At 37.2% G+C, this 144,179-nt stretch overlaps 3 protein-coding genes and 1 pseudogene across 5 annotated transcripts; 3 read left to right on the top strand and 1 right to left on the bottom strand.

Moving 5' to 3' along the window:
• Positions 1–26,426: 26,426 nt before the first annotated feature.
• On the top strand, positions 26,427–37,039 carry LOC145555882 (protein PTST, chloroplastic-like). Of its 3 annotated transcripts, none has more exons than XM_081617595.1 (9): positions 26,427–26,548; positions 26,665–26,699; positions 29,035–29,341; positions 30,364–30,453; positions 32,111–32,179; positions 32,685–32,790; positions 33,307–33,395; positions 36,368–36,480; positions 36,567–36,691. In XM_081617595.1, the coding sequence occupies exons 2-9, from the start codon at positions 26,671–26,673 to the stop codon at positions 36,595–36,597; spliced, it is 834 nt and encodes a 277-aa protein (XP_081473721.1). In that variant the 5' UTR covers positions 26,427–26,548; positions 26,665–26,670; the 3' UTR covers positions 36,598–36,691. The 3 variants fall into 3 exon arrangements, with proteins under 3 accessions (XP_081473721.1, XP_081473722.1, XP_081473720.1); XM_081617594.1 differs by having other exon boundaries at positions 26,428–26,548; positions 36,627–37,039; XM_081617596.1 differs by lacking the exons at positions 36,368–36,480; positions 36,567–36,691 and adding an exon at positions 33,981–34,085.
• Positions 37,040–37,952: 913 nt separating this feature from the next.
• LOC145555881 (putative methylesterase 11, chloroplastic) lies at positions 37,953–42,982 on the bottom strand. The gene is made up of 5 exons (XM_081617593.1): positions 42,388–42,982; positions 40,509–40,745; positions 40,081–40,224; positions 39,014–39,145; positions 37,953–38,380 (listed from the first exon to the last, which is right to left on the bottom strand). Exons 1-5 carry the CDS (start codon positions 42,796–42,798, stop codon positions 38,108–38,110), a joined length of 1,197 nt encoding a protein of 398 aa, XP_081473719.1. The 5' UTR covers positions 42,799–42,982; the 3' UTR covers positions 37,953–38,107.
• Positions 42,983–75,765: 32,783 nt separating this feature from the next.
• Positions 75,766–133,138, top strand: LOC145642788 (methionine aminopeptidase 1D, chloroplastic/mitochondrial-like; annotated as a pseudogene).
• LOC145555880 (uncharacterized) lies at positions 83,316–84,638 on the top strand. The gene is made up of 4 exons (XM_081617592.1): positions 83,316–83,597; positions 83,673–83,804; positions 83,876–83,947; positions 84,019–84,638. Exons 1-4 carry the CDS (start codon positions 83,478–83,480, stop codon positions 84,433–84,435), a joined length of 741 nt encoding a protein of 246 aa, XP_081473718.1. The 5' UTR covers positions 83,316–83,477; the 3' UTR covers positions 84,436–84,638.
• Positions 133,139–144,179: the final 11,041 nt, after the last annotated feature.

The raw sequence follows: 144,179 nt of genomic DNA, 5'->3' as shown, positions 1-144,179 counted from the left end.
GTTAGGTTGGCCACATCCTTCTTGAGTTCATTAACTTCTTCTTGAGACGCCATTATCTTCTTAGCTTTTCTCTTCCGACTAATTGGTTTGTCAAAAAGTAGCACTAGAACAAAGGTGTTTTCCTTGATTAATTGCCCTTCCCTCCTTGACTAAGTGCTGTGGAAAAGGAAATTAGGGGTAAGTTTTTTTATTTTTGACTTAAACTCTATTCAACATGCGATGGACGGGAAGAGATCATGAAAGAAAGGGGACAATGATAGGTATGGACAAAGTATGTAGAGAATGGAAAAAATGATGTCGATGAAGAGATATGAAACAAATTTAGGAATAAAGTGGACCCCCAACTCAAATGACAGAAAGATCGACTCATGCATGAACCTAAGACATGGTCATGGTGACATATTCATAAAGTGTGTGCTTTAATAGTGAATATGAGTGATATACTTTGACTCTTGTGTGAGACCATGGGACTATGTGCCTAGACTTAATTAAGGACTGAACATGATTACTGCCATTAATAAGTTGATTAAATGTTTTAGCAAATTTATTAGACTGATTCATCGTGAAGACTCGAGCAAAACTACAGGTTGTCATCAGACAACAGTATTGTCGCCAGAGGCTAAGGTTCAGTGCCAGACGACGAGATCGTCACCTGGCGCCGAACACTAGCGTGTGACGCCACAGTCCAAATCTCAACGCCAATCTGGAGCATCAATCTGGGACTATTTCCAGTATTTTTATTTGCTCTAAAGGGACAAGCCTAAAAGTCGTACTAAGTCAAGTTTGTTCAATTTATTAGACTTTAATCCTTTATTAATTAATTAATTAATTAAATTAGAAAAGTCATTTAGTCATTAATTAATATATTTAACTCATTCACAAGTCAAACAAACGGTTAGGAAAAAACACATAAAATATGCACAGCAAATAATGCACAAGTAGTCATATAGTCACGATATGATGCAATGAGTTTACAACTGTAGACACCTAAAAATGTCTCCCCAAAACCAAACCCGATGATGAACAACCTTTCCCTGCCATTATTGGTCGGGTTGAGTATTTAATCTTAGAGTGCTTAAATCCATATTTCCTTTTCATAAACTAACCCAACTTCTATCCCATTTCCCCAAATCATAACTTATTTTCCTCTTTTCGTGCCTTTAAACCTAAAATAATTCATTTCGTGTCCTTTAAAATCATTCATTTCGTGTCCTTTTTATAAAAACGTTTAATCCAATTTATTTTGGTCCATAATATGGGCCAATGATTGAATAGTTGTATGGGGCTTTAAAAGAGCTTTTCAACGATATATTATAAGCCCAAATTTGAGTTGTAACGAATAAGATATGACCAAAATATTAAACTGAGCCCAAACCGAACCTAAGCCCACCTTACCTACGACCCAATGATCATGTGGAGGGTCCAAATTATTTAATCAAATTCCTAAACCAATTAGTATTAATTAGAAGCTTCTATAAGTTTCTAAAATATCCTAATTATCCTTTTTGAAAAGATAAGATTAAAGAGTTTGAAATTGAATAAAACTTTTCTTTGTGAAAATCCTAATTTTATCCGAATTGAAAGACGTTCAAAGATAGGCAGATATTATTTTTGTGCCTCATAGTTTTTACCCAAATTTTATGTGGTTGGATAGACCTTTAAATTATCTTTCCAATAATATGTTATAATATCAATTCCGAGCTATAACGGAAAAGATATGAATAAAATGTCAAACTCTATCCAAAACTGACACCGTCTCACTATTTCGGCCATATCTTTTATTCTATAAAATAATTTAATCTGAATCTAATTGGGTTAGACAGTAGACTTCAAGAGCTTTCCAACGATATCTTATTCATCTTATTCCGATTTCTGGATCAAAAGATATGATAAAAACAAAAACCGCAAAAACTGCTGTCTATCGAGTTTTATTCCGATTTAATTCGGATCTTATCTTGTTTTTTCGACCTCTCTTTTTTCTCTATAAATAGAGGTCATATCACCCCTTTTCCAATCATCAACAAGCTTGATCATCAAATCCTTCTATCTTCCTCTCTTTTACACCAAAAATTATTCTATTCTCTCTCCTATATTCTAAGCTTTAAACCTATATTCCTAATTACATCATTCTTCCCTTAAGCACTCCAAGGAGTTCATACAATACTCAAAGTTCTATACTTAAAACCAAGGTGTGAAAAGGTAGAATTAACTGAGGGTTTGGACTAAATCAACTCTACTTTTTATTTAATTTAATTGTTTTAATTTGATTTATATTTTAATTCAAGTTATTAACAGTTTATTCATGATGTAGCAATTTAAAGGAACGCGCGGAATGTGAGTAATTAATTAATTTAATTACTCTTATTTTATTTTTATATTGCTAGCATCATGATTGGTTTTTATATTTGATTTGACTAACGCGATTATGGTTAAATTGCTTCCAATGTTAATGTTTATTTTATTATATTTATTGATCACCATATTGCATGTTTAAAGGGAATATGTAATTGAAAATCACGCCTAATAAGATAATTTGGACAACCGGCTTAGGTTCCTTTTTAATCTTGTTGTTAAATCAAGTGATCACAAATATTTTAGAATTATGTGTTGCATTAATATTCAACCCATTTATCTTAATAATAGTTTGGAGCAAATTGAATCTTTGTTTGCATGCCTTTGAGATTGCATGGATCACTTTTCACTATAAGAATCGAGTAGAGGCCAATACGGGCGAATGTGACTCCATGACTCACATCGTACCATCATCCCCGATCCTCCTTTCGTGGTTCCGAACCATATGGAGTTAGTAATCTCATGGATTATGAATGGGGTGTAACCTTCACGGGTCAATCGTTGTTGCCTTCGTTGTCCCTTTATCGTGGTTGCCTTTTATGATCCGTGAACAGTTTACAAGTTCCTTGAAAACTTGTTGGCGGCTCCCTACTTTCCTTATCCCTAATCGTTGTCCCTAATCGTATATGTCAATTTCCACTTCCTATGAGTGCCAAGCATATTCACAACATGCTTTAACGTAGGCGCACTTCAAACGACGCCTACAATTTGGCGACTCCACTGGGGAGGATTCTTAGTTATTTATCGATTTGAGTGATCGGTATTTAATTGAGATGAGTGGATGAGACTTGAAAGATTCTTGAAAAATATTCCTGTGATTTAATTGGCATTGTCACATATGCATATGCATTTTAGCTTACCTATTTTGCCACAATAGTACGTGTTCTACGTATGTGGCTAGCCCGGGGGATTTATGCTCTATCAACTCGAAAACGCTCATGGCAATAAGGGTTCATCCGAGATTTTAAATCCACCCAAACCATGGAGTCGAGTTCGATTTCATCACGAACTCGCGGAGCCGCTCGTTGGCATACACCCTCAAGGGAGGCTGCCTTGCTAACGCGTCTAAACTCTTAACCATGGTACCCTTTGACACCCAAAAGCTTGACCATAGTCGAACATAGAACTTGACTTTAGGTTGCGAACTTCATTGCATCATGCGTGACAATATGCTTATATGTGCATTTTTTTCATTGAATTTTTTTAATCAAACCCTTTTTATTTTTTTTAGAGTCGAGTCATAGATTTTTTTTTTAAATTTGAGTCAACTAGGATTTTTATTCCCGTATACTGCACAAAAGTCAACTTGTTTTGGTCATAGCTGGAGTTCTAGAAAGAGTTACATGTCTTGCCACCTATGGATCTGTAGCCCCGAGTTTTATCTTTGATTTAGAGTTTGTTTCGTCCAAATCAGAGTCACAGATCAAAAGTTATAACTGATATACTACACCTATCCAGTTTAGATGTCTTTTTAGCGTTACCTTTTTTTATTTTTTATTTTTTTTTAAAAAAAAAAAAAATCGTGCGAAGCTAGTCTTACCCGGTCCTTTAATCCGTGTCAACTCACATAGGATTATAGATTTTTTTTTTTTATTTTATTTTTTTATACCCATGAGTCTTAACTCTTCTAGAATTCTAGTCCTCTTCCTAGTTTCTTGTGATCGATTTTTGTGCTAACCTTAACATGTGTTCTTTGTCTTTGATTGTGGTTGATCTTATTTATGACTAACGATTGCCAATGGACCGTTTTCACCTAGTAAATATCATAAACATTAAAATTTGATAAAATTAATCAAGTTAGTTTGTCTTTTAGTCTTCCGTGCTATTTGGTCATTGGGTCCTTTGTTTTTCACAACGTCCTCATGTCTAGCCATGCGATCATACCACGAGTCTTAATAAACTCACTTAATCACACATATTGAGTCATTGCACACACTTTGTCTTCGAGTAATGCACTATATTGTTTATGATCGTATACTAGGACCATGAATTCATCGCTTTCCGTCGTAATAGGAATGAGTGGAGTATTTCCCATAAGTTTTCAAAATTGTTTCATACACTCTTCCTTTCCAATCCGAGTATTGAGTTAATGCATTAGATGAGTTCGTCCTTACACAGTTCTTGAGTCTAAAATCAATAGGCAATAGTTGGAAGAATAAGGGGAACGTCACTCCTTCCTTCTTTCCTTCCAATCAAAGCATCAACAACAAGAAACTTTTTTCCTCAGTAAGCGGCAAGAAGTAACTCATAAACAGCCATGAAGACAAAGCACGATGCAAGCTTCTCACCAAGATTTCATGTTTTCTTCTTCTTTTTTTTCAAACCCTTCCCCCTAAAAAATCTAGCATAGGTTCTCCTTATCCATGTGTCTATGTGTCACATTTCTTACCTTCTTCATAAACGAGCATCTCTTTCTTACATTCGATCATGTGATTAGCAAAAAAAAATAAAAAAAAAAATCAATTGTCAAACTACACACAAGGTACACCAATGATTTGAGGCACCTGTCCAACCATGTCATTCTCTGTTAACCGTTCAATCACATTCCATTTCTTCATCAACCACTTTGAGCCTCGTCTAATGATTGACCTTTTTTATTCAACCCACATTCACTTAACCCTAGGATGGGAAGATGTGTAATTGTATAACATTCAAAAAGAAAGTAAAAAAAAAAAAGAAAAGCAACAATAAAACAATGTCTAAGGGCAAGTGTTCCAATGTCTTTGATATGAACACGTCTCAAATTGAGTCTCTCGTCGAGTGCTTGGTACCGTGCCTGAGAAACATGAATGCTAAGTGAGTGATGGACCACATGATCTGAGATTTCCCACATTGATTCAAAAGAATGAAAAAAAAAAGCAAAAAAAAAGAAGAAAAAATGAAAATAAACTTGCAAAATTCAAAACAAAAAAAATATATATGAAAAATAAAACTTGCAAAGTCTAATGCATAATTGCATATCTTGGGGGCTTCTCTCGGGTCTTGAGCCTTTTACCCCTTTCTTCTTTGAACCTTCAGCTTAACCACCTTACAACCCTTGAAAGACCTCTTTGAGGTGTACATACACTTGTGCAAAGTTTGGTTAGAGCTACGTTCGGCCTGATTCCTAACGGATACGTAGGCGACCTCACATCGAGGTGCGGCCACATTCAATATTCATATCCATGCATGATCGAGTCAAAGAATACCCAACGCTTACCCCTACCCATTTAGAGCTAGACTTGGGGGCTTGAACCTACATCATTTAGCCTACCTAGCCTAAAGAGTCATCATCTTTGACTCTTCTCACATCTCTTTCCATCGCCATAACCCTTGCAGCCAGCCTTAGTATCACATTCACACACTTCACTCACACATCCATATCCATATCATCCTTCTCTTTAGGAACCCTTTATCATGAAATCTTGTTTCAACACTGTGCATGCTTCATCATATTTAAAGACAACATTCATTAGAAGAAACATTGTATACTTGCTTAGCTTCTAGACCTGAGCAATATTCATTGTTTCATGCATCGCATAATGTGCTGAGAAACATTTATATATCAATGATTTTTAATCATACAAAGCATATCATTCTTAGCTCCTTAACCTAAGCAACGTTTAATATGCAATAATCACTTCATCTATATAAGTGCTTAGCTTCCAGACCTAAGTGACGTTCAAGATCGCTTCTTTACACCACATATGATGCTTAGGTCCATGACCTAAGTTCATTCATCTATTGTGTCACATGATGTAATTGTCCTTAGCCTCCTGGCCTAAGAGAATTCATCATACATACATTATTTTCAAGACAAGCAATTCAATCCATACGATTCATTTCGTCTTGCTTAAGGAGGAAGTTCAAAACTTCTTCCCTTTTTCATTATTTTCTTTTGGGGAAGTTCAAAAACTTTTTCAAAATTTTTATCAAGGGAAGTTCGAAAACTAAACTTCATTTTTCACGTCTTTATTTTTCGGGAGAAATTCAGTACCTTCACTCGTCTCATGACAAAAATGACGGAAAAATTTTGCTTTTGCATTTTATGTTGCTTGTGTTTGCACACACACACCATATACACACACAACCACAAGTCATACACATGTCATGTCATGTCAAGTCAAAGCTTGATCAAGTCAGTTGGTCAAGTAAATCATAGTCTATACGAGTCCCTTGGCAAATTTCATTTTGCAGGTCTCAATTACAGCCCACGTCCGGGGACAAGCGGACCATCTACAGCCCACGTCCGGGGACAAACGGACCATTTACAGCCCACGTCCAGGGACAAGCGGACCATCTACAGCCCACGTCCGGGGACAAGCGGACCATTAACAGCCCACGTTCGGGGACAAGCAAACCAACTACAGCCCACATCCGGGGACAAGCGGAACATCTACAGCCCACGTTCGGGGACAATCGAACCACCATCATTTCATGATGCAAGGTTCTCGATACATAGAGATTTGCAATCTCATCATCTGTCGACTTTCCTCAAGCATGGAAAGTATTATCCGGTGGATTTCTTCAAGCATAGAAAACCGCCAAATTCCTTTGTCGGCTTTCCTCAAGCATGGAAAGCATTATCGGTGGATTTCTTTAAGCATAGAAAAACGCCAAAATCATATGTCGACTTTCCTCAAGCATGGAAAGTGTCATCCGGTAGGTTTCTTCAGGCTTAGAACACTACCAAACTCATCTGTCGGCTTTCCTCAAGCATGAAAAGCATTTCAACAAACGTCATCCGGTGGATTCCTTCAAGCATAGGAAAATACCAAACTCATTTGTCACCGATACACTGGTGTCAGATAAGCGTTCTATCCATTTACTCTTTTATATGTGGAATTAACATTTTTTGCAGGTATCGGCGTATACAGAGTGATTTAGGATCGCAGAACCTCTTAACTCATTCTCCGTCCCTATCGACTACTTTGACTATCGTTTTCGAAACTGACGTTTCTAAAAACTCAGTCAAAGTGGGGGCTTCTGTAGACACCTAAAAATGTCTCCCCAAAACCAAACCCGATGATGAACAACCTTTCACCGCCATTATTGGTCGGGTTGAGTATTTAATCTTAGAGTGCTTAAATCCATATTTCCATTTCATAAACCAACCCAACTTCTAGCCCATTTCCCCAAATCATAACTTATTTTCCTCTTTTCGTGCCTTTAAACCTAAAATAATTCATTTCGTGTCCTTTAAAATCATTCATTTTGTGTCCTTTTTATAAAAACTTTTAATCCAATTTATTTTGGTCCATAATATGGGTCAATGATTGAATAGTTGGATGGGGCTTTAAAAGAGATTTCCAACGATATATTATAAGCCCAAATTTGAGTTGTAACGAATAAGTTATGACCAAAATATTAAACTGAGCCCAAACCGAACCTAAGCCCACGTTACCTACGACCCAATGATCATGTGGAGGGTCCAAATTATTTAATCAAATTCCTAAACCAATTAGTATTAATTAGAAGCTTCTATAAGTTTCTAAAATATCCTAATTATCCTTTTTGAAAAGATAAGATTAAAGAGTTTGAAATTGAATAAAACTTTTCTTTGTGAAAATCCTAATTTTATCCGAATTGAAAGACGTTCAAAGATAGGCAGATATTATTTTTGTGCCTCATAGTTTTTATCCAAATTTTATGTGTTTGGATAGACCTTTAAATTATCTTTCCAATGATATGTTATAATATCAATTCCGAGCTATAACGGAAAAGATATGAATAAAATGTCAAACTCTATCCAAAACTGACACCGTCTCACTATTTCGGCCATATCTTTTATTCTATAAAATACTTTAATCTGATTCTAATTGGGTTAGAAAGTATACTTAATGAGCTTTCCAACGATATCTTATTCACCTTATTCCGATTTCTGGATCAAAAGATATGATAAAAACAAAAACCGCAAAAACTGTTGTCTATCGAGTTTTATTCCGATTTAATTCGAATCTTATCTTGTTTTTTCGACCTCTCTTTTTTCTCTATAAATAGAGGTCATATCACCCCTTTTCCAATAATCAACAAGCTTGATCATCAAATCCTTCTCTCTTCCTCTCTTTTACACCAAAAATTATTCTATTCTCTCTCCTATATTCTAAGCCTTAAACCTATATTCCTAATTACATCATTCTTCCCTTAAGCACTCCAAGGAGTTCATACAATACCCAAAGTTTTATACTTAAAACCAAGGTGTGAAAAGGTAGAATTAACTGAGGGTTTGGACTAAATCAACTATACTTTTTATTTAATTTAATTATTTCAATTTGATTTATATTTTAATTGAAGTTACTAACAGTTTATTCATGATGTAGCAATTTAAAGGAACGCGCGGAATGTTAGTAATTAATTAATTTAATTACTCTTATTTTATTTTAATATTTCTAACATCATGATTGGTTTTTATATTTGATTTGACTAACGCTATTATGGTTAAATTGCTTCCAATGTTAATGTTTATTTTATTATATTTATTGATCACCATATTGCATGTTTAAAGGGAATATGTAATTGAAAATCACACCTAATAAGATAATTTGGACAACCGGCTTAGGTTCCTTTTTAATCTTGTTGTTAAATCAAGTGATCACAAATATTTTAGAATTATGTGTTGCATTAATATTTAGGAAAATTTGGATTTTGGTACCTCGAATATGGGGGTAATTCAAATTTCGTACCCGTTTAAAATTTATTTTTAAATTGGTACCTCCAAAAACACATAATTGTAGATTTCAGTACCTCCGTCCAGTTCCGTTAAGTTTTCCGTTAGTGGGGCCCATTATATAATTATTTAATAATTTAATTTATTAAAAAAAAAAAGAAAAAACATTTTATTAAAAAAAACTTAAAAAATAATTAAAAAAAAAAAATCAGCCACTGCCACCAGCGCCGGCGCTGGCTTTTGACTGTTGGTGGCCGAATTCCCCTGGCACCGGCGCCGACACCGGCCACCTCTTCCCTTTCCCTCTCTATTTTACCCTTCCTCGAAACCCTAGTGCAACCACCACCATCTTCCCTCCCTTCCTCGTTCCTGGCCGCGGCACCCCACCCCCTCCCTTTCCCTTTCCCTCCCTGTTTTCCCCTTCCCCGAAACCCTAGCGCAACCACCCATCGTCTACCCTCCCTTCCTCGTTCCTGGCCGCGACGATGTGGTGGTTTTCAGATAAGGTGGTTCGTTTTGTGGTGAAAGGTGGTTCGTTTGGGGGTTTCCGGGTTTGTGGGTGGTGGAGTGGTGGGTTTCTGGGTTCGTGGGTTGTGGGTGATGGGTTTCGGGGTTTGTGGGTGGTGGGGTTGTGGGTTACGGGGTTCGTGGGTGGTGGGGTTGTGGGTTTCGGGGGTTCGTGAGTGGTGGGGTGTGGTGGGTTTCTAGGTTCGTGGATGGTGGGTTTATGGGCACCCCTGCCTGGCCGTGGCGGCAGCTGCTGTGGCTTGGTGGTCGCCGTTGGCTGGTGGTTTTTTTTAATTTTTTAAGTTTTTTTTTTAATTTAAAAATGTTTTTTCTTTTTTTTAATAAATTAAATTATTAAATATTTAGATAATGGACCCCACTAACGGAAAACTTAACGGAACATGGACGGAGGTACTGAAAGCTACAGTTATGTGTTTTTGGAGGTACCAATTTAAAAATAAATTTTAAACGGGTACGAAAATTCAATTACCCCCATATTCGAGGTACCAAAATTCAAATTTTCCTAATATTTAACCAATTTAGCTTAATAATAGTTTAAAGCAAATTGAATCTTTGTTTGCATGCCTTTGAGATTGCAGGGACCACTTTTCACTATAAGAATCGAGTAGAGGCCAATACGGGCGAATGTGACTCCATGACTCACATCGTACCATCAACCCCGATCCTCCTTTTGTGGTTCCGAACCATATGGAGTTAGTAATCTTATGGATTATGAATGGGGTGTAACCTTCACGCGTCAATCGTTGTTGCCTTCGTTGTCCCTTTATCGTGGTTGCCTTTTATGATCCGTGAACGGTTTACAAGTTTCTTAAAAACTTGTTGGCGGCTCCCTACTTTCCTTGTCCCTAATCGTTGTCCCTATTCGTATATGTCAATTTCCACTTCCTATGAGTGCCAAGCATATTCACAACATGCTTTTACGTAGGCCCACTTCAAACGACGCCTACAACAACCTAACCATGACTCTAGTTCTCTAAAGTTCAGGATATGGGTTAGTCAAATAGGGTCCATGGTTAAGAGTCCGGATGCACCACGCGAAAGCCTTACCTTTGGAAGGGCTGGCGCGTGTAGATGGGACCCCGCGAGTTAAAATCGCGTCCATGGTTTGGTGAATTCAACAATCTCGGATGTACCCTTCGTTGTCAGGAGCATTCGATTGGATAGATGTAGCATGAATTCCCATAGGGTTATGGCCATATGTAGAACACATATGGCTTTCAGAAAAAAGGGAAAAACTCAATCAGGGTGTAAAACCGAGCAAACACTACTAGAAAACTAGTCGAAACAAGAAGGTAGATTTCTAGCTCAGTAGTGGAAGAATTTGGCGCGAGAAAATAGCGTTGTCGCCAGACGCTAGCACTGTCATCAGAGGACAGCGCCATCGTTTGGCGCTAATGCTGTTTTCTCAACGTTAATTCCTACATGCCTCGGCAGCTTTCCGTTCTTGAATTTTTCAATTTTTTCGTAGCATTATTTCGATTTTAGTTGTGAATGATATTTCCCTAAATTCCTACGTGTAAAAATCCTATGTTTTTGAGTCATTACGGATGGTCTTTCCAATGAGAACCTTTTTATGCTGACATATAGGGCAATGCTGACCTAAATAGCGCCAAACGACCTAGTAAAGCGAGCCGAAGTCACCCGGGAAGAGAACGGAACCAGGGTGGATCAGCCTTGCCAAGCTAAACAAGGTCGCAAGGATGCAGAAAGGACGGTTGGAGTGAGAAGATCAGAGCAGAAATGAGGAGGTAGATCTAGGAGGATTGACCATTACACTCCGCTCACTCATTCGAGGTCTCGTATCTTCAGCGTGAACAAACTGTCGATAAGTGGCAGAGACCACCCAGAATGGTGAATAGAAACCGTGACCCAAGTGTAAGGAATATTTCAGGCCATCCCACACTTGAGCCCCACTGTGATCATACACTTAAGCATGGTGGCGTCCAAAAGGAAGGAAGCTAGAGTAAAAGAGTCGGCAACAAGTTTTAGGAATTTGTAAACTGTTCACAGGGTGAAGGTTACACCTCTTAACGATCTAGAAGATAGTTAACTCCAATAGGTCTGGAACCATGACAGGATGTTCGGGGATGAAGGTACGAATCCAACCTAAAATATATTAAACTTGCCCTAAAAATAGGCCTCTACTTTATTCTTTTCGTATTCAAGTGCGCTTTCTGAATAACTTGCAATCAATAGATTAACCCTAAACCTGATTAATCTATGTTGGTTGAATATTAATGCACAAACAAAACCATTATTGGTGATCACTTGAATTATAATCATATTAACCTAAACAAGATTATTAATTATCTTATTAAGCGTGATTACAGGTACAAATTCCCTTTAACATGCATAAAAGGCGTGATCAAGCAATAACAATAATAAATATCAAGCAACATAATAATTATCATAATAACAATTATAATCATAATAATCATGTTAAAGCATAATACTAATAGCAAGATCCTAGGCATAATACCAACAAGATTAATAACAAGACAAGGCAGCACTAAGGTTCTCTTGGTCCCACCCAGCTCACCTCTTTTGTGGGCGAGAGAGGAGATGACCAGCAATAAGCTCTTAAGAAAGATAAGTAAGATGCAAAAAATAATAAGTCGCAGCAAGACAAGCATAATGACATATGTAAGTCGCAGTAAAACAAGCTGAATGATATAAGTAAGTCATAGAAAAACAAGCTGAACGACATATAAACAAATTGCTGCCAAAAATCTGAATGACATAAATAAGTCAAAGCAAGGCAGGCTAGATGACATGAATAAGTAATAGCAAAACAGGATGAACGATACACAAATAGATTACAGCTAAGCAAACTAAATGGTGTGCAAGCAAGTCTCTACGAAAACTAAGTAGAAGACATTATGCGTAAGCCTCCATCACAAACAAGATAAAAAGCACAAAATATTAACAAGTTCCCACCAAATTCGATAGAAGGCCAAAAAAATGAAAGGCCCTATACAGCTAAGTTAGGGAATAAAGTCAGAAAATCAGTACGGACAAGAATAACACAAAAGTCCAACCTATGAGGCTCCACCTGGAATGACAAGGGGGCTGCTGAACTAAGGTTAAGGTACTACTACACCATGGCTCATCAGCATGTCTAAGCAAGCATACAAGCAACATGATAAGCAGTAAGCAAAATAACATGAAAGTTATCAAGTGCATATACTAACAAGCTAAACCTCTGTCCACCAAGACAGAGTAAACATCTAGCAGGAAAGTTACAATATTCATAAAACTGAACTCTCATCCACCGGGACGAGGAAACATTCAGCAAAATAGTTAAGGAAATACATAATTCAAGTCAAGCTGGACAAGCCCAGCAGTCAGAAGATAAAATGTTATAAGAAAAACACACAGAAAATACAATCTTTGGAGGCTATACACCCTAAAGACAATAATAAAATCTACATGGAGACCACAGACCTAGTTTAGGAAACTCCGATGAAACACTAGAGTAAGGGGGAGACAGCCATCTTCGTGTTGAATCAAAGTGAAGAATACTTATGGATAACTGGTTAAGCCACAAAACACAAAAGACTAGCCCAAATTAAAGAAAAGCCAATACAAAGGTCTAATTAACTAAACCCGATCATAATTAGGCTTAAGCCCGTGCTTAAACCCTAATAATGACGGATTTAGGAGCGCCTAGGTGAAAACTTAGTGCTGCCGCAGAAAAATTCGTGCGCATCTCACAAAGTCGCGCTGGGCTGCCGTGCGCAACTATTTCAGTTGCGCGCAACACCCAGCGCAACTTCCAGAGTTGCGCTGCGGAAGATTTGTAATTATTCGGAAATGATACGGAAAATATAAAATCTAATCTTACCATAAAGCCGCGCGCAAGACCAATAGTTGCGCTGCATATAGAAGCGCAACTCTATAACTTGCGCTGGGTTTTCGCGGGCAACTTCATCTGTTGCGCGCAACACCTGCTGCGGCAGAAAGCTCGAAACCCTAAACCTAATCCTTCTCTATAAATACGAGCTTAAACCGAGGCTTCAACAGACAGAAATTAACCTAAAACCCTGGCGAAATAACTTGTGAACTTGTGCAACCTAGCCCTCTGTCCTAAACACTCACCCTTTCGATACTTTGTTACTACGGTGGAGGTTCCCCAACAAGAAGGTGTCCATAAGTGTTCTAAACGGAGATCTAGCAAAGAGAAGTGGTAAATTCCCGAGCACTTAGTTAAATCACCTTTATTTTCTTGTTTAAAAGGACTTTAATTAATTAATTAGTGTTGTTTGATCACTTTTAAAATAATTAATTAATCAATTCCACATAGTATCTTATGTTAAATAAAGACTAGAATTGAATTAAATAACTGTTGGTTGATCACCTAAGCCAAGGCGAATCTTATTTATTTATTGTTCTTTCACGAATATTATTAAATAAGAATAACGACTTTGGAATGTAATTCCTACGTGAATTAATGCTTGTAAATAAAATCAACTAACATAGTTTTAGGTATCGCGTTGCATATATTATTTGGTGATGAAATTGTGAAAAAGGAAGAGCTAGTAGAGGTCGTATGAGGGCTAGGATGACGATTCCCCTCTAAAAGGAACGTTATCTTAGTACCCTCGCTCCCGAACTCATCTCTTGTTTATAGACCAATTTGGGCATGGGTAAACTTATGATTTATGCTAATTATTCCATGAACTCCACATGGAAGAAAGGCATGAACTAGGTTTATAAGTTTTTCCTAAAACTCATTGGCGACTCCTACTTGTTTCTTATAAAAAAGCGTGATGATAGAATCAATTCTAATTCAAGGTCCCCCAAACAGTCAGGAATTCAAATCCTACTACACCTTAAAAAGTGTAAAGTGCTACGCTTTTAAGTAGCCAAGGGAATTTAAGGAGAGTACTCCTTACGATGGGATCACCCTCTGTAGGGAATATTTCAAGCATTATCCCTAGCTTGAACTCCATTGTGATCATACACTTATGTACGGTGGCGTCCAAAGAGAAAGAAGATAGAGCAAAAGAGTCACCAACAAGTTTTAGGAACTTGTAAACAGTTCACGAGGTGAAGGTTACGCCCCTTAACGATCCAGGAGATCGTCAAGTCCAATAGTTCTGGAACCATGACTGGTAGTTCGGGGATGAAGGTACAAATCCAACCTAAAAGAGATTGAACCTGCCCTAATAATAGGCCTTTACTTTATTATGATCGTATTCGTGTGCGCTTTATGACTAACATGCAATCATTAGATTAACCCTAAACCTGTTTATCTATGTTGGTTGAATATTAATGCACAAATAAATCTATTATTGGCGATCACTTGAATTATAATCAAATTAAACCTAAAAAAGATTATAAATTATCTTATTAAGCGTGATTACAAGTACCAATTCCCTTTAAACATGCATAAAAGGCGTGATCAAGCAATAACAATAAATTTCAAGCAACATAATAAATCAAAATAATAATCATCATAATAATAATCACATCATAACAATAATAATAATAATATTCATAATTATGTTAAAGCATAATAATAGCAAGATCCTAGGCATGATACTAACAAGATTAATAACAAACCCTAGCATGTCACTAAACAATAAAAATCAAAGCTTTAACCCTAACATGATACTAACAAAAATATTAAGAAAGAAAGTAGGAAGCATCGCTAGAAAACACAATTGTCATATTTGATATTAAAGTTACCCTAAACATGATACTCAGAAGACACTACTAGAAAACAGGCTAATTGCGGCGGACTGCTTCCGACGGACCCATTATTCCGTCGGAAAAAGCTAAATTTCCAACGGATTTTTATTCCGTCGGATATTTCCGACGAATTCTTCAATTCCGTCGAAAATCCGTCGGAAATTTCCGATGGAATAAAAATCCGTCAGAAATTTAGCATTTTCCGACGGAAAAATCCGTCGGAAATTAACTTTTCAGACAGATTTATAGTCCGTCGGAAATTTCCGACGGAAAATTCCGTCGGAACATATATTTTTTTTAAAAAAAAAAACACATTTACCTCCTAAAAAAACCCTAAAAGCATCCGCCTCTTTCTATCTTTCCTATTCTCGTTCTCCTATCTCTTCTTCTCCCTCTATGTTCTTCTCTCTGTATCTCCTCTTCTTCTCTTGATCTCCCCTCCTCTCCTCCTCTCTCGTTCGCTTTTTCTCACGTTCTCCTCTCTTTCTCTTTCCTCTCGTTCTCCTCTCTTTCTCTTCTCTACTTTCCCCTCTTTTACCACCACCACAGCAACATAAACACCGAACTCAACAAGTAATCACCGACATTAACAACAACAAAGGTTAGGGGTTATCTTATTTCGTCCATTCTCTCTCTTCTCATGCTGAAATCAAAGGTTTTTAGGTCAAATTCAACCATGAAAACTCTAGATCTAGAGTTTTCATGGTCGAATTTGACCTCTTAAACCCATTTTCGAGTGTGCGGTCGAAATAAGGTATGTGTCTATTTTTTTTTTCAATTTTGATGTTATTTTGTTGTTTTATCGGATTTTTTTACAATTTATGGTGGTTGTGGGTGGTGGCTGTTGGAGATCGTGTTTAGGGGCTTGGGTTGGGATTTTTTTTTTTTCTTTATTTTTTTTTTTGTTAATTTCTAGGTTGGGATGATTTTCGGTGGTGGCGGTGGTGACTGAGGTGGGTGGTGGGGTGGTAGATCTGGTTAGGTAGGTGGTTGTGGCGGTGGTGGTTGTAGATGGGTAGACCTGGTTAGGTAGGTGGATGTGGCGATTTAGGTGGGTGGTGGGGTGGTAGATCTAGTTAGGTGGTTGGTGGGTAGGGGTTCTGGTGTGGGCTGGTGATACGGTTGGTGGGGTTGGGTGTGGGTATGGTGAAAGTTTGGCTGGTTGTGTGAGGTGGGGGTAGGTGGTGTTGGGTGTGGGTATGGTGAAAGTTTGGTTGGTTGTGTGAGGTGGGGGTAGGTGGTGTTAGGTGGCGGCTTGCGGTGGTACGGGGTGGCGGTGTGCTTTTTTTTTGTTTTTTTAAAGCATTTTCCGACGGAAATTCCGTCGAGAATTTACGACGGAATTCAATTCCGTCGGAATTTTCCGAGAGACTTTGTCGGGCTTGAAAATACTCTCGGCGGACTGAAATCCGTCGGAAAACCCATTTCCGACGGAAATTCCGTCGGAAAAGGCTGTTTTTCCGACAACCGGTTACGACGGAATTCCGTCGGAAATGGGTTTTCCGACGGAAAACAAGGTGTTTCCGACGAAAAATTTCTGTCGCAATTAACCTGTTTTCTAGTAGTGAGATCAAAACGCCCTAACATGACACTAGGAATCATAATAACAACCTAGACATGATTTCTACATCATAATATCAATAAAATCAATTAAAGCACTTACTTGGATGCCTCATATCTCTTTCTAATAACAAAATACACACGTTAGTAACTTCAAGGAAAATATAAAACAAAACAATTAAATTAAATAATTGAAAGAGAGATTTGGGACCAAACCCTCATAAATTAAAACCTTTCACGTCTAGGGCGAAGGCAACTTCGAATTATGCTAGGTGTTTCTTGGTCTTGTGAATGCGGAATTTTGTATGTAAAAAGGCTAGTTTAGAAAAGAGAGAGAAAGAGCTTTAGCTTTAGAGAGAGAAGAGAATTAGAAAACTAGAGAGTTGTTGATATTTGATGATTGTTGATGAAAAGACGGAGGTTTTAGGAGGCTATTTATAGAGAAAATTAGCCAAACGAATAGAAAAACAAATTAGAGTTTCGGCGAGGATAAAAGAAGTTAGCGCCAGGCGCTAAGGCTAGCGCCAGGCGCCAAGCATTAGCGCCAGGCGCTAATTATTATTTTCACGTGTTTTCTTAATTCAGATAAAATTTAGCCGTACAGAAGAGCAAAATCGTATTTTCCTTAAAAACACTCTTTTATTCTGATTAAAACTCTAAAATGTTAACCAAAGTCAATTTATCAATGCTAATTGAATTAGGAATGAAAAGAACCTTCTAGAAGAATCTAGAAGACTTAAATAAATTCTTATTGCATTAGGAATGATAAACCCATATTAGGCCCTCCTCTAGATCATTGGGCCGCATATAAGTATTCAACCGGGCCCAGTTTAGTAATTTGGCCATAACTTCCTCATTATTCATCGGAATTGGGCTTATAATATATCGTTGTAAAGCTCTTTTCAAACCCCATCCAACTACACCATTATTGGACCCTTGATATGGACCAACCAAACTGGATTGGATGTTTTCTTAAAATAGGTTTTCAAAAACGGAGAGAAAAGAAAAGAAATTAAATCTATCCGCAACACTAGACTTTCCACACTTTCACTTCATTCGAATATGATTCAACGTGAAAGGTTCTCATCACCGGGTTTTGTTTTGGGGAGACACAAAAGGGTTTCTACACCCTCCTTACACTAGTATAGAGCAAAAGAAACAAAATCATGATACATACTTGCTCGTATGAAAGTTTAGTACTCAATCATTCATCATGAAAATTGTATCAAGACACTTTATTAGCATAAGACAAACAATTTCTGAGTTAAAATGTAAACAAAAGACTCCTAAATTCTAAATTAAGGAGTCTTCATTTAAAATTATTCTCCATTGTTGCACACATTGGAATTTTGCAAGGAGGATAACATCTACTTTCTCGAGATTCAAAACAGTGACAAAATTTGAACTTAAAAGAAAGAATTCAAATGTAGCAAGAATAGACGAAAAATTTGAACAACATTTCATTTTTCCCTTACTTGTTCTAATGAATGACCAATATTATTAGAATTAGCAAATTTCTTTGTTAAAACAATCAATGGTCAAAAAACGGTTTAAACACACTAGTTTAATCATTTCCAAGATCCAAGTTGTTATCATAATAAGACGAAACACGGGATTTGTAAACCCATTTCAAGCAAAATGAAAGGGTCTAACTATTGACAAGAAGAAAATCATCGAAGTCACCCAACAGTGGGGGATACAACATTCGAAAATGTAAAATGGGGGCTTACAAACCCGAAATATAACCAAGCTACACCAATTCGATGATCTCTTCAAGAATTTCCTAAACTAACTAGTTTTGTGCAAATCTTGAAATCACAGTTTTATAAGTGAATAATAATAACCATCGGTTATTTTTATCATTGATAAAACCAATTTTGCAACTTACGCATGAAAAAAAATATAATAATAAACATGAGTCTCAAGAACAAATTCATGCTATTATAAAAGTTCAAAATTTCATTGATAATTCTAATGCATAATTGTTGTTCTAAACACTTCAATTTACATTAAAATTAAGAAGTATAGTCTATGCGAGCAATAAAGTTCAAGCACAAAGTCAAAATTAGAACAAAAAATATATATATATGCTTGGCATGCTCATACAAGATCGATACTTTGTCACTTTACATGAAATTTGTTGCAATATATTGCTTAAACATGTCACAACGACAAACAAACAGATTCATGAAAACAAGTCGAATAAAAAACCCCCCAAATTCAAAATTTGGGGTTTAACGGTTCGAAAATTGCCCAAATTCAGCCAAGTATGAACGAATTATGAAAAATATGAATAAGTAACGAGATCTACTTCCTTTAGCTTTGAAAAACAAGAAAATTCAAGCTCTTTAGAGAGAGAAAGAACCAAAAATCGTGAAGGAAGGAGAGAGAAAGCGAAATGAAAAATCGTGCTCAGCGATTCTCTTTTTGCTGACTTAAATGTCGCGCGCAACTGAATTAGTTGCGCGTGATAAACCAGCGCAACTCAGAACGATGCGCGCGCCTAGTCAAAAAAATAACCGGTATCCAAATTTTGATCCGTTTGATCATTATTTCAACGGTTTTTGCTCGTTATTAGACGTAATGGCACGCAAATTATCAAAATCTTTTAAATTGCTTTGCATTTTGTAGTTTGTTTTCTTCTTTGTTAGTTTTTTTTTGCATCATATTGCATGCACACCGTGCTTTGTGCCTTCCCTAAGCATACGTTTTGAATGTTTTTCGTAAGAGTCCCTTAAGACGTTCCGTGGTGGTGGTTTACGTAAAAGCACCCATAGACAGGTTTGTCATTTTGCCATACTAACGTTACAAATGTCCGGCTTTTCTTCTTTTTCACGTCCGAAGCAAAAAGGAAGGCGTTTTCATGCAGCGTAAAAATGCAAATGGCGTATCGTACGGTGCAAAATTGTACGGTGTAGGTGTTGCGTAAAATTTCACTTCAGCCCAAGATTTGCGAAATCTACCTCTCGGAACTAAAAGGTAGATAATTTTTGTAGGCGTTAGCTCACGAGTCGACAGGCGCGCCGAACCATCAGGAACAGGCACTTCTTGAATGGAAGCAAATACGGTATTTAGTGAGCTTACTAACTTACCGGACAGTTAGGGTGTCCGACCACCCCCTATATAAAGAAGTGACGAGTCGATGTTGCGCCTATGTAGTCACGTGCCCCTAGTCCTGAGACACGTGTACTCATCTTGTGGACAAAACTGCTGAGAGAGTTGTTGACTTTCTTCCCTCTCACTGGATTTAAATATGTGCCTCCAGTTCTAAGACATGTATTTCTATCTTGTGGGCACCCGGCTCGAATACCGGACCATTTCGGCTCGAATACCGAAAACACCTTTTTCATCTTTCTACTTTGTTAAAGTCAGGCTAAAGTTTCAATGACACGACTGAGAGGAAATCATCCCCTTTTATCCTTTTAAAACCGATCTCTTCGCATGACTTGACATCACCCAGAACACCTTTACTTGTTAAAGCGTTCTACAATTGCAAAGGATCAATCTAGATTCTTTAGCACGTTAAGACTAGGAAAAAAAAATTTCTAGCCTTAATAGCTACTTGTTTCAAACACTTAGCGAACCAAGGATTGTTTCGACATCCCTAAACATTACTAAAGGATTCTCTATCCTTAGAGATCTTCGCAGAATAAGTCTCGGATTTATTTCCTTGACTACTTTGATCATCGTCTATTCTAGACTCGATCAAAGTGGGGGCTAACTGTAAACATCTACTTTTGGCCTCCTGTCCCGACAGGAAGTGCAATGACGATAAATAAAACCATCTTCGTGTTGGATCGAAGTGAAGAATACTTATGGAGAACTAGTGAAGCCAAAAAACACAAAAGACTAGCCCGAATTAAACAATAAAGCAAAAAAAAAAGATTCAATTAACTAAAATCGATCATAATTAGGCTTAAGCCCGTGCTTAAAACTCAATAATGACGGATTTAGGAGCGCCTAGGTTAAATTTTAATGATGCCGCAGAAAAAGCCGCGCTCATCACAAATAGTCGCGCTGGACTGCCGCGCACAACTAATTCAGTTGCGCGTGACACCCAGCGCAAACTCCAGAGTTGCGTTGTGGAAGATTCAAAATTATACGAAAAATATAAAATCGAATCTTACCATAAAGCCGCACGCAAGACAATTAGTTGCGCTGCCCGTAGCAGCGCAACCTAGTCACTTGCGTTGGGGTGCCGTGCGCGACTCATCCTGTTACGCGCGACACCTGCTGCAGCAGAATGCTCGTAACTCTAAACCTAATCATTCCCTATAAATAAGAGCTTAAACCAAGGCTAAGACACACAGAAAAATAACCTAAAACTCTGGCGAAATACTTGTGAACTTGTGCAACCTAAACCCTCTTGTCCTAAACACTCACTCCTTTGATATTTTGTTATTACGATGGAGGTTCCCCAACAAGAAGGAGTTCATAAGTGTTTTAAACGGAGATCTAGCAAAGAGAGGTGGTAAATTCCCGAGCACTTAGTTAAATCACGTTTATTTTCTTGTTTAAAAGAACCCTAATTAATTAATTGGTGTTGTTTGATCACCTTAAAAATAATTAATTAATCAATTCCACATAGTATCTTGCGTTAAATAAAGATTAGTGGAGATTAAGGGGGTGTGTTGGCCTGTTTTTGGAGAGGGAGTGGGGAGCAAGTTTGGTCCCCCCCTCCTCCAAATGGTCCTCACCTAACCTCTCTCATGAGCTTGCCACTTGTTGATTTATTACTAGTTTGATTATTAATTTTATTTTAGCTTTAAAATAAAATGGAAAAATAAAATTCTCCCACATTGATGGGAGAGCTTTTTCACTCTCTTATTTTCCCTATAAATACCCAAGTTGGGGTATTGGGAAAATCACTTGAGTGAGAGTTGAAAAAGGCATCACCATTGTGAAAGTCTTTGAACTCATTTAATCACTCGGGTTTTAGGTCGGGCCTTGCTAACTCCAAGGCATTGGACCATTTTTCGGTGGTTGGGTTGTGGGTCGACTATCGTAGGAGGCCGTCGTATTTTCGAGGCTTGCTTTCGAAGTAAGAGCCCGTTCCGTTTGGGCGAAGCACGCTCCAAAGGTAATTATCTTGTCTTAATCTTGTGATTAATTTATTTATGCTTTATGGTTTTATTAATTGCGAGTGGTTCTTTGGGTTGGGGTCGTTTCCGCGGTAAGTTGGACTTACCAAACCCCAACAGTCAGGGTCGTCTTAAACATTTTGGGGGTCCTGTGATATTTAAAAAAAATATACATATGAATCTGTGCTGCTACTTGTGTATCACAAACACTTTGCATTTTTTTTTTCATAATAAATAATACAGATAAAAAGTGAAATTATCAAATGATACATACGAAAGAAAGGTGAAAATTATCAAGGATATAAACGAAATAAAATAAATTAAGATTCTATTAAAAAAAAAAGGTATAGAGGGAACTAAAAAACAACAATAAGGTAAAAATTATCCAAAAGATATAAACAAAAATTAAACAAATTAAAATAATTGTAAAAATTAGGGTATAAAGGGGAAAAAATAAACAAAATAGATACTACACTTTTTTTGAAACAAAAATAAATACTATATGAACTAAGGCTAAAGCTGAAAATTATCAAGGTACGGAAAAAAAATTGTAGTATCATATGGGGGAGGGAAATCGAACACAAAACCTGTTGTTCAACATAGTAAGCTCATTAAGTAACATTATTTATACTTTATCTATATTTAGTATTTTGGAGCCTGTTACTTCAAAATTAATCCATAGTTAATGATGAAGGGTAAGGGAATTCATAATGAAAGCTAATTTTAGTGCATACAACCCAGACCATCCAAATAACATACCACCCAACACTAGGTTGGTATTTATATTGTATTCTATCCAGGCTGTAAATGGTTTAGAACCACAATATGTCATATTAACAGCATGTAAAATTAAATTAGTAAATCATCATGATTAAGTCATTAATCAATTATTTTTTATTGAAAAATTAGAATGAGGAATATGAAAAATTAGAATGAGGAATATGCATATGAGTTTGCGTATGTTGTATGGTCGTGGTGGGCACATAGCTAGGATTGATGAAATGACCACCTTCCCCAGAATGCAGTTGATCGTGGTAGGCTTTGTGGGGGCATCTTGCCGTCTTGAGCATAAGGGAGGGAACTCCATTAATTATTTCACGAAAATTTGAGAGGGAAAAATTTGGGGTATTTTTTCCTGCCATGGTTTCATTGTTGTTCCTTGTGAAATTTTGGGGAGGGAATCTCATGGTACAAAAGAGGTTGTTGTCTTGCTGAGTGTTATTTTGTTCACTTTTTCACTTATTTTGTTCACTCTTTCAATTATTTTGTATTTTGAGCAATTTTCTTTTTTCACCCTTAGTTGAGTCCAAAGTGGATTCCACTTTTAGTTGACACCAAGAATTTCTAATAGTTTAAAATACTGGACCACTTTTGTTTTTGTTATAATGTGCAAAAAAAACTTAATAGTAGTAATTCACAAAATGAGTATTTTCAGTAGTTATTAGAGGTGTCAATTCGGATAACCAGATGGAGATTGGGTCGGGTGTATTCGGTTCGGATATGTTCGGGTCAAAATTATTCTTTTAATTCGGATATGGTCGGGTCGGATCAGATTTGGGTTATGGTATATCGAGTCCGGGTCGGATATGGGTCGTGTCAACTCCAGATCGGTTCATGTTCGGTTCAGATAAATTCGGATCAGGTTCAAAATGGTTGTAACCGGGTTAATTTCGGGTCGGATGAATCTGGGTTGGTTGATTTCAGTTCGGATGATTTCGATTCAGTCAAGTTCGGTTTGATTAAGATATGGTTGGTCCGTTGATTCATTAATTGGTCAATTTCAATTCAATTCCTTTATGTGTTTGGCTGGATTTTAATCAAGTTGACCCAATTCATATTTAAAGTAGAGTTATTATTGAGTTTTTACCTTATTATTGGGTCAATATCAAGTCATTCATGTATCATATTTTTTATCGAGTTGAAAGAAGAGGTTTTAATGTTCAAGTACTACAAATTATTTGTAGCAAATTTTATATGAGACGAATATAAAGCTTAGAACGTAATTTTATATGATTGGTATATGCATGAAGTAAACTTGTTACTCCGGATTATTTCTTCGTAGTAAAAAACGTTAACTTATTAATAATTACTCCCTCTGTCTCTTTATTAGAGTCCCCTTTCGCTTTATTATGTGAGTAATGAATGTTAGAAAGGGGGTCTAATAAAGGGACTAAGGAAGTAGTAAATATATTACTCCATCGTTTCATAATGATGTTCCTATTTACGTAAATCGATGCAAATTTAACATATCTGCGCAAATATCTTAGTATCACATCAGCAAAAATTATAAAAGTTAGACATTAATAATGTGCTCATCAAGACGAATCAAACTAGATCCCACATGACTATATATGTTCTTATAGATTAAGAGAAATTTAGAAGATTCTCTGCTATCTTTAAAAAGTCAAATATTCCAAACAGGAATATCATTGTGGAACGGAGGGAGTAGTATAAGAACTTCAATAAAAAGGTCAATAATTAATTATGGCCGGGTTAAATTCGGATCGGGTAAAAATCAAACCGAGTTAAAATCAGGTCGGGTTAATATTAGTTTTGGGTAAAATAGATTGGATTAGATCGGTTATTTGCCGGGTCAATTTCAGATTGGGTTGAGCTCGGGTTAGATCAAATCTGTTTGGTTTAAGTTCAGTTATCGGTGCTGGGTTAAGTTCAAATCGGGTCAAGTTCGGATTCGGATTGAGTTCAGTTCGGTTACAGATCGAGTTTGAGTCTTGAAATTCTAAAATCAAATCGGATTGATAATAATTTAAAACAAATATCGGTTCGGTTTTGACACCTCTAGTTGTAATTTCCCGAGTTATATACAATTGAGGGTACTAAAGTTTGGGGAAAGTTGCAGTGAAGGTACTAAAATTTCAAAAGTTGCAGGTAGAGTACTCACCACAAAATTAACCTACTGTAACTGGTTAACTAAACAAAAAAAGGAAAATTAAAATTATGACAGGGTACTAATGTTTGACCTCACAACTTTTCTAATTCACCTTCTCTCTCCTCCCTTCACATGTTAACCACTTCACTAAAAACAAACACCAAACCACCACCAATTCCACCAACACCTCCTCACCGTCAACTCCAAAAACAAACACCATTCACACCAAAACTCCAAATTCTCTCTCTTCCTATCCATAACATCTACTCCACACACTTCCCCTCTAAAGCCCTCTCCAATCCAGCAACTCATAGTCTCGCAAAGTCGTCATTCTCAACAATGGTAGGGTGTTTTCATCTTAGTAGTGGTTTTATTTAAGAATAGAGGACAAATTGGATGGGGAAAGTGAAATCCCTAAATTTTGATGAAAATGGCATTCTTGATTAAGGTGAGCAAAATGGGAATTGGGCTGCATTATTGGTAGTATTTTCACTGTCAGATGTGATGTTTTTGGATTTGGGTTAACGATTAATAATTGGTGTTCTTGAGTTTAAAAGCTGGCGACAAAAGATTTGTGGCGAGAAGGAAGGCGTCGACCAAGGTTGGGTAGCGTCGTAGCGGTGGCTAATGAGTAATAGCGCAGGGGTCGTGGCGGCATAGGTTTAGATTTCGTCGTTTGTGTTCGATTTAGGGTTGTTCATCGGTCCAAGACCGGACCGGATCACACCAACCCGGATAAGACCGAATACCGAAAATTAGAATTTTAAGAACCGAAGACCGGACCGAAAGAATCGGTCCAAAACCCGAACCAGACTGTTTTGGACCGATTTAAGAATTTTTTTAAAAAGAATATTAATTTTTAATAAAGTCAAGGAAAACACAAAAAAAATATTGGAAAAACGATATTGTAACGCCATTTTTGCGTCTTTTTTTGTATGTTTAGTACAAAAAAACTTATAAAGTTAAAGTATTCTAAGCTTATTAAGGATAATTTTAAACATTATTTATGGTTTCACACATATTTTTTATAAAAAAATCGGTCCGGTCCAAAATCGGTTTTTATAGGGTTTTGGATCGGACCGGACCGAAGAATGAATTTCAAGACCCGATTTATGAACACCCCTAGTTCGATTGATTTGATTTTTGTCATTTTTGACCCTAAATGATTTTTTATTTTGTTGATTGATTATAAGAATAATGTTGAACATCAGTTGTTTTATGTGTTTAATTGATTTGATTTTTTAGATAAAGGTGATTCTTCAATTTGGATTTATGAATATGGGAAATGTGCTAATTGAATAAATTGATGAAATATTGTGATTTTTTTTGGATAATTTGATGAAATGGGTTGAATATTGTTGATTTTGTTTAGATGAAAGCTTAGGTGGCGCTAATGTCAGAAGGAAATGGTGGTTTTTCGTTTTCCAATGCTCACTCAGCTTTTCCTTTTCTTTAATTTAAAAATTTAAATTGAGAAATAGTACCAACCGATTTCAGCAAGTCAAACCGGATTGTTTACCTACAATAAGGGTCAAGTACCCTCTTTGCAGCTTTTGAAACTTTAGTACCTTATTTGTAACTTTTGCCAAACATTAGTACTCTCAATTGTACCCCGTAATAAATTTTTCCTAAAAAAACCGGCGGGACCCATTGGTAGAGGGTGTTTCACGTTTTTAATTCACGGCTCTTGCTTCGTCATCTCTCACTCTCACACTCTCATTCTCACATTCATCGTAATATCTGATTCAATTTCTTCTTTACACTTTTTTCTCTCTATTTCCGCTCTGTAATTTTCAGGTATATTTCTCTTGCACAAGCTACTCACAATTTTAGTTTCTAATTGCATTATCAACTAATTTGGCAACTGATAGTCTGATGTTTTTTTTCCTCAATCTTGATTAATCTGTTTTCAGGACTTCATGGGGTGCCACACCATTGGAATTGTGAGGTAAACATGATTTTTTTTGGAAGGATTTTTGTTTTTTTGGGATAATTTTCTTATATATTTTGAAGAACTAGTCATATTAATAATCAAATTGATGCTACAATTGTTTTGGCACTAGTATTGTATTTGTCTATGCTTAATTTTGTTATAAATTATAATCAGACCATGTTTGTCATTTAGCTTGGTAATTGCTTGTTGAAATTTATAGTTATTGATCTGTTCTTTAATGCATGGAGCTTATATTATGTGAAAAGCAGCTAATGAATCAATCAAATTGGCTAATGTTTGGACTAATAGGTGTCTGTCTAGTGAATTGGAGGACAGTAGAGTGAAATTTGGATCATAGTGTGTGCGCTCGCGTATGTGCCATTTCTTTTGATCATAGTTTGATTTATTGATAAACAAATGTTCGAACATGAATTTTGGTGGCTGGATTGTAGGGTATAATTATTCAGTATCTATGTAATGTAAAGTAGTTAGTAAGGTTTGTTATAGTTTGAAGTGATGTGTGAATTTAAGTAGGTAATTGGTAGGCATTGCCTTGCTTATGTTAAGATACTCCTAGAAGGAGAAAATAGATATATGAGTTTGGACCTGGCTTAGGATTCCCATATGTTTCGGTTAAGGTCTAGGCTTTGGCCCCAACTAGTGTTTGAGTTTGGGGTTTTAGGCTCACAATTAAGTGCTTGACTAACTAAGAAGTGTGGGGATGTTGAGCCATGCTTTACAAATCAATCAATCAATCAATCAAAGCCTTAATCCCATAAGTGGGTCGCTTCATGAACTAAAAGTGATTATTCCGTGTAGTTATCAATAAAAACCTTCCTCCTCCATCCCTTACAATCCAATATGCTTTATATTTTTCCTAACTCCTTCCAACCAAGTCATTTTCGGTCTCCCTCTCCCTCGTTTAACCCCTCCATGGTCTCACTCTTCCACTCTTCGTACCGGTGCACCCTTGGATCTCCGTTTTACATTTCCGAACCAAAGCAGACTATTTTCCCTTAGGTTGTCTACAATGCCTGCCATCCCTACTATCGTGCGAATAATCTCATTTTTTATTTTATCTCTTACAGTGTTCTTGCACGTCCACCTTAATATGCACATTTCCTCCATCTTATTAATGTGCTTCTTCTTAGAAGCCTAACATTTTTTACCATAGAAGCAATACTGGTCTTATGGTTGTCCTGTAGAATTTTCCCTACAATTGTAAGAGAATGCTTCGGTCACAAAACATTCCTGTGGCCGCTCTCCACTTAATTAAGCCACCTCGACTTAATCCTATGGGTCACGTCTTGATCAATCACTCTATTTTTCTATATGATGGACCCAAGATATTTAAAACATTCACTCATGGTCAAGTCCTTTCCGTCCAAACTCACCACATCATCGCTTGTCCCCTTTTGAGTACCAAAGCGACATACCAAGTATTCGGTCATAGTCCGACCTAGCTTAAACCCTCTATATTCCAACCTTTTGCTTGCTCCAATTTGGCATTAACCCTATCTTAGTTTCATCCACCAAAATGATATCATCTGCAAACAACATACACCATGGAACCTCATCTTGAATTGGACAATTGCAAGTGACGTTGATATGTGCTATATGGCTACTGGAGAAAACTTTGCCCAATAATCTCCAATTTTCTACAAAAATTGATTCTCAAACTCTTTGATAAGCAAACAATAGTATGAACAATAAGAAGTGAGAATTCAGCTGGCTAGTTAAAAGGTTTGGGGTATCTAGTTGCTTGCTGCCTTATCTCTAATCAGGCTTGTGAGCCAATATCTAAAAGACTCAAATAATCACCATGTTTAAACTTTGAATAACGCGAATAATATTAAGGTATATGTAAAACAAAAGCCGTGCACAGTATACATACATACATATATATATATATATATATATATATATATATATATATATATATATATATATATATATATATATATATATCGATTGATCGTAGCATGATCTTTTTTAGCTTGGAGTGGTAGCTTTCCCCTTTAATCTATGTGTTATCAATATACTTCACCCTGTGGTTGAAAATGGGGCTGTCAGAAATATTTGGTGTGATCCTTGAAACCTATTGATTTAACTAAAAAAAAATAAATATATCTATCTAGAAAGTGCATCTGTTATTTGTTCAAAATTCCTGTTTATATTTCAGAATTAAAATTTTTAGCTTTGGCAGAAAGAAGAAATGGTGTTAGGAAATGGGAAAGCTTTGATAATTTTGAAATGTTGATGATTGTTGATGCTGAAGTCTCTTAAATCATTTCTGTTTCTGTTCACAATCAAAAAGTTTGTAATTTTTCTACTCACACATGCAAATTAGGTATTGCCCAGATGAGCCACTGCTGTGCCTATCCTGGAATAAAGTTAAATCAAATTTTAACAATTTTCATCGTGTTCGCTGTAATGTGGCATCAAAAACTTTAGGAGCTCGTTTTCACAACTTAATCAGCGTTCATCAAATTATGAGTGAGAAAAATTCACCCCTTCAAAGCATGTGGCGGACTTATTCTACACCAGTTGGTTTGGAAGAGCAGTCCTCATCAGGAACTTCAGGATTCCATGATGATGAAACAGTTTCTGCAGATCCTGCCAAAGAGAGACTTGCTAAGCCACGTAGTAGCAATGAGGTAAGCTTGAATATTGTTAGGGTGCATAGAAAAAGGGAAAAAACATTGTCACTAGAGATAACAAAATTTAATACTACTCGTATATTTTTCATTTGTTAAGTTGATTATATATGTAAGATTATGTCGGCTGGACTACATTGATAAAGCTCACAATCTTTGCTGACACAAAAGTTAGACCATTGTAAAGTAACTATATAATGTACTTCTTTCGTCCCACAAACCTTTGTTTGAAACAATTACCTTACCCAATTTTTTATGTGGATTGGCTATTGTTTTACTTACCCATGGTTTATAATATTACTAAGAATACCCACTAATGTAATTTAGAATCTGTACTTTTTCTCAACAAAGTCCCATCATTTACAGATCTATTTGCCCAACAAATGACGAGTAAGGTTTTGTGGGATGGAGGGAGTATAATGGAGAATATTGGCATAATAGAAAGTCAAAGAGTGAATTGGTAGATGATTATTTATTTTTATTATTTTTTTTTAATAATTTTTTTTTTTTTTTTGGAACAAATTGGTAGATGATCAATAAAGCTTTTATTGTGTACCTTCAAGTTTGGAAAATCTCCTCAAGTAAATTTTATATGTTATTCATGTATGTTGCTTTCTAAAAAAAAGTTACATGATTCAATGGGGCCAGGAGGAGGGGTGGGTGTTGGGAATGATTTATGCACATAAGGAAAATAGACCCAAAAGAACATCAAATACACTCTTTACCTCCGAATAAATGCCTCATTTTTTAGCCAAAACCTTGTTCCTAAATAAATGCTCACTTCACTTTTATCGATTCTTTTATTCCCCTTTAACCAACCTTATTTACTTTTGATCAATTGATCCCGAATTTTATTTTTTTATTCTCCTTCCTAATAACATATGCAAAAGGCTAATGAGATCTATTAAGTTTATACTGGTTATCTAAGTTAAGTTGTTAAAAACCTATGGGAGCATTGAAGTTTCTACAAAAGATTGCATATAATATATTATTTTCATATTTTTTTTGGTGTATTTTTGCAGTTGAAGTCATTGCTTGCGGATTCTGAGAGATCAAAACTGGTTAAAAAGTTGAGTGAAGCCAATCAACATAACCGCTTTCTGAAACGGCAGGTTTTCACTTCAATTGATTTATCTTCACTCCTTTAATTACTATTTCCAAAATTATGTTGTAGCAATATAGTTCTTGTTGTTTCATAGACATCATTATGGTGATTAAATTTTTATATGTTCCAAATGATTAATTATTTGAAAGCGTTAGTAAATGAAGTAAAGTCAACTATTAGTTGTAGAGAATCATAAATGAAGTAAAGTCATCTATTAGTTGTAGAAAATTTATTCTTAAAACTAAAAGCACGTATCTAGGGGACTTAAAGTGTAGAACTTCAGATGTGCAGACTATAAAATGTGAATAAAGCACGTATCTAGGGGACTTTAAGTGTATAACTTCAGATGTGCAGACTATGAAATACGAATGATGTGAATTCAGAGGTTATAATGTTGGATTCTCAAATAGGTTCCAAAGTGCTTCACGATGTTATCAAAATAGATTTTTCTGTGAGTATTATTTTTGTCAAGCCCCTTTTTTTAACATCAATATAGCCACCCTAGCTGTAATAAATATTTGGAAACTAGATTATTGGGGAATTAGTAAAGTCGTAATAGATACTAATCTTGTATGTTTAGGAGTGACTTAGAGTATAGACTGCTGTGAGCCTGTGAGGTAGTAATTGATCTGAGAGTGTTTGATGTAGTATATGGATTGGAGGAAAGTTGTATGCTCTAGGAGTCTAGGGTGTACTGCAACCTCTTTAAAGTATGGTTGATGAGATGTATAGGTGGAGTTAGGTTTACAATAGGCTGGATTTGGTTCGCAGCAAATTTGATTATACAGGATTTCACTGTGTACAGATATTAGCTATGTTGACATTTAGGGGAGAAGAGAAGTGTTTATTAAGAAATGGAGTAGATTAGTAAAATCATGGAAGATATGCAATTCCTTTGCCAGACGATATTTTCCACCCTTGGTAAACTTAATTTCAATCTAGGAAGATTACTCTCTCCTTTACAAACCAATGTGTGAAGTAAATTAGGGTGGGAACTGAATGCTTTTAAATGCAAAAGCTTGTATTCTAAGAAAATGGATTCTTTTATGAACAGCTTCACAATGTAATAAGTGATAAGCATTTGATTCAACACAAACTGATTCTGTTTCTAAAATTTTGCAAACAAAAGCCAGGACGTCAACAAGCAATTTCTTTATAAAGGTGCACCCTTTCATAACCTCTTATATAAGGTCTCTAAAATTTTTGATAGATATGAATAAATTTGTTGTATCCACATCAATGGAACAATTGAATAGAATAAGTTGGGTGTCTTTTCTTAAAATCCTGTACAATGGATAACAACATTGTTCCAGATGGAAGACTGACTTGGAATTTATATTAATTGTTCCGGAGTAAAAGTTAAGAAGATTATAGCTTTGAGCTTAGTAACTTGAATTCTGGAATATTTGTCATCATCTAGCCTTTCAGAGCAATGTGTTAAGCGATTTATGAATTCTATGTTACTCTTTGTTGAATCACGAGGAACATTGCACCAAATTCTTTGTGAGCATATATGACTCGTCCTGGATCTTTGCATTATTTCTAGGAGTACTATAGCTAGCCATCTGAATGTGTGGAGGTCTTTCCCTCAGAATGTGGCGAGTGTTGCTGTTGCTTAGTTGAATTCTTTTTAGGGTTCATGCTGATTCTGCTTTGATTTATAGGTGCAGGAGAGAGAAGATGCTTTGGTTAATTTCAAGAGTGAACTTGCTGTCCTGGAACTAGAAATTCAGGTATCAATTTGAAAATTGCTTTCTTATTGGGAAAAGGATATGCAAATGCTTTTTTCTCTTTTTCTCTTTACTTTATAAAATCTCTATTCAGATTTAACTGATGGAGTAAATCTTAAAATTAATATTTCTTTAGCAGGCTCATTCGGTGTCATTACCAGTTTCCAGTTTTTGGTTTTTAGATTTTGAAGGTGATATTATACAAGTCGTATTTTGAACTTAAATTTAGTCATACTTCTACTAATCATATTAATTTTTATAAAACTGACAACATAAAATTGGGAATTACTTTTTGTTTCTATATATTTGTTTTTAGTTTGCTAAAAAATTGGAAATTGAAAACAATAAACACTAACAAACAAGCACTTGTTGTTTTCATGAATTAATTTCATAGGTGCTAATTTTGTCTCTACAAAATGATGTTTTAAAACACGGAGTAGTTGCTTTCATGAATTATTTTTATAAATTTGCTTTTGTGACCATAACAATTTGTATCTGTAATATACAGGCACTTGTTACTCTGGCAGATGAAATAGCAAAAGCTGGCATTCCAGAAGGTTCAAGGAAGATTAACGGAAGATACATCCACTCTCATCTAGCTGCACGGTTAGAAGGTACACTTACTTTTTATTCTCTTTGGGGTTGCTCCTGGATGTTGGATTTATGAAGATGTGTTCCTTGTAGTGCTTAAAAATTTTCCATTGTTTTCATGGTAGCAAATTATGCCATATCATACCTTTGATCCACTATCTATCATCTCTCTACCTATACTCAGAAGCTGAGATGTCATTGGTACAATTTGGTAGTACAGAGAGTTTTTGTTTTTTGTTTCTTTTTCTTTTTTTTAAGGATTTTGCACATTATGCTGTAAGCCTGTAATATATTGTTGTAAAAATGGAACCATCATACTTGTATGGGAGGTATTAGATAAGTCTTTGGTTAGTACACTCCGTATGTAACATTCACTTAATTTTTATCTGTTGTGTTGGAGGGGATCATGAGACGCAATCTGGAATACAAATGTTTCAACCTCAAAAAGTCGTTTTTTTTAACATCTTCATACTTTCTCCATCTCTAGTACTAAGAATTGGAACATCAGAAATTCATAATATTATTGTCCCCCTTTCCAGCTGTTCAACAGAAGTTTCAGGACCAGATAAAGGATGTAGCTGCTGCACAGTCCAAGGAGGTGCCAGTATTTTGGATTGGTATGGCTGAGGTAAGAATGGAAAAGCTATGTTGCACTCAGCTGTTTTTCGTTTTTAGTGTCTATTTAAGATGGGACTAATATATTTTCGTACTTTGAAAGGTTTGAGATCATAATGCTCATCCAGAATTTACATTCATATTGTTTTTTTCTTTTTTTTTTTTTTTTTTTTTTTGTAATTGTGGTTTTTATCTGTTGATACTAAAGTTAGTATCTGAACAAAATGTATCGTGCTCAGGGGCGGAGGGAGAAGTGGACAAGGAGGGGATAACTGTCCCCCTATTTTAAAATAAAAATCAGTAATTTTTTATTTTGTTTTATTGTTTAAATCCCAATTGGTAATTTTGGCAAGACTAAATTAGCAAAATGTGTCATGATTCGTGCCACAACACCACCTGCCATTGTTATGCCATCACCTTTCTTCTATCATCATCATGCTTCCTCAATTCCATGCATCTTTTTTTTTTTTTTAATCTCCAATTATGTTGGACACAATACTCAATGCAGGAGGTCTTTTCTAATCGCTTCATTGTAACCTTTTTTTGTAATGTGGTTGAAGCTCTAAATTTTTAAGATAGTTCATTGCATTGGTTTTAGGTTTGGGAGTGTGTGGAGATGGTTCAAGGTGTGTATGGAGCCATACGAAGGCTATGCATGTAAGTATGTGAGCTTGAAAAGGCTAAAGGAGGGGATGTATTCATGCCTTGAAGTAGCATGTTGTCCATGTTGGGTTGTCCTGGGGAGAAAAAAAACTAGTGGATGCTGGACCCAAGATGACACGTCCATGCCTCAGATGGCATGTCCATGTCAGGGGCAATATGTCTATGTCAGTAGTGATACGTGGGTTTAGCATTCCAAATTCGAGTTTAGTTTCTTGTTGCTCGTGTGTTACCTAACATATCCATGTTGGTCCATTTTCAAACATGTGACAAGAAATCTCCGTTTTCATTAATGCTTCATTAAACCCTTAATATAAGTTGATAGAGTATAAAACATATTTTTGGGACTCAACCATATATGGTTGAGGCCCAAGAAAGAATATGTTTTATACTCTACATGGTATCAGATTCCAATTAGGGTTTCCCTTTTTTTTTTTCATCTCTCAAACCCTAGCCGATCCTTGGCCTTGCCGTGAACCACCACTTCCGCAGATCACTCTCCTTCCTTTTCTCCATGGCAGGTGATGACACTCCTCCCCCTCCCCCCCCCCCCCCTCCTCCTCTTCCTCCCTCAAACAACACCTTCCACCCGACCTTTGCCATTTCAAACATAAAAAATCTCACGTCTGTTACACTCGATCATGAAGAGGCACAATATGCAACGTGGGTTGAACTATTTCATATTCAAGTTTGTGCTTTTAATGTCTTAGCTCATATTGATACTACCGTCTCTCGTTCGACGGAGATTGATGATGCAACTTAAAAGAGGTTGGATGCTATTGTGAAGCAATGGATTTATGGAACTATCTCCAAAGACCTTGGTCACACCATCATGAAACCGGTGCCACAGCTCTAAGAATATGTTTTATATTTGGGCCTCAACTATCTGCTTAAGCTTTTGGTTGAGATGGCCTACTAACATGGTATCAAAACCAGCGTGACACAAAGGTCACGAGTTCGAATCTCATCCACCCTTACTTTCAAGTGGAATATTAAGCGCTGGGTATGAGAAGGACCCATGCTGCATATACACTTCTAGCCCAAACGGGCTCTCGTGTGAGGGGGCGTGATAGAGTATAAAACATATTATTGGGCCTCAACTTAAGCTTTTGGTTGAGATAGTCCACTAACAAATAGTGCCTTACAGCTACTTTGTGTGACATTCTCATATGTCATATCCACTTTATTTAATACTCTTAGGGTTGAAGAGAGGTTTTAAGCGAGTGAGAGAGAGCATTGAATGCTCGTAAACCTTATATATTGTTCATTTCGACCCACCCGCAAACCCAACCCATTTTCCCCGTTTTCTTGGGTCTTGAACAAAGTTTTTTTTTTTTTACCCATAACCCGATACAACCCAAATCCGTTTAATTCGTAAAATTGTGCCTTTATGGGTCAAACCCGACCCAACGACCCGATTTTATGGGGTTTTTTAAATAAGTACATTTATTTGGAAATTTATATTAGTTTATTGAGTAAGCTTGATTGTTTGTCTACTATCGGACATTCATTTTTTCTCTTTCTCATTTATCTATCTCACAAAACTCTTATTGAAATCCACACCAATCACCTCTTACACCAATTATCGATCCACACTAATTGCACCCATATAACCCACACTGTCATACCACCGATCGACAGGTATACTGATATTATGTCAAGAGATATTATACTCCACGCATAATTATGTTGTCTCTTCCTTAAATTTTGGAATGTTTAAAAGTTTTATTTTTAAGTTTATTATCATGTTTTATTAGTTAGGAATTAATGAGCTTTGGTGAAATGGTAACGATTTAAATTATGTAGTATGTAATGGCTAAAAATAATATCGTAAAAATATTCGATTAAAAAATTGGAAAAAAAAAACTAGCAAAGTAAGCTTTAAAAATCAGAAATTTTAAAAATAAGCCAAGAAAAAAAATTAAATAAAAATTGTTTTAAACTAGTTGGATTGACCCGAATCCAAAACTTTGGGACAGGGTTGAGCATTTCTCGACCCGTGACCCGATTGAAATGACCCGTAATCTGGAGTGACCTGACCGAGCCAAATGACAGTCTATTGTTCATCATCAATATAATTCCATAGTGCAAGGGTGGGTTTTTCTCTTGGTTCTCAGGCATCCCACGGTGACTTTGTCTTCCTATTTGTTTATGTTTATCAGTGTTGGTTTCTTGTTGTTCTTGTTTGTTGTTCATTGTTGTCAATTGCAAATTAGAGTCACATGAGTCACATCTTAATCACAATTGCTTCTACTTATCTATCTAAAATTCAGCTAGCCAATATAGTGGAGTGCTAGTGCGTTTATAACTATACCCTGTTTACAGAGTGTGCAAATCATGGGTAGTTTTGATGGATGGAGTCAAGGAGAACACCTATCTCCAGAGTACACAGGCTCATATACAAAGTTTTCCACGAACCTGTTGCTCCGACCTGGGCGGTATAATTCTTTTTTTTTTTTTTTTAACTATTGTTTCATACCCATCTGTTATCTCGACTATGAAGTTCTGTTATTCCAAATTCTAGTCTGACAAGTAAAGAGGATACAAATTCTTGATAATGCTAATTCTTGTACATGGTGAATAGGTATGAGATCAAGTTCTTAGTCGATGGGGAGTGGAAGATATCATCAGAGTTCCCAACTATTGGCGAAGGGTTGCAGGAAAATAATCTGTTAGTTGTAGAGTAATTTTTCAAGTCATCAATGATTGATTTTTTTTAGGGTTTTAGAGTTATTGATCCCAACCCCCATCTCTGAAGGATCTTTATTAAGATTAGTACATCTCAATAAATATAACAATGTATGAAAACGGCACTGGCTACTGCCTCTCAAAAGTGATCTTAGTTACCGACTTCATGTAATTACAGACTTCATGTGCTGTTAGTCCTCTACTCCTCTATAATGTAACAAGGTTCTAAGACACAACTGATCGGAAATTATACTGTAGTTAAATATAAATCTTGTTTATAAAGGTGTGAATCTCATTATTATACTTTAATTGCGTACCGATGTTGTCAAATAGTCTTCAATTTATATCTATGGACAATGGACATGACAAATTAATCGAACTGATCAATTCTGTACAGGTGACATCAATCATTAGAGATGAGGCTTGCAAGTTGCAATATGCTAGTAATACTATGTACTCGATTTGGTAATTTCTTGAATGGTACAGCCAATTTTAATGTTGTATGTGGGCTGCGACGAAATCTCTTTTCTTATGTTCATTAATACATTGCCAATTATATTGTTGTTTGTGGTTTTTATTTTGACGCTTGTTTATTTTGAGTAATATGCATATTATGATTTCATTTGTGTTTGAGAATTGTGTGTTTTACTGCTAGGAGCCTAGGACTGTTATGTTATAGCACTTAGCATTAAGTACACAAGAGTCAGGAAAATGACTATTCCATTTCTGCAACTAGCAGCTGAAGGCCGGGGAGGAAAAATGAGCATTGTTTTGGATTTGAAATGGCTTCATTTGAGATCGGATATCAAATTGTATGGTTTGAACTTAAATGTCTTAGGGCCTGTTCTCATACGTTTATTTTCAGTTAAGTTCAGCTTAGCTCCTAATTTCCTTCTCTTATAAAATATTCATTTCAGTTCAGTTCAGCTCAGCTAATGAGAACAAACCCTTAGTAGCTCGAATTTGGGTCAAATGCAAATCCATATTCTTGTAGGTTCAGAAACAAGTTTTTAGACACCACCATTATCTTTTTTTTTACTAGGTATGAATTGATGGAGATAGTAACTCAAGCCATGGGAAAATACACGACACCGATGTATTTACATTATTCACAAACAATTTCAAATTTCACTTATCATCTCTCTCTTTTCATTTCAACATTGAACCTAGTAGTAGCTGGTGCTAGTAACCTTGGCCAAAATACTCAAAATTTGTCAAGGATTGCACCAACAAAAGTTTAGAGACGTAAAACTACATTAAAAGATCTCGGAATAGTAACCTATACAATTTGAACACCGCGTATTCATGCGCTAAAAGGGCAATGGCATTATCAAAATGTCACTTCAAAGTAGCATAAGGCAGAAAGTAGTTACAAACTTAAGGAACCTTTGAGACCTCAACCAAGAGTCTGTGCAAAGCTTGTGGCTTCGAAAAGAATGGTGAATGGTCTGCACCTTTGAGACGCAAGACCTGTTCTGGAGGGGCTGCCTTTGTCATTTGTTCTTGTGAAGCGATAGCTATTGCATTATCTTCTGTAGTTTCTATGTAAAAGCGTCGTACAGAACCGTAGTTCTTATCTGTGAGACACAGCTTTTCTAAAACAGGTGCAAATGGTATTGGCCTCATTGACACAGATGCCAGTGCAACATCCTGCACCAAGATATAACCGGTTCAGTGAGAGAGGTATGACTGAGATATTCAATGAAAAACATAAGATAACATTCCTTTTCTTTCAGATTTTGTTTATTTGAGTACACCATGCTAAGAGCTTTGTAAATCACCAACTTATTACTTAGTGTCATACATTGTCGGTGATTCCTTGTGGCTCCCTAAACTCTTGCGATTAATCAAGATCACTTGAGAAAAGGATAACTATGACTGAATTTCTTAACCACCCTTCCTCCACACAAATTAGGAAAAATAAAAAAACGAAAAAAAAAAAAAAAAAAAAAAGGAAAAGAAGGCAGTCTGATTAATCCGAATGAACTTGGTAATATGAACAACAAGAAGATAACACCAGAAGGAACAAGGAAAAACTTGTTCAAACAGTCGAATAGTGTTGAATTAAGTTTTTTTTTGGTCACCTATAAGGTTAATCAGAATTAGTTTGGTTGGATGTACAGCAACAAGCAATATGGTTCTGACATGTGATGATGTGATCGCTAGGGAAGAGATTAATATTATATGTTTTGATCATAAATCCATTTCAAGATAACAATGTGTGAAATTTTGAAACCAGCAATAGCATTAAAATTTCAAAATCAAGAGTGGAATATGATTTACCTTCGACGGGCTTTGGTTAAATAGCAACTCCTTCAGCAATGACTTGTCAAGATCAATAGCAGTTGGAGGATTATTGTTTCCATTTGCATAGAGGAAAACTTGAGCCTGCTTCATTAGATCCTTGGCCTCTTCCTGATGCAAACAACGATAACACAATTAGGAAACAATACGCGCCCTAAGATTTTTAGAAGTTATTGATGCAATTCTGCACACTATGCCAATTGACAAAACATGCAAAAGGACTCTTGTCAAAGCACAAGACCATCGGGTTTCCACGAAACATCTAATGAAAACCATTACAATATCAAAGTGAGTTAACCCCATTCTATCATGCATTATAGGCAAGAAGTACTAAATAGCCCCATTACATCAAAGCTCTGACAGCCTAAGTAATTTTATTGACACAAACTCTTAGACTTCCTCAAATATGCTATATTCAGAATACTAGAAAATCAGCACAGTGGAAGGATGAAAAAAGAGAGAAATATGTTCAGCTGAGCTGCTGAAATTCCATTGTGCTAAACCCCTTGTCTTGGGTGTGGCTGAAGTCTTGACGAACCACCACAGAGGCATCAAATGACTACTGCCAATTTTCTCAAAAAACAATTGAGGCAGACAATGCAGTTGACAAAGTTAGATTCATCACTAGTTACCCAATTTATTGTCCAAAACTCAAGAAGCATATATATTTTTAAAAACTGAACACCAAAATCACAGGAGGCAGGTTGTTGACTTGGGAAGTGACAAATTTTCAAGCCAGTTCACGAAATAACTTGTTTATAGCCAACAGTTTAATTGTTTATACTCCCTCTGTCCCTTTTTGTTTGCCCTAATTTTCTTTTTAAGCCATTCCTTAAAGATTGCTTCGTAATATTAATGTACATGAGGACCACCACTTTACTCTCACAAAAATACTTTTAAGGTCTCACCACTTTTCTCTCTCATTTCCACTCAACCAAAACATAATAATGTAAAATATTTCTATAGGGAGCATATTATAGCTCGCTCACCTAACTGACAAATGTTTGCTTCCCAGTGCAAAAGATGCAAATAAATTAGAAGCAAACCTGCTGTGAGAAGATATCAAGAGCACTTTGGCCATTATTCAACATTGTTGCAGCAATGAAAACAGCCTTTGACACTTTAGATGGAAACAATTCCATTGCATATGATATGCAAGCACCACCAAAATCATGTCCTACCAAAATCACCTGCATTACAGAACAAGAGAAAAAGAATTGAAAAATCATAAACAACTCGGTATGTAAGATTAATTAAAGTGTACAAAAACAATAAAGGATCTTTGACAAATGCATCTACCCTGTCAATTTCCTAGCTCACTAAGTGTTCGATTGAAATGAGACACATGAACAATGTCAACGATAAGTAAACTTCAATACAGTCACAGACAATTTATAGACCTAACATCAATTATATCTGCTTAGAAATGAAGTTTAACTACATCAATAGAAAGTATATCGAATAACAAAAGAACCTTTTCTCCATTAGCAAGTTTCTCGAGAAAGTCAGTAAGTGGCTTCACATATTGTGCAAGACTTGTAATGCCATTGGTATCCGATGAATGAATTCCAGAACCCGTCAAGTCTATTGCTGTAACCTTATAACCACATTCTTCCAGTAGCGCAATGGTCTTATACCAACACCAAGCACCAAAACCACCTCCATGAACAAGCACAAATTTATTCGTTTCTAAGCCTTCAAGTCCTGCATCCTGCCATACACATAATTCAATCCAATATAAGGCTTCATTATTTTCAACCGAAAAACCATGATCTAAACATATTAGCCCTTGTCTAAATAAGTAAATTTGCTACCTCTCATCCGAATTAATATTTCCTATACATATATATATTTTTAATTAATCATAATTGAAATCGATCTCCAATCCAATCTAATCCTTGAGTTCTTTGCACATTCATACATGATAATAGTTAGAATTGAGAGCACCATATCACTAAAACATTAATCAAAGATCCGAGTTTACTTCCTATTTGGGAAACAAAGTCGAAATTATGTTAATAAAAACATATTTTTCATTCTTGTACATTATATCATTCTACAATAACCACTTCAAACCCCATTCACTCTGATCTATAAATAAGTAAACAAACAATAAACAGCATAAGAGAGAAATAATTAGCTCCTGATTGGTCCCCCTACCGCCCGTGGCTCGACCCCCACCACCCTTAAAACAAAGGAAAAAAATCCATGAAACATCCCTCAACTGATCACATTAATAATCTAGTATCATGCTATCACCAAGACACCACATGCAACCCTTGAACTTAGATCCGCCCTATAAAAATAAAGGATTAACCAAGCACCTGGACTATAGTCTTACAGTTAGAAGTTGGGACCATAAAAACAAGTACACTCTTTTGCACTTAATGTAGCTACTTTCCAGATTTTCAACTGTTTTTTATGGTTTCTTTTTTCTCTAATTCGGCCGACCGAGCTTTATTTTTTCAATTGTAATTTAATGAAAAAGCTATATCAATAAAAAGCTCACATTGCTATCAACTTAACATCATTATCATCATTTTCTTCTCTTTAAAAAAAAAACATCATTGTCAAAAATTTATCATCATCATATTATTCTTGGACCAAAAGTAGAAAATGAACAAACTACACATAACCAACTATAAGGTGAATCAAAGGAAAGGGGTAAGAGGGTTCCAAAAATGAATTTTTTTTTTTTTTTCAATTCTTTTTACGAATATTTAATATTTTAATATTGTTACATTAATTTTTGCAAATTAAAGGGCAGGCAATTTCGAAGAAAGGGTGGCAGCAGAATTTGCTAAACTGGTTTCAGACATACCTAACTTGATCCGCCATTTAAGTAACATTAATTATCATTCTCTTCTTGTTTCCCCTAAACTACTCTTTCTTAACAGTAGTAATTAATTAAACTAATACTCTACAATTTTGCCACCAACAACATGATAATTACTTGGTATTTTTATAATCTTAATAGTAAATTAGTAACAAGAGCTAACCATAAATAGTATTCGAGTAACTTTGAGTAACGAGAGTCACAAAGTAGAGTGATGTTGACACGATTCGATTGACCACCTAAGACTATACCAACTAAACATAGTCGACATTGGCGGTGTAATCCCATTGTAATACCAAGGCGATTGACTATTGACCAGATTTTGTTTGATAACAAGAAACAAACAAGAAGACAAACAAATTTTGAAAGTTTCAATTAACATTATATTTTAACTTGCGTCTTAATCAAAAGATCATATAAAAAGAACACACAAATATTACATTTCCTATAATTAAATAAAATAAAAACAACCATGATCAATATTTATGATAATTAAATAAAAATAAAACAAGCAAACCTGATTAAGAAGCTGATGAGGTTGAAGAAGAGGATCGGTAAGAGAACGAGCACGAGTACTAGAACTACGGGGCAAAGTAATACCACCGTTTTTATTATTACTATTATTGTGTTTAGAACTACCAGGGTATCTTAAAGAGGTTGATCGGTCAAATGGTAAACCCGTCTCGCCATTACGCTGCTCTTGCCGCTGCTGCTCTAGAATAATCGCAGCGGCGGCAAGAGCTTGTTGATGAAGAACAGGGTCATCAAACTTAAAATTCTCTCGTCTCGACGATCGAATCCTCGACCAACGGTTGCTGTTGCTGGTGGTGGTGGCAGGGGCGGAGGTTGATCGATTGTATTGGCGTTTTGGGTTTTGTTTTTTGTTGTTTATGTCTTCGTAGGAAAGGCATGTGCAGAGGTTTCCCATTTTTGGTGTTGCATGAGAGAGCAAAACAGAGAAGAAGAATGCTAGCTTTGTGTACAGAGGCTATGTATTGGTTTTAAGTTTGTTGTTGGTGTAATTTGTTGTGTTGAATAAAGGAAAGGAAAGGAAAGTTGTTGTTTTGACCTTAAATTATGTGAAAAGAAATAAAGGAAGGGTAATCATGTTGGAAACTTCAGTTTGCCGTTTTAATTTGACCTTTTTACTTTTCCTTGTGGAAATGTATTGGCTGTCATATGTACAATTTTTAACTTTTAGGGAAGGGAGAAGGTATGTAAATGAAAGTTGGATCCACAATTTAGTTTCGGGTCGAGTTGACGGTTTAGCGGAATAGCAGGATGAGGTCGCTGTTAAAATGAATATTCACTAGTAAAAATGATCATTTTCTTGCTGAAAATATTTTACAATAATTTTATATTTCTCAATAATTTAATGTTTATTTTCATGCAATATGATGTTCAATTTTATAAAATATATGTTCATTTTCATGTCATATGATTTCGTTATTATAAAAATTAATGTTCATATTATTTTTTAATCAATAAATTTTTTGTGTTTGTTCAGTTGTATAAAATGTTCGTTTTTATAATAAGGATGTCCGATTAACATTAGCATTTTGTTCTTTGTAAAAAAAAACATATTGTTGATTTATTAATTGGTATTAAATCATATAGCTAAATTGCAAGATATCCATTCAAGAGAATTGAACAAATCAAGGTATTTAACTTGAAGCTTAAAAAAATATTGATGGATAAGCAATAACATCATATGTTCAATGTTCAGTTATATAATACTATCTCCGTTTCTTTTTAGTTGACACGTATTCCTTTTTAGGAAGTTTTTTTAGTTGACATGTTTCTTTTTGGGGTAAATTTTTTACCTTGCATTTAAAAGCTACCCCACTTGCTTTTTTATTGTCTCTAACTCTCTCTCCTCTCCTTAATATATGTGCCTAAATCAAACGTGTCAACTAAATAGAAATGGAGGAAGTATTAAATGTAAAATCCTTTTTATTTAATTTTTTTTCAGTTTCATATTCTCTTTATTTTACTCTTACATTATAAATGTTCACTTTGAATAAAGCAATGTTAAAAAATAAATGTTCATTTTTTTTCCAGTAAAATTTTTTTCTGGTAAATGTTTATATTCTAGGCGCGACCTCATCCAAAAATTTGCAGTCAAACACGCAATACGACAATAGTTATATGGTAGATCAAGGTGCAACTGGATTACGCCCAAACAATGCAAACGATATATTTCATTGGAATTCCTTTTTTTTTTATCTCTTACAACCAACATATCTATACTTATGTATTAAAAAGCGTAAATTCGACATGTCAGTAATATGCGCCGCATGTGATTATAAACATGACATGTCACTTTCACATGTATTAGGTTTGCATCTAAAACATTCTTATAACAAGACTTAAACTCAAGACCTGTAATACTCCTTATTTTTATGTATTTTATAAAGTATTTAAGCATTTATAAAATATATTTTTAAGGGATCAAGTATTTTAATTAATTATTTTAAAGGGTTAAATTATATTTTGGGCCGAACGCTTATTAATTATTTGGGCTCATTTAAAATATCGTATGTAAACTACTCATACATACTCTTATTAAAATAACTCATTTCATTTAAATAAGCCCAACCCTTTATTTGAGCTCAAACTTAAACTCTATTCTCTACTTTATAAATATCCCACTAAATCCCAAAATTTTCCCACACAAAGAGGTTTGAAAATAAGATTTTTGGGGTAAGTATCATTTTCTTTCTTTCTCTTATTTTTTTATTTTTTTTATTTCTCTTTCTACCTCTTTTCTTCTTTTCTTATACTTTATTTTTCTTTTTTTTTTCCCACTAATGATGTTCATGCGTGAACATCATTCACCCAAAACAAGCGGCCACCTCACGCCACCCTCGCTGCCACTTCACGCCCAGCCACCACCGGTCGGCGACCCCACCTCCACGTCACCCTTGCCGGCCAGTCACTCCCAACACCGTGAGCCACCATCTCCTCTCTCTCCTTGGTTTAATTAATTATTTACACAATTATATATATATATATATATATATATATATATATATATATATATATATATATATATATATATATATATATATATATATATATATATATATATATATATAATTGATATAATTGATTTTGGTTTTAAATTATTACTAGTATGTATGTAATTATGTTTTGATGGGATCGTAAATTTTAGATTATAAAGTGTTTTATTTTCAAATTCTATAAAGTATTAAAAATTAGGGTTTTAATTATTGAAGTGTTGATTTTAAGGGTTCTAACTTACAATTGATTTGGGAGTTTTATATACCCATTGATTATAAGTGGTTATAAAGTTTAAGGATTGTATCTTTATGGAGTTTTGATGAGTTTTAATTAAATTATATTGCTGGAATTTCTATTGAAGCACTACTTTTGTGTTTTAATAAAAAGGGGTTGATTACCCATAACTAGAAAAGGTTTTATTTGGTTTTAATATAATTTTCAGATCTATTTGAGGGGTTTAGACCTTAAAAAGTGTGCTGGAATTTTAATATAAGCACTATAATTATATTTTTACTTTGGGGTTTTAATTGCCCACTTAAAGAAAGAGTTTTAAAGGTTTTAACCCAAAATTTCAGCTTGTTAGAGAGGTTTAAAAGTGTTTAGTTGCTAGAAATTTGTGTAATTAAGGGATTAATTGAGTTTATATACTTGGTATTGTAGTATAGGAGACTTTAAGTTGAGTAATTTTTAGCAATTGGCTAGTTGGAAAAACGAATTGAGGTACGTACGTGTACTCGGAAATTTATTAACCGTGTAGAAACATGCTAGGATTTACTTAATTGATTCCAAGTTAGTGTCATGCTATGAATTGATTGGAATTGTTGAATTGAAATGAGATTGGTGATTTGAATTGGATTGATCAAATTGAGAATGGTTTTGGTGACTTATTTGTGAAGCATAATTGGTTGAAATAAATTATTTATTGGAATTGGTGATATTGGAATATTGTCATTGAACCATTGTAAGGAGGGTGATTCCATCGTAAAGGGGTCCTTCCTTAGATGTCCATGGCCATTTAAAAGCCTAGGGCTTTACACTTGTTAAGGTGTAGTAGGATTTGAATTCCTGACTGTTTGGGGGACCTTGAATTAGAATTGATCTTGTCATCACGCTTTTTTATAAGAAACAAGTAGGGAGTCGCCAATGAGTTTTAGGAAAACTCATAAACCTCGTTCATGTCTTTCTCCCATGTGGACTTCATGAGATAATTAGCATGAATCGTAAGTTTACCCATGCCCAAATTGGTCTACATAAACCAGAAATGAGTTCGGGAGCGAGGGTACTAAAATAACGTTCCTTTTAGGGAAGAATCACTATTCTAGCCCTAGTGCGGCCTCTACTAGCTCTTCCTTTTTCACAATTTCATCACAAAATAATATATGCAACGCGATACGTAAAACCAAGTTAGTTGATTTTATTTACACGCATTAATCACGTAGGAATTACATTGCAAAGTCGTTATTCTTTATTTAATTTATATTCATGAAAGGAGCAAAAGTAAACAAGATTCGCCTTGGCTTAGGTGATCAATCAATCAATTAATTATTCAATTCTAATCTTATTTAACACAAGATACTATGTGGAATTAATTAAAAGTTTGTTTAAAGTGATCAAACAACACTATTTATTCAATTAAAGTTATTTAAACAATAAAGGAAAAGTGATTTATCTAAGTGCTCAGGAAACCGTTCTTCTTTTATGTTAAATCTCAATTCAATGTGTTTATGGACTTTCATTCTTCTTCGTACCTCCAAGGAATTCAATGGATTCAATTAGGGTTGGAATATATTTGGGAAGAGAGAAGAAAAAGTAGTATGATAGTGTAGGCGTCGTTCGAAGTGCGCCTACGTTAAAGCATGTGGTGAATATGCTTGGCATTCATAAGAAGTGGGAATTGACATTACGATTAGGAAAAACGATTAGGGACAAAGCAAAGTAGGGAGCCGCCAACAAGTTTTTAAGGAACTTGTAAACCGTTCACGGATCATAAAAGGCAAAGGGACAACGATAGGCAACAACGATTGACCCGTGAAGGTTACACCCCATTCATAATCCATGAGATTACTAATTCCATATGGTTCGAAACCATGAAAGGAGGATCGAGGATGATGGTACGAAGTGAGTCATGGAGTCATATTCGCCCGTATTGGCCTCTACTCGATTCATACAGTGAAAAGTGATTTCTGCGATCTCAAAGGCATACAAACAAAATATTCAATTTTCTCCAAACTATTATTAGGCTAAATTGGTTAAATATTAATGCAACACATAATTCTAAAATATTTGTGATCACTTGAATTAAATAACAAGATTAAAAAGGAACCTAAACCGGTTGTCCAAATTATCTTATTAGGCGTGATTTTCAATTACATATTCCCTTTAAACATGCAATATGGTGATCATAATAACAATAATAGAATTAACATTAATATTGAAAGAAATTTAACAATAATAATGTGAGTCAAATCAAATATAAAATAACTTAATCATGATACTAGCAATAAGAATAAAAATAAGAGTAATTAAGTGATTAATTACTCACTTTCCACGTTTCCTTGAATTGCTACATCATGAATAAACTGTTAGTAACTTCAATTAAAATATAAATCAAATTGAAATAATTAAATTAAGAACTAGAGTTGATTTGGTCCAAAGCCTCAGTTAATTATACCTTTTCACACCTTGGTTTTAAGTATAAAACTTTGGGTATTGTATGAACTCCTTGGAGTGCTTAGGGGAAGTATTTTGAAAGAATAGGGTGGCTAGTGTTTAGGCTAAAGAGAGAGAAGAGAATTATTTGATGATCAAGCTTGTTGATGATTGAAAAAAGGGGAGATATGACCTCTATTTATAGAGCAAAAAAGAGGGTCAAAGAATCAAGAAAAGATAAGAATTCGAAGGATAAAACTCTTGCGATAGACAACAGTTTTTGCGGTTTTTGTTTTTATTATATCTTTTAATCCAGAAATCGGAATAAGATGAATAAGATATCGTTGGAAATATCTTGAAGTCTAATTTCTAACCCAATTAGAATCAGATTAAAATATTTTGTATAATAAAAGATATGGCCAAAATAGTGAGACGGTGTCAGTTTTGGATAGAGTTTGACATTTTATTCATATCTTTTCCGTTATAGCTCGGAATTGATATTATAATATATCATTGGAAAGATAATTTCAAGGGCTATCCAACAATATAAAATTTGGATAAAAACTATGAGGTATGAAAATAATATCTGTCTATCTTTGAACGTCTTTCAATTCGAATAGAATTAGGATTTTCAAAAAGAAAAGTTTTATTCAATTTCAAACTCTTTAATCTTATCTTTTCAAAACGGATAATTAAGATCTTTTAGAAACTTATAGTAGCTTCTAATTAATCCTAATTAGTTTAAGAATGAGATTAAATAATTTGGACCCTCCACATGATCATTGGGTCGTAGGTAAGGTGGGCTTAGGTTCGGTTTGGGCTCAGTTTAATATTTTGGCCATAACTTATTCGTTATAACTCGGATTTGGGCTTATAATATATCGTTGGAAAGCTCTTTTCAAACCCCATCCAACTATTCAATCATTGGACCAAGATTACGGACCAAAATAAACTGGATTAAATGTTTTTATAAAAAGGACACGAAATGAATGATTTTAAAGGACACGAAATGAATTATTTTGGGTTTAAAGGCACGAAAAGTGGAAAATAAGTTATGGTTTGGGGAAATGGGCTAGGTATTGGGTTGGTTTATGAAATGGAAATGTGGATTTAAGCACTCCAAGATTAAATACACAACCCGACCAATAATGGCGGTGAAAGGTTGTTCATCATCGGGTTTGGTTTTGGGGAGACATTTTTAGGTGTCTACAGAAGCCCCCACTTTGACTGAGTTTGTAGAAACATTAGTTTCCAAAACGATAGTCAAAGTAGTCGATAGGGACGGAGAATGATTTAAGACATTCTGCGATTCTAAATCACTCTGTATACGCCGATACTTGCAAAAAATGTTAATTCCACAGATAAAAGAGTAAAGGGATAGAACGCTTATCTGACACCAGTGTATCGGTGGCAAATGAGCTTGGTAGCTTCCTATGGTTGAAGGAATCCACCGAATGACGTTTGTTGAAATGCTTTCCATGCTTAAGGAAAGCCGACAGATGAGTTTGGTAGCTTTTTAAGCCTGAAGAAACCTACCGGATGACACTTTCCATGCTTGAGGAAAGTCGACATATGATTTTGGCGTTTTTTTATGCTTGAAGAAATCCACCGATAATGCTTTCCATGCTTGAGGAAAGCCGACTGAGGAATTTGGTAGCTTTCTAAGCCTGAAGAAACCTACCGGATAATACTTTCCATGCTTGAGGAAAGTGTACAGATGATGAGATTGCAAGTCTCTGTGTATCGAGAACCTTGCGTCATGAAATGATGGTGGTTCGATTGTCCCCGAACGTAGGCTGTAGATGGTCCGCTTGTCCCCGGACGTGGGCTGTAGTTTGTCCGCTTGTCCCCGGACGTGGGCAGTAGTTTGTCCGGTTGTCCCCGGACGTGGGCTGTAGATGGTCTGCTTGTCCCCGGACGTGGGCTGTAGATGGTCCGCTTGTCCCCGGACGTGGGCTGTAGATGGTCCGCTTGTTCCCGGACGTGGGCTGTAGATGGTCCGCTTGTCCCCGGACGTGGGTTGTAGTTGTTTCGCTTGTCCCCGAACATGGGTTGTAGATGAGACCTGCAAAAATAAATTTGCCAATGGACTCGTATATATTGTGATTGACTTGACCACTGACTTGACCAAGTTTGACTTGATGTGACATGACATGTGTATGACTTGTGAGTGTGTGTGTGTATATGTATGTGTGCAGACACAAGCAAACGAAGATGCAAAAGCAAAAATTTTCCGTCAATTTTTGTCATGAGTGGAGGGTACCGACTTTCTCCCGAAAAAGAAAGATGTGAAAACTGAACTTTTATTTTCGAACTTCCCTCGATGAGAAAATTTTGAAAAAGTTTTTTTTAAACTTCCCCAAAAGAAAAGACGTGAAAAAAGGAAAGAAGTTTTGAACTTTCTCGTTAAGCAAGACAAAATGAATCGCATGGATTGAATTGCTTTTCTTGAAAGTAATGTATGCATGATGCATGTCCTTAGGCCAGGAGGCTAAGGACAATTACATCATGTGACACGATAGATGAATTAACTTAGGTCTTGGAGCTAAGCATCATTTATGGTGTAAAGAAACGATATTGAACGTCACTTAGGTCTGGAAGCTAAGCACGTATACAGATGAAGTGATTATTGCATAATGAACGTTGCTTAGGTCAAGGAGCTAAGCACGATATGCTTTGTATGATTAAAAATCATTGATATATAAATGTTTCTTAGCACATTATGCGATGCATGAAAAAATGAATATTGTTCAGGTCAGAAGCTAAGCAAGTATACAATGTTTCTTCTAATGAATGTTGTCTTGAAAATGATGAAGCGTGCAAAGTGTTGAAACAAGATTTCATGATAAGGGCTCTTAAAGGGAAGGATGATTGATATGGATATGGATGTGTGAGTGAAGTGTGTGAATGTGATACTAAGTGAGGCTGCAATGGCTATGGTGATGGAAATATGTGTGAGAAGAGTCAAAGATGATGACTCTTTAGGATATATAGGATAAATGATGTGGGTTCAAGCCCCCAAGTCTAGCTCTAAATGGGTAGGGGTAAGCATTGGATATTCTTTGACTCGATCATGCATGGATATGAATATGAATGTGGCCGCACCTCGATGTGAGGTTGCCTACGTATCCGTTAGGAATCAGGCCGAACGTAGCTCTTACCGAACTTTGCACAAGTGTATGTACACCTCAAAGAGGTCTTTCAAGGGTTGTAATGTGGTTAAGTTGATGGTTTAAGGAAGAAAGGGGTAAAAGGCTCAAGACCCGAGAGAAGCCCCCAAGATATGTAATTGTGAATTTGCAAATTTTAAATTTTGCAAGTTTATTTTCAACATTTTTTTTGGCTTTGATTTTTTTTTTTTCATTCTTTTGAATCAATGTAGGCAATCTCAGATCATGTGGTCCATCACTCACTTAGCATTCATGTTTCTCAGGCACGGTACCAAGCACTAGATAAGAGACGCAATTTGAGACGTGTTCGTATCAAAGACATTGGAACACTTGCCTTTAGACATTATTTTTATTGTTGCTTTGCTGCTTTTTTTTATTTGCTTTTTTTTTTTACTTGTTTTTTGAATATTATACAATTACACATCTTCCAATCCCAGGGTTAAGTGAATGTGGGTTGAAGAAATGAAGGTCAAACGTTAGACGAGGCTCAAAATGGTTGATGAAAAAATGGAATGTGATTGAACAGTTAACAGGGAATGACAGGGTTGCAAAGGTGCCTCAAGTCATTGGTGTACCTTGGGTTTAGTTCGGTAATTGATTTTTTTTTTTTTTTTTTGAGAATGAATGAATGAAAAATTCTATGATCGAGATGTAAAGGAAATTTGCTCATTTTATTAATGGAAAAGGTGAACGAAATACATGAGACATATAAAAATTTGAAATGGAAAACCTATGCTAGACATGAATGGGGGAATGGAGATGAATGACAAAAAAGAAATCATGAAATCTTGCACAAAGGATGTGCTGTGCGCCTTGTGTTCATTACTTCTTGGCGTCTGGAGGGACAGGAAGTCTATTTGCATCCACCAAGTCTTGAATGACGTCCTTCAAATTCCAACATTGCTCGGTAGTGTGGCCCCTTCCTTGATGGTACTTGCAATGGGCATTGGGATTCCATTTGGCGCTCATTTCTTCAGGTTTTGGCTCTGAAAATGGCCCAATGGGTGTGATCAAGCCTTGACCGTAGAGGCGATTAAAGGCCGCATCATAAGTCATTCCTAAAGGGGTGTAAAGTTCTTTTCTTCTTGGGCAATGGAGCATCAAGAGCTAACACTTCATTGAGATCAACTTGGCTTATATTGTTGGTAGTATTTTTGTGCTTAGAAGACGAAGAAGAAGGATGGTCTTTCTTCTTGTTTTTCCAAGTGTTATTATTGTTACTACCAGTAGTCTTTATAAGCTCATCCTCGATATTGATGCCGATGTCATATACAGCTTCAAACGTGTTCAGTGGAAGAAATTTGAGATGTTCCCTATACTTGTGAGTCAGATTTTGAATAAAGAGGCGAACCATCTCTCTTTATTTGGGAGGATCTACTAAGAGTGAAGTCGTTTCCCTCCACCTGTTCAGATAAGCGGTGAAGCCTTCATTCTCTTTCTGTTTGAGAATGGAGAGTTCACGTTCAGAAGTTTTAGTTTGAATGTTACACTTGTAACGATTCATGAAACTGTCGGTGACATCTTGCCAAGTCGCAATACGCTTGGAATCTAGGGAATGAAACCATTGTTGGAAAGCATGCTCTAAGGAGAGAGGGAACACCGTAGGGAAGAGTGTTACGTCCAACCCCTTAAGAGCCATGGTTGCAGAGAACGCCTTCAAATTGAATATTGGATTGTCAGTAGGCTTGAACTTTGGAATATCAGCAGTGGAGAAATTTTCAGGGAGCATGTCTTACATATCCAAAAGAGTAGGAGGATGTCCCACATAAGTGAAATCCTCAGAAATCTTACTCATTTGTTCCTTCAATTTGTCAAGGGTGGAAACAGTGACCTTGTTTTGTTCCATGGTAGTGACCCTAGTGGTAAGGGTTTGCATCATAACAGACAGTACCTCGATGGATTTGTTGATGTTCTCAATATCTTCTTTAGTGGTCATTGGAAGGTGATGAGTATTGTGGAGATGGAAAAGTTCTCTTTGAACGCCTATTAGATCTGAGAGATTGTTGCGGTAATGACTCGAACCGTATTAATCTATCCCTGCTTCTTGACCAAGTACTGTGAAATAAAATAATTCACTTAATTGTTTGACTCATTGCTCAAGATAGGAAAGGAAGGGAAAAAATAGACATTTGAAAACAAGTGAGAAAAATCTCCACTCATTTTTACTACGACAGAAAACGATGCATGCATGGTCCTAATATACGATCATAAGCAATATAGTGCATGACTCGGAGACAAAGTGTGTGAAATCACTCAACATTGTGATTAGGTGAGTTTATTAAGACTCGTGGTATGATCGCATGACTAGAGACATGAGGACGTTGTGAAAAACAAAGGACCCAATGACCAAATAGCACGGAAGACTAAAAGACAAACTAACTTGATTAATTTTGTCCAATTTTAATGTTTATGCTATTTACTAGGTGAAAACGGTCCATTGGCAATCGCTAGTCATAAATAAGATCATCCACAATCAAAGACAAAGAACACATGTTAAGGTTAGCACAAAAATCGATCACAAGAAACTAGGAAGAGGACTAAAACTCTAGAAGAGTTATGACTCATGGGTATAAAAACTAAATAAATAAAAAATAAAAATCTATAATCCTATGTTATATGAGTTGACACGGATTAAAGGATTTGGCTAATACTAACTTGACACGAAAAGATATAAAAAAAAAAATTTAAAAATAAAACAAAAGAAAGTTGACACTAAAAAGAGACCTAAATCGGACAGGCTGTAGTATATCGGTTATAAATTTTTATCTGTGACTTTGATTGAGACGAAACCAACGCCAAATGAAAGATAAAACCCGGGGCTACAGATCCATATGTGGCAAGACACGTAACTCTTTCTAGAACTCCGGCTATGACCAAAACAAGTTGACTCTTGTGCAGTATACGGAAATTAAAATCCGAGTGACTCAAAAATTAAAAAAAAAATGTATGGCTCGACTCTAATAATAATAAAAAAAAGGGGTTTGATTAGAGGAAAAAAAATAATTAAAAAAATGTCAATAAAAAAATGCACACATAAGCATATCGTCACGCATGATGCAATGAAGTTCGCAACCTAAAGTCAAGTTCTATGTTCGACTATGGTCAAGCTTTTGGGTGTCAAAGGGTACCATGGTTAAGAGTTTGGACGCGTTAGCAAGGCAGCCTCCCTTGAGGGTGTATGCCAACGGGCGGCTCCGCGAGTTCGTGATGAAATCGAACTCGACTCCATGGTTTGGGTGGATTTAAAAACTCGGGTGAACCCTTATTGCCATGAGCGTTTTCAGGTTGATAGAGCATAAATCCCCCGGGCTAGCCACATACGTAGAACACGTATTATTGTGGCAAAATAGGTAACCTAAAAAAAATCATATGCATATGTGACAATGCCAATTAAATCGCAGGAATACAATTCAAGAATCTTTCAAGTCTCATCCACTCATCTTAACTAAATACCGATCACTCAAATCGATAAATAACCAAGAATCCTCCCCAGTGGAGTCGCCAAATTGTAGGCGTCGTTCGAAGTGCGCCTACGTTAAAGCATGTGGTGAATATGCTTGGCACTCATAGGAAGTGGGAATTGACATTACGATTGGGGACAATGATTAGGGACAAAGCAAAGTAGGGAGCCGCCAACAAGTTTTTAAGGAACTTGTAAACCGTTCACGGATCATAAAAGGCAACCACGATAAAGGGACAACGATAGGCAACAACGATTGACCCGTGAAGGTTACACCCCATTCATAATCCATGAGATTACTAACTCCATATGGTTCGGAACCACGAAAGGAGGATCGGGGATGATGGTACGAAGTGAGTCATGGAGTCAAATTCGCCCGTATTGGCCTCTACTCGATTCTTATAGTGAAAAGTGATTCATACGATCTCAAAGGCATACAAACAAAATATTCAATTTTCTCCAAACTATTATTAGGCTAAATTGGTTAAATATTAATGCAACATATAATTCTAAAATATTTGTGATCACTTGAATTAAATAACAAGATTAAAAAGGAACCTAAACCGGTTGTCCAAATTATCTTATTAGGCGTGATTTTCAATTACATATTCCCTTTAAACATGCAATATGGTGATCATAATAACAATAATAGAATTAACATTAATATTGAAAGCAATTTAACAATAATAATGTGAGTCAAATCAAATATAAAATAACTCAATCATGATACTAGCAAAAAGAATAAAAATAAGAGTAATTAAGTGATTAATTACTCACTTTCCGCGTTTCCTTGAATTGCTACATCATGAATAAACTATTAGTAACTTCAATTAAAATATAAATCAAATTGAAATAATTAAATTAAGAACTAGAGTTGATTTGGTCCAAACCTTCAGTTAATTATACCTTTTCACACCTTGATTTTAAGTATAGAACTTTGGGTATTGTATGAACTCCTTGGAGTGCTTAGGGGAAGTATTTTGAAAGAATAGGGTGGCTATTGTTTAGGCTAAAGACAGAGAAGAGAATTATTTGATGATCAAGCTTGTTGATGATTGAAAAAAGGGGAGATATGACCTCTATTTATAGAGCAAAAAAGAGGGTCGAAGAATCAAGAAAAAATAAGAATTCGAAGGATAAAACTCTTGCGATAGACAGCAGTTTTTGCGGTTTTTGTTTTTATCATATCTTTTGATCCAGAAATTGGAATAAGATGAATAAGATATTGTTGGAAATCTATTGAAGTCTACTTTATAACACAATTAGAATCAGATTAAAATATTGTGTAGAATAAAAGATATGGTCAAAATAGTGAGATGGTGTCAGTTTTGGATATAGTTTGACATTTTATTCATATCTTTTCCGTTATAGCTCGAAATTGATATTATAATATATCATTGGAAAGATAATTTCAAGGGCTATCCAACAATATAAAATTTGGATAAAAACTATGAGGCACGAAAATAATATGTGTCTATCTTTGAACGTCTTTCAATTCGAATAGAACTAGGATTTTCAAAAAGAAAAGTTTTATTCAATTTCAAACTCTTTAATCTTATCTTTTCAAAACGGATAATTAAGATCTTTTAGAAACTTATAGAAGCTTCTAATTAATCCTAATTAGTTTAAGAATGAGATTAAATAATTTGGACCCTCCACATGGTCATTGGGTCGTAGGTAAGGTGGGCTTAGATTCGGTTTGGGCTCATTTTCATATTTTGGCCATAACATATTCGTTATAACTCGGATTTGGGCTTATAATATATCGTTGGAAAGCTCTTTTGAAGCCCCATCCAACTATTCAATCATTGGACCAATATTTTGGACCAAAATAAACTGGATTAAACGTTTTTATAAAAAGGACACGAAATGAATGATTTTAAAGGACACGAAATGAATTATTTTGGGTTTAAAGGCACGAAAAGTGGAAAATAAGTTATGGTTTGGGGAAATGGGCTAGGAATTGGGTTGGTTTATGAAATGGAAATGTGGATTTAAGCACTCCAAGATGAAATACTCAACCCGACCAATAATGGCTGTGAAAGGTTGTTCATCATCGGGTTTGGTTTTGGGGAGACATTTTTAGGTGTCTACAGATAGTAAGAGAAGTTGAGAGATTAGGGTTTTGATAATACTAGGGTTTTAATTCTGAATTTTCGGTCTTCGTAATGCGAACGAAGACCCCTATTTATAGGTGTAGGGATCTAAGTTTAGGGTTTTAGAGTCGCGCAGGCGCGCAACTCTCTAAGTCGCGCTGGTTGCCGCGCGCATCTCAATTAGTCGCGCGCGTCAGGCGCGTGCAACTGATTGAGTTGCGCTGGTTTGCGGTTTGCCTTATACAAAAACGTGTTTTTAAAACTTCCATAAATTTGGATTGCGGAGTTGGATTAAGGCGCGTGAGATATCATTGGAAAGCTCTGAATGTCTTCTTTCAAATGCCGATAGAATTAGGTTAAAACACGTTATGGATCAAAAGTTATGTCCGTTAGAGTGCAAGGGTGTCGGTTTTAGGGCTCGGTTTAGTGTTTTGATCATAACTTCTTTGTTTTGGCTCAGAATTGGGCTTATAATATACCGTTGGAAAGCTATTTGAAAGGGATATCCATCTGTATAGGCTTTTCATTGGAATTTTATGTTTGGTTAATCTATTTGGCTCGGGTTTTCAACAATGTAGGTTCCATTGGATCCAATCATTGCATTTGACGCATTTGAGTCCGTTATTAATCAAGTTTAAACATGTATGAACACGTTTTATGCCTAATTAGTAATTGGAAAAGGATCTAAGATAACTTGGTCTCAAATATGGGTTTTAAATTACTTCATAATGCTTTTTGTAGTCTATAAACACTTCAACTTTGATCTAGCATGAAGAACGGGTTTTTGTAACATCATCGCACTTCCTTTTCGGGACAAGAGGCCAAAAGTAGGTGTCTACATTTAGCCCCCACTTTGATCGAGTCTAGAATAGACGATGATCAAAGTAATCAAGGAAATAAATCTGAGACTCATTCTGCGAAGTTCTCTAAGGATAAAGAATCTTTCAGTAATGTTAAGGAAGTCGAAACGATCCTTGGTTTGCTAAGTGTTTGAAACAAGGAGCTATTAAGGCTAGAAAAAGTTTTTTCTTGTCTTAACGCGCTAAAGAATCTAGATTGATCCTTTGCAATTGTAGAACACGTTTACAAGTAAAGGTGTTCGGTGATGTCAAGTAATGAGAAGAGAACGGTTTAAAAAAGAGTAAAGGGGATGATTCCCTCTCAATCGTGTCATCGTTGGTCTAAAGTCCCTCGATATGTCATTGAAACTTTAGCCTGACTTTAACAAAGTAAAAAGATGAAAAAGGTGTTTTTGGCATTCGAGCCTAAACGGTCCGGTATTCGAGCCGGATGTCCACAAGATAGAAATACATGTCTCAGGACTGGAGGCACATATCCAAATCCAGTGAGAGGGAAGAAAGTCAACAACTTTCTCAGTAGTTTTGTCCACAAGATGAGTACACGTGTCTTAGGACTGGGGGCACGTGACTATATAGGCGCGACATCGTCTCTTCGCTTCTTTATACAGGGGGTGGACGGACACCCTAACTATCCGGTAAGCTAGTATGGTCACTAACTACCGTATTTGCTTTCAATCAAGAAGTGTCTGTTCCTAATGATTCGGCGCGCCTGTCGACTCGTGAGCTAACGCCTAAAGTAATCCTCTACCTTTTAGTTCCGAGAGGTAGATCTCGCAAAGCTTGGGCTGAAGTGAAATTTTATGCAACACCTACGCCGTACAATTTTGCGCCGTACAATACGCCTTTTGCATTTTTACGCTGCATGACAACGCCTTCCGTTTTGCTTCGAACGTAAAAAGAAGAAAAGCCAGACATTTGTAACGTCAGTACAGTTAAATGACAAACCTGTCTATAGGTGCTTTTATATAAAGAACCACCACGGAACGTCTTAAGTCACTCTTACGAAAAATGTTCAAAACGTATTCTTAGGGAGGGAACAAAGCACGATGTGCATGCAAAAAACTATTAAAGAAGAAAAGAAACTACTTGATGCAAAGCAATTTTAAAATATTTCGATAATTCGCGCGTTATTACGTCTAACAATGTACAAAACCGTTGAGAAAAATTCAAAATGGATCGAAATCTAAGTACAGGTCTTTTAAGTGACCAGTGTCCGCGCGCAACTCAGTAGGTTGCGCTGGCTAAGCGCGCGCAAGAAACTAGGTTGCGCTGTAATGCCACGCGCAACTTAATAAGTTGCGCGCAACATTTGAATTAGTAAAAGATTTGTAGAAGCGCGATCTTCAGCTCACTTTCTTCTTTTCATCTTTCTCCAATCTTGATCTCTTTCCATTTCTGGTTGTCATTTGAAGCTAAGGAAAGTAAATCTTTCTCCTTTTATTCTACCAGACTTTGATCTTGGTTAATAAAATGGAGAAATTGAATGAAGAATCCTAACAAAAGTTGGGGTTTTTGATTCGATTAGTTGTCATGTTTGTTTGTTGTGACATGTTTAAGCAATATATTGCAACAAATTTCATGTGAAGTGATAAAGTATTGATCTTGTATGAGCATGTCAAGCATATATGTGTTTTTTTTTTCATTCTAATTTTGACTTTGTGCTTGATCTTTATTTCTCTGTTTTTTTTTGCTCACATACACTATACTTGTTAATTTTAATGTAAATTGAAGTGTTTAGAACAACAATTATGCATTAAAATTATAAATGGAATTTCGAACTTTTATAATAGCATGAATTTGTTCTTGCGACTCATTTTTTTTTTCATGCGTAAGTTGCAAAATTGGCTTTATCAATAATAAAAATAACCGATGGTCATTATTATTCACTTATAAAACTGTGATTTCAAGATTTGCACAAAATTAGTTAGTTTAGGAAATTATTGAAGAGATCATCGAACTGGTGTAGCTTGGTTATATTTCGGGTTCGTAAGCCCCCATTTTACATTTTCAAATGTTGTAGCCCCGAGTGTTGGGTGACTTTGATGATTTGCTTGTTGTCAATAATTAGACCCTTTTATGTTGCTTAAAATTGGTCTATAAATCTTGTGTTTCTCCTTATTATGATAACAACTAGGATCTTGGAAACGATTAAACTAGTGTGTTTAAATCGTTTTTTGACCATTCATAGTTTTAACAAAGAAATTTGCTCGCTAAGTCTAGTAATATTGGTCATTCATTAGAACAAGTAAGGGGAAAAATAAAATTTGTTCAAAATTTTCGTCTATTCTTGCTACTTTTGAATTCTTTCTTTTGAGTTCAAATTTTGTCACTGTTTTGAAGCTCGAGAAAGTAGATGTTATCCTCCTTGCGAAATTCCAATGTGTGCAACAATGGAGAATAATTTAGAATGAAGACTCCTTAATTTCGAATTTAGGAGTGTTCTAACTTGTTGAGTCTCTTAAGGTTTTGAGTGATGACAAACAGCTGACTAGCTGGTTCTTGTTGGTTTTATATTATATCAACTGACATTTTGAACAGGAACAGCTATCCCAAGTACTTGAGGCAATATGAAGTTCTTTTGAATCAAAGCATTCAAGAAATCTGTATCAGAATGTTCTATCAAGGAAGGCCGTCAAGACTTGAAGATTATGAAGTCTCTCAGATTAGGATAGTTGATCTTTGTAGTCTTTATAATGTTAAGTGTGCATGGATGTTTGTACGTGAGCTATCTGTATCCCTTACTTAGAATATTTAGTGTTGTAGAGATCAGGAAAAGTTGACCTGATCTCTAGGACACTAACAGGTTGGGAAACAGCTGCTTCGTAGCTTGTTTCATGAACCTGGACATTAGTTCAGTAAATATTTTCTGGAATATATATTTCCTATCCTTAGAGAATATTTACTAAACTAATTGATTCAGTTTATGCAGAGTTGGAGATGAATTATTTCGCATATAACTTAGAATATATTATTCTACCCATTTATGGAAAGTAGAATAATATCTTAGAATATCTCTTATTTACAAAATAAAAGATATTCTATTTACCTAAGTTATGATCTGAAAAGATCACGAAAGAATTCATCTCCCAACCTTATAAAAGCATAAACTCGATCAGAATTTCGAGTGAGCTTTTCTGAAAAACTTCTCTATCTTTGAAAGCTCGAAATACACTCTAAGGGAAATAGTTAGTTCATCTCTTACAAACTATTTATGCACACAGTAAGGATTGATTTGTAATTATCTCTTGTAAGCTTTGAGTAGGAAGCATTTAGAGGGAAACAAAGGGTTTGTATTGAATCACTAAGAGGTTAGTGATTGGGGTAGCATTTACGAGTGTGAGTGCAAGTGCTTGTGAGTTCAAGTGCGAAGTGACACCTAGAGTTAGGTGTGGGGATCACGAGTGTGATCATTTGTAATTGCTTTTGTTTTTCAGAGTTGATTAATAAAAGTAATTAGGGTAGTGGAGGACGTAGGCTCAGAGTTGAGCTGAACCTCGTTAAATCTTTGTGTTGATTATTTATTGAATTTTCTGTTTCCGCTGCAGGACCAGTTCATCACCTGGTCCCCCTACATAAATAGAGAAGAAAATCCGATAATTCTTAACACTGCCCTGTACTCAATTCAACCCCCCCCCCCTTCTTGAGTACCAGCTGCACTTTCAATTGGTATCAGAGCCTCGGCTTCTTGTAAGGGTAACACCTAGAGAAGTAGATCATGAGTACTCAGGAAATGAATGCTATGGGATATGACAACAAGACACCAAAGTTCAATGGGAAGAACTATGCATGGTGGAAGAACAGAATCAAGAATATCATCATTGGCATTGATTATGAATGTTGGTTGGTTGTTAAGAATGGTCCCTTGACCATTGAGAAGTCTGATCCAGAAGGGAAGCTAGTCCCAAAGACTGAAGATGAATACATCTCCACTGATTACAAAAAGCTGGAGAAAAATGCTAAGGCTATGTCAATACTGCAACAGGCCATTGCTGAGAATGAGACAAACAGGATCTCAGCATGCACCACTGCCAAGGAGATCTAGGATACCCTTGAACTTGCCTTTGAGGGTACCAGTGAGGTAAAAAGGTCTAAAATTGATTTACTTATGTCAAAATATGAATCTTTTAATATGTTTAAGGATGAAGATATTAATACTTGTTTTGGTAGATTCATGACTATTGTAAATGATTTAAAATCTCTCGGTAAAAGCTTTACTGATGAAGATCTTGTTAGAAAGATTTTGAGAAGTTTGACAGGTGAATGGACTCCCAAGGTTACAGCCATTTATGAGGCAAAGGATCTTTCAATTCTATCAGTTGAACAGCTGATAGGTTCCCTCATGACCCATGAAATGCTGGTTGGATCTAAGTCAGAGAAGGTTCCAGCAAAAGGAATTTCACTAAAGGGAACAGTCGAAGATGAGGATGATGAAATAGGAATGATGGCTAGAAGGTTTGAAAGAAGTTTCAGAAACCAGAAGGGAAAATTCATCAAGGGTAAGTTTAATAATGCATCAAATAAAAAATCTAACAATTTCTCTGCAACAGGATGCTTTAAGTGTGGTGAGAAGGGACACCTTGTGAAGAATTGTCCTCAATGGAAGGACAACCAGTCCAAGGAAGCAGACAAGATGGCCTACAAAAAGGCCATGGTTGCTGCTGTCTGGGGAGATACAGACAGTGATGAAGAGGGAGATGATTCAAGTCAGTCAGATGTATGTATGACAGCAATACTGAATCAAAGTTCAGAAGAAGATACCAGGTACAGCAGAGGAACCAGCTCAGATGTCCACTGCCTCATGGCAAAGAAGCACCCCTTGGATCAACATCAGGTAAACATTGATCAGATCAAAAAGGATATGCTCTTTTATGATAGAGAAAACTTGATGGAATGTGCTAGTAGTGCTTTAGATCAATGTTTAGAACTTGGAATTGCTTATCATGATTTTAAGAGAAAGTTTAAAGAAAAGTCTAAAGAATATGATATTGCTAATTCAAGTTGTGATTTGTTGGAAAGTGTCTGTGCTAACTTAAAGCAGGAAGTAGCTGAACTAGAGATTGCTTTAGATCAAAGCAAACTTGAAATTCAGAGAATAAAATCTGATATGGGTTTATGTGATGACAGTGATGATGAATGTGAGAAACAGTTTACAAGTTGTGTCATTAACGTGCTTGATTATAGTGATGATGACTTGTACGACTTTGATAGTATAAAATCTAGGGCAAGTGCTCTGAATAGGTCTAAACTGTTAGAAGGATTCAACTTGTTAGTTGATGATGTAGAGAAACTATATAAAGCATATGTCCTAGTTAAGGACAGCAAAAGTACTGGTTCTGAAACTGTTTCTAGTAATATGCATGATGAATGTGAAGCTAAAATTTGTAGTTTGCAGGTTGAGTTAGCCCAGCTTAGAAAGACTAATTCATGTGATCCTGTAGTTTTGCATGATTCAAGTATTTCAAAATTGCAAGCTGAGCTTGAAAGAGCTAAGCTTGACTTTGAGATAGTTGTTGACCAGAATTTATCCCTGCATGAGAAAATGAATTTAAAGGACAGAGAGTTCATAGAATTTAAGAAGAGAATGGATAAAGTCCTCCAATCCCAGAACTCATTGAACCAGTTAACCTTAACTGCTGGAAACAGTGGTAGAAGGGGACTTGGTTATACTGGGAAGGGGAACAGGAGGAACTGGTCTCCCAGAGATACTACATGGTTACAGGAGTATAAGAAAGGTAAGTATGTCTTAGCAAAAGACATGCATGTGTGCTATCATTGTGGCAAGAATGGCCATAAGAAATATGAGTGTAAAGACAGGAAAAGTAGATTGGATAAAAATGAGAAAAATGTTAAACAGATTTGGGTTAGAAAAAACGTGCTTGAATCTGTTGTTGGAAAGGGACCCAAAAAGATTTGGGTTCCTAAAGCTAATGTTTAAATTTTTCCTGTGCAGGCTGAAGTGAGAGACAATACCTACTGGTATTTGGACAGTGGCTGCTCAAGACACATGTCAGGGGATAGGAAACAGTTTCTCTCACTTACAGCTCATGAAGGGGGAAAGGTGACTTTTGGTGATAACAGCAAAGGTACCATTCTTGGAATTGGTAAGGTTGGTAAGTCACTTTCTCATGCTATTAGTGATGTATATTATGTTGATGGTTTACAACATAATCTCTTGAGTATTTCACAATTATGTGATAAAGGTAATAAAGTTGAGTTCAAAGACAACCTTTGTCACATAGTGAATTTGCAAACAAATGAACTTGTCTGCCAGGGATTCAGACATGAAAACGTTTACATTACTTATTTAAACCAAATCCCTGAGAACAAGTCCATCTGTTTGAGTGCTGTTTCTGATAGGGACCAGTGGCTTTGGCATAAAAGGATGGGACATGTCAGCTTTAGACTTCTTAACAAACTCAGGTCTCAAGAATTGGTGATAGGCCTGCCTAACATCAAGTTTGAAGCAGATAGAGTTTGTGAAGAATGTGCTAAAGGGAAACAGGTCAAATCCTTTTTTAAGCCAAAGAAAACTATCAGTACCAGCAGACCTCTAGAACTTATTCATATTGATTTATGTGGACCCATGAGAGTCCAAAGTAGAAATGGTTCTAGATATGTGTGTGTCATTGTTGATGATTATTCCAGATACACATGGACTCTATTTCTGTCTTCTAAAGATGAAACTTTTGATGAGTTTATTGTATTAGTAAAGCAGGTTCAGAACAAGATCAATCATCAACTGGCTGCCATAAGATCTGATCATGGATCAGAGTTTGATAACTCTAGCTTCATAGAGTTCTGCAGGGAACATGGAGTTTCTCACAATTTCTCTGCCCCAAGAACTCCTCAACAAAATGGAGTAGTTGAGAGGAAGAACAGGACTTTGGAAGAAATGGCAAGAACAATGCTCATTGAGAGTTGTCTCCCCAAGTCTTTTTGGGCAGAAGCTGTAAATACAGCTTGTCACATGTTAAATAGGTTGATGTTAAGGCCTCAAATGAAGAAGACTCCATACGAACTTCTCAGAGGAAGGAAACCAAACATAGCATACTTCAGAACCTTTGGTTGTAAGTGTTATGTGCATAATAATGGTAAGAACAGCTTGGATAAATTTGATCCAAGAAGTGATGAAGCTGTTTTCCTTGGTTATTCTTCTCACAGTAAGGCATATAAAGTTTTCAATAAGAAAACTTTGTGTGTTGAAGAAAGTGTTCATGTAGTCTTTGATGAATTTAATATGTGTTGTGAGAATGTGCAGGCTGATGACTTAGATGAGATAGGACTTTTGTATTTTACAGGAGAATCAACTGATGTTTCCTTAGAAAAACCAGGTTCACATACTGGTTCACCAGATGCTGCTGGTGAAGGACTTGGTCACAATGAAGGAGATCCTCAACAAGTGGATACTCATGAGGATGGAGATGAAGGCCCCCAAGTAAATGGAGAAAGCAACACCTCAGGGGGAACAGAAAACTTTCAGGACAAGTTTTCCACCAAGGTAAGGGAGGTAGGGGGAACATCTCAGCATACTGGTCCATCTGTGCAAAACCAATTCGATGGCACAAATGAACCAGGGATGCATGATGGTTCTGATGGATTAAATGAGAATGCACCTAGATCTAGCATTTTTAAATATAAATCTTCTCATCCTACTGAACAAATTCTGAGTGATATCAGTAAAGGCATTCAGACTAGGAGAGCAGTTTATGAAAACTTTTGTGCATTTTTCTCATTTTTATCTAATATAGAACCAACTGACTACAAGATGGCTTTAAAAGATCCTGATTGGGTTTTGGCTATGCAAGATGAATTAAATCAATTTGAAAGAAATAAAGTGTGGCATCTTGAGCCAAGACCTGAGAACAGGTCAGTCATAGGTACCAAGTGGGTCTTCAGAAACTAATTGGATGATCTGGGTACTATAGTCAGAAACAAAGCTAGACTGGTCGTGCAAGGTTATAATCAGCAAGAAGGCATTGATTATGATGAAACCTTTGCCCCAGTAGCTAGGCTTGAGGCAATAAGGATCTTGATTGCCTTTGCTGCTCATAAGAACATTAAGCTCTTTCAAATGGATGTTAAGACATCATTTCTTAATGGTTATTTGAAAGAAGAAGTATATGTTGAGCAGCCCCCTGGCTTTGCTGATAGTCAATTCCCAAATCATGTATATAAGCTGGACAAGGCGCTCTATGGTCTTAAACAAGCTCCTAGAGCTTGGTATGAAAGGCTGTCCAACTTTCTGATGGAACATGACTATAGAAGAGGAACGGTTGATAAGACCCTCTTTATCAAAACCAGGAATTTTGATTTGATTGTAGTACAGATATATGTAGATGATATAATATTTGGTGCTACTAATCAAATTTTGTGTAGTGAGTTTGCAGATCTGATGCAAAGTGAATTTGAGATGAGCATGATGGGAGAACTAGGATTCTTCCTAGGATTGCAGATCAAGCAAACAGTTGATGGGATCATGATACATCAACAGAAGTATCTAAAGGAACTAATCAAGAAGTATGGATTGCAAGACAGTAAATCATATGCAACTCCAATACCTACAAATGCAAAGCTAGACAGTGATGATAAAGGAGAGAGTGTGGAAGCTACACTGTTTAGAGGTATGATTGGTTCTCTTCTCTACTTGACAGCTAGTAGGCCAGATATAGTGTTTTCTGTGGGATTGTGTGCACGTTTTCAAAGCAATCCCAAAGAATCTCACCTAAAGGCTGTCAAGAGAATATTTAGATACTTAGTAGGAACAGATGATCTGTACTTGTGGTACCCCAAAGGTGGTTCAATTGAACTATTAGGATACACAGATGCAGATTATGCTGGATTCCTAGTAGACAGAAAGAGCACATCTGGTATGGCACATTTCTTAGGTCCCTGCTTGATTTCATGGGGATCAAAGAAACAAAATTCTGTTGCTTTATCCACAGCAGAATCTGAATACATAGCTGCTGCAGCTTGCTGCTCCCAGCTGTTGTGGATAAGGAACCAGTTGAAAGATTTTGGTATTTTCTATGAAAATGTACCTATTTTATGTGATAATACAAGTGCTATTAACATTTCTAAGAATCCTGTGCAGCATTCCAGGACAAAGCATATTGAGATAAGACATCATTTCCTAAGAGATAATGTTGAGAAAGGTCTTGTAGAGCTGAGTTTTTGCAACAGTGAAGAACAAATTGCAGATATCTTCACTAAGCCATTGGGTAAAGAGTCTTTCTGCAAGTTTAGAGTCATGTTAGGTCTGACTAGGTCAAACTAAGAGACCTCTCTCAGCTGTCTTTCCCCAATGATTGGCTAATTAAGTATTCTTTAAATGTGTGCGTGCATCATACCTTTGCAATCTGTCTATTATCTCAATGTTAATTGCTTATCTCTATGTGAGCAATATTGCAGCTAATCACTTTCAGGATTGAAGGCCATATTGAACAGATAAGCAACTGTTTCAGTAACCCTACCAGCAGAGGAAACAGCAGCAAATACAAACGGATTAATTTTGAAATTAATTTCAAATTAAACCGTGAGAAAATATTTTTATATTCTTATTTGATTTTAAAATCTTTAAAATATGGCAGTTATTTTCCTCCAACGGCAATTTGTTCTGACAGTTGCAATTATGGGCAGTTGTTCATTTATGGAAGTTATTTCCAAATTAAAATAACTTCCAAATATCTTCTGATCCTCTGATTTTATTTCTGATTGTCTCTATAATTCCTCTGGCTATATATTTGCTTCCCTTTCTTTGCTCCGTGATTATTCATCATTCATCAAAAATTCTCAACTTCTCTCTCTACACAAGATCAATTCTTCGAAGCTTAGACAAGCAACAATGGTGAGAAAGGCTGGAACTGGAAGGAAAGGAGGAAGGAAAGGAGGTTCCAAAGCAAGTTTGGCTAGTTCCCCCTCGTCAAAATCTCAAGAAACAATCAAGGATGTTCTTATGAACGTCTCTGAGCAGACTCCTTCACAAGCAACACCAGAAATCAACCCCTCTGAAACTGAACCCATCAAGGCCGTTCCCTTGAGACAAACTCCTTCAAAAGAGAATGTCTTGAAGGAAAAACCTGCTTCACCATCAAAGACTAAAACTTTAAACCCTTCTCCACAAAAATCCAAATCTAAAAAGGCCCCAAAAGAGAAATCCATCGAAACCCTCACTCAAATCACTGAAACCGTTTCTTCAAACCCCAAATCACCTTCTGAGGGGGAACCTGTTAAAAAGATAGCCAAGAAACTTGAAAAACAGTTAGAGGAAGTGGCTGATGAAGGATTGGATGAGGAGAAGGAGGACACGAAGATGGAGGAGGATCTAGATGTAGTGGTGACCAAGGTGGTTGCTGGTACCACTACTGGCTCTGTAAGGAAAAGGCAGACTAGGGCTGCTTCAAAGGTCATTAAGGGCTCAGAAGAGAAGGAGACTACACCATCTGAGCCTAAGAGAGGAGAGAAAAGGAAAGCAACATCATCTGTTTCCCGTATCTCCAAGGCTGCTAAAGGTAAACAACCTGTTAACCCCAGTACTGGTGCAACTTCTTTAAGTTCTAGGACTGTGTTATCTGGTTGTGGTGTTGAGAATGAATATTTTGATATTCCTGCTTTGAGTCAAGTTAAGGAACTTCTTGAGTTCCAAGGATGGATGTCTCTGTTTAATGATTTAAATGATGCTTTTGTTGGTCCTGTTCGTCAGTTCTTTGTTAATCTAAAGCAAAACATTGATATGTCTGTGGCATCAACTGTTTCTGGTAGTATTGTACATGTTTCTGAGTCTGTTTTATCTGAGTTGCTGGGTATACCTAGAGATGGTTTTGGTAGATATAGCAGTGATGGGTGGCCCCTAATGGGAGGAGTAACACCTGAGGAGGTTACTCAGTTTTTGTTTGGAAAGAAGGAAGAAGCTGGTTCCCCTAGTGACTTTAGGGAGGCAATTATGTTGGTTCTGCACTCCATGTGTTTGAAGGTCTTTCTGCCCAAGGGTCAAGGCAGAGGTACTGTTAGGATCATGGACATGGTCCTGATCTATCTGATTCTGAAAAAGGTTAAGGTTAATCTGCCTGCTCTAATGATGGAGCACATGTTGTACTGCCATGCTTCATCCCACAACTCCCTGCCTTATGGTTCTTTTATCTGCAAAATCATCAAGGAGCAGAATCCCAAGTTTTCTTTTTCTGGTGAGGTGGTGAGTCTTCAGTTGTTCTCCAAGAAAATACTCACTCAGAAGAAGATTGACTACTCTGGAAAGAAGCTGACTTTTGTAGGTCAAGAAAGTAGCCCAAGGGATGCAGGGAACCAGGAGGAAATCACTCCTGAGGATGTGGCAATGCTTCTTGCCAAGTTGGAAAGGCAGGATGAGAGGATCATAAAGTTGGCTGCCAGTCTAGTGCAGGCTGAAGAAGAAAGGAAGCTTGATAAGCTTATGAACAACAGGAAATTCCTCACTATTTGCAAGGTGATTGATCACCTGTTGCCCCCAGAGTCTGGGATGCAGTTTGACTCTACACACTGTAGGATCATTGAGACGGATGATGAGGAATCCTCCAGTGAGAAGGGTCCTGATGCTGAAAAAGGAGAAGGTTCTGAAGAAGAGGAAAATGAATCTGATGAGGAAGAAGAAGAAGAGACAGAGGAAAAGGAGAAGAAGGAAGAAGAAAAGACAGCTGAGGAAGGTTCTGACTTCGAGGAGGAGATCAACCCAGAGGATGAAGAAGAGGATGAAGATGATGATGAATGATCACTTCAGTCTCCCCCTCCCCTTCCATTAACTGCCATAATATTTGCTGTTCCCCCACACTGCTAGACTGTTTTTCATGCAGTGTGGTTTCTATTATGTTTCTAACCTTCTGGTGTGTAATCCTGAACAGTTTTAAGCTTTTTCTGTTTCATGTGATTGAATAACCTGTTTGTGCTAACCTGCAGCATTGAGATTGATCAGTGGTTGAAACTACTGATTTTTGGCTTACTTGCGATATTTTGGTGTGCAATTCTATTTCTTGAATGCTTTTTACTGATGCCAAAAGGGGGAAAAGCAGGTTGAAGTTTCTGAAAAGGCCTTGTTAGACAATTAGATTGAGTCTTTTATTTCCTTGAGTCAGATAATCACAAAAACAAGTTAAAATAGAGAGAACAGTTAGATTAACTAACTGTTTCAGTGTCTTTTTCCAAAAATCCAAAAACAAGTTGTTTCTTTTAAATGAAGATGGCTATCCTGGTCAGTCATCAGTGTCATAAGTCTTTTACACAAGATATCCCCTGTGTAGAAAGTCTAGTAGAAAGTCTTGTCTTCTTAAGTGTAGATTAGAACTTTCTTTACTTTGCTGTTTCTCACTAACGTGCAGGTGCAGGAAACTTCAAAGTGTTTGTCATCATCAAAAAGGGGGAATTTGTTGAGTCTCTTAAGGTTTTGAGTGATGACAAACAGCTGACTAGCTGGTTCTTGTTGGTTTTATATTATATCAACTGACATTTTGAACAGGAACAGCTATCCCAAGTACTTGAGGCAATATGAAGTTCTTTTGAATCAAAGCATTCAAGAAATCTGTATCAGAATGTTCTATCAAGGAAGGCCGTCAAGACTTGAAGATTATGAAGTCTCTCAGATTAGGATAGTTGATCTTTGTAGTCTTTATAATGTTAAGTGTGCATGGATGTTTGTACGTGAGCTATCTGTATCCCTTACTTAGAATATTTAGTGTTGTAGAGATCAGGAAAAGTTGACCTGATCTCTAGGACACTAACAGGTTGGGAAACAGCTGCTTCGTAGCTTGTTTCATGAACCTGGACATTAGTTCAGTAAATATTTTCTGGAATATATATTTCCTATCCTTAGAGAATATTTACTAAACTAATTGATTCAGTTTATGCAGAGTTGGAGATGAATTATTTCGCATATAACTTAGAATATATTATTCTACCCATTTATGGAAAGTAGAATAATATCTTAGAATATCTCTTATTTACAAAATAAAAGATATTCTATTTACCTAAGTTATGATCTGAAAAGATCACGAAAGAATTCATCTCCCAACCTTATAAAAGCATAAACTCGATCAGAATTTCGAGTGAGCTTTTCTGAAAAACTTCTCTATCTTTGAAAGCTCGAAATACACTCTAAGGGAAATAGTTAGTTCATCTCTTACAAACTATTTATGCACACAGTAAGGATTGATTTGTAATTATCTCTTGTAAGCTTTGAGTAGGAAGCATTTAGAGGGAAACAAAGGGTTTGTATTGAATCACTAAGAGGTTAGTGATTGGGGTAGCATTTACGAGTGTGAGTGCAAGTGCTTGTGAGTTCAAGTGCGAAGTGACACCTAGAGTTAGGTGTGGGGATCACGAGTGTGATCATTTGTAATTGCTTTTGTTTTTCAGAGTTGATTAATAAAAGTAATTAGGGTAGTGGAGGACGTAGGCTCAGAGTTGAGCTGAACCTCGTTAAATCTTTGTGTTGATTATTTATTGAATTTTCTGTTTCCGCTGCAGGACCAGTTCATCACCTGGTCCCCCTACATAAATAGAGAAGAAAATCCGATAATTCTTAACACTGCCCTGTACTCAATTCAACCCCCCCCCTTCTTGAGTACCAGCTGCACTTTCATAACTCATGAAATTGTTTGTCTTATGTTAATAATGTCTCTTGATACAATTTACATGATGAATGATTGAGTACTAAACTTTCGTATGAGCAAGTATCATGATTTTGTTGCTCTATACTAGTTATACTCTCTAATCTCTAGAGTAAATTGAAGTATTGAAACAACAATTATGCACTAAGATTAGTTCTTGAAGTTGAACTTGAAAATGGCTCGAATATGTAACTTGTTTCATGGCCAAGTTCAATTACAAACTTAGTTTTCAAAGGAACAAAATGATTATCAAATCATTGTGATGCATTTGAAAATTATAACGCTCGAGATCCACAACTATTTAGGCGATTCTCGAAAGTAGCTCGAATGCATGAATATCTCATTTTGTTTCTTTGTGGATATTGGAGCCCCCATGTTTTGGGTTATGCACATTCTTGCTATTTCTCAAGTCTTGGAGCCCCCAATTTGGGGTAGTTCTAATGACTTGCTATTGTTTAGGCCATTCATATAATCATGATATTGAGATGGAGTATGTCCTTTTCTTGTTTTGAGATATTTAGGACAATGACATGGCTTTCACATTTTAGTTAAAGTCATGTTCGAGAAAGCAAGTTAGTTCTTTGCTTGTTTATAAACCAAAACAATTGTGTTTAAGGTTTATTGTATCATACCTAATGTAAAAACGTTTGTAAAGATCATTGTGGTGATTTTATTCTCAAAGTTGATTCAGAAAATCAAATATTTTCTTTGTTCTTATCAGTCATTGATTTTGGTCTTGCAGGTAGTTTGTTTACCATCCCTAAGCCAATGAGAAAAAGTTTGAGCCAAGAAGTCGAATCTTAGTTCATTCCTTTTGAAAATTTACATACACGTATTATCCAAACAGTTATTGAGAATCTGAAAATTTATTTATTTGAGGAAATGAAACAATAATTCAGAAAGGAAATTTTGAATACTATTTTTTATTAGAGACAGGTTATTTCGAACTAGAATTCAAAATTTGGAAAGGGTCCAATAATTTGAATAAAAGGTTGTTTTGAAAAGCAACTTTTTATAGTTGGCAAAATACATAATATTATTTTCAAAATTGAACCCAAAATGGAAAGAAAAGTCTAGCTCATAATTGAGTGTGACTTTTTTTGTCCAAGAATGATGAAGGTAAGTTGTAATTTGCAACTTATTTCAACAAAGATATGAAAATGTGAGCAAACTTTCGTATATCTGATTTTGTTTAAGTTTTACTTTTTGTCATCATTGTCATATTTTGCTAATTGAAAGTGAATTTCTTTCAATTAAACAAGCACCGTAGTTTGAAAACGAATGTTTGGTGAAGTGTTAGAATAATTTATAAAATCATTTGAATCACTTTCTAAAATATGGTCTCATTTTAAAATGAAAGTTAAGGTGAGACCTATATTTTTAATTTGAAGCCCCCAAGTGTAGACATAGGTGGCTTTTGGAATTCATGTATACATATATGCTAGGGGATGTTTCTCATGTTTATTTAAGGCCCCAAGATTTGTATTTTCGATTTGCGAAATATTGCATATGTTTATCATAAATTGTTTGATCAAGTAACATAATTAATTATCTTGGTCAAATAATAGGAAGTGGTGTTCTTCCCTTTGTCATTTAAAGTTATTAAGATGGTTCGTAATAAGCTTTGCATGACATTAATTTCGCAGCATAAATAGCATGTTCAAATATGTAAATAGAGAGAAGTGAGGATGTCCTGGCTTTTGTAAGCCCCCAATTTGAGGCAAAGAGCGAAAAAATTATACTATTTTCGAGTATTATAGTTGCCAAATGGGAGGATCATCCCGACTTACCCCCTAAAAAAGAAATGAACAAAAAAGACGGATTTGTATAAATAAGAAGGGGAATCCAACTTTCCCATAGAAGAATAAAGAAAGAAAATTAGACATGTTTTCGAAATTCAAGGATTATTGACTTAATATTTTAATCATCATGATGACTTGGCAGTGAGGTCTACGTGTGATAGCGATAACGATCATTTTTTCATGTAGCGATCATGTTCAATCAATGTTCCTTGTTTCGAGAAGATGGAGATATCCCACGCAGGCGGAAATATTAGTTGCTCATGATAAGTGAGAAGGCCAATGCTTAAGAGTTGTAAAAGACATCTAAAGTTGACGTCAAGGTTGTCGATATATCAAATCAATTTATTGTATTAACTCTTTTTCTTTCTAGGCAATGTATATCAAACGTGAATTACCTTGGTAATAAATAGCCCAATTATTAAAAGAAAAGAAGATGATTGTTTTTTTTAAGTGATAATCATCTCATTTTTCTTTGGCAAAAGATTTTGAAAACATCGAATTTAGTTTGATTTGATTGCTTTACTAACATGATGTAATCAAGCCAATGACTATCAGATCATCCAAATCATTTGAATTTTTTATATGATTTTGTAATCATAACTCAACACTTCATGCATTTTATATATGGGCATGACTACTCAATAGTAGGTCCATATGTGCAAAGACCTAAGATTGGCCATATTTTCATGGAATGATGATTTTGGTATATGGTTATGGTCTACCTCAATGAGGGCCTTTCCAAGTTTGTAACGTGGCTAGGCTTGGGGTTATGAACAATGGACAGGCTCAAGTATACTCCCAAAATCCCTTACTTTTGGTGCTTCTCGAATTAAAACCTTTCTGTTGTGTGTGGAAACTTCCTACATTAGGTGTCTTTTCCTTGTCATCTCTCCTTTTTTTTTCTCTTTTTTTTTTTTGACAAGTTTTGTTTTGGGTTTAGAACGAATTCTTTTTCTTTTGCATTTGATCTTTCCTTTTGGGTTTAGACTAACTTTGTGCATGTCCCCCTCTTATGTTTCGTTCCCCCAATTTCCTATTTGTATCTTTGCACCATTCCCATCCCAAGGTATGGAATAATGTAGGTTGAATAACTAAGGCTCAATTGACGAGGCTCAAAAGGGGTGCAAAAAGATGGATTTTCTCTAAGGTTAAGAACATGGGATTATATTTGTGGAGTTTCAATTGCCTCATGTGTTGGTGAAATCATCATATCCTTTCTTTGTGAGCCTAAGATGGGCCTCTTTTCATTCAATACATCTTGTAAGCCAAAGCTCATCAAGATTCTTAAAGTGTTGAGTATGTATGCCTTTTGATATTGCCTGTTTGTATGTATACGTTTTATTTAATTCAAGTCAATGACAATAAAGAGATTGAAAAGAGAACAAGATAGACGTACTTGAAAATATTTTTTTATTCATTAATTAATGAGAGTACAAAATAAGTAGATTTGATAGCATGAATCTCTTAGTCTATCATAAAAAAACAAATTAAAGGAAAGAAACAAAACAAGACCTAGGGTGCTACATCTTGAATTGTTGACAACATATTGAGATTGCATCTTTAAGCTTTGTCCGTTTCCGACGTAGGTGAAATCCTCTCTAAAAATCAAGTCCATCTATATGATTCATGATTTCATTTATCAAGTCCCTTTTAATTAATGTTCCTACAGTATAGACTTTTTGAAATGTGTCTAAACCAAGGTATTGTAAATGGCACTTGTATGGTGGAGACATATTGTCTATAAACTTTGGGACAAGTTCATGATCCGGAGGTCTTTGTGGAATAAGAGCAACCTTTGATCGCCACCTGGAAAAGAAGTCAATGAAGCCTTCTTCTTCCCCTTGCTTAAGCAATTCGAGATCGTGCAAGGTAGTTGTGAGCTCGATGTTATCTCCATATTGGGTTAAAAACGCTTTTATAACGTCACTCCAAGTGGAAGTTTGTTTTGCATTGAGGTTATAAAACCATGATCTAGCAGTTGGGTCCAATGAAAGAGGAAAAGTACATGCATATAGGCTTGGCTCAACCCCTTTCAATGCCATAATTCCAATAAAGCTCATTAAGTGAGTCCTAGGATTGTCTGTAACCTTAAAGGTTGGCAAATCTGTAGTCAAGAACTTTTCTAGGAGAGTCTTGCCACTAGGTTGTGGTGCAAGCTCATAATTGAAGTACTTATTCCTTGAGTTAGCTCGAAGGGAAAGTTTCTCCAAGGCCTCTACTCTTTCGGCTCTTGCTTTTCTTGCAGAATGTTTTTTTTTTCTTTTTCTGCTTTTATTTTAGTCTTTTCTGCTTTTTTATGAGCCTTCATTTAGACTTCTTCTTCTCGTAGGGCCTTTAGGTTTTGGAGTTCCTCTCTAAGTTTCTCCAATGCTGCTTTGTCACCCATGATTAGACTAGTATGCGAATGTGGAAGATGATCTAGTAATGTGTATCACGAGAAATTGAGCGCGTTCATTTAAAACTTTTCTACCAAGCACTCAAACAATGAACCAAAGTCAAAATAATTGTTTTTATTTCTTTTTTTTTAATCCTTGTAATACGAATTCACTTTAAGCAAGTTTGTTGATGAAGAATGTCAAAAAATTCATGAACAATCATTTATGGAATATCATGATTTGTGTTGACTTCAACAAGGTAATCATCTAAGGATTTTACTTTAAATGAATTGTTTTCGAAAAAGGTAGAAGAGATTGAGAAGAAAGTTGGATTGAAAGTGCGCATCAAATTTTTAGAAATGTTAATCGACCCGAACACACTCCTTAAAATGATCAAATAAACTATAGTATTTGTTCACTACTACAAAATGAGTAAATTCTCGACGTTTATGCCTCGACGCCAAAGAACAATGTCAGACAGTAAATACAATATGCGTGTTTTCGCGACACTATTTAGGGTCGCCAATATTTTTTGACGCGGAAAAGCGTCGAGAATGCTAGTCTATGCCAGGCACGTGGTTGTAATTAGCTCAACCCACCATTTCAAATCTAATTTGGGAAATAATAAAATCGCACAAAGCACACAGTATACGAAACCCTTTCACTATGCATTTCTAACTTTCTAAGTTCTCAACTTCTTAACCCTAACTATTCATCTTTACTTCATCCTAAATTCTGCAGTGAGATTTGGAGCGTCATGAATTTCAAAGAGATCTTGATTCTCCTTGTACTACTCATATGCTTGCTAAATTTCTCTATTCGCCTTCAATGGTGTTCGATTTTGTCTTTTTCTTTGCCAACAATATTGAGGTAACTTCGTTGTTTTTGGGCTTTAATATTGAGTGCTTTAGATTGTTTTTAGAAGTAATTTCACGAGAAGTAATTTCACGAAATTATGGTAAGATATGGGTGTGGTTCATCACCGATATATATTTTAGGGTTTCTTTATATATATTGTAATGCTCCATTTTGTTCAATTATATGATTAAAATTCTGAATAATTACTCGTTTTTTATTCTTTGTTTGAATAAAGGACGATTTCAAGTTCTTTAATTAATCTTGTATTGTGTAAATCTATTTTTTGGGATTCTGTTTTGCAGTTTTTAGGTATGAGTTCATAAATTACATCAATTGGGTTTGGATTTTCAGGGGTTCGATGTAATTAAATACTTGGGGGTATTATAATGGCACTTATCTGTGTTTAGAAAATCAATAAAAAAAAATCTTGCATTTCAGCATTCAATGAATTTAATTCATGGAGAGAGAGAGAGAGAGAGTGATGAGAAAGGTTACTAACTTAGTAAGTAGTGCGGTGGGCAGTGAGGAAGAGGAGGAATTTAATCGTGGCATATATGTGGTATAATTGTTCTTCTAGTGTACCTTAGTGATGTAGAATATATTGCTATGAGATAGATTGGATTTATATTGATATCTCATCAAAAAATTGTTTGTTTTTTCATTGAATATAGGAACTCTTTTGTTATTGAGGTTCTGGTACAGACTTATATTGAAGATTATGGATAAGGTTGCATATTTAATCAGAGTATGGATTATTTTGCTGACATTTTGTTGAATGCAGAAACTTGACTTTCATTCCAAGTTTGGCATTTTTTACCACCTCTATGGGCATGTCTGTGGATTAATGTTTTTTGCTGGATGCATTTGTCTATGGATGAATGTTTTTACTTAGGTATTTTTTTGCATTATGTGAAAATTAGATGACTGTTGTAAACAACAATACATAAATTTTTATGCCCTTGCTTTATTCCCTTGATATTGCCATGCTGGTACTTGCTGGATTATATCGTTGTTGGTCCTGGATTTTTATCTTATTGGAAACTTATTTTTGTAGGAAGAAAACATGTCTCCATACAGTTGCCAAAATCTCTCTCTGGCTTAACCAATCTCTTATTCAAGAGAAGGTGTGCTTCCTTCTCTTTAATTCTTTCCATGTGCCCATGCAAAAGCTTTTTTTTTTTTTTTTTTTTTTTTTTTTTGGTAACTATCTCACCAGGACACTTACAGAAATCTCGATCAATCGTCAACAAGAGAATGCAAACCTTTGAGGCCTGGTAAGGTGTCTCCTCCTAGACCTGTTCCATCCCATATTAAGAGACCACCTTATGTAAAAGCTGGGAGTCCTCCGGGAATAGCAAGTGGACTTGAGGTGCATGATGAGAGGGGGATAAAATGTATGTGAGCTTCTGGGAGATTGGCAACTCAAGTTCTTGAATACGCTGGCACCTTAGTCAAGGTATTAATGCAAAGCTTTCGGTCTTTTAAATTCTAGTGTTACTTTTTCTTCTTTCTGCGTAGTGCATACTTTTCTAATTTTTGTGAAACTTTGTGAGCGGATTATTTTATCACAATCAAAGGATTGTGTTAGGCACTTGAGCTTATTACATTCTCTGACTTTCCTGATTAGCTGCAACATATCTTGATCGAATTAGACTTTTGAAACTGGAAGTTTTCCTTCCAAGATTTATTCTATGGAGATTAGATAGGCAGGGTGAGCTGGAAAAAAAAAAAGAAAAAAGGGAAGGAGTCATATCCAATAACTGATTAATTGCTCTTATCTCATCAAGTGATTGGTATTTATGTGTAGGACTTAAAAGTGCTCATGCATGCACTCTCTCTGAGTATCAGTTGCTGTCCCTATTTCTGTTTCTTTCATATCTCTCTCTTAGAAATTCATGTCGCTCTCTCTTCCAAAGTAAACAAAGAAATATAAGATGATACTCATGTTATTGGGTTATTCTATGGATTTAAAAAGATAGTAACTACAGCGTTGGCGCATGTTACTTACAAAATTTGCCTTCTCAAAACTTTGTTAATGTTGTATGTGAATTTGTTATCTAGATGATTGCTACCCAATGCATGGTACTTATAATTCTTATCCACAGCCACGCGTCAAAAATGATGAAAATGATGAAGCAATTCATCAAATGATTATTGACAATTGAGGGTATCCTTCACCTCTTGGCTATGGTGGATTTCCTAAAAGTGTCCGCTGTAGACACCCATTTGTGTCTCCCCAAAACCAAACCCGGTGATGAGTACCTTTCACGTCGAATCGTAATCGAATGAAGTGAAAGTGTGGAAAGTCTAGTGTTGCGGATAGTTTTAATTTCTTTTCTTTTCTCTCTGTTTTTGAAAACCTATTTTAAGAAAACAACCAATCCAGTCTGGTTGGTCCATGATATGAGTCCAATAGTAGTGTAGTTGGATAGGGTTTGAAAAGAGCTTTCCAACGATATATTATAAGCCCAATTCCGATGAATATTGAGGAAGTTATGTCCAAATTACTAAACTGGGCCCGGTTTGAGCCTTATATGCGGCCCAATGATCTAGAGGAGGGCCTAATATAGATTTATCATTCCTAATGCAATTAGGAATGGTTTTAGTCTTCTAGATTCTTCTAGAAGGTTCTTTTCATTCCTAATTCAGTTAGCATTGATAAATTGACTTTTGTTGACTTTTTAGAGTTTTAATCAGAATAAAAGAATGTTTTTGAGGAATATACGATTTTATCCTCCTATACAATTAATTTCTATCTGATTACAGAAAACGCGTCAGAAATTTAATCAGCGCCAAACGCCAGTCATTAGCGCCTGGCGCTAAGCCTGACGCCTAGCGTTAGCGTCTGGCGCTGTAGGGAATATTTCAAGTATTAACCCCTAGCTTGAACCCCACTGTGATTGTACACTAAAGTACACTGGCGTCCAAAGGGAAAGAAGATAGAGCAAAAGAGTCGCCAACAAGTTTTTTAGGAACTTGTAAACCGTTCACGAGGTGAAGGTTACACCCCTTAATGATCCAAGAGATCGTCAACTCCATAAGGTCTTGAACCAAATAGGGTTTGGGGATGAAGGTACAAATCCAACCTAAAAGAGATTGAACCTGCCCTAATAATAGACCTCTACTTTATTCTGATCGTATTCCCGTGCGCTTTCTGACTAACATACAAACAATAGGATTAACCCTAAACCTGTTTATCTATGTTGGTTGAATATTAATGCACAAATAAACCATTATTGGCGATCACTTGAATTATAATCACATTAACTCTAAACAAGATTATTAATTATCTTATCAAGCGTGATTACAAGTACAAAATTCCCTTTAAACATGCATAAAAAGGTATGATCAAGCAATAACAATAAATATCATCAAACAACATAATAATCATAATAATAATTATAATAATCATAATAATCATGTTAAAGCATAATAATAGCAAGACCCTAGACATGATACTAACAAGATTAATAACAAACCCTAGCATGTCACTAAGCAATAAAGATCAAATATATAGCCCTAACATGATACTAACATGAATAAATATTAGAAAGAACATAAAAGTCATCATAATAATCATACTTGGTATTAAAATAACCCTAAACATGATACTAGAAATCATAATAACAATCTAAGCATGATTTCTACATAATAACATCAATAAAAACCATTAAAGCACTTACTTGGATGCCTCGTACCTCTTTCTAATAACAAAATACACACGTTAGTAACTTCAAGGAAAATAATAAACAAACAATTAAATTAAATAATTGAAAGAGAGATTTGGGACCAAACCCTCAGAAATTAAACCTTTCACGTCTAGGGCGAAGGCAACTTCGAATATTGCTAGGTGTTTCTAAATCTAATGAATGCGGAATTTTTGTATTTGTGAAAAAGCTAGTTTAGAAAAGAGAGAGAGAGAGTAATCAAGAAAATCTTTATGAGAGTTGGTGAATGAAAACGGATTTTTTAGAAGGCTATTTATAGAGAAAATCAACCAAAAAGATAAAAAATCAAAACAGAGTTTTGACGCGTAAAACGAAGGAGCGCCAGACGCTGACATTAGCGCCAGGCGCTATCGCTAGCGCCAGGCGCCAAGCTTAGCGTCAGGCGCTAAGGCTGGCGTTTGGCGCTGACTAAAATTTTGACTTGTTTTCTATAATCAGATAGAAATTGACCGTACGAGAGAATAAAATCGTATTTTCCTCAAAAACGTTCTTTTATTCTGATTAAAACTCTAAAAAGTCAACAAAAGTCAATTTATCAATGCTAATTGAATTAGGAATGAAAAGAACTTTCTAGAAGAATCTAGAAGACTAAAACCATTCCTAATTGCACTAGGAATGATAAATCCATATTAGGCCCTCATCTAGATCATTGGGCCGCATATGAGGCTCAGACCGGGCCCAATTCAGTAAATTAGCCATAACTTCCACAATATTCATCGGAATTGGGCTTATAATATATCGTCGGAAAGGTCTTTTTAAGCCCTATCCAATTAAACTATTATTGGTCCCATATCATGGACCAACCAAACTGGATTGACTGTTTTCTTAAAATAGGTTTTCAAAAACAGAGAGAAGAGAAAAGAAATTAAAACTATCCGCAACACTAAACTTTCCACACTTTCACTTCATTCGATTATGATTCGACGTGAAAGGTACTTATTACCGGGTTTTGTTTTGGGGAGACACAAATGGGTGTCTACAGAAGCCCCCACTTTGACTGAGTTTGGAGAAACGCAAGTTTTGAAAACAAATGTCAAAGTATCGATAGGGACGGAGAATGATTCAGAATGTTCGGCAATCCTAAATCTCTCTTGTAACGCCGATACCTGCAAACTAGCGTTGGTTAAACAGATAAAAGAGTTAAGAAACGCGTATCTTGCACCGTCGAGCACACGTCTCTGAAAGTAACCGATTTGCTGCTGTATCCTTGTTGTTTTGATGACCTCCTGCAAGCTAGAGAATGCCATCCCGCTTGAAAACTGCTACACTTGTAACTGCTTCCAGTTCTGCTATGTTAATCTTCCGCAAGCCAGGGAACATTATCGAAGATTGCTTCGCTTGAAACGATCCTCCTCCACTTTGTGACCATCTTCCACATCTTAGGGAACACGATCGAAGACAACTTTGCTTGAAATCACCTTCAGTTGTTTGTGACAACTCTCCGCAAGCTAGGGAACGTTGCCGAAGATATCCTCGCTTGAAGCTATCCTCATTTGTTGTGATAATTTCTCAAAGAAAAAATATCGAAGACCTCAGCTTGTCGATCTTTTAAAAGCTCGCTTGAACTTTGCTTCCGCTATGCCTGTACGTTGGCGCTTTTGCTGCTTTGAACCTATATATCGGTGCCTCTTGCTAAATGAACCAGTACGTCGGTGATTTTTTAAATGAACTAGTATGTCGGTGCCTTTTGCGATGAGCCAATGATTAGGCGCTTTAAGCTAAGTGAGATGATCTTTCATCAGGTCGATCACTTTATGTAATCAAGCTGATTATTGAAAATCGTGTCAAATTTCTTAGAGGGGCTAACTGGCGTACCAAGGAACCCGAAACATATTGCAAAAAAGTTGGAACAACCGTACTGAGTGGCTGAACATTTTGGCGCCGCTGAAATAACATCAGCACCACTTATCTAGCTGTAGCGCCAAACGTTGGAGCTAGCGCCAGGCGCTAAGCTTATCGACTGACGCCAAGGTCTGGCGCTTGGCGCTAGAGTCAGATTTTCCTTAAATACCCTTCTCTTCTTCATTTTCGCTGCTGTTGCTCGCGTTTCTTGCTCGAGAATTCTCAGAACTTCAATTCACTCGTTCTTGCTCGTTTCTCAACCAAATTCGCTTAAATTTGTTGCAAATCAAATCTTATTCTATCCATTTTCCCGATCTATGTAAGTTTCCTTCAAACTCATGCCGGTCTCAATGAATTTTGCACGTATTTGTTCACGAATTTCTTGAAAATTCGAAACTTAGAATGCTTAATTCTCTTTGTTTATCAAATTTTATGCCATGAAATTGCTTGATTATGTTTATATATTGCCTTGGGAGTAATTTGAGACTTGTTTGACTCAATTTGGTGAAGAAATGAACAAATCACCATTGTTGAACCTCTTAAGGTCGGGAAAACAATGTGGCTTGTTCTTGATTTTTTGCTAGCAATTCTTGTCCAATTTGTCACAATAATTACTACAGTATTGCAAGAAATTGCTTGATTGCTTGAAAAATGCCGTGTATGCTCAATTTGAATTTGTGCTCTGTTTTAGTACTACGTACTCTGTTTTTTGCGAACATAGTATCATGCGGCTAGGCGAACTTTAGATACTATAGAACCTTAATTTGTGATAATTCTGCACAATGTAGCATGGCTAGACAGCGAGGTTCGGGTTCACGGTCCCGAGACGTTCGACGGGAGCACGAGCCCGTAGAGGATGATGCTGAACCGTCCACTTCGCTTGGTCGACTCCCTAAGTGGGATGAGCGGACCTTGTACTTTTCTCCCGTCCACCATATCTCAGAGAGGGTGAGACCGGGCATCACAGTTGGGATGACACGCTGTCATGGTTCCGATTGTGACGGCTTGGGCGATCTGTACAAGATGTACATCGCTAGAGACGATCAGACGAGACTTCTATGGGAGTCTTGCGGGCTTACTGCGCAGTTCGAGACCTCCGAGGCAATGGTTGCCTCTAGTGGGGGTCACCATGTAGTTCGTGCTCTGGTGAAGTTCTTTTGGGACACCACCAACAGTTTCCACTTCCCCTAGGGTGAGATGATGGTCACTCCTACCGACTTCAGTCTCATTACGGGGCTGAAGTTTAGCTCCGTGCCACTGCCGTTCGACAGCGGGATCGACGTCTTTTCTCCTGAGGCCGAGGAGCTGTTGGGTCCGATTGTTATTCGGGCTCGAGCTGAGGTAGAGTCGACTCAGTTCAGCGCTAGGGGGATTCGCCGCTCGACTCTAGCAGCGGCTTTTGACGATGGTGTGACTACCCGAGAGCAGCGGGTGCGCATCTTTGCACTTATCTTGCTGTCAGGGACGTTCTTCCCTGACAAGGGTAGTAGGGCGCTGCTTTACTACCTTCCTGCCGTCCGCGATCTACAACGAATCGGGACTTATGACTGGGCCAGTTTGGCCTATGCTGCTTTCATCCGAGCGCTGCGGGACTCGTGTCGACGTTGGTCCTTTGGGGCGAATGTTGCTCTATCCGGCTTTTGGAGGGTCGTAGAGGTATCCTTTATTCCCTATAAAGTTTAGCTCTAGATTTTAGTCAGCACTTGCTGATAACTTTAGCTTCTTGTAGATCTAGTTCTACGAGTACTTCCCTTCAGCTGCGCCGGCGAGACCGTCGCCGCACAGGCTTCCAGTTAGCGCTTCCTTGGGCAGCCTCCGTGTGGGGATGTCCACTGCCTATGTCCGAGATTGGATCATCTCGGTATGATGCTTTTCTTATTTGACATTTAGTGATGCCTTAGATAGATTCTTGCCTGATTGACGCTCTTTGTAGGAGCCTGAGGTGCTGTACCGACTGTGGGTCGACTTGGCAGTTTTGGGTTAGCCGCGCAGTATTCTGCAGAGCGTCGCTATTTCTTGGGGACCTATGGAGCGGCTGCATATCTTGGAGAGAGGGTTGCTATTCAGCATTCCTCCGATACCTTTGTCGTTCCTGCTCCTCCACCATGTCACATGTTTAACGCCACGAGGTTGGTGAGCATGTCAGAGGGAGCTGGTACCCCTGGGCGATGCTATGGGGAGGAGCTACTGCCGTTTTTATCTCCAGTTCCTGTATCTGATGAGGATGTGGCGGTACGATTTTCAGCTTTTACCTTTCGTTAAGTAGCCCCCAAGTTATGCTTTACTGATTTTGTTTTGCCTTGTCAGGATGATGCTGTTGAGTTCGTGCCACCCCGTATGTCTATCCATTATCAAGGGACATATGGGCCGATTGAGGAGATGATTCTTCCGGAGGACGAGCACTTTGTGGAGCGGTCGATTCCTCGCAACCAAACTCGGGTAAGCTTGTTTATTTGCAACTTTTTGTCCATATATGTTATGTATGTTTACTGACTTTATTTCTTTGACAGTTTTCACGCGAGGTGTTTTCGGCGATGGCACGATGCATAGATGCCTTCCGTCGAGACGACGCTGTTCAGGAGGTAATTTCCCTTCTTTTGTTTTGCATTATTGCTTCTATTTTGCCTGTTTCTGATTTTAATTTCTTTTGTAGGGTCAGCCCATTCCTTCTCGTACCCGCACGAGACCTGAGGTGCGGAGGGATCCGGCGAGGTCTAGCTCGAGACGTCACCGCACTGCCTCGGGAGGTCGGGGCGGTCGTTCTGAGGCTGCTCGTATTGAGGCGGTAGAGGGCTCAGGCTCTTCATCTGAGGGTGCACATGCTGCGCCGGTAGGCCAGGGAGAGGCTACCTCGGCTCTTAGAGGTGGTGGGATGTACAAGGTCGGCTCATCATCGCAGCAGCCTTTGCAGCCTCAGCCTCAGGTTGATCTTGGGTGGACGGGTCCCGTGTTGAGTTTTCCTCCTCCCGAGGGAACTGGAGCTGGTGCTGGAGCTGGAGCTGGTGGAGGGGCTACTCCTCGTACGGCGAAGTTTTATGAGATGATGGGTTTACGTCCCCCGGCGCCGTAGTTTGTTCCTGTGCTTTTCATTATTTATTTTGACTTTGTACAGAACTTTGCGTTTTAGTTAGACTCATGACAGGGTAAAGTCGTATCCCCTAATCAAAAATAATTACCTAAGTCCTCTAACTAAAGTAGATAGGGAAGTAGGGTCGAACTCCACAGGGAAACAAGTCTTTCTACTCCTAATTAATTATTATAACCTAAATTATCAAAGTAACCAATATTGTTGTAAATAAAGTTTATACTACGAAGAATAAGATCGAAGGAAATAAAGCAGGGAGAAATCAAATATTAAAAGACGTAGGGCATAGGTTCACTAATAAACAATATTCCAAGGCAAATCATAATAAGCAATCATCAAGCATTGATTAATCAGATTATAAAGGGCTTTCGCTACGTATTATAATCACAGAGTTAATTTACCGGTATTAAATCTCATATGTCGAATCTCGACTTAACCATTTATAAATTAGTCTGCCTATTGAAGCTAAGCCTAAACATCAATTCTCATCTGTCGAATCTTGAATTAATATTGCTAAACTCATACAATTAAATCTAGCCAAACCTAATTGCATAGCATTATATCAATCAATAGAATTTAACCAAGCATTGATAATCAACAATCACAAATTTACCCCTTCATATTATTTATTAGATCCCTATAAACCCTAGAAATAAAACTACTCAAACATCATCATAACTAAACTAATCTAATGAATAAAGCAAAACATAATCAAAGAAGTAAATAAAATAACTGAAATTAAAATAGAAGAAATTGTTACCAAAAGAAATCTGGATTAATGAATGTAATTAAGAACAAAGTTGAGAGAGAAATTAAGAGAGAGAAAATATCCTAAGTAGAGAGAGAAAGTGTAAGAAAGAAGGTAATCAAAATTTACGTACATAATTCGTACTTAAACATTCCTCATATAAAAATTAAAACAAAACTAATCATCTCCTAAGAAAAACACGCGCCCGATCGGTCCTGCCCGATCGGTCCCGCCATTTTGCTCTGCCCACTGCTGGTGTGCCGCGCCCGATCGAGCCTATGCTCACCCGATCGGGCGCGCCTCTTCCTTGAGGTTACTCTTGCGCGCAATCGCCCGATCGGGCGTATGCTTGCCCAATCGGGCCTGGCTTCTTCTTCGAGGTTTGGATTTCGATTGGGCTCGATTTCTCGGCCCAATCTGGATTTCCTCATCGGGTCTTGATTAGTTGATCCAATAGCCCCGGTATCACAAACCGAGCCCTTAATCATCGGCTCTCACCGATCCTAGGCTTTAAGAATGGTCGTGTCCCTCTAGCCTCCGTAGTCGATCCATGAAAACCCGGGAAAATGCTCCAAAAGTGAAATTTCATGTAAAACTAAACTAAAACTACGAAAACACTAGAAAACACAAATTAGTAATAAAAGTGGCCCTAAAGAGCCAAAAAACACTACTAATTATGACCACGGGACGGGGGTAAAACACTATATAAATTAGACATATCAAACTCCCCCAAGCCAAACCTTTGCTTGTCCCTAAGCAAAGAGCTCATCAATGAACAGATAAAACATGCCTCATCACAATAAACAAATTCAAGCACAAACGATTCAAGATAAATCTAATGAACATGCTTCAATGTCAATCAATCTCATTCATCTAATTATCCTTCATCCTCAACAATTGTCAAGTAAAGCAAACCACATGAGCATAAAGAATTCAAGACTAGTGTTCACGCACTCAACTTTCATTTATGTGGCGAGTAAAAGATGTACTCGATCGCTCTCCAACCAACCCCTTTATTTGTGAACAATGCCCTCCCATCTCACACTCTCGTGTGTTTAAAACAATGAATGCTCAACCTACTAGTCGACTCGAAATATGTCAAGTCATAACTTGCATTGATAAACAACACTTTCACATTCATATAACTCTATGCACAAGAGTCGGAAGGTCTTTAAAGCTTGTAATGTAAGGCTAGGGTAAAGGGTAGGATAAATTTAGGAAAATGTAAGAGTAAAGTCATGCTAAAGGGAGCCATATCCTAATAAAACCCAAGGTCACAACAAGTGATGACCAAAACATCTCCAATCACAACTCAACTCCACAAAAGTTCACCAAATAATCATATATATAACACAATCCCAACACTTACATATTCACTCACAAAATATGATAATAAGAAATAGAGTGAATTAAAACAAACTTTGAACCACTTATTCTTTTTCTTTCTTTTTTTTTTCCAAACTTAACTCTTTTTTTTTTCTTTTGAATTTTTTTCTTTTCTTTTTTCTTGAACAACCTTCAAATAGAACATTTGAACATATGAAACAACTTTTTTCTTCTTTGCTTTTTTTTTTTTCTTTTTTACCTCATATTGGAAATTTTCAACTTTGTAACACAAAACATCAATATTTTCCAATCAAAATATCAAAGAACAATCACTCTTCTTTTATTCCCACATTGTGCAAATAATGTGCACACCAAAACTCCCTCACCTCACCAACTAATAGCTCCCCCAAGCCAAGCTTGGGACTAGTAACCAATGGGGCTCATATAGGCTTGTAATGTGGCTAAATAAACAATAAAAGGGCACAATCAACAACATGGGTAGCAAGAAGTGAACAAATATATCTAATATCGTCTGAAGGCTTCCTAAAAGAACAAATGTCTTCGTCCTCCTCAATGTGCATAATATTGAGCTATATAAACATTACTAATATTTTCAAACCAATACCCAAATTCATTGACATACCAGGAACTAACACACATTCCTAACCAAATCAACTAGTCAAGCACTATATTCACAAATAGTTGGCAAAATTGACGCATGTTTAGGAATCCAAACAATTAGACTTCAAATCATGATTAACAAATTCACAAAGCTCATTATCATGTACTAAGAATAAAAACAATATTTTCTAAGTATGGGACACAGGGAAGCATGATTTACAATTCATTGGAACGTATTTTTTTTAATTTTTTTGTTTTTTCAAATTTTTTTGTATTTTTTTCATAAAGGAAAGCAATAAAAACTACACTAGGAAAGCAATAAATAGAGAAGAGAGAAAGAGAGTTACCATATATACAATAAATTTCCCCCAAGCCAAATCAAGCAATGCCCTTATTGACTTGGGAAGGTGGCTAGGAGAAGCTACTCCTCATCATCATCCATCCTCTCATACCCTCCTCCATAGCTCGAGCCGGCACCACCCTGACTCGTTCCAGCACCACCATAACCCGAACCACCTGCAAAGTAGTTAGGGTTCACATTTCCCCCCCATACCCCTAAAAGGAGCATCACCCCCATATCCATGGACTGAAGAGTAGTCCACATAAGTACCAAATGCTCCGGGGGTGGAATACCCTCCTTGGGGGTATTGGAACTAGTCGGGAACTAATGCCTCAGGGGGGGGATAGCCCCTCGGCGTGCATAGTCATCATACATGGGGTATAGACCCCTCCTAAGGTTCCTCTCTATGTGACCTACTCGACCATCCAAGGTGCTTAACCTAGAATCTAGGGTTTGTATCATGCCCTCTACTCTCCCTTGCCCCATCTCTATACGGTCCAGTTGGCTTCTAAAAGCCGAAAAGTCATAGGGGGCATTGGGGTCGATGTTATAATCGACCGAGGAAGTGGGTATGCCATAGGTGAAAGGTAGAGGTAGTGGGTAGTGTGGTGAATAGTGTGGGGGGGGGGATTGGTCTTGGGCTTCCCCTTCTCAAATTTGGTCAAGGCGGGGTTGGGTAAGGTAAAGGCTTGGTCCCTCCTACCCGATTGTCGGTGAACTATCCACCAAGTGTCACCTCCCACGGGTTGCACCCAGTTTAGACTCCCTAAATAAGCTAGGTCCATGAGGTTTGAGCCTACTACTTTCCTATGCCCATCCGGGTTTCAACCTAGGTGTTTGATGGCAATATTGGGTCACTAACCCCCTAAAATAAATAGGTGCCCTAGACCTACCTGTTTCGGCCACATTGGCCGCCCTTTGGAAGTGATTGGCTATCCTATGGGGTATGTTCAATTTTTCAGCATTAGGGATTACATAGGATGCCAATAATTCTAATTCATCCCTCCTCACATTTGCCGGTTCATGCCTCCCAAAAATAGTGAGGCCGACAAATCTTTGCCAAAACTTTGGGACGGGATGTTGAATCCACGTCCCTTTGGCGTGTTGGAGGTTAGCCAAACCCTCCCCAGTGAGTCTCTTGTAGACCACGACAATGTGGTCCTGGGAGGGTTCGATTGGTTTATCCGATTTCAATTCAAACAACTTCCCAAATTCTTTAAGAGTTAAATGCACATCGTTGTTCAATAATCGAAATTGCACATGAGTGTTTATAGCATTCATTTTAATAACATTAAAACTAGAGATAAATTCTAATGTTAAATAATCATATGTATCATGGCACATTTGGAAGAAACCACTCATGCTTATACCCTTAAACAATTTTTCCACATATTTATCAAGACCTAATCTAGATAACGTAGGGTGATGAACAAAGAGGGTTGAGATTACCTGTCTCTCGATGAGATTTAGCATCCTTGCTCTTTGTTCCTCCGAGGTGATAACAACCTCCTCCCATCCCGGTACTTGAAGCTCCGGGTTGACCATTGGTTGTTGTTGCCTCGAACTTTCGCCCCTTTGTTGCCTAGAACGCTTTGAAGCCATGTGTAGGTGGAAAATTAGGTGTTTGAAGCTTTCTCTCTCTAAGAGTTAGAAGAATTTATGAGAGAAAGTGGGAGAAAATGGGTGGAAAATGTAGAGGAAGGTGTGAGGATTTAGAATATGTAAAAATTTTGAGGTTTTGATGGGTGAATTTGAGGAGATCTTGAAAAGAGAGTAAAGTTGAAGGTTTGAAAATGGAGGTTTTAGAGAAAGAAAGTGTGAAAGAGAAAGAAGAAGTAAGAAAGAAAGAAGAAAAGAGAAAGGGGGAAGGAGAATAAATCCTCCAAATAAAATAGGCGCACCCGATCGGGCAAGCCTCGCCCGATCGGGAGAAAGTGGCTTCTGCGGAATTGTAAAGTGCGCGCCCGATCGGGCGACTTCCGCCTGATCGGGTGCGAACACGAACCGGGAAATTGCCATTTTGCTCGCCCGATCGGGCGAGCTTCGCCCGATATTTCTTTTTGTGGCACTCGATTTCTCCAAAATTCTGCCCGATCGGGCGAAATTTCCTTTGATTTCTTCCCTCACTTGCGCGCCCGATCGGGACTCTTTGCCCGATCGGGCGAAATAATGCTCCGACAAAATCAATATTGCGCGCTCGATAGGGACTCCTCGCCCGATCGGGCGAAATAAACTCCAATTCTGAACCTTAGGTGCACGCCCGATCGGGCGAGCCTCGCCCAATCGGGCCCATACCCAAACCTGGAGCTTCTCTTTCTTCACCTTTTTCTCTTGAAACCTCCGTACTTTGTGATCTAAAACCTGTAGAAAAAACTCATGAAAGGTAAAATTCACCCTCCTCTTCTCTCTAAAAGAAATAAAAATAAAAATAAGGAAAAATTAGTGTAGAAAGCAAGAAATACGGGTTGCCTCCCGCAAAGCGCTGGTTTATCTAGGTCCCGCTCGACCCTCTTACCACATTGAAACTCAAAGTGAATCGGAACCGCTTAGGTGAAGTAATTCAACTGCACCGATCGTAGCCCCCTCATGATATAGCTTGAGTCTTTGGCCATTAACCTTGAACTCGTTACCATGTTCATCAAAAACCTCCATAGAACCGAATTTATTGGCCCTTTTTACAATAAAAGGACCCGACCACCTTGACCTTAACTTTCCCGGGAAGAGTTTAAGTCGAGAGTTGAACAGTAACACTTTATCACCCTCTTTGAATTCTCTCGGAAGGATCATCTTGTCGTGCCACCTCTTTGTCTTCTCCTTGTAGACTCGAGCACTATCATAGGCCGTTAACCTAAACTCATCGAGTTGGTTAAGTTGAAGTAACCTCTTTTCTCCCGCTAGTTTGGCATCCAAATTGAGCTCCTTAATAGCCCAATATGGCTTATATTCCAATTCGACCGGGAGATGACATGCTTTACCGTACACGAGTCTATACGGAGTAGTACCTATAGGGGTCTTGAATTCAGTTCTGTACGCCCAAAGGGTGTCATCTAACTTGTCGCTCCAATCTTTCCTTGACTTCGCCACCACCTTCTCTAGAATGACCTTGATCTCACGGTTAGAAACCTTAACTTGGCCACTAGTTTGGGGGTGGTAGGCTAAACCTGTCCTATGGTAGACACTATACTTTTTGAGGAGAGTGTCTAACTTCCGCTCATGAGAGTGAGAACCTCCGTCACTTATTATTGCTCTAGGCACGCCAATTCTTGGAAAGATGGTCTTCTTGAAAATTCTCTGGACCACCTTGGCATCATTGGTAGGAGTGGCGATGGCCTCAACCCACTTGGATACATAGTCGACGGCGACAAGAATATATCTGTTCTCTTTTGAAGAAGGGAACGGTCCCATGTAATCAACACCCCAAACGTCAAAAATTTCAACTTCTAAAATTCCGGTTTGAGGCATCTCATGCCGCCGCGAGATGTTGCCAGTCCTCTGGCAAGAGTCACAATCCTGCACAAAAATGTTAGCATCCTTAAACATTGTAGGCCAATAGAAACCCGACTCATTAATCCTGGCCACCGTTTTAGTGGGGCCATGATGTCCTCCATATGGTGAGGTGTGGCAACTAGTAAGCACACCATGGACTTCCCATTCGGGAACACACCTGCGAAATAATCCATCTTCACACTCACGAAACAAAAAAGGATTATCCCAAAAATAATGTTTAACATCAGAAAGGAATTTCTTTTTTTGTTGGTAGGAAAAGTCAGGGGGTAGAGTACCACCTGTAGACACCCATTTGTGTCTCCCCAAAACCAAACCCGGTGATGAGTACCTTTCACGACGAATCATAGTCGAATGAAGCGAAAGTGTGGAAAGTCTAGTGTTGCAGAAAGTTTTAATTTCTTTTCTCTTCTCTCTGTTTTTGAAAACTTATTTTAATAAAACAGCCAATCCAGTTTGGTTGGACCATGATATGGGTCCAATAGTAGTGTAGTTGGATGGGGCTTGACAAGAGCTTTCCAACGATATATTATAAGCCCAATTCCGATGAATATTGAGGAAATTATGGCCAATTTACCAAACTGGGCCCGGTTTGAGCCTTATATACGGCCCAATGATCTAGGGGAGGGCCTAATATGATTTATCATTCCTAATGCAATTAGGAATGATTTTAGTCTTCTAGATTCTTCTAGAAGGTTCTTTTCATTCCTAATTCAATTAGCATTGATAAATTGACTTTTGACTTTTCAGAGTTTTAATTAAAATCAAATAGCATTTTCGAGGAAATTATATGATTTTATCCTCCAGTACGGCAAATTTATCTGATTTTTGAAAACGCGTTGAAAATAGGCTTGGCGCCTGACCCCAGGCTTTGGCGCCTGAAACCAGGTCTGGCACTAGCCATTGGCGCTTGGCGCCAGTGTTGGTGCCTGGCGCCAGTTAGCCAGGGTTTGCGCCAACTCTGTTTTTTGTACGACAGACTCTGTTTTGTTTATTTTATCTTTTTGGCTGATTTTCTCTATAAATATCGTATTAAAAACTCCGTTTTGATTAACCAATTCTCACCTACAATCAGTTTTCATTCGCAATCATTAATTCTCTAATTCTCTCTTAATCATTCACCAATCTTCGTCAAGTTTTCTTGATTATTTCATCTATCTCTCTTTCTTTTTCTAAACTTGCTTTTAAATACAAAAATCCGCATTCGCAAGATCTAGAAACACCTAGCCATATTCGAAGTTGCCTTCGCCCTAGGCGTGAAAGGTTTAATTTATGAGGGTTTGGTCCCAAATCTCTATTTCAATTATTTAATTTAATTGTTTTGTTTATTATTTTTCTTGAAGTTACTAACGTGTGTATTTTGTTATTAGAAAGAGGTACGAAGCATCGAAGTAAGTGCTTTAATGGTTTTTATTGATGTTATGATGTAGAAATCATGTTTAGATTGTTATTATGATATTCCTAGTATCATGTCTAGGGTATTTTTAATATTAAATATGATTGCTATGATTCCTTTAATTCTCTTCCTAATATTTATGATTGTTAGTATCATATTAGGGTTGAAGCTTTGGTTTTTATTGCTTAGTGAAATGCTAGGGTTCGTTATTAATCTTGCTTAGTGACATGCCTTTTATTCTCTTCCTAGGGTCTTGCCATTATTATTATGCTTTAATATTAACATGAATATGATTATGATTATAATTGTTATGATTTATGATGATTATGAATATTATTATTATTTTGATGATGATTATTTTATTTGTGATGATTATTATTATTATTATGATTATTATAATTATTATTCATTATATTGATTATTATTATGTTGCTTGATACATTATTTATTTTTATTGATTGATCACGCCTTTTATTGCATGTTAAAGGGAATTGGTACTTGTAATCATGCTTAATAAGATAATTAATAATCTTGTTTAGGTTTAATATGATTATAATTCAAGTGATCGCCAATAATAGATTTATTTGTGCATTAAATTCAACCAACATAGATTGAACAGGTTTAGGGTTAAACTTATTGATTGCATGTTAGTCGAAAAACGCACATGAATACGATCAGAATAAAGTAGAGGCCTATTATTAGGGTAGGTTCAATCTCTTTTAGGTTGGATTTGTACCTTCATCCCTGAACCCTTATTTGGTTCAAGACCTTATGGAGTTGACGATCTCTTGGATCGTTAAGGGGTGTAACCTTCATCCTATGAACGGTTTACAAGTTCCTAAAACTTGTTGGCGACTCTTTTGCTCTATCTTCTTCCCTTTTGGACGCCACCGTACTTTAGTGTATGATCACAGTGGGGTTCGAGCTAGAGGGATTAAAGCTTGAAATTATCCCCTACAGTTTTTTGGCGACTCCGCTGGGGAGGATTTCTATTTTAATTCCTGAATTCGTTTCGGCAATGATTTAGAATGAGTGGATGAGACTCGAAAAGTTCTAAGTATTTCATGTGCGTAATTTTGATTAACATTATTGTCATATGCATAAATAAGATCTCATTGGAAAGACCATCCGTAAAGAGTTAAAAACATAAGATTTTACACGTAGGAAATTTGAGGAATGTCTTTCACAACTAGGACTGAAATAACACCGCGCGAAACTGGAAAATTTTATCGAGCACAGAAAGCTGATGAGGCATGTGGGAAGTAGCGTCAGGGGCCAGAGCTTGGCGCCAGAATTTTAACCGTAGCGCCAAACGCCAGTATTGGCGCCTGGCGCTACAGTTAAAAGCTGGCGCCAGTCTCTGTTTGCTGGCGCCAATTTCCCCCAATACCGAGCCAGAAATATGCGTTCTAATTTCGACCGGTTTTTCGTATTGTTTGCTCGATCCTGCTTCATGATTGAATTTTTTCTCACTTTTCTAAAACCCATATGTGTTCTACATATGGACATAACCCTCTGGGAATTCATGCTCCATCTACCCGATTGAACGCTCCGTGCAACAAAGGGTACATCCGAGATGTTGAATTCACCAAACCATGGAAGCGAGTTTTTTTAAACTCGCGGTGTCCCATCCACTCGCACCAACCCTTCACGGTTAGGCTTCCGCGCGGTGCATCCGGACAATTAACCATGGACCCTCTATTGACTAACCCATATCCCGAACTTTAGAGAACTAGAGCCATGGTTAGGTGGCAAACGCGTTGCATCATATTGTGCCTACTTGACTAATTGTGCATTATTTGTTATGCATATATATTCTATGTTTCTCTTAACCGTTTGTTGACTTGTGTTGAGACTAAATAAATTAATGACTTAAAGAACTTTGCCTATTTAATTAATTAATTTAAGTCAATGAAGTCTAATATTTTAAATCGGAATTGACCTAGTACGACTTTAGGCATACCCTGATTGACTAATAAAACCGAAAACAGTCCCAGATCGAGGCTCCAATATTGGCGCCAAGATCTGAGCTGTAGTGCCACATTATGGAGTGTAGCGCCTGAAGACAGCTCTGTCGTCTGGCGCCAAGCTCCACAGTGTGACGCCAGTCCTGTCGCTTGGCCGACAGTTCGGATTATTGGTCGAGTCATCACTTAGAGTCTAATTAATCAGTTTTCTATTTAATTTGGTTAAATTTTGTTGTCAACAGTATTCATTTGATGAGTAAATGATCGAGTTTAGGCACTAAGTCCCATGGTCTTAAACAAGAGTCCAAACATGTCACTTATACTCAACGCACACACCAATACACGTACTTTGACCATGTTTAAGAGAGTCTCGTGTGCGCGTTTTTCCGTCATTTTTTTAAGGGGGTAAGTTGGATATTAATCCTCCAACAATAAAAAAAATATTAATAATAATACTTAGTTCCCTAAAAATATGTACATTATTTTTGCCAAAAAATATGCACCCTTTTCTTTTCTTTCTTCCTTAAAATAAACCGTAAAGTGAAGTTGATTCGAGTCGAGAAATTAAAACGCAAAATGGTTTATTTACAGCGCGTGGTCAAGAAAGGAAGGACGATTAATGAAAGATAACCTCTTCGTACAAGTCCAACTTTTCGACAAACCCATAGCTCGTAAGAGGAAAGCTAAGGTTATAATGGCAACACAAGAAGAAGTCAATGATCTTAAGAACCAACTGGCTACCGTGACTGAGACACTGAAGCTTCTCGCACTCAAGATCGATGATCCCGTGAAGCAACAACAGATGGACCTCATGCAAGAGAGTTTAAGCAAGTTGTCTAGCGACTACAAGTTTCAAGAGCTTACATCACAAGGGGTCTCGGTGGACAAAGATCTTCTTCCGCAGAAGTTCAACGCCAACGACATCCCAAAATTCAGAGCAACTGACAACCCTTACTTTCATTTAAGAGCATTCGAAACAATAATGAGTATTAAGGGTATCGATAAGAAAGTTTTCCCCTCTCTGTTCTCACTATCTCTCGAGACCGTTTGCCAACAATGGTTCTTTTCTCTCGAGAAAGAAAAGACCTCTACCTGGGAGTCAATAGCAAACGCTTTCGTTGATAGGTACAAGTGCAACATTCAAGTCGAGACTGACCATAGGGAACTTGAAATCCTCAAGCAGAAAGAGAATGAAGGCTTCACCTCCTTCTTTAACAAGTGGAGAGAAACCTCAGCTAAGATGATTGAGGTGCCAAGTGAAAAAGAATCTGTGAGACTGTTCATAAAAAATCTCCAAGAAAAATATTCCAAGCATCTCAAATATCAAAATAATCTCCATACCTTCAAGGCCGTTTATGACATTGGGATCAATATTGAAGATGACTTGGCTAAATTAAAAGCTGCCAACAATAACTCCAATAGTGGCTGGAAAGGAAAGAAGAACGACAATCCTTCTTCTTCCAAAACCGCCCACTCAAACAATGTGAGCACCTTTAATTTAGGAGAAGTCCTTGCTATGAACAACCAAGGACATAAGAAACCATTTAGGAGGAACTTCACTCCTATTGGCATGAGTTATGACACCGCATTTGATCGATTAAATGCAAAGGGTCTTATAACTCCTATTGGACCATTTGGGGACCCACCAGTTGAGAAGAGGTCGGCTAATTGGAACCCCAATGCACACTGCAAGTATCACCAAGGTAGGGGCCATCTCACTGAAAACTGTTGGAAGCTTAAGGAAGCTATCCAAGACTTGATCGACAACAACAAGCTGTCGTTGCCCCCTGCCAGTAAGAAGCCAAGCATTGACAATGCACTTCTAGCTCATACCCTGGCTATCTCCGATGAGGAAAATGAGGTTGACCCCTCATCTCTCATTAGACTTGTCAAAGAAATCAGCGCCATAGAAAAAGAAGAGGAGATTTTTTTCGATGTCAAGGATAACCTTCTAGAACCGGCAAATAAAAATGATATACAATTGCTCACACTGTCTATGAGGGAGGTATCGCAACTACTACGTGAAGCTCTCAAAGTTATGAACGAACTCCATAAGAAATATGATGAGCTTCCACTTTCGAATGATGAACCTAAAAGAGAATTCACACCAGTGAGAACGACTTATGAGGCAAAGCATTTTCCCTTACAACTCACTGAAAGACCCAAGAAGAGCAATAGAATTTACACTCCAATTGGGATCCCATATGCACAAATGTTCGAAATGCTCTCCGAGAGTGGCGAGATAAAACCTCTCGAACCGAGACCATTCGAATCGTTGAAAAGGACAGATAGATATTACTGTCAGTATCATCAATCAGGGGGTCACACTATAGAAAACTGTTTCAAATTCAAGAATTTAGTACAGAAAATGATTGATGAAAAGAAACTAGTCCAAGTTCAACAAGAAGAGGATGCAACCATTAATGGAGTTTGGGACAGTGATGAAGAAGATGTCTATCTAAAAGACCTAGTAAGACTTCCACCTTCTGTGTCATACAACACAGATGACATTTGGGCTGAAGAAGACTCGTCAATAGATGTCCTCACAAGATCTGGGAGAATTCAACCTCCCGTCTCAACACAACCTATGCCAACCACACAACAAGTTCCCATACCTATCATTGAAGACAATGACATTTTTAAGCAGTTTAAGAAGACAAAGGTTGAGATGAATGTGTGGAAGCTTCTGGCAACATCTCGAGAACATAGGTTGGCTGTAATGAATGCCTTGGACAAAATTGGGATAGACTCTGACACTACTCCTGAGGGACTAGCCAACTTCCTCACAAGTGACCTTCCTAGCCCGATTAATTTAATCACCTTTTTCTGACAAAGATTTACCCCCAGAAGGTGACAAACATTACACGGCATTAAACCTCACAGTAGTTTGCAAAAGGATGAATGTTCCTATGACTATCGTAGACAATGGATCGGCCATCAACGTCTGTCCACTTAGAACTGCGAGGATGCTCGGTATAAGGGACGAAGATTTAACTCCGTCTACACAAGGAATAAGGGCCTACGACAACACTCGTCGTCAAGCTCTTGGCAAGATTACCCTAAATGTAACGGCAGGAGCAATAGAACATGCTACTACTTTCCAAGTAGTAAACATCAAAGCTTCATTCAACTTATTGTTGGGACGCCCTTAGCTTCATGACCTAAAGGACGTCCCTTCATCTCTCCACCAACAAGTGAAAGCTATAGTTGGAGGAATTCCAATCACCATCGATACTTCGCCTATGAGAATCAAATCTATAGAAAATCCAATTATTAATGTGGAGCACGACGAGGATGATGAAGATCTATGGGGCTTTAACGAAGAAGTCTCCTTAATCCAGGAGGATGAAAGGACCCCTCTTTGCCATGACCCCCATTCAAACATGATTGTCAATGCCATGCTGAAGAAATAAGGACACTTTCCTGGGATGACCCTAGGGAAGAAGAAAGGAACGGCAAAACCGCTGGAGTTACCTGGCCTCCCTAAGTTAGACACTTTCGGACTTGGTTTCGAACCGACTCGGAAAGATCTCAAGCGAGCCCAGGAAAAATCAAAAGCACGTAGGGATGCTCGCATTCAAAAGAAAGCAATTCCAATGGATCAGTACCCTCTTACGCTTAACGGTCAGTTTATAAAAGAAGGAGAGGACTATCCATGCCATGAATTTCCCGAGCCATTTGTTGTAAACGGCGTACGACAACCGGGATTCGAGATTTTCTTGGATTGCTACTTCACTGATGAAATCCCAACTCCCGTCCACAAGGATAAAGCACCCCCATGCTTTGACTTTAACGTCATGGGATTACTGTTTGTGCGAGAAAAGAATGAGCCAACTTATAAAGAGGATAACTCCTCGCTCATTCAAACAGTCCTACAAAGTGAAAGCTTCGATCCCTCGAAGCTAATTACTCCAGCTGAAGGATCACTACAAGGGTGGCGCAAGACTATCAAGGTGACTACTCCAAGCGGAAGGAAGATATCCATCACGACAGGGCAAGGACCGATGTTTGAAGAGTCGTCTGAGTTAGAGTCTGAGTCAGAGTCTTTCCCTTTAGAGTCTTCTAAGTCTTTAGTAGTAACACCTCCCCATCCTATTTCCTCTCCTAAGATAGTTAGTGATCCAGTCCCTGAGGACATATCACTCTTTGATGTAATGATCTCAGAGTATAATAATATTTCTCATTCTCCTTACTTCTCGTGTTCTTCTCTAACCCAAGATGACGAGCATTGCTTAACTAACGATGAAAAAGACAAAGAAATTATTAAAGCAATGGAAACACTCGAAAAGAAAACACCGGTAATCGAAGAGACTGAAACAGTTGATATCTCAAATGATTCAACTCATAAAAGAGAAGTTAAAATCGGATTAACATTGAATAAACAAGAAAGAACCGATTTAATTAACTTACTTAAAGAATTTATCGATGTATTCCCTTGGTCATATGAAGATATGCCAAGCATTAATAGAGAAATAGCTCAACACATTATACCACTAATTCCAGGAATGAAACCTGTAAAACAAAAGTTGTGTCGAATGAAACCCGTCGTAGCCCTTAAAATAAAAGAAGAAGTTCAAAAACAGATAACCGCAGGTTTCATCAAGGTATCCAAATACCCCGAATGGGTCGCCAACGTCGTCCCAGTTCCGAAGAAAGACGGAAGGGTAAGGATGTGTGTCGATTATCGAGATCTAAATAAGGCAAGTCCAAAAGGCGACTTCCCTTTGCCACACATCGATATTCTGGTAGATAACATGGCAAATCACGCGCTTCTCTCGTTCATGGATGGGTACGCAGGTTACAACCAAATTCTCATGGCAGAAGAAGACATGGAGAAAACAACTTTTATAACGCCATGGGGCACTTACTGCTACACTGTAATGCCATTCGGGTTAAAAAACGCGGGTGCTACTTACCAACGTGCAGCAACTGCCTTACTCCATGACATGATGCATAAAGAAGTCGAAGTATATGTCGACGACATGATTGGAAAATCAAAAGACCGTCCAGGCCATCAAGTAGACTTAAGGAAATTTTTCGAAAGGCTAAGAAAATATAATATGAGGTTGAATCCATCTAAGTGTGCTTTTGGAGTCACCTCAGGCAAGCTCTTGGGTTACGTCATAAGCTCTAGAGGAATAGAGGCAGACCCAACCAAGATCAAAGCAATCATGTCAATGCCACCGCCCAAGACCGAGAAACAGATTCGAGGATTTATTGGCCGGTTGCAATACATAAGTAGGTTCATATCAAAACTAACGACGATATGTGAACCAATCTTCAAAAAACTCAAGAAGAATGTACCAGTAATATGGGATGACGAGTGTCAAAAAGCCTTTGAAAAGATCAAAGCCTATCTTGCAAATCCTTCCGTATTAGCACCAGCACTTCCTGGAATACCTCTCAGATTATATTTAACAGTTACCAAGGAGACAATGGGAGCTATGCTAGCACAAGAGGTAGAAGGCAAGGAGAACGCAATCTATTACCTAAGCAAAAAGATGCTCGAATACGAAGCACGCTATACACCGCTCGAGAAGTTGTGCCTCGCCTTGGTATGGGCCACAACTAAGTTAAGACATTACATGTTGGTGCACACCGTTTTCGTAGTCTCCCGATTAGATCCACTCAAGTATCTATTCGAGAAATCTACACTCAATGGACGCATATCAAGATGGATAGTCAATCTAACCCAATTTAATGTAAGGTTTATGCCACAAAAAGCTATCAAAGGATCCGTGGTGTCAGACTTTCTAGCAGATTTTCCAATAGAAGACTCGACGCCAATACAAGACAATGAATTTCCAGATGAAGACTTAATGGTCACTGAAGATGATACTTGGACCTTATACTTCGACGGGGCCTCAAACCAAAAGGGATGTGGCGTTGGAGTGCTACTAGTATCACCTAAAGAAGAGCATGTTCCAATCTCCATAAAGCTTGATTTCGACGTTACCAACAATGCTGCTGAATATGAAGCATGCGTGGTAGGCCTTGAGTGGCATTGGGAGTAAAAAAGTTAAGGATATTCGGAGACTCTTCTTTGATCATCAATCAGATATCTAAAAGGTGGAATGTAAGGAGTGAAAGCCTAGCCTCTTACCAAACCTATCTGGAAACTCTTACCGATCAATTAGATAAGGTAGAATATACATATCTACCTAGAGAGGAAAACCAATTTGCCGATGCCTTGGCAAGATTAGCCTCAATGGTTAGGATTCCCACGGAAATCGAGCAAATGCCTCTAACTATAGAAAAAAGGCACAAACCAGCATATATCCCGGCTATAGAAGACGACGAAGTAGTCCAAGGCGAAGAAGAAGAAGAACCGTGGTACATGGACATACTCAATTATGTCACCAATGGAGAATACCCTCCTCATACTGACAAAAGAGCAAAACGAGCATTAAGGCTTTTGGCTTCCCAATATGTACTCATAGACAACGAGCTACATAAAAGGGTACCTAAAGGTCGAGCTCTCTTATGTGTAGGAAAGAAGGATGCACAAAGAGCAATGAGAATAGTCCACGAAGGAATTTGTGGCACTCATGTAAATGGCAAAATGTTAATCCAGAAAATAATGCGAGAAGGATATTATTGGACTACAATGAATAGGGATTGTCATCAATATGTAAAAAGATACCCTAAATGCCAAATTTATGCCAATTTACAACATGTCCCTCCATCTTTGCTTTATACCTACACATCGCCATGGCCATTCTCTACATGGGGAATTGACATCATTGGCAAAATCACTCCCCCAGGAACATGAGGCCACGAATTTATTCTAGTAGCAATTGATTACTTCACAAAGTGGGTCGAAGCGCAATCATACACTAAACTCACTGCAAAACATGTAGCACTCTTTATCGAGAGAAATATTATTTTCCGATACGGAGTCCCACATGAAATGATAAGTGACAATGGAACTCACTTTCAAGCCGAATGTGAAGAATTGCTACAAAAATACGGCATTCAACATCATCATTCTTCCCCTTATAGACCTCAAGCAAATGGAGCAGTCAAGGCAGCTAATAAAAATTTAAAGACTATCATCGAGAAAATGACGGAAAATTATAAGGATTGGCCTGACAAACTTCACTATGCATTGTGGGGTTACCGCACGTCAATCCGTACATCAACAGGAAATACGCCATTTTCCTTGGTATATGGAATGGATGTCGTACAACCTGTCAAACTTGAAATACCATCTCTACGCATTGCATTAGAGAGTAAACTCGATGAAGTTGAATGGACTAGGGCAAGATATGAAGAATTGATTCTACTCGACGAGAAACGACTAGAAGCTCTACATCACACTCAGTGTTACCAGACTCGTATGGCTAGGCATTTTAATAAGAAGGTCAAGACAAGAAATATCAAAGTAGGAGACTTGGTGTTAAAAGCACTAAGAAAAAATGTTTTAGACCCAAGGGGTAAATTTAGATCTAATTGGTTTGGACCCTACATTGTCAAAACAATCCTTTCAGGAGGTGCAGCAAAACTAACTGATATGGATGGCAATGAATTCTCAAACATGACAAATCTTGACCAACTTAAGAAATACAACCCATAATTACTTGAGTAGGATACTCAAAAGAGCTACGTTCGGCCTGATTCCTTAAGAAAGGATACGTAGGCAACCCTTTACGGGTGCGACCACTTTTTTTTCGACATCTCCGCGTTCCAGAATTAATTAAAAATTCAACAGAAGATCGGCGAATTATCGGCGTCGCAGAGAAGAGCTTGGCGCCAGCTAACAGCCATCAGCGCCAGCCGATGAAATTGGCGCCTGGCGCCAGACTTCAATGATAGGCACCAATTGCAAATAACTGGCGCCAATTGGAAAATAAATTCTGGGCAAATTTCGGTGTTTTTCGGAAAATTTTCGACTTCCGTACTCGAAGAATTTCTGGAAAATTATTTTTTTCAGTTTTCATTGCTTTAATAAAATAAATTTGAAGTAAATAATTTAATTAAAAGCTGAAATTTCATTAATAAAATAAAATTACATTATTGATGGAATTTAAATAAAGCTGAAATAAATTAACTTCAAATGAAAAATAATAAACTAAGTCTAATAAATTGAAAGACAAGCAATGCTCTTAATCTTTCTTTTCCTTTCTAGCCCTTTTCCAATTTTTGTCTGCTTCCTCCTCCTCATCCATAACCTTAGCTAGTAGGCACCCTTTAGAGGACCTACATTCAATTTTAGAGTAGATAGTCTCCCCTTCAGCTAACACTCCATGCTTCTTTTCCACCCTAGCCTTTTTATCTGTGGTGTTAGCTTTCCTTTTCCCTTTATCTTTGGTAGCGTTTTTCTTCCTAGGCATTGCAAGTGTTTTGAATTCAATTCTTGCACCTAGGCGTTCCTTGGCAGGAATCACCCTGTCACCCAGACGACTCTTCACATCAGTTTTACCCCGATCTCTATCCTTTGAAGGTTTCTTCAGCAACCACTTCTTCACATCATTGGGCAAAGAAGGAGGAACTTTTTGGGTAATCACTTCCCATAAAGGTCTAGCACCCCAGTAAGCATCAAATCTGTCTACTTCTTGAGATTCAGGGTACTCATAGGGAGGACGAAGATCCCCGGAAGGAATATTCTGAAGCAAGCCGTATTGTCTTTTTACCCTGCAGGGGTGATAATAAGTCACACGAGACAAGCTTGGAAGACGGCAGAAAGGTTGCTTGTTAACACCAACCATCCTTTCTATTTTCCACAATGGGACGACCCACTTGATAGCAAAATCACGTGATTCGAAGACTTTTCTCCACCCTTGGCGCCCAATCTTAGGGAAACGTTTCTTCCTTCTCACGAAGCAATTGGGAGTATACTTCTCAATATCGTCCGGAGGGCTAATTAATCCTAGCCTTTCCATTAGCCACATCTGTAAAAAATTACAATGCAATTAAATTAGTATTACAACACAAAAATATATTTTTTTGATTTCTGTAATTAAAAATATTATTTTTCTACCTGTAATAAAATTGGAGAGCCGCGAAAAGGTGCTTTTGGGTCCCTTTTCAATTCATCTAGACTAATCATAGTCTCTCCAACTATTAATGGCATTCGATTTCTCCCTGATTCAATTTGTTCTAGTACAGTGGTTATAATTGATTGGCCTTCATTATTTTTACCACTACTAAGAAATAATTGGTTAAGCATGCAAAATAAGAACGCCCTTCTTCTATATATATGAAAAGATTCAGAAAGAGGTTTATCAAAATAATGGCGTGCAAATTCTTTCAAATTAACTATGTTGCCATCTACTATTTTTGATAAATCCCTTTTCTTTCAAATTAAAGAAGCGCTCAAAATCCTTATAATAGTATGCATCTACTCTAGGGATTACTACGAGGTCTATTGCAGGGAAGCCTAAAATAGCACCAAATTCCTCTGGCAAAGGGCTAATCTCATCATACCCTATTCTGAAACAACGAGTATCAACATTCCAAAATTCTAAAGCGGTATGTATGAAATCTAAGTCAAGATCTACCCCTTTGATGCCATAAATTCCCCCCAAGTAAAATAAATCTAATTCTTTTCTATCTCTAGCATTAAGAGATCGACACCATTCATGAGTGTATTGGGTGAAGGTTTTGGTGACTAAAGACATGATTATTATTTTTTCTAAAGCAGAGAATTATTTTATTCGCTAGAATTATGAGAAGAATCGGCTGGGCAGGGGGCTATTTATACACAAATTGCGAGAAGTTTTAATCAAAATGAAATACGGTATCAGCGTCAATTGGCGTCAAAACCCCGTAATTGGCGCCAGCCTCCAGCGCTTGGCGCCACACGCCAAGTGTAACGCCTGGCGCCACATGCCATATTGTAGCGCCAGCTGGCGCCAAGTTGCCACATCGGCCGCGCGTGCTTAACTTGCGTTTTTATTCCTAATCTCGAGTCGGCTAATAACTTTATGGCTCCGTTTATCTTTCCTAAACAATTTTTAATCTTTTTTTCTTAATTAATTAAAATAGCTATTATTTTTAATTATATTATTCTTTTTGGACTTTATTTAAATTAAATTCCAAACACTCGACATTTTGTTTGATTTTTTCCTTTTTTATTTTTTCTTTTTGGGGGAGAGAGTCAGATACCCTCCATCAATAATAAAAATGACGGAATTTTTGCGCAAAATTGTTTGTCACACTTCTCTTGCACACACTAACATACACATAATAATAACAAACAAATAAACTCATAATAGCATAAATATACAAAATATGTCTAAAAATAGTGAGTCTAAGGCAAAGTTCTATGAAAAGTCAAAATAAAATATACACAGGAACAAACTACGACGCCGGAGGACGTATGCCCATCATATCATAAAATTGCGCCGTACAAGGAGTCACCTCTCCACCAGCTCCAGCTCCAGTCTCCATAGAAGGAGGAAGACTCAAGGTAGGTCCACTCCAGCCAGGATCAACCTGAGGCTGAGGCTGCGGAGGCTGCTGCGGTGACGAGCCTATCTCGTACATCCCACCACCTCTGAAAGCCGAGGTAGCCTCTCCTACCGGTGCAGCATGAGCACCCTCAGAAGAGGATCCCGAGCCCTCTGCAACGTCAGCACGAGCAGCCTCAAAGCGACCACCTTTACCCCCTGACGAAGTACGACGACATCTCGAGCTAGACCTCGCTGGATCCCTCCGCCCCTCAGGTCTCGTGCGGGTGTGAGAAGCAATAGGCTGGCCCTGCAAAAAGAATTAAATCAGAAACAAGGTAAAATTTAAGCAGCAATGCAAAAAAATAAGTAAAGAAAGGTTACCTCTCGGATGACATCATCCCGACGGCAAGTGGCCGCATTCCTCATCCGGATGAGCTGGCTCCGGAAGGCATCTATGCATCGTGCCATCGCCGAAACCACCTTGCGTGAAAACTGTCAGAAAAATAAGTCAGTAAATATGCATGATATATGGACAAAAATTGTGCATAACTAGGCTTACTCGAGTCTGGTGGCGAGGAATCGACCGCTCTACGAAGCGCTCGCCCTCGGGAGCCGGAGGAATCATCTCCTCGATCGGCCCGTACATCCCCTGGTAGTGGATGGACATACGGGGTGGCACAAACTCAGCAGCACTGTCCTGATAAAACAAGAAAAGGTCAGTAAAACATTACTTGGGGGCTACTTAATGGAAAGTAAAAGATGAAAAATCTTACCCTCACATCCTCATCCGATATGGGGGCTGGAGCTAACAAAGGTAGTAGCTCCTCAGCATAGCACCGCCCAAGGATCACGTAGGACCGCCAAGGGGTACCAGCTCCCTTAGACATGCTCGACAAACGCGCCTCATCGAACATATGACGTGGTGGAGCAGTAGGAACGACGAAGACATCAGAGGAATGCTGTCTAGCAATCCTCTCCCCTAAGTACGCGATCGCTCCGTAAGTCCCCAAGAAATAGCGACGCTCAGCAGAATACTGTGCGGCTAACCTAGGGACTGTCCAACCGCCCCACGGCCGATACACCACCTTAGGACCCTACAAAGAACATCAATCAGGCGAGAATATACCTAAAGCACCGTGAAAAAGCAAATAGATAAAAGTCGTACCGCGATGATCCAGTTCCGGACGTGTGTAGTAGACACATCCACGTGGCGGCCGCCCCAAGAGGCGCTCACTGGAAATCCCCGCGGCGATGGTCTGACCGGCACAACAGAAGGAAAGTACTCGTAGAACCAGATCTACAAGGAGTTAAAATTGTGAGTAAATGCTAGCTAAATGTAGAGCTAAACTTTATAGGGAATAATGTTTACCTGTACGACCTTCCAAAAGGCAGACAAAGCGACGTTCGTCCCAAAGGACCGGTGTCGACACGAGTCCCTCAGTGCACGAACAAAGTCAGCATAGGCCAAGCTGGCCCAGTCATAAGTCCCGATCCGATGAAGATCGCGGACAGCAGGAAGATAGTAAAGCAACGCCCTACTACCTTTGTCAGGAGAGAATGTCCCTGACAACAACATCAGCGCAAAGATGCGCACCCGCTGCTCTCGGGTGGTTGCATCGTCATCAAGAGTCGCTGCCAGCGTCGAGCGGCGAATTCCCCTAGCGCTAAACTGAGTCGTCTCGACCTCAGCTCGGTCCCGAATTGCGATCGGCCCCAACAGCTCTTCAACCTCCGAAGAAAAGACGTCGATTCAACTGTCAAACGGCAGTGGCACAGAGGTGAACTCCAGTCCTGTGATGAGACTGAAGTCCGTAGGGGTGACCATCATCTCGCCCTAGGGGAAATGGAAAGTGTTGGTGGTGTCCCAGAAGAACTCCACCAAAGCGAGCACTACGTGGTGACCCCCGCTGGAGGCAACCATAGCCTCAGAGGTCTCGAATAGAGTAGCAAGCCCGCAAGACTCCGATAGGAGTCTCGTCTCAAGATCCCTGGCGATGTACATCCTGTACAAAGCGCCCAAACCATCACAGCCGGAGCCATGATGTCGCGTCATCTCGGGCGTGATGCCCCGTCTCACCCTCTCAGAAATTTGGTGGATGGGGGCGAAGAACAGGGTCCGCTCATCCCACTCGGGAAGTCGACCAAGCGAAGTGGAAGGCGTGACGTCATCCTCTACGGGCTCATGCTCCCGTCTGGTGTTTCGGGACCGTGAACCCGAGCCTCGCTGTCTAGTCATGCTACATTGTGCAAAATCATCATAAATTAAGGTTCTATAGTATCTAAGGTTCGCCTAGCAGCATGATACTATGTTCGCAAAAAAAAAAACAGAGTACGTAGTACTAAAACAGAGCACAAATTCAAATTGAGCATAACGGCGTTTTTAGAGCAATCAAACAATTTCTTGCAACTCTATAATAATTATTGTGACAAATTGGACAAGAATTACTAGCAAAAACATCAAGGACAAGCCACATTGTTCTTCACGACCTTAAGAGGTCTAACAATGGCAAATTGCTCATTTCTTCACCAAATTGAGTCAAACAAGTCTCAAATTACTCCCAAGGCAATATACAAACATAATCAAGCAATTTCATGGCATAAAACTTGACAAACAAAGCGAATTGAGCATTATAAGTTTCGAATTTTCATAAAATTCGTGAATAAACATGCCAAAAATTCATAAAAACCGATGAGAGTTTGAAGAAAAATTACATATATCGGGAAAATAGATGAAAATAGCTTTGATTTGCAACAAATTTGAGCAAATTCAGTTGAGAAACGAGCAAGAACCGAGCAATTGAAGCTTTCGGGTTTTTTCGAGCAGTTTCGCGACAAGCAAAGCAGCGAAATGAAGAGGAAAGGGGTATTTAATGAAATCCCCGTGCTGGCGCCAAGACCTATGCATTGGCGTCAAAAATTAGGCTTGGCGCCTGGCGCCAATTTCAGCGCCTGGCGCTAAGGCTAATAAGGTGGCACTGATGGTTTTTCAGTGGCGCCAGAGCACCCAACCACCTGATGGGGTTGTTCTACCTTTCTGCAATATATTTTTGGGTTACTTGGTACGCCAGTTAGCCCCTCTAAGCAATTTGACATGATTTAGTAATCGGCTTGATTACGTAAAGTGATCGACTTGATAAAAGATCGTCTCACTTAGCTTAAAGCGCCTAAGCATTGGCTCACTAACAAAAAGCACCGACATATAGGTTCAAAAGCAAAAGAGCACCGACATACATGTTCAAAGCAACAGAAGCGCTGACGTACAAGCATAGCGGGAGCAAAGTTCAAGCGAACTTTTAAAGATCGACAGGCGTGGGTCTTCGGTAATTTCCTTTGGAAAATTATCGCATCAAATGAGGATGACTTCAAGAGAGGATATCTTCGACGGCATTCCCTAGCTTGCGGAGAGTTGTCAAAAACAACTAGAGGTAATTTCGGGCAAAGTTGTCTTCGATCATATTCCCTTAGGCATGGAAGATGGTCATAATGCGGATGGAGATTGTTTCAAGAGAAATAATCTTCGATAGTATTCCCTTGGACGTGGAATATTATCAATGCGAATGAGGATTTGTTTCAAGAGAAGCAATATTCGATAGTATTCCCTTGGACGTGGAATATTATCAATGCGGAGGAGGATCGTTTCAGGCGAAGCAATCTTCTAATTTGGAAGCAGTTCCGGGCGTAGCGGTTTTCAAGCGGGATGGCATTCTCTAGCTGGTAGAAGGTCATCAAAACAACAAAGAAGCGGCAACAATCGGTTACTTTCAGAGACGTGTGCTCGAGGTGCAAGATACGCGTTTCTTAACTCTTTTATCTGTTTAACTAACGTTAGTTTGCAGGTATCGGCGTTACAAGAGTGATTTAGGATTGCAGAACGTTCTGAATCATTCTCCGTTCATATCGGTACTTTGACTTTTGTTTTCGAAACTTGCGTTTCTCCAAAATCAGTCAAAGTGGGGGCTTCTGTAGACACCCATTTGTGTCTCCCCAAAACCAAACCCGGTGATGAGTACCTTTCACGACGAATCATAGTCGAATGAAGCGAAAGTGTGGAAAGTCTAGTGTTGCGGAAAGCTTTAATTTCTTTTCTCTTTTCTTTGTTTTTGAAAACTTATTTTAAGAAAACAGCCAATCCAGTTTGGTTGGACCATGATATGGGTCCAATAGTATTGTAGTTGGATGGGGCTTGACAAGAGGTTTCCAACGATATATTATAAGCCCAATTCCGATGAATATTGAGGAAATTATGGCTAATTTACCAAACTGGGCCCGGTTTGAGCCTTATATACGGCCCAATGATCTAGGGGAGGGCCTAATATGATTTATCATTCCTAATGCAATTAGGAATGGTTTTAAGTCTTCTAGATTCTTCTAGAAGGTTCTTTTCATTCCTAATTCAATTAGCATTGATAAATTGACTTTTGACTTTTCAGAGTTTTAATTAAAATCAAATAGCATTTTCGAGGAAATCATATGATTTTATCCTCCAGTACGGAAAATTTATCTGATTTTTGAAAACGCGTTGAAAATAGGCTTGGCGCCTGACCCCAGGCTTTGGCGCCTGGCGCCAGTGTTGGTGCCTGGCGCTAGTTAGCCAGGGTTTGCGCCAACTCTGTTTTTTGTACGACGGACTCTATTTTGTTTATTTTATCTTTTTGGCTGATTTTCTCTATAAATATCGTATTAAAAACTCCGTTTTGATTCACCAATTCTCACCTACAATCAGTTTTCATTCGCAATCATTAATTCTCTCTTAATCATTCACCAATCTTCATCAAGTTTTCTTGATTATTTCATCTCTCTCTCTTTCTTTTTCTAAACTTGTTTTTAAATACAAAATTCCGCATTTGCAAGATCTAGAAACACATAGCCATATTCGAAGTTGCCTTCGCCCTAGGCGTGAAAGGTTTAATTTCTGAGGGTTTGGTCCCAAATCTCTATTTCAATTATTTAATTTAATTGTCTTGTTTATTATTTTTGTTGAAGTTACTAACGTGTGTATTTTGTTATTAGAAAGAGGTACGAAGCATCGAAGTAAGTGCTTTAATGGTTTTTATTGATGTTATGATGTAGAAATCATGTTTAGATTGTTATTATGATATTCCTAGTATCATGTCTAGGGTGTTTTTAATATTAAATATGATTGCTATGATGCCTTTTATTCTCTTCCTAATATTTATGATTGTTAGTATCATGTTAGGGTTAAAGCTTTGGTTTTTATTGCTTAGTGACATGCTAGGGTTTGTTATTAATCTTGCTTAGTGACATGCCTTTTATTCTCTTCCTAGGATCTTGCTATTATTATTATGCTTTAATATTAACATGAATATGATTATGATTATAATTGTTATGATTTATGATGATTATGAATATTATTATTATTTTGATGATGATTATTTTATTTGTGATGATTATTATTATTATTATGATTATTATAATTATTATTCATTATATTGGTTATTATTATGTTGCTTGATACATTATTTATTTTTATTGCTTGATCACGCCTTTTATTGAATGTTTAAAGGGAATTGGTACTTGTAATCGTGCTTAATAAGATAATTAATAATCTTGTTTAGGTTTAATATGATTATAATTCAAGTGATTGCCAGTAATAGATTTATTTGTGCATTAAATTCAACCAACATAGATTAAACAGGTTTAGGGTTAAACTTATTGATTGCATGTTAGTCGAAAAGCGCACATAAATACGATCAGAATAAAGTAGAGGCCTATTATTAGGGCAGGTTCAATCTATTTTAGGTTGGATTTGTACCTTCATCCCCGAACCCTTATTTGGTTCAAGACCTTATGGAGTTGACGATCTCTTGGATCGTTAAGGGGTGTAACCTTCATCCTATGAACAGTTTACAAGTTCCTAAAACTTGTTGGCGACTCTTTTTCTCTATCTTCTTCCCTTTTGGACGCCGCCGTACTTTAGTGTATGATCACAGTGGGGTTCGAGCTAGGGGGATTAAAGCTTGAAATTATTCCCTACACCACCCACTAAATAATTAGTAAAATCTGCATATCATGGGTGTTGCTCTACAACTGCATATAGGTTGTCATCAGGGAAAGAATCATCTATAGGAAGAGAATCCTTACCCTCATCATACCTGATACGTGACAAGTGGTCTGCCACTACGTTCTCTGCTCCCTTTTTATCTTTTATTTCGATGTTGAAATCTTGGAGCAAGAGAACCCATCGGAGTAGCCTTGGCTTTGATTCCGCCTTAGTTATCAAGTACTTCAACGCTGCATGGTCAGTAAAAACAATGACTTTAGAACCAACAAGATATGATCTAAATTTTTCTAAAGCATATATAACAGCAAGAAACTCCTTCTCCGTAGTGGCATAGTTGACTTGGGCTTCATCCAAAGTTTTGCTTGCATAATAAATAGCATGCAAAACCTTGTTCTTTCTTTGTCCGAGCATGGCTCCTATCGCAAAGTCACTTGCATCACACATGATCTCGAAAGGAAGGTTCCAATCGGGAGCACATATGATGGGTGCCGATATCAAAGCCTGCTTAATCCTGTTGAAAGCCTCAAGACACTCGTTAGTAAAAACAAAAGGATCATCCTTGAGTAAAAGCTGAGTCAGTAGTTTAGCAATTTTAGAAAAATCTTTGGTAAAGCGGCGATAAAACCCCGCATGACCCAAGAAACTTCTAACTCCCTTAACATTAACTGGGGGAGGTAATTGCTCAATCACTGAAATCTTAGCTTTGTCTACTTGTATGCCCTTATCAGATACAATGTGACCTAGAACTACTCCCTCTGTCACCATAAAGTGAAATTTCTCCCAATTTAGAACTAAATTGCATTCTTCACATCGTTTTAAAATTTTAGCGAGATTAATTAGACATGAATCAAATGAAGAACCATACACGCTAAAATCATCCGTAAAGACTTCCATAATAGACTCTATGAAATCAGAAAAGATTCTCATCATACAACGTTGAAAGGTAGCGGGTGCATTACATAAACCAAAAGGCATTCTACGATATGCAAAAGTGCCATAAGGGCATGTAAAAGTTGTCTTTTCCTGATCTTCAGGGTGAATCGGAATTTGGAAAAATCCCGAATACCCATCCAAATAGCAAAAGAATTTATGGTTAGCTAACCTCTAGAGCATTTGATCTATAAAGGGAAGAGAGAAGTGGTCCTTTTTAGTGGCGATATTTAGTCTACAATAATCAATGCACATACGCCACCCTGTTACAGTTCTAGTGGGAATTAATTCATTTTTTTCATTGGTTATAATAGTCATCCCACCCTTTTTTGGCACTACCTGCACAGGACTTACCCATTTGGAGTCAGAAATAGGGTAGATAATACCTGCATCAAGTAGTTTAATAACCTCTTTCTTGACTACTTCCTGCATGTTGGGATTTAATCTTCGTTGGGGTTGAATGAAGGGCTTATAGTTGTCCTCTAGATGTATCCTATGCATACAAAAGTCAGATCTAATACCCTTGAGATCATCAATACTGTACCCAATAGCTTTCTTATGGGTTTGAAGAACCCTTAGAAGTTGGGAAGTTTGTAGGTCATTAAGTGCAGTACTAATGATCACGGGGTATAGTTCCTGTTCATCAAGAAAAATATATTTTAAATGAGAAGGGAGAGGTTTTAGCTCAGGTTTCTTGACCTCCGTAGGTTTCGACTCCTGAAATAAGTTAACTACCTTCATTGTTTCCTTGGGGCTTAACTCTATTAAGGAAAGAGCTTTTTCAATATCTTGTACCTCATTACCCCAAACGCTTGAATTGTCTTTAGATAAATTCCCGCAGAGAACTTCCTCTAGGGGATCCCTCGCAAGAACCTGTGGCAAGCTATCATCACAAATATCATCCATTATATCAATTACGTCAATATAACAACAATTTTCCTCTAGCATAGGCCCTTTCAAAACTTTCCCTAGATTAAAAGTAACATTATCGTCACCTACAGAAAGGGTTAGTTTACCATTTTTCTTATCAATAATGGCTCCTCCGGTATGGAGAAAAGGCCTACCTAATATAATGGGTATTTGCGTATCCTCTGCCATGTCTAAAACAACAAAATCAACAGGAATAAAAAATTTACCAACTCTGACAGGGACGTCCTCTAAAATACCTAAGGGGTATTTTACAGAACGATCTGCCATTTGCAAAGTTATATTAGTAACTTTTAATTCTCCCATATTAAGTTTAGCACAGACTGACGATGGCATAACACTGACACTAGCACCCAAATCACACAAAGCTTTATCAATAAAAACATTCCCTATATGACAAGGGATAGAAAAACTACCGGGATCCTTTAATTTAGGAGGGGATTTGTTTTGCAATAAAGCGCTACACTCCTCTGTGAAAGCTATAGTTTCTACTTCATTAAAGGCCCTTTTCCTAGTCAGAATGGCTTTCATAAATTTAGCATAAGCAGGAACTTGAGTGATTAGATCAGTGAAAGGAACTGTAACCTGCAGGTTTTTCACAACCTCTAAGAACTTACCGAATTGTTTATCAAACTTACTCTTCAGGTGTCTATTAGGGAATGGAAGTTTGATAACCGGGCTCTGCACATCTCCTCCCTTATCCTGAGATTTACCCTGCACAGAAACATTAGTAGAGTTAGTATCTATTTGTAGCCCTGCAGGGTTAGCAGGATTAGCATTTGGTATAGAAGAATCTAGATCAGGAACTGGTCCATCTTCCTTTGGCATAGGAGGTCCATCATAATGTGAACCACTCCTTAGAGTGATTGCATTGGCATGATCTGTAGGATGGATAGGTTGTGATGGTAGAGCACCTTGCTGACAGGATTGTAGGGTAGATGAAAGTTGTGCAATTTGATTATCCATGATTTTATTGTGGGCTAAAATAAAATTAATTTGCGCATCCCTACTCTCCATATGCTTTTGCATGTTGGCAAGCATTGCTCTAATTTCTGTCATGGCAGGGTCGGAAGATGATGAGGGTGATGCTTGGCTTTTCTGGCCGGAATTTGGGTGGTAATATTTTTTTTGTGGTGGAGGTTGCTGTTGTGGTTGTTGTGGAGGTGGAGGGTTTTGTACATTGGTACTCCGGTATAAAAGATATGGGTGGTTTCGATAACCGGCATTGTAAGAGATGGAATATGGGTTATTTTGCCTATAGGTTTGAAAGGCATTAACTTGTTCCATGGAGCTCCTACAATCTTGCTCCCAATGCCCTAAAATTCCACAATTTTCACAAAAAGCTTCATTGTTAGCAACAGCAGAAACCTACAGAGTTAGGAGCAACAGTAAGATTATCTAATTTTTGACAAATAGACGTTAATTGAGCTTGCAAAAAGAATATGAAATCGACATTATGTTTTCCTTTATTTGCAAACCCCCTCGGATTCCCGTATTGGGAATTGTGTATTGCCATGTCTTCGATAACCTGTCCTGCATCGTCCACATTTAAATTCATGAACCTCCCACTAGCTGCAGAATCTAGAACTGATCTAGAAGAATTTCCAAGTCCATTGTAGAATGCTTGGATCAATTGCCTTTGTGCTAGATTGTGGTGGGGAAATTCTCTCTGTAGATCCTTGAACCTCTCCCCTCATATAGCGTTTCGTCGGCCTCTTGAGCGAAGTTCTAAATAGCACTCCTTAGTATCGTTGTTCTCTGCAGCATAATATTTATTATAGAAATTAAAAGCAAGAGTTTCCCAGTCAGTAATACCAAGTGCAGTTCTATTCAAACCATTAAACCATAATTTAGCCTTGCCATATAATGAAAAAGGAAAAAGAATCTCCCTGATTTGGTCCTGCGTGACCCCGGCTTGTCTAATGGTGTTACAATACTGGCAGAAATCTGCGACGTGAAGATTAGGATCTTCACCGTACCCTTAGCTCCGCTGAATTGCTTCCTCTCTATCATAGTGATAAATTGGGGCTTTATTTCAAACTGAACTCCATCTAGCGCCGGAGTGGGAGTAAGGTGCGGGAAATCTGTGAGCTTCGGCTGCGAGTAGTCACTGAGTTTCTTCTGGGCCGTCATCTCTGATTCTGAATCTGAAGGAATTTCTGTGTCACTAGAATCAGAGGGAGGGTCTCTTCGACTGTTGTCTTCCTCAGAACCCGCCAGAATTTGTCTATGATTTTCCTTTGCCTATGAAACGAGCGCTCGATGTAACCTGATCTGGAACACCTAGGCATAAACAAGGAACTAAAAGACAAATATGAGAATTGCCTCAAAGAACTAACGTTCTTTGAGACAAAGGGGGATAATCTAGACTACAAAAAATAATCAGAAAATAAAAATAAAATCGTTTCCCCAGCAACGACGCTAAATTTTGACAGGGTAAAGTCATACCCCCTAATCAAAAATAATTACTTAAGTCCTCTAACTAAAGTAGATAGGGAAGTAGGGTCGCACTCCACAGGGAAACAAGTCTTTCTACTCCTAATTAATTATTATAACCTAAATTATCAAAGTAACCAATATTGTTTTAAATAAAGTCTATACTACGAAGAATAAGATCGAAAGAAATAAAGTAGGGAGAAATCAAATATTAAACGACCTAGGGCATAGGTTCACTAATAAACAATATTCCAGGGCAAATCATAATAAGCAATCATCAAGCATTGATTAATCAGATTATAAAGGGCTTTCGCTACGTATTATAATCACAGAGTTAATTTACCGGTATTAAATCTCATCTGTCGAATCTCAACTTAACCATTTATAAATTAGTCCGCCTATTGAAACTAAGCCTAAACATCAATTCTCATATGTCGAATCTCGAATTAATATTTCTAAACTCATACAATTAAATCTGGTCAAACCTAATTGCATAGCATTAAATCAATCAATAGGAAATTAACCAAGCATTGATAATCAACAATCACAAATTTACCCCTTCATATTATTTATTAGATCCCCATAAACCCTAGAAATAAAACTACTCAAACATCATCATAACTAAACTAATCAAATGAATAAAGAAAAACATAATCAAAGAAGTAAATAAAATAACTGAAATTAAAAGAGAAGAAATTGTTACCAAAAGAAATCTGGGTTAATGAAAGTAATTAAGAACAAAGTTGAGAGAAAAATTAAGAGAGAGAAAATATCCTAAGTAGAGAGAGAAAGTCTAAGAAAGAAGGTAATCAGAATTTACGTACATAATTCGTAATTAAACATTCCTCAAACAAAAATTAAAACAAAACTAATCATCTCCTAAGAAAAACACGCGCCCGATCGGGCGAGGGGCCGCCCGATCGGGCCCGCCTTTTTGCTCTGCCCACTGCTGGTGTGTCGCGCCCGATCGAGCCTACGCTCACCCGATCGGGCGCGCCTCTTCCTTGAGGTTACTCTTGCGCGCAACCGCCCTATCGGGCGTATGCTTGCCCGATCGAGCCCGGCTTCTTCTTCGAGGCTTGGATTTCGATTGGGCTCGATTCCTCGGCCCGATCTGGATTTCCTCATCGGGTCTTGATTAGTTGATCCAATAGCCCCGATATCACATACCGAGCCCTTAATCATCGGCTCTCACCGATCCTGGGCTTCAAGAATGGTCGTGTCCCTCTAGCTTCCGTAGTCGATCCATGAAAACCCGGGAAAATGCTCCAAAAGTGCGATTTCCTGTAAAACTCAACTAAAACTACGAAAACACTAGAAAACACAAATTAGTAATAAAAGTGGCCCTAAAGAGCCAAAAAACACTACTAATTATGACCACGGCACAGGGGTAAAACACTATATAAATTAGACATATCAACTCATTACTTAGACATGTTTTGTATATACATACTATTATGAGTTTATTCCTTATTTATCATGTTTTTTCATTTTTTATTATTATGTGCATGTTTGTGTGTGCAAGGAAAATGTGAAAAAATAATTTTGCGCAAAAAATTCCGTCATTTTTATTATTGGTGATGGAGGGTATCCGACTTTCTCCCCCAAAAAAGAAAAAATGAAAAATAAAAGTCAAATAAAAATATTGGATTTATAAAAACTTGGAAGTTAGTCCAAATAAAATCAGAAAAAAATATAATAAATATAATAGCTATATTAATTAAGAGAGAGGAATAGATGAATTTTTAGAAAAAGATAAGGAAACCGTAAAGTCATTTAGCAAACTCGAATCAGATTAAAAACACGGTCTTTAGAAAGCGCGTACGCTGAGACATATTAGCGCCAGCTGTCGCCACGCGTTTTGGTGTAGCGCCAGGCGCTACACCTAGCGTTTGGCGCCAGGCTCTGGCGTCAGATGCCAATATTGACGTCTGGCGCTAATGAGCGCTGACTCCGAATCCTTCGTAGATTAAAACTGCTCCGATTTTGTGCATAAATAGCCCCCTGCCCAGCCGATTCTCTTCATAATTTCAGTAGATAAAATATTTCTTTGCTTTTAGAAAAATAAAATCATGTCTCTAGTCTCCAAAAGTTTTACCAACTACACCCATGAATGGTGTCGGTCACTTAATGCCAAAGAGAGAAAAGAATTAGATGTTTTTCACTTGGGGGGTATTTATGGTATCAAAGGGGTAGATCTTGATTCAGATTTTATTCATACCGCTCTAGAATATTGGGATGTAGATACTCATTGCTTTAGAATAGGGTATGATGAAATTAGCCCTTTGCCGGAAGAATTTGGTGTTATTTTAGGCTTCCCTGCACTAGATCTTGTAGTAATCCCTAGAATAAATGAATATTATTATAAATATTTTGAACGCTTCTTCAATTTAAAAGACAGAGATCTATCAAAAATAGTAGATGGTAGCATAGTTAATTTGAAAGAATTTGCTCGACATTATTTTGATAGGCCTTATTCTGAATCTTTCCATGTTTGTAGAAGAAGGGCTTTCCTGTTTTGCATGCTTAATCAATTTTTTCTTACATGTGGTAAAAATAATGAGGGTCAGTCAATTATATCCACTGTTTAGAACAAATTGAGTCTTGGAGAAATCAAATGCCTTTAATAGTTGGAGAGACTATGCTTAGTCTTGATGAATTGAAGAGGAATCCAAAGCACCTTTTCGGGGCTCTCCAATTTTATTACAGGTAGAAAAAAATAATATTTTTAATTACAGAAATCAAAAATATATTTTTGTATAGTAATAATAATTTATTTGCATTGCAATTTTTTACAGATGTGGCTAATGGAAAGACTGGAATTAATTAGCCCTCCGGACAACATTGAGAATAATATACTCCAAATTGCTTCGTGAGAAGGAAGAAACGCTTCTCTAAAATGGGGCACCAAGAATGGAAGAAGGTCTTCGAGTCTTGTAATTTTACCATCAAGTGGGTCATCCCTTGGTGGAAAATAGAAAAGATGGTTGGTGTCAACAAGTAGCCTTTCTGTCATCTTCCAAGCTTGTCCCGTATGACTTTTTATTATCCGTGCAGGGTAAAAAGACAATACGGCCTACTTCAGACTATTTCTTCCGGTGATCTTCGTCGTCCCTACGAGTTCCCTGTCTCTCAGGAAGTAGACAAATTTGATGCTTATTGGAGCGCTAGTCCTTTATGGGAAGTCATTACCCAAAATGTTCCTCCTTCCTTGCCCAATGATGTAAAAAAGTGGCTTCTAAAGAAACCCTCAAAGGACGTGAAGAAAAATCAGAGTAAAACTTATGTGAAGAGTCGTCTAGGTGACAAGGTGATTCCTACTAAGGAACGCCTGGGTGAAAGGATTGAATTCAAGACACCTATATTACCTAAGAAGAAGAGCACTGCAAAAGATAAAGGGAAAAGGAAAGCTGACACCACAGAAAAGAAAGCTTGGGTAAAAAAGAAGCATGGGGTCCTAACTGAGGGGGAAACTATTTACTCCAAGATTGAATGTAGGTCCTCTAAAGGATGCCTACTAGCTAAGGTTATGGATGAGGAAGAAGAAGCAGACAAAAATTGGAAAAGGGCTAAGAAAGAGAAAGAAGATTAAGAGCATTGCTTAATTTCCCATTATTAGACTTAGTTTATTTTTATTTTTTTTATTTAAAGTTAATTTATTTAAGCTTTATTTAAATTCCATCAATAATGTAATTTACTTTATTAATGAAATTCCAGCTTTTTAATTAAATTATTTACTTTAAATTTATTTTATTAAAGCAATGAAAACCGAAGAATTAATTTTCCAGAAATTTTTTCGAGTACGAAAGTCGAAAATTTTCCGAAAAACACCGAAATATTCCCAGAAATTTAACTGTAAATTGGCGCCACGATTTTTCGACTGGCACCGGTTGCGGCAGTCTGGCGTCAGGCGACGGATGTTGTCGTCTGGCGCTGATGTTCATCGGTTGGCGCTAGAATTTTTTCTGTGACGCCGATGTTCCGTCGATCTTCTGTAAAAAATTTTATTAATTCTGGGATGCGAGATTTTTTAAAAAAAATAAAGTGGCCGCACCCGTAAAGGGTTGCCTACGTATCCTTTCTTAAGGAATCAGGCCAAACGTAGCTCTCTTGAGTACCCTACTCAAGTAATTATGGGTAGTATTTCTTAAGTTTGTCAAGATCTGTCATGTTCGAGAACTCATTGCCATCCATATCAGTTAATTTTGCTGCACCTCCTGACAGGATCGTTTTGACAATGTAGGGTCCAGATCAATTAGGTCTAAATTTTCCCCTTGGATCTAAAACATTTTTCCTTAATGCTTTTAACACCAAGTCTTCTACTTTGATGTTTCTTGTCTTGACCTTCTTATTAAAATGTCTAGCCATATGAGTTTGATAACATTGAGTGTGATGTAGAGCTTCTAGTCGTTTTTCATCGAGTAGAATTAGCTCTTCATATCTTGCTCTAGTCCATTCAACTTCATCGAGTTTGCTCTCTAACGCGATGCGTAGAGATGGAATTTCTAGTTCGACAGGTTGTACGACATCCATTCCATAAACCAAGCTAAGGAAAATGGCGTATTTCCTGTTGATGTGTGAATTGACGTGCGATAACCCCACCATGCGAAGTGAAGTTTGTCAGGCCAATCCTTATAACTTTCCGTCATTTTCTCGATGATAATCTTTAGATTTTTATTAGCTGCCTCGACTGCTCCATTTGCCTGAGGCCTATAAGGGGAAGTATGATGATGTTGAATGCCATATTTTTGTAGCAATTCTTCACATTCGGCTTGAAAGTGAGTTCCATTGTCACTTATCATTTCATGTGGGACTCCGTATCGACAAATAATATTTATTTTGATAAAGAGTGCTACATGTTTTGCAGTGAGTTTAGTGTATGATTGTGCTTCAACCCACTTTGTGAAGTAGTCAATTGCCACTAGGATATATTCGTGGCCACCTGTTCATGGGGGAGTGATTTTGCCGATGATGTCAATTCCCCATGTAGAGAACGGCCATGGCGACGTGTAGGTGTAGAGCAAGGATGGAGGAACATGTTTTAAATTGGCATAGATTTGGCATTTAGGGCATCTTTTTACGTATTGATGGAAATCCCTATTCATTGTAGTCCAATAGTATCCTTCTCGCATTATCTTTTGGACTAACATTTTGCCATTTATGTGAGTCCCACAAATTCCTTCGTGGACTATCCTCATTGCTCTTTGGGCATCCTTTTTTCCTACACATAAGAGAGCTTGACCCTTAGGTACCCCTTTATGTAGCTCGTTGTCTATGAGTACATATTGGGAAGCCAAAAGTCTTAACGCTTGTTTTTCTCTTTTGTCAGCATGGGAAGGGTATTCTCCTTTGGTGACGTAGTTGAGTATATCCATGTACCACGGTTCTTTTTATTTTTCTTCTTCGTCTTGAATTACTTCATCATCCTCTATAGCCTGAATATATGCTGGTTTGTGCCTTTTTTTCTATAGTTAGAGGCATTTGCTCGATTTTTGTAGGAATCCTAACCATTAAGGCTAGTCTTGCCAAGGCATCAGCAAATTAATTTTCTTCTCTAGGTAGATATGTGTATTCTACCTTCTCTAACTGATTAGTAAAAGTTTCCAGATAGGTTTGGTAAGGAGCTAGACTTTCGCTCCTTACTTTCCACCATTTGGAGATTTGATTGATGATCAATGAAAAGTCCCCGAATATCAGTAACTTTTTTACTCCCAATGCCAAAGCTGTTTCAAGGCCTACCACGCATGCTTTGTATTCAGTAGCGTTGTTGGTAACTTCAAAATCAAGCTTTATGGAGATTGGAACATGCTCTTCTTTAGGTGATACTAGTAGTACTCCAACGCCACATCCCTTTTGGTTTGAGGCTCCGTTGAAGTATAAGGTCCAAGTATCATCTTCAGTGACCATCAAGTCTTCATCTGGAAATTCGTTGTCTTGTATTGGCGCCGAGTCTTCTAATGGAAAGTCTGCTAGAAAGTCTGACACCACAGATCCTTTGATAGTTTTTTGCGGCATAAACCTTACATCAAACTAGGATAAATTGACTATCCATCTTGATATGCGTCCATTGAGTGTAGATTTCTCGAATATATACTTAAGTGGATCTAATCGGGAGACTACGAAGACTGTATGCACTAGCATGTAATTTCTTGACTTGGTTGTGGCCCACACCAAGGAGAGGCACAATTTCTCAAGTGGTGTATAACGTGCTTTAAATTTGAGCATTTTCTTGCTTAGATAGTAGATTGCATTTTCTTTGGCTTATCTTTCTTGTGCTAGCATAGCTCCCATTGTCTCTTTGGTAACTGTTTAGTACAACTTAAGAGGTATTCCTGGAAGTGCTGGTGCTAATACGAGAGGATTTGCAAGATAGGCTTTGATCTTTTCAAAGGATTTTTGACACTCGTCATCCCATATTACTGGTACATTCTTCTTAAGCTTTTTAAATATTGGTTCACATATCGTTGTCAATTTTGATATGAACCTACTTTTGTATTGCAACCGGCTAATCAATCATCGAATCTGCTTCTCGGTTTTGGGAGGTGGCATTGACATGATTGCTTTGATCTTGGTTGGGTCTATCTCTATTCCTCTAGAGCTTATGACATAACCTAAAGCTTGCCTGAGGTGACTCCAAAAGCACACTTAGATGGGTTCAACCTCATATTGTATTTTCTTAGCCTTTCGAAAAATTTTCTTAAGGCTACTTGATGGCCTGGACGGTCTTTTGATTTTACAATCATGTCGTCCACATACACTTCGACTTCTTTATGCATCATGCCATGTAGTAAGGCAGTCGCTGCATGTTGGTAAGTAGCACCCGCGTTTTTCAACCCGAATGGCATTACCGTGTAGCAGTAAGTGCCCCATGGTGTTATGAAGGTTGTTTTCTCCATGTCTTCTTCCGCCATGAGAATCTGATTATAACCTGCGTATCCATCCATGAACGAGAGAAGTGCGTGATTTGCTGTGTTATCCACCAGAATATCGATGTGTGGTAAAGGGAAGTCCTCCTTTGGACTTGCCTTATTTAGATCTCGATAGTCGACACACATTCTTACCCTTCCGTCTTTTTTTGGAACTGGGACGACATTGGCGACCCATTCGGGGTATTTTGATACCTTGATGAAACATGCAATTATTTGTTTTTGAACTTCTTCTTTTATTTTAAGAGTTACGTCGGGTTTCATTCAACGTAACTTTTGTTTTACAGGTTTCATTCCTGGAATTAGTGGTATAGTGTGTTAAGTTATTTCTTTATTAATGCCTGGCATATCTTCGTATGACCAAGCAAATACATCGATGAATTCTTTAAGTAAGTTAATTAAATCGGTTCTCTCTTGTTCATTAAGTGTTAGTCCGATTTTAACTTCACTTTTATTGGTTGAATCATTTGAGATATCAACCGTCTCAGTTTCTTCAATTATCGGTGTTTTCTTTTCAAGTGTTTCCATTGCTTTAATAAGTTCTTTGTCTTTTTCATTGTTAGTTAAGCAATGTTGGTCATCTTGGGTTAAAGAAGAACACAAGAAGTAAGGAGAAGAAGTTATATTATTATACTCTGAGATCATTACATCAAAAAGTGATATGTCCTCAGGGACTTGATCACTAACTATTCTAGGAGAAGTAGAAGAGGAAGGTGCTACTACTAAAGACCTAGATGACTCTATAGGGAGAGACTCTGACTCTGACTCTGACTCAGACGACTCATCGAACATCGGTCCTTGCCCTGTTGTGATGGACATTTTTCTTCCACTTGGAGTAGTCACCTTGATGGTCTTGCGCCACCCTTGTAGTGATCCTTCTGCTGGAGTAATTAGCTTCGAGGGATCGAAACTTTCGCTTTGTAAGACTGTTTGAATGAGCGAGGAGTGATCCTCTTTGTACGTCGGCTCATCCTTTTCTCGCCCAAATAATAATCCCATGACATTAAAGTCAAAGCATGGAGGTGCTTTCTCCCTATGGACAGGGGTTGGGATTTCATCTGTGAAATAGCAATCCAAGAAAATTTCAAATCCCGGTTGCCTTATGCCGTTTACGAAAAATGGTTCGGGAAATTCGTGGCATGGATAGTCTTCTCCTTCTTTTATGAATTGACCATTAAGGGTGAAAGGGTACTGATCCATTGGGATTGCTTTCTTTTGGATGCAAGCGTCCCTACGTGCCTTTGATTTTTCCTAGGCCCGCTTAAGATCTTTCCGCGTCGGTTCGAAACCAAGTCCGAAAGTATCTAATTTAGGGAGGCCAGGTGACTCCAGCGGTTTTTCTATTCCCTTTTTCTTTCCTAGGGTCATCCCAGGAAAATGTCCTTGTTTCTTGAGAATAGTATTCACGATCATGTTAGAATGGGGGTCGTGGCCGAGAGGGGTCCTTTCATCCTCCTGGATTAAGGAGACCTCTTCGTTAAAGCCCCATAAATCTTCATCATCTTCATCGTGCTCCACGTTAATTATTGGATTTTCTATAGACTTGATTCTCATAGGTGAAGAATCGATGGTGATAGGAATTCCCCCAACTATAGCTTTCACTTGTTGGTGGAGAGATAAGGGGACGACCTTTAGGTCATGAAGCCAAGGGCGTCCCAACAGTAAATTGAATGAAGCTTTGATATCTACTACTTGGAAAGTAGTAGCATGTTCTATTACTCCCGCCGTTACATTCATGGTAATTTTACCAAGAGCTTGACGACAAGTGTTGTCGTAGGCTCTTATTCCTTGTGTGGATGGAGTTAAGTCTTCATCCCTTATGCCTAGCATCCTCGCAATTCTAAGTGGACAAACGTTAATGGCTGATCCATTGTCTACAAGAGTCATAGGGACGTTCATTCTCTTGCAAACTACTGTGAGGTTTAATGCCTTATAGTGTTTGTCACCTTCTAGGGGTAAATCCTTGTCAGAAAAGGTGATCAAATTAATGGGACTAGGTAGATCACTCGTGAGGAAGTTAGCCAACCCCTCAGGAGTGGTGTTAGAATCTATCCCTATTTTGTCCAAGGCATTCATTACAGCCAACCTATGTCCTCGAGATGTCTCCAGAAGTTTCCATACGTTCATTTCAACTTTTGTCTTCTTGAATTGTTTGACGATATCATTATCTTCAATGATAGGCATGGGAACTTGCTGTGTGGTTGGCATGGGTTGTGTTAAAATAGGAGGTTGTATTCTCCCGGATCTCGTGAGGACGTCTATTGATGAGTCTTCTTCAACCCAAAAGTCATCCATGGCATATGACACCGAAGGTGGAAGTCCTACCGTGACTTTTAAGTAGACGTTTTCTTCATCACTGTCCCAAACTTCATTAATGTTTGCATCCTCTTCTTGTGGAACTTGGACTAGTTTCTTTTCATCAATCATTTTCTGAATTAAATCCTTGAATTTAAAACAGTTTTCGATAGTGTGACCTCCTGATTGATGATACTAACAGTAATATCTATTTGTTCTTTTCAATGATTTGAATGGTCTTGGTTCGAGAGGTTTGATCTCGCCACTCTCCGAGAGCATTTCGAACATTTGTATATATGGGATCCCAATTGGAGTGTAGAGTCTATTACTCTTCTTGGGTTTCTCGGTGACTTGTAAAGGAAAACGTTTCGCCTCGTAAGTCGTTCCCATGGGTGTGAATTCTCTCTTAGGCTCATTTTTCGGGAGTGGAACCTCGTCATATTTTTTCTGAAGTTCCTTTATAGCCTTGAGAGTTTCACGTAGCTAATGCGATCCTTCCATTATAGACAGTGTGAGCGATTGTATATCCTCTTTACTTGCTAATTCCGGAAGATTATCCATGGCGTCGAAAAAGATCTCCTCCTCTCCTTCGATGGCATGGATTTCTTTAACAGGTTTGATGAGAGACGAGGGGTCAACCTCGTTTTCCTCATCAGAGATAGCCAAGGAATGAGCGAGAGGCGCATTATCAATACATGGCTTCTTACTGGCAGGGGGCAATGGCAGCTTGTTGTTATCGATTAAGTCTTGGATAGCTTCTTTAAGCTTCCAACAGTTCTCGGTGAGATGGCCCCTACCTTAGTGATACTTGCAATGTGCATTGGGGTTCCAGTTAGCTGACCTCTTTTCGACTGGTGGGTCCCCAAATGGTCCAATAGGAGTTATAAGACCTTTAGCATTTAATCAGTCAAATGCGGTGTCATAACTCATGCCAATAGGAGTAAAGTTCCTCCTAAATGGTTTCTTTGGTCCTTGATTATTCATAGCAAGGACTTCACTTAGGTTAAAAGTGCTAACATTATTTGAGTGGGTGGTTTTGGAAGAAGAAGGATTGTCATTCTTCTTTCCTTTCCAGCCACTGTTGGAGTTATTATTGGCAGCTTTCAATTTAGCCAGGTCGTCTTCAATGTTGATTCCAATGTCGTAGACGGCCTTGAAGGTATGGAGATTATTTTGATACTTGAGATGCTAGGAGTATTTTTCTTGAAGGTTTTTGATGAATAACCTTACAGCCTCTTTTTCACTCGGCACCTCAATCATCTTAGCTGAGGTTTCTCTCCATTTTTTAAAGAAGGAGGTGAAGCCTTCGTTCTCCTTCTGCTTGAGGATTTCAAGCTCCTATGGTCGGTCTCAACTTGAATGTTACATTTGTATCTATCGACGAAAATGTTTGCTATGGACTCCCAGGTGAAGGTTTTTTCTTTCTCTAGAGAAAAGAACCATTGCTGGCAAACGATCTCGAGAGATAGTGAGAACAGAGAGGGGAAAACCTTCTTATCGATACCCTTAATACTCATTATTGTCTCGAAGGATCTTAAATAAAAATAAGGGTTATCGGTTGCTTTGAATTTCGAGATGTCGTTGGCATTGAACTTCTGCGGAAGAAGATCTTTGTCCACCGAGACCCCTTGTGAAATAATCCCTTGAAACTTGTAGTCTCTAGATAGCTTGCTTAGACTCTCTTGCATGAGGTCCATATGTTGTTGTTTCACGGGATCATTGATCTTTAGGAGCTTTAGTGCCTCAGTCACGGTAACCAGTTGGTTCCTGAGCTCATTGACTTCTTCTTGTGTTGCCATTACTGTCCTAGCTTTCCTCTTACGAGCAATGGGTTTGTCGAAAAGTTGGACTTGTACGAAAAGGTTGTCTTTGATTAACCGCCCTTCCTTTCTTGACCATGCGCTGTAATTTAAACCATTTTTGTTTTAATTACTTGACTCAAATCGACCTTGACTTTACAGTTTTAAAGAGGAAAAATAAAAAAATAGGTGCATATTTTTTTGGCAAAAAAAATGTATATATTTTTAGGATCCAAGTATGGTAGTTACATTGGAAGGAACCAAGTATGGTATTTACATTGGAGGATTAATATCCGACTTACCCCCCTAAAAAAAATGACGGAAAAAACGCGCATAAAAGACTCTCTTAGACATGGTCAAAGTATGTGTATTGGTGTGTGTGTTGAGTGTAAGTGACATGCTTGGACTCTTGCGTAAGACCATGGGACTTGGTGCCTAGACTCAAATAATGACTTAGCAAGGTACTATTGACAGTAATATTTAACCGAATTAATTAGTAAACTGGTTAATTAGACACAAAGTGATGACTCGATCAATAATCCGAACTGTCGTCAAAACGACAGGACTGGCGCCTCTCTTTGCAGTGTAGCGCCAGACGACAGAACTGTCGCCAGGCGCCACACTCCACAGAGTGGCGCAACAGTTCGGACTTTGGCGCCATTGCTGGAGCTTCGATCTTAGACTGTTTTCGGTGTTACTAATCAACAGGGGTATGCCTAAAGTCGTACTAGGTTAATTCTGGTTAAAATATTAGACTTTATTTACTCAAATTAATTAATTAATTAATTAGGCAAAGTTCTTTTAGTCATTAATTTATTTAATCTTAGAACAAGTCAAACAAACGGTTAAGAAAAACATATATCATATGCACAACAAATAATGCACAATTAGTCAAATAGGCACAATATGATGCAATGAGTTTGCAACCTAACCATGGCTCTAGTTCTCTAAAGTTCGGGATATGGGTTAGTCAATAGAGGGTCCATGGTTAATTGTCCGGATGCACCGCGCGGAAGCCTAACCGAGAAGGGTTCGCGCGAGTGGATGGGACACCGCGAGTTTTAGAAAAAACTCGCTTCCATGGTTTGGTGAATTCAACATTCTCGGATGTACCCTTTGTTAATCAGAGCTTTCAATCAGGTAGATGGAGCATGAATTCCCAGAGGGTTATGTCCATATGTAGAACACATATGGGTTTCAGAAAAGTGAGAAAAACTCAATCAGGAAGTAGGATCGAGCAAAAAATGCTAAAAACTGGTCGAAATTAGAACGCATATTTCTGGCTCGATATAGGAAGAATTTGGCGCCAGCAAACAGGGGTTGGCGCCGGTTTTTGGCTGTAGCGCCTGGCGACAAAGCTGTCGTCTGGCGCTACAGTCAAATTTCTGGCGCTAACTTCTGTTCGCTGAAGCTAATTCCTACATGCCTCAGCAGCTTTCTGTGCTCGATAAAATTTTCCAGTTTCGCGCAGTGTTGTTTCGGTCCTAGTTGTGAAAGATATTCCTCAAATTTCCTACGTGTAAAAATCCTATGTTTTAACTCATTACAGATGGTCTTTCCAATGAGATCTTTTTTATTCATATGACAATAATGTTAATCAAAATTACGCACATGAAATACTTAGAACGTTTCGAGTCTCATTCACTCATTCTAAATCATTGCCGAAATAAATTTCAGGAATTAAAATAGAAATCCTCCCCAATGGAGTCGCCAAAAACTGTAGGGAATATTTCAAGCATTAACCCCTAGCTTGAACCTCACTGTGATCATACACTAAAGTACAGTGGCGTCCAAAGGGAAAGAATATAGAGCAAAAGAGTCGCCAACAAGTTTTTTAGGAACTTGTAAACCGTTCACGAGGTGAAGGTTACACCTCTTAACGATCCAAGAGATCGTCAACTCCAAAAGGTCTTGAACCAAATAGGGTTCGGGGATGAAGGTACAAATCCAACCTAAAAGAGATTGAACCTGCCCTAATAATAGGCCTCTACTTTATTCTGATCGTATTCACGTGCGCTTTCTGACTAACATACAAACAATATGATTGACCCTAAACTTGTTTATCTATGTTGGTTGAATATTAATGCACAAATAAACTATTATTGGCGATCACTTGAATTATAATCACATTAACCCTAAACAAGATTATTAATTATCTTATCAAGCGTGATTACAAGTACAAAATTCCCTTTAAACATGCATAAAAAGGTGTGATCAAGCAATAACAATAAATATCATCAAACAACATAATAATCATAATAATAATTATAATAATCATAATAATCATGTTAAAGCATAATAATAGCAAGACCCTAGGCATGATACTAAAAAGATTAATAACAAACCCTAGCATGTCACTAAGCAATAAAGATCAAATATATAGCCCTAACATGATACTAACATGAATAAATATTAGAAAGAACATAAAAAGGCATCATAATAATCATACTTGGTATTAAAATTACCCTAAACATGATACTAGGAATCATAATAACAATCTAAGCATGATTTCTACATAATAACATCAATAAAAACCATTAAAGCACTTACTTGGATGCCTCTTACCTCTTTCTAACAACAAAATACACACGTTAGTAACTTCAAGGAAAATAATAAACAAACAATAAATTAAATAATTGAAAGAGAGATTTGGGACCAAACCCTCAGAAATTAAACTTTTCACGTCTAGGGCGAAGGCAACTTCGAATATGGCTAGGTGTTTCTAAATCTAATGAATGCGGAATTTTTGTATTTGTGAAAAAGCTATTTTATAAAAGAGAGAGAGAGTAATCAAGAAAATCTTTATGAGAGTTGGTGAATGAAAACGGAGTTTTTAGAAAGCTATTTATAGAGAAAATCGACCAAAAAGATAAAAAATCAAAACAGAGTTCTGACGCGTAAAACCAAGCTTAGCGTCAGGCGCTAAGGCTGGAATTTGGCGCTAACTAAGATTTTGACGCCTTTTCTAGAATCAGATAGAAATTGACTGTACGGGAGAATAAAATCGTATTTTCCTCAAAAACGTTCTTTTATTCTGATTAAAACTCTAAAAAGTCAACAAAAGTCAATTTATCAATGCTAATTGAATTAGGAATGAAAAGAACCTTCTAGAAGAATCTAGAAGACTAACCATTCCTAGTTGCACTAGGAATGATAAATCCATATTAGGCCCTCCTCTAGATCATTGGGCCGCATATGAGGCTCAAACCGGGCCCAGTTCAATAAATTGGCCATAACTTCCTCAATATTCATCGGAATTGGGCTTATAATATATCGTCGGAAAGGTCTTTTCAAACCCTATCCAATTACACTATTATTGGACCCATATCATGGACCAACCAAACTGTATTGGTTGTTTTCTTAAAATAGGTTTTCAAAAACAGAGAGAAGAGAAAAGAAATTAAAACTATCCGCAACACTAAACTTTCCACACTTTCACTTCATTCGATTATGATTCGACGTGAAAGGTACTCATCACCGGGTTTGGTTTTGGGGAGACACAAATGGGTGTCTACAGGCGCTAACCTTGTTTTTGCGCGTCAGAACTCTGTTTCGATTTTCTATCTTTTTGGCTGATTTTCTCTATAAATAGTCTTCTAAAAACTCCGTTTTGATTCACCAATTCTCACCAACTCACATAAAGAAATTCTTGATATATTCTCTCTCTCTCTCTCTTTTCTAAACTAGCCTTTTCTCAAATACAAAAATTCCGCATTCAAAAGACCTAGAAGCACCTAGCCAAGTTCGAAGTTGCCTTCGCCCTAGACGTGAAAGGTTTTAATTTATGAGGGTTTGGTCTCAAATCTCTCTTTCAATTATTTAATTTAATTGTTTTAATTATTATTTTCCTTGAAGTTACTAACGTGTGTATTTTTTTATTAGAAAGAGGTACGAGGCATCCAAGTAAGTGCTTTAATGGTTTTTATTGATGTTATTATGTAGAAATCATGCTTAGGTTCTTATTATGATTCCTAATGTTATGTTAGGGCGTTTTGATCTTCCTAGTATCATGTCTAGGGTAACTTTAATATCAAGTATGATTAAAAGTATGATGCCTTTTATGTTCTTCCTAATATTTATGATTATTAGTATCATGTTAGGGCTAAAGATTTGATTTTTATTGTTTAGTGACATGCTAGGGTTTGTTATTAATCTTGTTAGTATCATGCCTAAGATCTTGCTATTATTATTATGATTTAACATGATTATGGTAGTTATGATTAATATTATTATTTTGATTATGATTATAATTGTTATAATTTATGATCATGATTATTTTAATTATTATTATTATGATTATAATTATTATTTTGATGATTATTATTATGTTGCTTGATATTATTTATTTTTATTGCTTGATCACACCTTTTATGCATGTTTAAAGGGAATTTGTACTTGTAATCACGCTTAATAAGATACACTAGGCGAAAATTGCTAATGGCCACCGGTTGAAAACCCCCCATTGCCACCGGTTTTGAACCGGTGTTCATTTGGGGGGTGGCAATACTCAGTTGAAAAGCCATCGGTTCAAAACCGGTGGCAAAATTAAGTATTGCCACCGGTTAACCGGTGGCAAAAACAGTTGGCGCTTTATTTTTTTTTTTTTTGTATTAAATATAAATGACACCGGTTAACCGGTGGCAATGTCCATTATGTAATTTTTTTTTTTTTTTTTTTTTTGCCTTTTTCTTAAAGAAATATAATAGAACAATAAAAAAAAAAAATAAGAACATCAAAATCCAAATGAAACAATAACGATAAATATAATCAAAAATTTACAATATATAATCAAAAATAAATTACAATATAGATCAATAAAATCAAAAGTATTTCCTACAAAAAAAAAACGAACAATTACAACATATAAATAAAAAAAATTTACAATATAAATCAAAAAAAAAAAAATTTAAACATCAAAATCAAAATTCTTGCATCTTGATTCTTCGATTTCAATTAAATCAACATACCTGCACCAATTAAAACAAAAAAAATAAATCTATTAAAATAAATAAACTGCAAAAAAAAAGGACGATCTGCATGTACCCTTTAATCGAATAAAATCAAACCCAGAAAAACAACCCACAAATTAGTTAAAAACCCAGAAAAAAAAAAACCCAGATATTGATGACCAAGAACTCAATAAAAAAAACCAGAATTTAAATCGAAATCAAATCGATTAAAATAAAAAAAAAATCAACTTCAAATCGATTTCACCCTAGAAAATCCCAAAATAGATTAAAATAAATCGATTAAAATCAGTTTTAAACCCAGAAAAAACACACAAATTAAAACAAAACCCAGAAATTTAATAAAAACCCAGAAAAAAAAAAAAAAGCAAAATAACTCAGAAAAAAAACCCAGAAAAAGAAAATAAACAAAATCCCAGAAATCAGTGAAAAAACGAGAATTAAATGGAACTCAAAAAAACAAATCGAATTGATTTTCAAAACGAGAATTAAAAACAAATTGAGAATTAAATCGAACTCAAAAAAACAAAAAGAGTTGAAAACGGATTGATTTTCACGAACTCAAAAAAAAAGGAAAAAAAAAACCCAGAATTAAATCGAATTAAAACCCTAACCTCGTGCATGTCTTCGCGGTGTTGGTCTTGGAAATGAAAGAGAAGGAGACGAGAAGGAGATCGAAAGATCGAAGAAAGATAGGGGATGAGAAGGAGAAGGAGATCGAAGATAGGGGATGAGAAGGAGATGAGAACAGAGAAGAGAGGGGAGAGCAGGAGAGAGAAAGAGGAGAGGGGAGAGGAGAGAGAAAGAGGAGCGGCTAATGAGAGGTAAAAGAGGTAGGGTTTGGGGTTTATAAGGGGGGCTTTTTTTTTAACTGATTATTGCCACCGGTTCAAAACCGGTGGCCTTTATCATTATTGCCACGGGTTTCTTTGAACCGGTGGCAATGTGGTTTTGCCTCATCCCGCCCATTTATTAAGCCATCGGTTTTCAAAAACCGGTGGCCATTGAGCGGTGCCTTTTTCAATTTTTCTACTAGTGATAATTAATAATCTTGTTTAGGGTTGATATGATTATAACTTAAGTGATCGCCAATAATAGTTTATTTGTGCATTAATATTCAACCAACATAGATAAACAGATTTAGGGTTAATCCTATTGATTGCATGTTAGTCAGAAAGTGCACATGAATACGATCAGAATAAAGTAGAGGTCTATTATAAGGGCAGGTTCAATCTCTTTTAGGTTGGATTTGTACCTTCATCACCGAACTACCAGTCATGGTTCCAGACCTTGTGGATTTGACGATCTCTTGGATCGTTAAGGGGTGTAACCTTCACCTCGTGAACGGTTTACAAGTTCCTAAAACTTGTTGGCGACTCTTTTTCTCTATCTTCTTTCCCTTTGGACGCCACCGTACTTTAGTGTATGATCACAGTGGGGTTCAAGCTATGGGTAACGCTTGAAATATTCCCTACATCCGCACATCAATTAATGAATGTATTTGCCATGGTATACCAGATTCAAGGCCGCTTGAGGTTTTTTCTGTATGAAATGCTATAAACATTGCCCCACCTTTTCCCTCATATCAAGTAGTGACAAATGTGCATATTTCAAGATGGTGATATCATAAATATTGATGTCACGACCAACCTGAATGTAAGCAACCTAGTACTTCTCATTCTTCTAGCTGTGATTTTTTTTTTTTGAACTTCCATGATATTTCAATGTGTTTATGCCTCTTAGCACAAATATTTGAGTATCGTTGTGCAATGGTTGAGGATTACATGTATTCACTACAATATCACATATTTTAATTTAATTTTTGCTCTTGGTCAAGCAAGGTTATCATGGTTATACCTCTGCTACTTTCTTCTGTGGGGAGGTTGACGATGAAGCAAAAAAATTGGTTCAAGTAGTATCTGAGCGTAGATTTCTGAATTCTGTGCCATTTTAACAAATGTATTGACTAACTTGCAACACTTGATTAAATGTTGCTCATTTCTTAGGTAACCAAAGAATGTTTGGACAAGGAAATTGCAATATGTGGACCAGGAGTAGAGTACAAAAGAATTGGCGGAACAATACAATAAGACTTATTTCTTCTCAAAATTACCATGTTCCATCATGCCTTGAATTGATTTTCCATGTAAGAGGGGTTTAAGTGTAACATGCCCCCATGGTTGCACCAAAGCTAGTGATCTCTATTATATTTTAACTATCATTTTCTATGGAGATGTGCAATTTTCTGCCTTTTTTATTTACATGTTTATCAAAAACTATCTTAACTCTTGCTGCAAACTTGTCATCTTTAGACTTGAAACCGTAAGAGGTATTTGTTTTATCCTTCTATATTTGTTCTGTTCCTTTTAGAATTATAAACAACAATACTTTGGGTTTCTAATCACACCTACCTCTTAATATGGCCCGTAGAAGTTATTAAATCAGGGAGAATAATTTTATTTATATATTTTACTCTATCCCTTGTTATGAGTTGATGGTTGCTGGACACACTTGAGCTTTATTGCCTTAATGTTTAAGGTGCTGAAGCTTATGTTTCGTTATTATTTTATTTTCATTACATAGGTGGTGCACTTTGGCTGTCAAGATGGTGGTGATATGGATAAAGCACCTGCATCAAACACATGAGCTAGTCTTCCTCGAAATGCAAATGGGACATGACATAATAGGTACGAAATCTTGGACCTAACTAGAATTGCAGGATTCTAAATTTTTATCCCTTTTCAGGTTATTTATCCATTTGAAATAAGACTGACATAAATGGATTGGTTAGTAAGATATTATCATATATGGGGACATTATTCCAGAATTCGTTTGATTGATTTAGCATTTGGTCTGCAGTTGACAATGAAAAGCATGTTTATCCTGGTAAGATTCTACCTATAAGTTTATGGAGTACCATAAAGACTTTAGCCTAATCTATTTGACAACGATTTCAACCTAATAAAAATGAAATAAGACAATATTTATCAAGTTTAGAGGATCCATGAAATTTGTGATTTTGATCTTTGTAATATCTAGACAGGAGGTGCACCCAACTCTTGTTGGGGAATTTCATTAATTTTTGGTGTTACTGACAACTGTATGTCTTCTTAAGAAACCAACATCAACAAGTATTATAGTGAGCCTGTCATACCTTAGACCATGTCTTTTCGATTATACATATGAAGCAAGTCTTTTAGTGAGCCTATTGTTGCTGCAGGATACCATGTTGTTGTCGCTTTACCTTGCTGCTGCTACTATGGTTATCTGTCTCCCAACGCCACACTAAAACAATAATTCCTTTCCAAGACTCCAAAAACACCAGAGGGTGTGCCATGAATTTAAGGCCAACAATGAATTATCGGTCATAGTCTTAAACTCTACTTTATGCCTCCTTTGCAAGCAGATTAAGGAGCAACTAAATTGGAAATTGATTGAAGATTTTTTGTGAAGAAATGAAAATCCTTAACTTCATTAGTTCCTGTTAAAAAAAGGAACTTCATTAGTTGTAATATATATTATAACTAATTGCTTAGAAACATTGTTGTGCTAGCTAGTTTTGCTATTGTATGAATATTTGAGTCTAAGGGAAGGTACTAAATAATGTATATACAATAAAATGAGATATTTTTATAATTCTGGAATTTTTTTTAGCACAATGATGTTTATAATCTATCTTCAATTACCTTCCCTAATATTATATATAAAAAAATTCTCGAACCATTTCATTGTATAGAACATTTTTTTAATGACATGGTCACTAAAAAGCGTCACTAACTTTGAAAATATATACAACAAAAGAAGGCAATAAATTATGTATTAGGAGTTAAGGACAGTAAAAAGCGTCGACAACTTCATAATCATAGACATAAAAAAGTGTCACAAACTTTTAGAAATTGCGCGAAAGATCCAAATCTGGACGCTTAGTATAAAAATTTGGACGTAAATAAGCGTCGAGATTATCGACGCTTTTTGGTGTCCTACAAATTTCTCGACTCACGTTTTTTCGACGCTTTTTTAAAGCGTCGAGAAATAAAATTTCGACGCTTTTTTGTGTCGATAATAGGCCTTAAAAGTGTCGAAAATACACGGACATTCTAATAGTAGTTGATCATTTAGATTACAATAGAGATCAATATTGTTTATTTTTAATATGATTCTCATATTGCTCATCTTTAAAGAATAATATTTTACTATTTGCTTAAAAAGAATGATGGCCTCTGAATGTAAAATCCAAGAAATAATTAAATCATTTTCTCGGTTTTATCATTCATTATCTTCTTTCTCTTTTTTTTTTTGAGAATTATAATATATATTTTTTTTGTATCATTTTTTTTTTTTTTTTTTTTTTGTGTGAGGCAAACATCCCAATTAAGGTTCTCGGGATTTTCTTTTTAAACCATAGAAGAGGTAAATAAATTATACTCTTAAATCAAGGTTGATCAATTACAACTAAAACATGATGAACACGAAGAGGCGCGTTTAAGAATAAACATATTGATGACGTCCTATTAAGGAATGCGAACTTCTAATGACGAACCTCATAAGAAGTAATGTCATTAGTTTGATTATGAAGTACGTAAACGAATCATCATAATAAAAAATAGTATCGCGCGCAATTTTCCGTCTTGCGCTAAGGTGGAAAGTGCATCTTCAAGAGTAGCATCTACCACATTTTTTTTAAAAACGAAAATGCGAAAAGAACGATAAAAAACATTTTTTTTTTATTTTTTGCTAAAACGCAAAAAGAACGATAAAAAACATGTTTTTGGATTTTTCGAAAAAAAAAACAAAAAAAAAAAAGATGATCATAGTAAAAGTTAGATAACGTTGTTAGCCAAAGAGATATTTTTAGCACCTACTTAACGATTAACCTTGAAGTGGTAGTATCGTTTTTTCCGTATGATATTGCTCGTAATGAGTCAAAGTCAACGTTGAACAGTGGGCACGCGCAAGACACAGTGTTGCGCGGAGGTGCCGCGCGCAAATTCTGAACTTGCACTAGGAGGGCACGCGCAACTTTTACAGTTGCGCGTGCCACCTGGTAGGTTCGACTTTTTTTTTTTTTTTTTTTTTTGCGAAAACGCAAAAAGAACTATAAAAAAACCTTTTTTTTTTGTTTTTTTGGTCGAACCATAATTTTTGCGAAATTTTTTTTTATTATATCTCTAGGTAACAAGTTGGAATTAGTTAGATTAGACACGAAGCACATATTCATGTAGTCACATAAGCACATAAGAGGAACCGTCAAAGCATACAATGTCATTCTAAGGTCAAGGCTTGGGTGTCCAAAGGTACCATATCTTAAGGGGCGATGCACGAATCAATCACTCAACGTGTTGACCCACGACATAGCCCTCCCAACATTTTGTTGGCGATATAGGTGGGATGATTGTTATTGATTTTGGGATAGAAGCCTATTGTTGGAAACCCCTAGTCAATGAGCCAATCCCCAATGGTTAAACTGTGCTATAATTATGCATGATGCAATGTTGCTTGTTTGATTTTTACTTTTGTGAATAAGGAAGATATTATGTGTTCGAGTCTCGCTCTCTAACTAGAGATTATCCAAGTTAGTTCTCGTTACAATCCATAGGCAACCTAGTGTCAGAAACCTTGAACCATAAGTACGAACTAATCTTGTAACCTCTAAATCCCCAGTTGAGTCGCCACTGTAAGGAGGGTGATCCCATCGTAAGGGGGTCCTTCCTTAGATGCCCATGACCATTTAAAAGCCTAGGACTTTACACTTGTTAAGGTGTAGTAGGATTTAAATTCCTGACTATTTGGGGGACCTTGATTAGAATTGATCTTGTCATCACGCTTTTTTATAAGAAACAAGTAGGGAGTCGCCAATGAGTTTTAGGAAAACTCATAAACCTCGTTCATGCCTTTCTCTTATGTGGAGTTCATGGTATAATTAGCATGAATCGTAAGTTTACCCATGCCCAAATTGGTCTACATAAACCAGAAATGAGTTCGGGATCGATGGTACTAAAATAACGTTCCTTTTAGGGAGGAATCGCTATTCTAGCCCAAGTGCGGCCTCTACTAGCTCTTTCTTTTTCACAATTTCATCACCAAACAATATATGCAACGCGATATGTAAAACTAAGTTAGTTGATTTTATTTACACGCATTAATCACGTAGGAATTACATTGCAAAGTCGTTATTCTTTATTTAATTCAAATTCATGAAAGGAGCAAAAGTAAACAAGATTCGCCTTGGCTTAGGTGATCAATCAATCAATTAATTATTCAATTCTAATCTTATTTAACACAAAATACTATGTGGAATTAATTAAAAGTTTGTTTAAAGTGATCAAATAACACTATTTATTCAATTAAAGTTATTTAAACAATAAAGGAAAAGTGATTTATCTAAGTGCTCAGGAAACTAACCGTTCTTCTTTTATGTTAAATCTCTGTTTAATGTGTTTATGGACTTTATTTCTTCTTCGTACCTCCAAGGACTTCAATGGATTCAATTAGGGTTGGAAAGTATTTAAGAAGAGAGAAGAAAAAGTAGTATGATAGTAAGAGAAGTTGAGAGATTAGGGTTTTGAGAATACTAGGGTTTTAATTCTGAATTTTCAGTCCTCCTAATGCTGAACAAAGACCCCTATTTATAGGCGTAGGGATCTAGGTTTAGGGTTTTATAGCCGTGCCTTCAAGTGGCATACGCAACTCTATCAGTTGCGCTGGGTTCCGCGGGCGCCAGGCGCGCGCAACTGATTGAGTTACGCTGGTTTGCGGTTTGCCTTATACAAAAAATGTGTTTTTAAAACTTCCATAACTTTTGATGCGGAGCCGGATTAAGGCGTGTGAGATATCATTGGAAATCTCTGAATGTCTACTTTCCAATGCCGTTGGAATTAGATTAAAATACGTTATGGATCAAAAGTTATGGCTGTTAGAGTGCAAGGGTGTCGATTTTAGGGCCCGATTTAGTGTTTTTATCATAACTTCTTCGTTTTGGCTCATAATTGGGCTTATAATATACCGTTGGAAAGATTTTTGAAAAGGATATCCATCTGTATATGCGTTGCATGGGAATTTGATGTTTGGTTCATATATTTGGCTCAGTTTTTCAACAATGTAGGTTCCATTGGATCCAATCATTGCATTTTACGCTTTTGGGTCCGTTATTAATCAAGTTTTAACATGTATGAACACATTTTATGCCTAATTAGTAATAGGACAAGGATCTAAGATAACTTGGTCTCAAGTATAAGTTTTAACTTACTTCATAATGCTTTTCGTAGTCTATAAACACTTCAACTTTGATCTAGCATGAAGAACGGGTTTTTGTAACATCATCGCACTTCCTTTTCGGGACAAGAGGCCAAAAGTAGGTGTCTACAACCATATTTTTATTATTGGCATGTTGGAAGGTTTGTTTAACTAAACTAAATGTTTATTTTTGTTTGGAATATTGAAAAGGAATTTTATTGTGGTTCATATAATTTTTATTGATGCTATAAGCATGAGGAAGGAGCTATTTAAGTGTTTTTGTACACGAGGAATAAATTATATTGGTGCCTTAGTGCACTTAAGGTGTTTCTAACGCTGACCGAGGGATAGGAATTGTGGCACATTATGCGTTTAAGGTGTCTTTGACACCGAGATAGATTAAAAAGGGTTCAACATTAAATATTATGTTGTCACTAATTATTCAAGAATTAAATTGGAATGTTTAATTGTACGAATAATTATTGTGATTGTATGATTATGGTTTGAGAGTCATCACCAAGTTTAATAATATGTAAATAACGTAAAATGAAAGAGATTATGCACCAAAACTCTTGAAACGTATATAACTTGAGTATGAACATATGGGGGGAGTTATGGGGTTTTTTATTTAACCATAACTTCTAGTAGGGGTGCATGACGCTGTACTTTCCATTTTATTATGCGCAGGAATTTCGCCACTTATGAGTGGTTCTTGTATACTGGAACGATTAGCTCCCGTGTTAGTACCCCTTTATCGGGTCAAGTTAGGGGGGGAACTCGTTCGATGCATAATCAAGATAAATAAATAAATTAGTTATTTATTGGATGGTCATATTGTATGTTGTATGTTTGTAAACAGGTGCAACAAGGTAAGTTGTGTGATAGGGTGAAAGCATGTTAGTGTGTTTTAGTTGCGCTTATGTACTCAGCACTACTAATTGTGTGTTTGTATGTTTATTTGGTCTTGTCTTTACTTTGGCCCTACGACTTCTAATGTCGAGTAGTGGGGACAAGTAGAGAGGAGCTTTTAAGGTGATGAAGCAAATTCATGATGGGCATGAGTGAAGAGCGAAACATGCTTAGTTTCCATAAGACTATGATATGATTCATTGCTTTATTTATTAGGTTATATTATGCTTGTGAGACTAACACAAAGGTTTTAAGTTTGTTTGGTTTCAATAAGGGCCTACAATGGTTCCAAGTTGTAGGTTGACTTTGTTTGACTTTGGTTTGACTTTACTTTTGTTTTGGTTGGTTTTATAGTTGACTTGATTTGAAAGTTTTAAAGATAGTCTTCCGCTTTGTCCCTTTGATAATTGCCTTAGCCGTTTTCACGGTGGCGGTAATATCTTAGATTTTCCTATTTTTAGTTTTAGAAGAGCAAACAGGTATTTTAAAGAAAAGAAATTCCTAGGGTGTTACAAAGTGGTATCTGGGAGCTTTGGTTAAGATTTTTACTACCACTAAAGCCAAAAATGTATTTTAAGGTACCTATGTTTTAAAACCTTGGCTAAGTGCTTAAGAGTACTTATTTTATTTTAGGGAAATTCTCCATGGCAGCCTCCTACTTTTGCTTATTCCTAATGGTAGCCAAATTTTTTTCGGATTCTCAATGGTATCCTTCAACTTTTATAAAGTTGCAACCGTAACCTTATTAAGTCTAAACCGTTAAATATCTATTAACTTCAATTGTTGTCATCCATTTTCTCTTTCTTAACCATTTTCTCTCTCCTTTCATTCATTCATCTTCCATGGCAGCCACCTCCAACCCCAAAACCCTTCACTCGCAACACCCTCCCCACTCCAACAACCACCACATCTCCATCCCCCTTCACTCAACGGGAACAACCTCCCATAGTCCCACGAAATTGGCCTCCAAGCCCAAAACCCACCACGAAATCAGCCACCCACCAAAACCCCACTCACGAAAACACCCCCATGGAAACTGCTGCCCACCAAAACCCCATCCAAAAAACCCACAACTCACACAATTACCACCTACACCTACCAAAACCTCAACCACGAAAACCCAACCCATCTTAACCCATCCTAAGAGACTCCCAACCTAGGAAAATCATCACTCATTTATTGAAAACCTCATCCACGAAAATGAAGAACCCTAGAAATTGATTGAAAGAAAAAGGGGGAGAAAAGTAGAGCACTTTAGAGAATTACACAATTAAGAGTTTTGAGGTTGATGGACATTGACACATTTATCAAATAATGGTAATGAAGGTGGAGAGATAAATCTTTAGATTTTGGAGGCTGAAGAAAGAGGATAGATAGAGTATGAAGTTTTTTTGGGAGTTCTTTTTCGGTTTTTTTTTTTCCTTTTTACTTTAAATATTGGAATACTTAATTTGTTTATTACTCCGTAGACGGAGTAAGTTAGATTTAACAGAAAATAAACATTAAGGTTACAGTTGTAAAAAAATTGAAATTTTAGGGCTACCATTGATAATCCGAATAAAAAAATTGGCTACCATTGAGAATAAGCAAAAGTAGAAAGCTACCATTGATAATTTCCCTTTATTTTAAGTTCGTTTATTTTAGTGTTCGAATTTCAAAAAGAGAAGAAGGACCGAATTTTGATTTTTTTTATTTATTTTATTTAAAATTGGTCCGATTTTTTTCTTTTTTTTTTTAATAAGAGGGCTGAATTTTTCTTTCATTTTTGAAGAAGTTCGAATTTTATTTAGTACAGACTTGTATATTCAAAAGTTAAAGTTCTTTTTAAAAAATATGTGCAGGAATACGAAAGAATTAAGGTATGTAATTATGTGTTAATCGCTTTCCAAGCATGTGGTGAGATTGGGTAGGAGAAGAAAGGGAAAATAGGCTAAAATTTAGTTTCTTTCCTATGTGCATATTTTTTTAAGAGGTGTTCAAGCATGTTGTATGACTAAATATTTATTGATGCATGCAATATGTGAATCATTATATGTGAGCTATCAAGATTATTTGATTGAACACTGAACTTATTTTCTTCCAGAACAGTATTATATTGTTATGGGAAGGGCTTACTATTAGTAGTTAAGCCCGTCTTCTTGTAGAATCCCTAAACCTATACCTTGTGAATTTCTATGATGATAATTTTGAGGAATTTTAAGGATTTTGAGAGCTTAATTGCTTATGTTGGGATTGTTCTCTTTAATGTTCTTATTTAAGATGTATTTTAGAAGACATATTGGGATGCGCTTCATCACATGGGTGTGTGTAGGCGTTGTTCGAAGTGCGCCTACGTTAAGCATGTTGTGAATATGCTTGGCACTCATAGGAATGGGAATTGACATATACGATAAGGGACAAGGAAAGTAGGGAGTCGCCAACAAGTTTTTAAGAAATTTGTAAACCGTTCACGGATCATTTAAGGCAACCACGATAAAGGGACAACGATAGGCAACAACAATTGACCCGTGAAGGTTACACCCAATTCATAATCCATGATATTACTAACTCCATATGGTTCGGAACCACGAAAGAAGGATCGGGGATGATGGTACGAAGTGAGTCATGGAGTCACATTCGCCCGTATTGGCCTCTACTCGATTCTTATAGTGAAAAATGATTCTTGCGATCTCAAAGGCATACAACAAAATATTCAATTTTCTCTAAACTATTATTAAGCTAAATGGGTTTAATATTAATGCAACACATTATTCTAAAATAGTAATGATCACTTCGATTAATAACAAGATTAAAAAGGAACCTAAACCGGTTGTCCAAATTATCTTATTAGGCGTGATTTTCAATTACATATTCCTTTTAACATGCAATACGGTGATCAATAAATATAATAAAATAAACATCAATATTGGAAGAAATTCAACAATAATAGCGTTAGTCAAATCAAATATAAAATAACCTAATCATGGTACTAGCAATAAGAAAATAAAATAAGAGTAATTAAATTAATTAATTACTCACATTCCGCGTGTTCCTTTAAATTGCTACATCATGAATAAATTTTTAGTAACTTCAATAAAAAAATATAAATCAAATGGATATTAAATTAAATAAATGTAGATTTGATTTGGTCCAAACCCTCAGTTATTGGTACCTTTTACGCCTTGGTTTAAGGACGGAACCTCGGGTGCTGTATGGACTCCTTGGAGTGCTTAAGGGAAGAATGATGTAATTAGGAATATAGGTTTGAGGCTTAGAATATGAGAGAAAGAGAAGAGAATGATTTTTGGTGTAAAAGAGAGAAAGAGAGAAGGATTTGATGCCCCGAACTGCAGAAAGGAGGGGGGTATTTATAGGGAAAATGAGTAGAGGGAATACACGGAACCCTAAAAAGATAAAAACCCTAAAAAATAGCACCGCAAAATGGCAGAGAACACCGTGACACGGTGCCAGGCACCGTCAGACGGAAGAAAATCCCGTGACGCGGGGAAAATTGGAGTGACGCGGGACATATTTGACCTACGGGAAGTGAAAGCGCGTGAAGGGTTTACGCAGAAAAGACATGAGAAAATTCCGCGACACAGCACACGTACTGTGAAACGGCAGTGTCCACCGTGGCACGATACCGTACACCGTGTCACGGTATAAGAAAACGCGGAAATTACACGAAAAAAGCACCGTGACACGGTGAGAAATACCGTGTCACGGCAGCAGGTACTGTGCCACGGTGGAATTTGATGCGAAAAAGCCTCAAAAATAACACCGTGACACGATGTAAAGCACCGTGTCACGGTACCAGGAACCGTGCCATGTCATCAGGCGCCGTGACACGATGCTTTTGCACTGTGCGCGGTAATTCCCGTGTTTTACCCGTTTTTAAAATTGCGATAACTTTTGATCCGTAACTCAGAATAAGGCATATAATATATCATTGGAAACCTTATCAAGTATACTTTCTAACTCAATTAGAATCAGGTAAAAATGATTTTTAGATTTTACTATTTGGCCGTTTTAGTGGAAGGGTGTCGATTTTGGGCCGAGTTTAGTGTTTTGCTCATATCTTTTTCGTTATAGCTCGGAATTGGGCTTATAATATATGGTTGGAAATCTTATTAAAAGGCCTATCCAACAAAATAATAATTGGATCAAAATTATAAAATCAGTTCCGCTCGGTTTTGTGAAGTGGATACAAAAAGTGGAAAATAGGTTATGGTTTAGGGAAAAGAGCTAGAAATTGGATTGGTTCATGAAATATATTGGATACAAAATGGATTTAAGAACTCAAATATTAAATAATCAACCCGACCAATAACGGCGGTGAAAGGTGTTCATCATCGGGTTTGGTTTTGGGGAGACATTTTTAGATGTCTACAGTGTGAGTATTGTGTTTTTGGATATTGTTATTGTGACATCTTGTGTAGTTATTAAGAATGCATACTTGGGTTTTGTGAATTTATGTATTGAGACACACATGTATGAGAATTAAGGGATTGATACTAATAATTAAAGAGCTTGTAATTGGGAGAATTTGTGATTCCATACCCATTTCAGGAATATGTTTTGTCTTTAAGCACGAGTTTGAATTGGAATCAAAATTGAACAAGAGCCCAAGAGAGGTGAGCATTGGAATTGATTAGAGATAAGTTATGATGAAAGTTATTATATGAGCTGAGGGATACTCAATTCGAATCAATTGAAGTTTGACATTGTATATTTAGTGACTTATCATTTCTTATGATTAGAGTTATTTAATTTGGGATGGAGAATTGAGTATATATATTTTAATATATGATTGGAGTTTTGAGAAGTCATGATTTTGTTGGAATATTGAGGACTCTTGTTTTGTTGGACCTTGGGAACATTGTCTATAAGAACCCAAATGTGTCTCCCCAAAATACAAACCCAGTGATGAATACTTTTCCCGTCGCTTGATTATTGAATGTGGTGAAAATGTAACAAGTCATTTGGTGCGGTCGTTTTAATAACATCTTT

The sequence above is a fragment of the Chenopodium album genome, chromosome 8 (assembly GCF_948465745.1).
Source record: "Chenopodium album chromosome 8, dcCheAlbu1.1, whole genome shotgun sequence".
In the NCBI taxonomy this organism is placed as follows: domain Eukaryota; kingdom Viridiplantae; phylum Streptophyta; class Magnoliopsida; order Caryophyllales; family Amaranthaceae; genus Chenopodium; species Chenopodium album.
The sequence above is the reverse complement of the archived record's forward strand: the minus strand, read 5'-3'. Positions and strand labels throughout refer to the sequence as shown.

What these genes read in the sequence shown, in the direction of transcription:
- LOC145555881 (XM_081617593.1), bottom strand. Translation starts at nt 42,798, where the DNA reads ATGGGAAACCTCTGCACATGCCTTTCCTACGAAGACATAAACAACAAA. An exon ending in CTCATCAGCTTCTTAATCAG is followed by an intron (nt 40,746 to 42,387) that starts GTTTGCTTGTTT and finishes TGTGTATGGCAG; the next exon opens with GATGCAGGACTTGAAGGCTT. An exon ending in TTAACCAAAGCCCGTCGAAG is followed by an intron (nt 38,381 to 39,013) that starts GTAAATCATATT and finishes ATCTTGGTGCAG; the next exon opens with GATGTTGCACTGGCATCTGT.
- LOC145555880 (XM_081617592.1), top strand. Translation starts at nt 83,478, where the DNA reads ATGTTTAACGCCACGAGGTTGGTGAGCATGTCAGAGGGAGCTGGTACC. An exon ending in TATCTGATGAGGATGTGGCG is followed by an intron (nt 83,598 to 83,672) that starts GTACGATTTTCA and finishes TTGCCTTGTCAG; the next exon opens with GATGATGCTGTTGAGTTCGT. An exon ending in TTCCTCGCAACCAAACTCGG is followed by an intron (nt 83,805 to 83,875) that starts GTAAGCTTGTTT and finishes TTTCTTTGACAG; the next exon opens with TTTTCACGCGAGGTGTTTTC.
- LOC145555882 (XM_081617594.1), top strand. Translation starts at nt 26,671, where the DNA reads ATGGGGTGCCACACCATTGGAATTGTGAG. An exon ending in CACACCATTGGAATTGTGAG is followed by an intron (nt 26,700 to 29,034) that starts GTAAACATGATT and finishes CATGCAAATTAG; the next exon opens with GTATTGCCCAGATGAGCCAC. An exon ending in TCCTGGAACTAGAAATTCAG is followed by an intron (nt 32,180 to 32,684) that starts GTATCAATTTGA and finishes TGTAATATACAG; the next exon opens with GCACTTGTTACTCTGGCAGA.